Raw genomic sequence first — 134,509 nt, forward strand, 5'->3', positions numbered from 1 at the left:
ACAAGGCAACACCACCTTGACGGCTCTTCCCAAGGTGTCCTCCTTTCCTTTCATTTCACAAGAGTCCTACCTACACCCAGATTATTTTAGAGAACTGAGACCATGCACTACTGGAGACAACAGTAGCACGAACTGCACCCAGCCTGTTAAACAATGCTAGGTGCCACTATTAATTTGTGCTGCCATATACAACTTGAGAGACCACTGGCAGGCTTGCAATAAGGGACAGCAGTGACATGCAATGTAGAGATGGATATAAAAGCACTGGTGGCACACCAGTTTAGCATTTCTTACACCAACAGAAGGTTGGTTTGTGCGGTATATTTTTATGTTCTGGTATATTTATATTTTTCTTAATATATTCTTTATATTATGTCTTTAATGTCAAGATTTTCACTATTTTTCTTCTTTCTTGTAAGACAAGGTAAGAAAAAGGTATAAGAAAATAATTTTTGATTAAAAAACTTTTTTTTTTTTTTTAAACTTCTGACCACTTTCTCCAAGAAACTGCAACTGAAAGAAATCTGGTGATTGTTGGAGATTTTCCAAAACAAAATTCCAACTTGTCAAAGCATCTTCCACAAAATATTAAAGGAAGAAGCCTCCAGTTATGAGGTAGATTTAATTGTCCCACAATATCTACATTGTGGGGAACACAGAGCACCCCATCCCAGTTTTGTGCTTGAACCTTTGTATCTGATTCAGAAGAGACAAAGAGGTGGTCTCCCAGATTAGAGAGCCGAGCTAGCAAATCAGTTCTGTCCCCTCCTCTTGTAAAATCTGCCACAGACTGAACGGACTCAGTGGTTTAAGGGAAGACTTTCTTCTTCTTCTTCTTCTTTTTTTTCTTTTTTTGGCTGGTCGAGATCTTGGTTCACACCTGCATGGATGGATATTTGTATTTCTGTAAGTGATAGCAAAAGACATTGGTGTTCACTTCCAAATACAAAATAAATAAACAACAGGAGCACGCCCACAACTTTTCTCTTCACTCTCACTTTATAGACACTACCACTCAGCTTTCCTACATCAGCATTTCCTCACAGGCAGCATTCAAAATGCTTCTAACCTTCCTTTTGCATCATTACAGAAATTCTCATCAGGTTGGAAACCACCCCTTGCCCGTTTCTGTTTGTAATTTTAAAGTTATTGTATTCGGTATAATGAACAAGTGCCAGGCAGCACTGAGGGAGGCTGGCAAAGCTCAGCACAGTGAAAGACTTTAAATAAAAGGCTGTGACGGCGGATGTTCCAAGACCGGATGGATAGCGAGAACGTGCATACATCCCTCTTAACTTCCACTGGACATGGGGCGCCACACCTCTAGCCCAGGGAACAGCGAAGTGTCACGGTGAAGGCGCTGACGCACTCCCCGAGCCGGCAGCCGTGCGCGGCCGGGCGCGCCGCAGGGAGCGGGAGCGGGAGCGGGAGCGGGCGGTGCCTCCCGCGGCGCGGGGCGGGGGCCGGGCCGGGCCGGCGGAGCGGCCGCTGCTCCTTCTCCCGCGGCTCTCTGTGCCGCACACAGCGGGCGGCAGGGCGGGCACGGAGCCCCCCGGCCCCGCCGCCGCCATGGAGAAGCAGCCCGGCGGCGAGGAGGAGTGCGCGGACTCGGGAGCGGAGACGGGCGGGTGAGTGCGGGCGGCTCCGGCCGGGGCGCGGCTCCGCCCGGCCCCCGGCGCTGCACTTGTTGCCGGCGGCCGCCCGGCAGCGGCGGGGCTGGGGCTGGGCTGGGGCGGTGGCTTCGTGTCCCGGGCAGAGCTTCCCTCCGGCAGCATCCCGCTCAGCACCGAGTCTCCCTGCCTTGCCTTTTCTTTCCTGCCCTCCTGGGACTCGGTCCGGCGTGACGCCCGGGGAGGCATCACCCTGCTCCGACTGCCCCGGAGAGCTCGCGTTCCCTTTCGGTGAAGCAGTCCCCGCCGTCCTCCTGCTAACCACGGGGAGGAAGACACGGACAGGTCGTGGCTTGGGCTTTGAGCTCCAAAGCACGCGGTGATGGCTCGGCGGGGCGGCCCCGCTCGGCTCCGCGGGCTGCAGATGCGCTGGTCAGGGCTTGGTGCCGCACCAATCCTGTATCCCAGGGATAGTGCGGCTGAGGATAGCCTGGGAGCGTGTCCTGCACCTATCCTCTCCTGGCAGTGACACCCAGATATATCAGGCAGAGTTGACTCCTCAGAAGGACCATTGAGAGCCTTCTACAAAAGCAAGTTAGGTTTGCAGCGCCCTGAAAGTGGGTTGCTGTTGTCATGATTCTCGTTGTGATACTCACCATACTAGCCTGTGAACTGCTCTAAACTTTGCTGGGAGTGTCATCTCAGTCAAGGAGACTTTTCTTTCCCCCTGATTTCATGACCATGCTGCCAGATGTGTGCTGTGTTTGTTAGCTGGGTGACTTCTCCTAAGTTGATGGAGCTGCAAGGATGATCCATGGGATCTCCCATTCAGCTCGCACCTTCAGCCCGTCTCTGTGGGAGAGAATGGGAAGTGCTTTCAAGCCTGTCCTACATGCTGCTGCTGCGGGATTTTGTCAGGAATGGCAGTGAGCCTTTTCTCCTCCTGTGGCTCCAAAAGGGCAAAAGGAGGTTGCATACTCCTGCTAAGGCTGTTCTTTCCCAAGTCTTCCTTCTCCTCCCTCCTTGCTCCTCCAGCTGTTTCTCCCCAAGCTCCTTGCCCAATGCATCTCCTTTGGCCTCTAGTCTGACTCTGGGAAAACTGTAAAGCTAATTCTTTGCACAGTGGTGTCAGGTGCACCACACCAAAACTGAAGTAGCAATATTGCAAATAAAAATCTAAAAGGTGAAAATGGCATATGGTAATCTTTTTCATACATCCAGCTAGTAATTCAAATATTTTTTTAATCTCTTTTGTAGTCTGAGAAGTTAAGGACTTTTCCCATCACCTTGTGTTGTAGGCACACCTAACGGTAAAAGCTTTAAAACGTTTTATGTGACAGGAGTTCAAAGGAAAAAATCCAGGCTTCTTTTCCAGACATAGGTTAGTCACCATTAGGGATGTGGGTAAAAGGAAGACAAAGTAATCAGTGAACTCATGCCTGGTTCAAAGCTCAAAAACCCCTTGATTGGTCAAGTCACTCTTAATTTGCTGTGTTTACCTGGAATGGAAAAACCTGGGTTTCCTTGGGACAGGCACTTGGACGGATTTGACCCAGCTGGTGACATTAGCCTTTAGCCCTCAGGGACCAGCGTGACAGCTGCTTGTGTCTGGTGTTGATGAGGTGCTAAAGCTGATGATTTCATGAAGTGTCTCTGTCCCATGTGTGACACTGGAAAGTATAGGTTGGTGGAAGAGTCTGTCTGAGGAATTTGAACAATGACATATGGCAATTAATAACTGCAGTGCTTTGCACTGACGTTTATTTTGAAAAGCAATGGGTCTCTGCATTTCAATTATTATTTTTAGTTTTGTTTAGCAGTCCTTTAATTGTGATAAACATGTTGCGTATGTCTCTTTCACAATGTTTATATTTCAGCTTTCTCACCAAACCAACTGTTCACAGCACTTGCTTTTCCCTGTTACCAGAAGATCTGCTATTTGCTTTGTCTCAGTCCCATCACAGCTATTGCTAAATTGAACAGGATGCCTTTTTCTCCAATTACTCAATGGTAAAAAAAAAAAAAAAAAAAAAAAAAAAAAAAAAAAAAAAAAAAAAAAAAAAAAATTAACTATTCTGAGCTTCAGCAATCATCCTCTGAAAGAATAAGGAGGAACAACTGTCAGAGTGATTCAGTACCAGTTTTGCATGGAGTGGTCGCTTTCTGTCACTCAGGGAACAACAGTGGATAGTGACTGTAGTAACTCCAGGCACTGCACGCCCTTGTCATCCCAGTGATGGTACATAATGATGTGTGAGCTCTTACACGGAGCCTGGGCTGCTGAGGCTGCTTAGAGGAGCTAACAAATTGAACACATCAAGTGCTCCACAGGGCATATGTTGCTTAAGGTTTTGTTGTGGCTGCCAGCTACAAAAGCAGGCAAAACTCTCTGCTAAAGGCAGGATCAATTACAATTCAAACCCTTCATTTTCCTAATCCTTTAGAAAATATGTTCCTCTTACTGCATTTGCCTTGGTAAATAGGGTTGGCAAAGAGTCTGCTGAACAAAAATAGCATATTTGGAGTTCCTGAATCCAATAAGAATGGATTGAGCTGGTGTTGTCAAGTACCTAAATAAAGGGTATAGAACGTATAAGCCAATTAGTTTATATTGGCTGTTTATTAATGAGATTTGAAATAGTTCAACCATCCTTGATCTGAGAGCCTTTGCCTATATGAGTTTTATCTTCTCAGGAAACATATTTTGGGAGTTTTTAGTATAAGAACCTTATTTCATCTGCTACTGAAAACTTTTAGTCCAGAAGTATGGGACACAAAGCTTCCTCTGGTAATAGTTTCAGCAGTGGATTTTATTATAAAACCTGACACTTTAGGAATAATAATAATAAAATTAATATTAATAAAATAATAATAATAATAGTCTGTCTTTTATTGGGGAAAAAACACAGAGGAAAAACAAGTGGAAGAAAGATTGAAGGGAGGAGAAATGTACATGTTTACAGAACTGTTGTTGAATAGCAAAGAAAAACAAAAAAAAAAGCAGTTATTTAAAACAAATTGTAGAAATATTAATTTTAACATTTTCTTCATTTTACAAGCCATGCAAGTGCTGTTATTTCACTGTCTTTGAACAGCAAAGCAAAGATGACAAACTAAGACAATTTTGGAAGTTATTAGGCATTCCTGATTTTGAGGCAATGATACAGATTGGCTACCACTGGTATGCAGGACAAAGTATCATCTTAATTCACTGCATTCAGGACTGATATCCCACGTGAATGTGAAAAACAGGTAGTTTCTCAGTTCTAAGCATCAATGTTCTAAACATTTCAACATCCATGATAGTTCCCAGCAGAAGTTAACTTGTTCACTTAGCTGTAAGAGCCCATGTCTTAAAAGCTTCACATTTAATCATTAGCTTACTGATTGCCTCCAAGTTTGCCTAAACATGTAATTTTTCCTCACTTTACAGTCATTTAAAGTTTTGAGAAGTTATAACTTTTAATTTATTTGAATTTGCAATTTACCCACTTGTATTTCAAATAAATTATTAATCTTTTTAGAGAAAGTGGGGAGCCATTGCTGAAGTATCAGGTGGGGATGTTTTTTGTATAAGTTTAAAATGTAAATATCGATTGGATTAAACAGTAGTTAATTGTTGAGTATTTGATGAATTTTGGGAAGAATGGTATAGTATTTTTTGGTAGTAGGCAACTGCAGCAAATCAGTTCAACAAGATATACATAAATCCATTGCAAAACAGAGAAACAAGGGATGTTTGAAGTTTATGACACTGTACCATGCAGCAGCTATTTGTAACATATGTTTAGCAAAATCTGGTGCTGTTTGGTTACAATTAATTTTCATGGTGCTTGTTGCCTCATTTACATTTTCTCCTGTCTCTCATTCCTCAAATTAATTTTGCAGAGATTATGTTCATTTTTGGAGTGTTCTATACTTGTTTGTTTGTTTTCCTTATGGCTCTCCCTAGCTGCCTGTGCAATCCTTGCCAATTCACAAGTTATTTGATCCTCTGTTAACTTATCTCTTAAGCAGATCAAAACAGCCTTTCTTTAATTGTTGCAGTTCAGTAAAAGGTGTGAGGTTCAAAAGCAGAAAATACACTTGTTAATAGAAGGTAAGGCAGCCTATATAGATAAATACATATGTATATAATAAAATTGTACCCCACTTAGAAGTGAAATATCAAGAACACTGTAATGTGTGTGTGTCCTCAGTCAGAATGGTCACTTAAATTATCAAATTTTATTGGGGTGAGAGGTTTCTTTCATGTCTCATGTTTCTGGCTTTAAGGAATTCGTCTCTTAGGACTTTGTATGGCAGTCCTTCAAACTGACACGTTAGTCTCTTGTCACTTATTTCATCCATCTTTGAGAAACTCTCAGGAACACAAACCACTGATGCTGAAAGCTGTTTTAAGGCCTATTTTTACCTTGGGGCTTCTTTTGTTTTGGTTTGGGGTTTTGGGGGTTGTTTTGCTGTGAGTTTTTTGCTGACACTTTCACTTCATGTATAGACCCATCAGTCCAGGTATGTCATGATACTCAAGTTGTCTCTGATTTGACATTCAAATAATGTGAAGTTAAGCTGTTGGTCACAAACTGGGGTTGAGACACCATTTCCAACCAGATTTATTCAGTGAAGCAAAGCTGTTTGGTTGAGCATCAGGGCAGGCAGACTTGAGAGTGCCAGGCACAGACAGCAAGGTTGAAACAGACTTCAGATCACATTCTGGAGGCCATGAGCTCTGTGCTGATACTGTAATTTTTAGGTCCCAGCAAGCAGCGAGAAGGTTCACCTCAGCTAAATGTAGCTGTGTGAAGGTTTGATGTTTTGTATAAATCAGGCTTCTTCTGTTGTTAATTAAGAGAACCAGGACCTCAGGAGGATAAGTCAGCCCCTGGCCTGGGATATGTGGATACATGCCACCTGATGTGTCCCTGTGGGAGTGCTCTGTGAGGGAGTGGTGAGCAGGGTGTGCAGCCAAGTGTGCTCACTGAAGTGCAGTGGTCCTGCCTCATCAAGTGCATTTTGGAAGATGACAAACAACTTTTCAAACCTTATACAACAATGGTATCTCTCACGTGGGGTGTCAAACGTTGCTGTTGGTAATAAGCTCCGGAGTGTAGTGGTTAGAACTGCCCAGTGGGAATCCGTCATCTGTCTTTGTCACCTTCCTAGAAATCCAGAGCAAGGAGTTTAGGGACAAGTTGCTGTGAGTAATTCCATTTCAGTCATCTTGGCTGCACAAGTAGAAGTACCATGAGGGTAACAGATTTGTGCTGGACTGGTATAAGTGAAGCAGATTGCAATCTGACCTGCAGGAATTTGGTGATAAGAAACCCAAGACAGAGCTATAAAGCCAAATCTTCTAATTCATGCCTGGGACTTTAGCTGCTATAAAATACTCCCGTGTGCCCTGTGGAGCATTTTCTGAGGGAGGGAAGGAAGAGAAGTTGTTAAATACCGTACTTAATATGAAACAGTGAAATGTGCCACAAGACTAGGTAGAGGAGGCATAGGAAATGTGAATCCAGCAGGTTTCGTTCCATCAGTCCTAGGCAAGCAAAGGATGCAGAGAGCAGAAGAGATTGTAAACTTTCCACTATTTCATTTTGGGGAGTTGGATTTAAGGAGCCCTTGCAACAGAGACCACAGGCATATTGGGGTGTTGTATTATGTTAGAATTACTTGAGATGTGTTTGTTTTACACAGCAGGCTGCCTTTGGGGATGTTGCACAGCTCAGAGACCTTGGTCTCAGCCATGCCAGGGCATTAAACAGCACGTAGGGGTGTCCCTGAGCACAGGACGGAGTTGTCTGTATTGTGGAATCCTTAAAATGGTTTGATGGCATCAGTTTGAATGGGGCCATCTAGCTCTCTCCCGTATCTTTCCTGGGTATGTTTTCCCGCGGGCCAGGAACTTGTTTTGCCATGTTGCCATGGTTCAGGGATCATTCCCAGCAGACCACTTGCCAGGATGTTTTGGAGGGCGAGAGGTTTTACTGGTACAGGTGCAGACTGTTTCCCAGCACTTGGCCTGGCTCCCAGGCAGTTCCCTTGGGGCTGTTTGTCTGTGGCTGCAGCTGTCAGCGCTGTAGCTGTGTTAACGTGGTGCTGTGCCACAGCTGATCAGTGTGCCCAAGGAACCCAAGCGCCGTGTGATGCTGGAGGAGCTGCATTGCTTGTGTGAGCCACAGCTGTGAAACAGCCGTGTTCTTACCCAAAGAAACAGGCTTAACAGTGTTTTTAGGTATCACGTCCAGCAACTGCAAGTTGCACTAGCAGCTTCTTGCTGGTATTCAGTGGAATGCTTCCCTCTCTTGGATATTTTGAGGTTCTGTATCACTAATCAGCCGTGAGAAGTGCACAGAGATCTCAGAGGATTACTCAATATCTTTTGTGCTCCTGATGCTCTTACATGTCTAATAATGCACAAGTCTGATCCTTTAATGGTGGTAATGGGAACTGAGATCCCACCTTTATCACAAGCTTCTACATTCCTATTTTAATATCTCTTGACATCTTCACAGCTCCTCTTTGCTGGTGGGCTGAGCATTGAGAACACGTTCTTTGCAGACTGATGTGTCTTTTGACTGAGCTATAAGCCTTCCTTTTCAGTCCCTCACACTGTTTCAATATCCTGTTTGATAATTTTTTCTTCTCATTATGTGCCTATAAAGGGAACAGTCCTCTATTTGTTCACTTTCTGTCGTGGATGTTTTTTTCCTTTTATCTATAATCTAACATCTGTCAGAGGAAATAGCTTGCTGCAAGACCATGTAATAGACCTGGCACCCTGAGCCCCAGTGTGGTCCCAAGTGTCACCATTAAAGCACATGAGTGCTTTACTCTTGAGTTACCCCATTGGGAAAATCCTCTTGCAAGGGAAATTGTAGAAGCCAATACTGAGGATGTTTAAAACAGGAATGAAAAGAACAGAAAGGAACACAGTTACTTGATGTCCACAGAGCCTGTATGCCCCAGGAGATGTTTATTTCAGTACTTGATTTTTCTAATGCATGATTTTGTCAAAGGGAATGTTGTGTGTGCCGGTCTAAAAAGCTTAAAAGACTTACACTAACCTCAGAATGTAGTGTCCTAAATAAATGACTGTAAAGAAAAAAAAATTTAATTTATAAGCCACTTCGCAATGCATGCCATTAATCTGATAAGTTTCTTCTAATATTTTGAGAACAATAATGATTTTGCTAGCACTTTTTTTTTGTTCTCAAGGACTAGATTCAAGGCAAAGAAAGAAGCTGGAGGGGGAGCAAAAGGTGATTCAGGTTGTCCCTGAGAGCACACAGAGAGACTCATATTCATCCCATTTGGTTTTAGACACCCGGTCTAGAGTTCTACATTAGAAATGTGGTTTTTCTACGTTAGAAATGTGGTTTCTGTAGGCTTCTTGTCTAGGCAACAGCTAGGGAGAGATACTTCAGACCTCTCTTTTCATTGACAATAGAGGGAGCTTAGGGAGTGTTCAGCCCTCATTTCGGTATCTGACGTTGACATAAGCCTTTGAGCCTAATTACCCTTTTTTAAATTTGTGGATGTCAGTTATGCAATAAACATTAATTAAGTATTAGCTTGAACCATATTAGAACTACAAAAAAGCTCCTGCAATACAATTCTAAAACTTATTAAAATGTGTCTCTGCAATTTGTCTCCAAGCACACTGTTGTCTCCTTCTTTTTCACCCCCCATCTTTTTATTTTTCCTCTTGTTTCATTTTTCAAGTCCTGCATGTACATAGACTGCTACTCCCTAAGTTCAAGACTCGTTAGTTCTCCATGTCCTGTAATGTGCCTGGAGCACTTTCAGATAATAAAATAACAGTGTGAAGTAATAGAATGCTGTTCCAACTTGCAGTAAGCAAAAGGCAAAATGTTGTCTCGCTTCCATCCGAAATACAAGCAGTGCAGATTCATTTTGAATTAGCTGCCAACTGCTGAACACAGATACATTGAAGGACAGCCCCAGGCTGTGTTCAAACAGAAGTGCAAACTAAATGAATTCTTGCTTGGGCTGCTTGGAGGCAGCTGGATGTAGATTGCTTGCCTCTAGGCTTATGAAGAATGACATGTTACACAGTTTTCACACCCTTTCAAATATACATGGTGCCAAGTGACACTGATGTGACTTGCTGCTGAAAATACCATGTGGTTTTATGGCTTGCATAGCACCTTAGCCAGCCCTTGGCATCACTTCCCCTTGGTCCCTGCCCAGAGCCAGACCAGCAGTGTGTACATTGCCCAGCAGTAGGAACAAGGAGGTCTCCTTCTCTGCTCATGTTAATGTCCAGGCTTTAGATAGATAAATTAGAATTTATCACTCAGTAGAATTGCCCTGGTAAATTGGGCTTGATGTGCTTCAGTGGTCTCAGATCTAGGGGGAGGTTAGCAAAGCTCAGGGACAGGGATGTGCTGCTGATAGTGGGCACAAAGAACACAGAATTCACAGGCCACAAGGACATTTGGCAGAACTCACAAGATAAGGATGAAATTAATGAAGCCAACTAATTTCAGCAACTGTGCTGAAGTCAGCTCTAACTAGGTAGAAAACAATTTCACAGGGGGAGAAGGTGAGCATTGACTCCCAGCCCACTGACTCAGGAAACCCACTGGCTCGAGAGACAGGCTGATCATTGGCATGGGAAGTGAATCATGTAGCCAGCCAAAGGTAGAATACTGATCAGTAACAGAGCTAAGTGACTGGTGGCCAATGAACCCTGATTTCTTTGCTTGATAAAATACGAGTGGTGTGGAGCTTTGGTGACTGAGGACCCAGCCTGTTGTGGGCCACACCAGCTCCCTGCTTTGCACAAACTAGACAAAAGAGATGGGAATACCTCATCTTGGTGTGTAAATTGGTGCTGCACACGGGGCAGTGAGCCCACATTCGGGACAGCAATTACTGCCCCTGCCCTTCCCAGCTCCATAGGAGTCCTGGGGGTGTTTGGTTGAGGGGTTGTACGTGGTTCCTGGAGAAGGTGCTGTGGAGCAGCTCTGTGTGGGGTGCCTGAGGGTGGCTGCTAATGACCTAAAACTGTGGTCACTGCCAGTGGGACAAAGATGTTTCCTTGCTCCTTGGCCTTATCAAAGTGGCTGGGGCTACAGGATTAGCAAAGAGTGAGAGAGAGCTGCAAGCCCCCTCCAGCAGCTCTTTCCCCAGCATTGCCCGGATCTTTCCAAAAAATATGAAAACCTCATAGCACTTGGTGGTATTGGTGAATCTTTTTCATGAGTTTTGTGAAAAATTCAGGTTTTGTCATCTTTCACTAGTCCAGCAGGATTGGCAAGAGCTAGGGGTAGTTCCTCATCATCTCCTCACCTAACCAGTATGAGAAGATGGCATCTGATCTGCAGAGTACTGAGTGCAAAGCTGTGAAATGTGGGGATGACTAATTGCTTTTTTCTTCTGCAGAGATCTGTCTTTATAAAATCAAAAGCATATACTATAGATATGTGGGACTGATGTCCTTTATTCCCTTGGTTGCCTGAGAGCCTAGAGTATGAGAGTATCCTGAGAATAGGCTTAGGTGGTATCTACTTCCACATGCATCTCTTGGGAGTCAAGGCTCATTTCTTTCATTTAAAGCAATGTTGCAAACTTGCTGCAACTATTACATAAAACAAGCATTTAGGTTTGAATCCAAGAGCTGTGTCAGGGCTCCCTGAGCACTTTGCCTGTTCAGGACACTGCAGGGCACACGTGCTGTATGGTTATGGTGGCTCTGGTGCATGGGGTCTGTTTTGGGGACCCACTAAGTGTGAGGGTAGAGGTTGCGTACCTGTGAACTCCAAACCCAAACACTCAAAGGTCATAGGTAGGGCCTCAGCAGTGGAAATGATTTTTTTTTCCCTTAAATATTAAGTAATGGCATGTTTGTTTTACCTTATTGTTTCTGAATCTTCAGGACATAAATGGGCTATGTTTTAATCAGCTCAGAATGGGGTTTTCAGGAGTTTGGGGTTATATGCAGCTGAAAAATTAATTGCACTGCTGCTGAAAACACTCCACTTCTCTGACTTTCTCACAGATAATCCAGTATGCCCTGAACTGGAACCAATGGTTGTGTAGTTTTATTGAGATGTCTTCAAGAGGAAAATGGTCTACTAAGGCAAAAAGCTTTGTCACCTAAATGTTTATATTTTGGCATTCTTTTTTTTTTTCTTTTTCTGACAGTTGTGACTGTAGAACTATAAAAATTCTGCTCATCAAATAGAGTTCTCTTAAAAAGAACTCCAAAACCATAATCTGCAAAGCAGCATTTAGAGGACATAAAGTGAGGAAGGAAAGGAGCTGAGTCAAAGTCTAGTAGACTTCTACTCCTCACTTGTGTCTGCAGCAGACTATTTCTTCCTTATGGAGAGTCTTCTGGGCTTTTATTTTCACACCTAGAATTAGGTAGCATGAATAACCCCCAGATAAAAGCATAGTTACTCATTCTACTTACATATTTACTCATTCTACTTACATATTTTCAAAATTCACATGTGATGCCAGTTTTTCTGAAGCAGTGTTCAAAACCTGTTCCAGTTCAAAAACTGTTCCAGTTATTCTCTTTGCACAAAAATAGTGCTAAATGGGCATTAAACTTTTTCAATAAGCACTTTGTGTTAGATTTGGTAATTTTTTCCTTATCTCTTTTAGATTTAAAACATTCTAATTAAAATCTTTGTCTTGCAGGTCTGAGTACAGCCGTATGTCCTCTACCAGCAGTGAGTATAACTTTGAGATTCTTTTTTAAAGTGGATTATTATATTTTCTTTTGTTCTGCTTGCTAATATTTATTAACACCAACCTGGTGTTACTGACAGAGTGCACTTTGATACAGTAAAGCCTCCATTCCTTCTCTTCTTGGATCTATGTCTAGAAACAGTATAGAAAATTAAATTGTTTGAGTATTTATGACCAAATACAAACCATGTGTAAAGGCCTAAATAAAAAAAGGATGCAAGGCAAAATGAGAACAAATTCTATAGACACTCTGTGGGCCAGTGTGAATGGGCCCTCAGGCCGAAGGAGTTTGCAGTGTTGAATGTCATTGGAGCTGGGAATGCAGGAATAATTGAATGTTTATTGTAAGCTGATGCCAACAAAGCACTTCAGAGCAACTCCAGTGAAGTTGGTTTTTTATTTCAGAGATGGTAGATGCTCTAGTTAGTGCCACAGTCTTTCTAGAAATTTACAATGCCAGTTGATTTTCAGGTTATCCAGCTGATAAAAGACAAATTCCTGTGTCTGGATTATTTTTGCTTTATTTTTCATCAATGCAAAATAATGACTTTTTTAAGCAACAAGGCACACTTTTTCACTCCATCTACTTCCTCAGTTGTAGAACACACTGCATCCACAGCACTTTGAAATGCAATAATGCTTATTCATGCATGACTGCTGGTATCTCTCCTTGTCCAAGTGAGAAGTGATGTCTGTCTTACTGATTCACACGTTGACATGAGCTTTATTTATGCCAAGCAAGCACATCAAAAATTCCAAGATGACAAGTTGTGTTTTATAATCTGGATCTTTAAGCACCATGAAAATCAGAGGGGAAGAAAGCTGTCAGGTTTTTTCTCATTCACACATTCTGGCTGAAGTGTGGAGAGGGTTATTTTCCATCTCCCGTGGTCTTCACTGAAGGGCTTTAATTGAGTTCAACAAGAGCTGGATGAGACAGCATTCGTAATGTCTGACTCCCGAGCTGATGTGACTAGCAAGGAACTCGCTGTGCTTCCTCCATCTGCTCAGTGTGTCTCTGAGAAAGAGAGAATTTAGTGCAGCTTTTTCCTAAATTCTGTTGTTTGAATAGATTTCTGGATTCTCACCATCGGGCATAGTTTTTGAAATGATTGGGAGACAAAATCCAGGCAATCAGCTTCTCTGTGATAGTGAAAGCAAATTGGATTTTCCTCATTACACCAGATGTAATCACGCCACCCTCTCAGCTCACAGTTTCAGAAGATGGCTTGGGGAATATGCTGCCAACTTCCTCCACTTTTTGAGTGGTTATCCATACTTATTTGCTTAATGGAGGCAGATTATTTCAAAAGACAAGCTGCAAGTAGATTATTTCTCATTTTTAAACTTGGTTTGAATCCCTTAAAAACTCTGCATGGCTGCTGCACATTTTACAAGTAAAGGTAGCAAATTACATGTGTAAGCCTTGGTTTTTATTCAATGAGGTATTTCTGAGGGGAGTGAATCTGTTGTTACGTGGCAGCTACAGTGTGTCGTGTTGTCCATGGCCTGCTCAGTGTCTGGCTGGCCACTGCTGCGCTGTGGATGTGGCCATTGCAGTTGTGTTTCAACACCAGTAATTTGTCAGTACAAGGTGGTATTATCATTCCAGCAAAGACACTCGAGTTCAGGACACAGAAAAGTCTCCTTCTTTCTCTTTTCTGCTTCCAAGGCAAATTATAGTGATGCAGCTTCACAAGTAGCAGTATTTAGCTTTGCCCTTTGAGGGCTTTGTGTGGTTGCTTCAGTCAGACACTGCAACAGTAACAGAGGCAGTTACACAAAAGAAATATAGAAATATTTTGTAAAATAGAAATACTTTCAATACAGCCCTTTTCAGAGGCTGGTAGTGGGTATGTAATGCATTTTAAAGGAAGATTGTTGGAGAAGAGGGATTGGAAATAAAAGGTGATTTGGACCTTTTAATTTCTTTGGGGAAAAGATTCGGTAAGTGGTATCATTCACAGCACAGAAAGCAGTCTAGTCAATGATGCTGTTAGGCCCTAGTGTAGCACAAAGTAAGCTGTTGTAAATTATGAAGGAAAGAATCTCCATTACCTGCAGCTGCTTCACCTGAAGCTCCTGTTCTAATGGAGTTTATCTAAACCAGAAGGATTACAGGCTAATTTGGTTTTACAGGGGTCCTATTGGGTAGTACCAGCAAGGCTCCAATTTCAGTGTTTAACAAATGAATTATCTTTTCTCTTTCTGGATTAACTCCACTGGACAATGGTTTTCCACAGACATGCCAAGAAAAGGTTAAGAAAGATTCAGCAGGTGGATCAGCTACCGCTTCTATCACAGCAGCTGAGCAAACTGCAGGCAAACTTTGCTGCAAACAGCAAAGTTGTACAGGAATTCCAGACCCCCTGGTCAGAAGTAAAACCTCATTGGCTGCTAAATGGCAGTGGCGGGATCATTCTGTGTTTATTTCTAGTACTTTTTTTCCCTGAGCACAAGGCAGCAGCTATTGTGTCAGTGTACTGCTTCAGCAGTTCAAGCCTCGTGGATTGGTTGGACCTTGGGCTTTAGGCAGCCTCTCACTTCTTTTCTTCTTTGCCCTTGTGTCCCAGCTTCAAAGAACAAAAAATGCATTTTACTGGCAGGATTTATCTAATGTTTGTGGTTTTGTACAGCAGGTATTTTGGGCAAGAGTACCAAAGTTTGCAGAGCGTGTGTATTTCAGCAAGAGAAGGCAGCGGGTGCCTCCTGCGCGGGCTCTGGCTGTCGTCAGGATGGCTGTGTGCCACTTTGCCTTGTCTTATTGAGTTGAACAAAAAGGTCATGCACACCTGTCTGCAGAATGATGCATCTGGAGGTATTACAGCTTTCAAAGGTTCAGCAGTATGATTTCAGTAAAGAGGAATGCCTTTTTTTTACCTGAATCCTGGTGTATGTAGTTACTTTTTCCTTTGTTCTTTAGGAAGAGTGCTTTGTCTTGTTGGGATATTTTGCCTACTAATGTGCTCTTCATTAATCTAGGAAATGTATTAACCTTCATTTTCCTCGTATTTTCAATTACCTTTTCAATTATGGTGTTCAATTTCCATTAGGGATCCCTAATTCTATATGAGAGAGAATTGTGCTAGGCAATTTATACCCACAGAAGGGACCTTTACCTGAGGTGCATAATGCCAAAATATAAAGACCATGAGTGGCATATGGATACAGTCAGCCAGAATCACAAAGAAGTAATTAATTAGAGTTGGTCGGCACAATAAACAACAGTCTCCATACATCATAATTTTAATTATCTTCAGATTGCTTTGAGCTATGTGTTTCAGAGATGATTTTCAACTGGGGAGGCGGAGTTTTGATGGGGGATGCTTATTGCCTCTTCTGCTTAATTTTTGCATTGCTGAAAATGGCTCTTCAGAAAGACCCAAACCAGAAATGGATGATTTGAAACATGACTTTTGTCATTGGTAACATTCACAAAGGATGAGAGGAAATGGCCTCAAATTGCACCAGGGAGAGTTTATATTAGATATTAAGAAAAATTTCCTTGCTGAAAATGTGGTCAGGCATTGGAACAGGCTGCCTAGGGAAGTGGTGGGGTCACCATCCTGGAACTGTGTGGATGTGGCACTTCAGGATGTGGTTTAGTGGTGAACAGGGTAGTGCTGGGTTAATGATTGGATTAAATGATCTTAGAGGTATTTTCCAAACTTAATGATTCCATGATTTGAAGTATTCTACACCTAGTCAGCCTTGGAGCCAATATAACTAGGTTATCTTAGAAACAATTGTGGAAGTGAATGATTTTGTTTTTCCTTAACCATTTTTAGCCTGGCAGTCAGGTAACTGCCTGGATACACACTTGTACTGATCCAGCTAAGTTGGTAAATGAAATGTAAAAATGGCCCTATGGGATAAGATGGAAGTTTCTGGAAGAGTTTAGAGCATTTGAAATTGTAGAACCCAGTGGCATGCAGTAGTTCAGGTTGTGCTTCTCAGTGAGGTAAAGAGCTTGTCACTCACCTGCTTTGCAGTTGGAAAGCTGGTAATTCACCTTCCCCTGCTCCCCTACCTTTCCTTTAGCAGCTAGAAAACAATTGAGTCCTTGTAGGGTGTTCAGATTCTTTTGTGGTAAACCTGAGAGCTGGCGTATTAAAATTTTTATTTCCATGTTGCACATACCCATGTTCCTAGCCCATGGAATTTCACCCACTTTCTGGTTCTAGAAATTGAACACAAGAAGGTTTGTTTTGGCAGATATGAAATATGTGGGTTACTGCACATGGTTTCTTTTTAATAAATGCTCTGTTTGATATTCTGTTCCTACACTGGCATAAATTCAGATCATTGTTCGGGGATTTAGACAAGGTTTGGTCAAAACTTTGTCAATGTTATCTGCTCCCCGGGCTTGTGACCCTGTGGGAAGCCCTCACTAGAAGGCTCCTGCCAGAACCTGCAGAGCCTTGAAGAGAGGAGCCTGTGTTGGAGCAGGTTTGCTGGCAGGGCTTGTGACCCATGCGGGGGCCCGTGCTGGAGCCCGTTCCTGAAAGCCTGCACTCCACAGAAGGAACCCACAATGAAGCAGTTTGGGAAGAACTGCAGCCCGTGGGAATGACTCATGTTGGAGACGTTCATGGAGGACTCTCTACCATGGGAGGGACCCCACCCTGGAGCAGGAGAAGGACTCCTCTCCCTGAGAAGGAAGCAGCAGCAGAAACAATGTGATGAACTGACTGTAACTCCCATTTCCCAACCCTGTGTCCCACTGCAGGGAAGGAGGTGGAGAATTAAGAATAAATGTAATACCAAGAAGGAGGGAGGATTGGGGGAAAGTGTTTTTAATATTTGCTTTACTTCTCATTATCCTACTTGGATTCTGATTGGCAATAAATTCAACTAATTTCCCAAAATCAAGTCTGTTTTGCTCATGACAGTAAGGGATGACTGATCTCTCGCTGTGCGTAACTCAAGACCCTTTCATTAAATTTTCTCTCCCCTGCCCAGCAGAAGATGAGAGCGATGGTGTGGTTTTGGTGGGCACCTGGTGTCCAGCCAGGGTCAGCCCACCACAAGATGCCTTGTAACAAAAGCACAGGGAGAAATGGCTTCCTGTCAGTTGTGTATAATTTCAAAATCTGTCTTCAATGAACTGTTAAAGGTGATGAAAATTAACCAGCAGCAGGAAGGGGAGTGGGTCTGGTTTTGGCTTTGAAAAATCTGTCACAAAGCTTGAATGTCATAATTCAAACTTTAAGTTAGGTTAGTTCTGACTGATTCTGACCCAGGCACTGCTGGACTGGATATCTTCTAAGTCTGTTTCTGCAAACAAAATAATTTAATGAGTGTAAGGATATAATTATATTCTTTTATTGCTATACAAAGATACACTGTAGTATATTGTTTCTTATTTCCATAGAGAACAGAGATGCTTTTACAATGGCTGGCAATAAACTGTATTAAATACAATTATAAAAACAATTTACAACAGGCTTGCCAGCATCATACTGCATTTCCAGAAGGTGTTATTATAAAACGAAGACTAATTAAAGTATGAGGAAAAATGCAAGAGGAAATTGGACAAATCATGTAAAGCCTTAGCCTGCAGCATCTGTCAGTGTTGCAAATTCAGGTGTTTTATATAGTAATGAAATCTGAAGTGTCAGCTCCTGTGGAAAATAAAGCTGTGGAAAATATGATACATCTTCTGCATATCTTGCCTGGCTCGTGTTATGATGCCGGGGTAAAATGCAGTTCCCACTGTGGCAGGGTGAAGAGGGAAAATGTCACTGGTACGTGCAGCCTAGCAGTCTCTGGCTGTGCAAAACATTCATGTAACTGCTTGTCATCAGATTCCACTGTGATGAAGGACCAAGTGCTTGCATACAGGATAGAAAAGTACAGTGCTGATTCACTGAGAGTTGGGCTTGGAAGGCACCTCTAGAGATGAGGCACAGCCTTGTGTAAGGACATGCACAGAAGAATGCATAACTTGAAATCAAACCTAGGTTTGATTTTCGCATTCCAAGTGGTGTTGACCACAAACATAGCATTGCCCTTGTTAAGACTGAAGTTCCTGTTCAAGTTTGTCTATTCTGGAGTAACCTGTGTATCTCTGGTAAAATTCAGTTTCACTCTTTGGGATCATTTAGCATGCTGTATGTCCCATGGCTTAATTACTTTCTACTGGCTTGATGCTAGATTGGGATTTCTGTATCAAGGATGTGCAAGTGTACCCTAAACAGTTACTGCACCAGCGTTATCAAAACATTGTTTGAAGTTGTTTTGTATACTCTTCTGACCGCATCCAGTCAGGTGTTTTTTTTTTCTTGTCATACAGATACAGCAGATGAAAACTGGACTAGTTTAGTAGACTAGAATAATGTGTATGGATGACAATGTAAATTTTTTCTAACTCCTTTTTTTAAGGCCACATAGTCATAATCAAAACCGTGTAAACAAATACATCCTCATTTTAATAGTCCAATCATATTTCAGAAGCATAGGAAATCTTTGGGAGACACTGAGCTATTGAGTGCCATAGAGTTGTAGTAAAATCTTACAGGAAATATGTCAGAGAAAGTTAAATTGGATTATTTGGTGATGTGGGTTAAATTTCCCCCTGTGGAAGTGTTACTGCTGCTGTCCCAGAAAACCACAAGGAGCTAGGCAGCCATTTAGTGGGTGTTTTAGCCCTGAGAAATGGGTTTCAGGAAAGATCTTGGCACTCTTAAGTTCAGCTGGTACAGTGATGAGAATGATCTGGAAATTGTTGCTATGTCTGTCTGAATTGTTAAAGCCCAAAGAGGGAAGCTAAAAAAATAAATCTGTCCCGTGGCAACTCCTGACTCAGAGGCACTAGCTGGGGTAGAGCAGGAAAAGCCATCTGAGTCACCGAGTCAAATAACAAAACACTTGGGAAGGCTGGAGCTATTAAGGCAGTTTCTACTAAATGTTGCCAATGCCAACAGTTAGTTTCCTCATGGCCATAGTACATTAGCTGAACTTTTAAAAATAAATACCATTTGTTTATGCACACTCAGTGGAAACTGGAGCATTTGGTAATAGTGCATGCCACATTCTAGAGCAGTAGATGTCTTCTGTCTGCCTTGTTTTTGTTGGTACATTTGTTGATTTGTAGTTTGGGGGGCAGGGGGGAAGTATCTATAGTTTATAAAACGTTCATGAAATGTTTACCAGGTGACTCCTGGCTGCCATCACAGGGGACCAGGATGGAGCACGGACAACAAAGCATGCTTTCCATTCCTGCTTCCCTTTTCCATCAGCTGGTAGGGAGTAGATATTTTGAGCCACACGCTGCTGTCAGCTGAAAGGATTATGAGATTCAAACTAGTTTTCCACTCCTGCCAAGTCCAAATGAGTCCTTTGCTGTAATGCTGATATTGTTCATTGTCTGCAGAGACACGAACATGGCAATGCTCGGCCATGCCTCGGGGTTTGATCCCATATTGTCTTTGGTTGTGTCTTCAGTGTAGATGTTTTGGTGTGACTTCTTCCTCCTCTCTGGCTGGCTTTCCCTGCCACATCTTTGTGATACAGGAAGATTTGTGTCAAAGCACAGGCTGATTAAAAGAGGTCTGTCTGAAATTTAACATGTTTAGCCAAGCTAGTTTTCTGACTGCCACCAGAAGACACAATCCTTATTATTCCTGAAGTCTGAGAGTTTCTTTTCAGTATGTTCAGCAAGCTCTTTCAACTTGCATCTAGACCTGACACATGGGAAGCACTGGAAACACTTAGCTGAGAATAGTAGGGGGAAGAGTGCCAACAGTAAAGTCTTAAATTGTCTTAAGCCCGTCATAAAATCAAACTTTCAGTTAACTAAAGTACATTGTGTGTGGTATGGACCTCATTGTTGGACTGAATTTATTAGCTACTCAAGTGTGCAGTGTTTCTTGGGATTTTTTTAAGGCAGTGTTCTTTCTGCCCTTTTATAAAAAACACATTTTTGACAATTTCAGCTTTTCACAGGAGTGGAATTTTAAGAAAACACAATGCCTATAATCAGAGGACTTTGGAAATTATGGTGTTGGATGCAGTTTTTTACAGCTTTTGATTTACTAGTGGTTGCTGATGGGAGTTTTATTATGTAGTAATTTATTTACATAGTAATTGAATTACACTCACAACTCGTAATTGAATTACACATTGAAGCTCTCTACAGAATCTGGTATTTATACCAAATATCAGGGTCTGGGTTCTTGCCAAGAACTATGATCCTTATCTATGGTTGAGGAGAGTATTGAAGACTTCAGTGCTCTACAGAGGATAAGTAGATGATAAGGCTGTTTTCTTTTTAAACTGAAGTTCTGATTATTTCTAACAATATACCATCATGTTCAAGCAGCATATTTTGAGGGAGAATGCCAGGCAGCCAAAATAAAGAGCTCATGGAGAAGCCCAGAGCATTGGCAGAAAAATCATTATCTTACAGGGTGTTTGTAAGGAATTGCCAAGCAGTTTACTTGCTTGTAACCATGGTGTGAAAACAGCCTCTGTAGGTTCCTAAGTTGTTTGCATGAAGAGTCCATACACTGTCTTCTCAGAGCTGGGAGTCTTTTTTTCATTGGGGGCTTAATATGCAATAAGAACAACCTCTGCTTTGACATGCCTCCAGGCTCCATAAAGCCTGGGTGGAATACACACACCCATCAAAAAGTGTCAGGGACATGGGATTACACATCCAGAAACACAATATGGCATTTTCATCCTTTCTTTTTAGCCTGTTTCTGAAGGGAAATGTAATATGAACTTGTGCCATCTATCTTAACAGAGACACTAACTTCCCACAGGTTTCATTGGAACTGAATGAAATACACTGGGACAAGAGGGAGAAAAAGTACTAATAGGAGTTCAAGTTACCCTTTTTCCTAACCTGCAGCTGGACAGTCAGCCCACAGGCAACACACATCCCTTTATACCAAGCATGAGCTGTTCCTTAGCTGCCAGCCAGTGAGGGGATGGATGAGAAATCTGCAGTACTGTGAATGAAGAGATGAGGGAAATGGGGGCTGAGAACATATCTGTGACCTAAGGAGTGACTCTGACTCTTTACCTTAGTATGGACAGTCAGCAGCCTTACTAAAGGAGTCAAAGAAGTTTTGGAAGATGTCATGGAAAACATGATAATCATGTAGCTCAAGGGCCTTTCTTCCATAACACTTACCACAAAACCACTTCTCATTGTGGACAAGGAGTACACAAAGATCATGTACTAGAGTAAGATAATGTGTGTAGGCCCACACAGATGAGGCACCCAAGATGGAGGTGTGTGCAGTGGAGAGAGATGGGCCTTCTCTGAGGTTTGACTGCTTCTCACCTTGGGCTACAAAAGGAGCCCAGGACAGCCAGCCATGTGCTGGAGAGACATCCATCAGGTCCGTAACCTTCCATGGGAGGACTCTGTGCCACAAAAGTTGTGAATCCCATGATGGAGATGAGGGTCACATGGCTCTGAAGAGGGCTTAGATGGCACCAGAGACCATCTGACTGCAAATGGAAGAGGGAGTGCCAGGTATTGTTCCACTATCAGCTCAAGACATGCAGCTATGCAAGCACCCAGGCCAGCAGAAGGGAAGGCAGCAGGAGTACATGGAGAGGTGAAGGGTGTGAGATGGGCCCTTTCAACAGCAACGTACATTGATCACGAAAAGTTAACCCATGGCAGGTCAGGAGAAGATAACTGGTGAGGTAGGGATGAAAATTCACTGGAGCTTGAGAACAGAGGGGAGTTTCAGCAGGTGTTTTACCATCTAACAGCAGAGGTACCACATGTTTAGGTCTGCCATTGCCTTTGCTTGATCATGCAGGGGCACTGTGGGCATTAAGTGTTGGTTGTTGACAAGATTCATTCCCTCATTCATTCATTCAGATTGGCTGCAGTGCTGTACACCAAGGGTAATAATGACTCCTCGTAAGACTGGTCATATTAACGTGCCAGAGAAGGCTTTTTATCTCCATCAGAGAGATAGATAATGGGCCTAATTTTGAGATTTTTTTTTTTTTTTGCTCAGGTGTTTTTTCATATTGTTTTTCAGCTACTGGAGGAGCAGATTGACCATTTTGCTGTGCTTGTGTGTGTGCTGGTGTTCTGTGCATTGTCTGTGCTTTCTTAGCATGGATGGAGGAGTGAGCGTTGGAGAACATTCAACTGCAGTTCCTCAGAAAAATGGTGCTCTGAGGGGAGTGTGAAAGAGGGAAAGAGGTTTCTCCTCTTGGCATGGTGCTGTGCAGAATATCCCCTTTCTTCTTGCTTCTGAACATCCTTCCTGAGTTCGAGGGGGTGTGCAAAGCACGGCATGCTGAGAAGCACATCATCCTGCAGCCCTGCATTTGTCAGATGCTATTAAACTGCAGGGAAAGAGAATGGAGGAGCTGGTGAATCTGTCACATCCTGCTTGTTCAAAAGGTTATTGATGCTGCATAATTCATCAAAGCATGACCGACCTAGCAGTGGGTTCTGCTGCCAGAGGTGTCCAGCTTCTCTTGCAGCTGCCCATAAAGTAATGCTCCTTATTTATGAAAACAGCCTCTGACTTTGTGCCTGTCCATGAGCCTTTCAATTAGTATACCTAAAAGGATCACTCTTGCCTTGGACTCAGATAAAATGTGAAGGTCCTGTTCACTGAGAAATGCTACAGTTGTGACATTTCCTTGAGTTTTGCAATGTGATTGAAGTAGGGAAGTATGGATACTTTCTGTGCAACAGCAATCCTGGGAAATTTTAATTGGAAATATTATAGTGCCTTTTTATTCTGACATTATTTATACAGTGTTTGGGATTATTTTACATTCCCACAGTTGAAATATTTTGATTGATTAACAGTGAAAAAATATCCTGTTTTGTAATGTTTGGTTTTGAATTATTTCATTACTTCCTAATAGCAGTAATTTCTTGATAATGAAGTACTGCTTGATGGGAGTTGCAGTTCAGAAGCTTGGCAAATTCACCCTGAACCGCTCCTGTTGCCTGATTTACATCTCTGGTACTGCATCATGCAATTTGGTCAAGTGGAATTTGAAGTCTTACTGCCTGATGTAGCAATAGAGGAATCTGGTCTGTATGGCACAAGACACGTTCAGGTGTTGATTCTCATGAAGCAGCATGCTGCAGCAGGAAGAAATGGAAGTTTGTGTTCCAGTGTTTTGATTCTCAATGCAAATTTTCTGGTCCGGGAAAAAAAAAAAAAAAAAAAAAAAAAAAGAAAACAAAAAGAAAAAAAAAAAGGCATTTTTGGGGTTGGATATTGCTTCTGTGTTTCCTGGATAGAAGATTGAAAATGTACGTGGCTAGAAAATTGAAATTGTCTGCCACAGTTTGGAAATGCCCTTTCACATGCACAAACTAGGACCAGGAACCAGTCTGCCTAAAATCTCACTTCATTGTAAATTCAATCCTATCCTATGAAACTTACCAGGTTTCCTTGGCCCTGTAGGTAACTCTTCATTAAATAACTCCTGGTACATCTGAGAGGTCTTTAGGTTCACCCTTTGTTTCACCAGCGCAGGGTGAGGAGAGACATTTCAGGGAGACAGGTATTTACATCCTTCCTAAACTCTGCTATGGGATGAGTTAACTGGAGAAGCCTGGAAACTAAGATCTCATCAAGACTGCTGAAGGTGGTGACTTCTTCTGAAATAAAAAAGTACTTGGAATACTGCCATGAGAAGGAATGGGTCTTTGCTCAGGGCACCTCCAGAGGGAATGTGTAAACGGTGTAAAAGAGGGACCAGACTGCCAGGTCATGGCCAGAGTTTTGCTTGAGCAAGGTGTGCAAGAGACCTAGGGCCAAAAAGCAAATGAAAGAGGGAGACTTCTCTAACCTAGGATTATGCAGGTGGTGTAGAAGAAAACTCGAGGGACATTTTGCCCCTCATGTGGGTTAAAGTTAAATGCATACATACTGTAGGGAAGAGGAGTGTTAGATCCAGCTCTCCATATCTGCAGATGGGTCTGGCTGCTTCCCAGCTGCTGGGGTTGCTGTCCTGACCTTACACCCACTTGTGCCTGCCTTGGGTCAGGAGCCCAGCATTCCCAGACAGCAAGAGTGATACCTGAGTCCTTGTGGCACCTCTCAGGGGTGGAAGCTGCCCCACCAGCCACTGAACCCATTGCTTTCCACTTCACCCATGGGTATTTATGTCACTAGATCATAGAATCATAAAGTTATTTAAGTTGGGAAAGACCTCGAAGGTCATCAAGTCCAGCCATTAACCCAGCACTGTCAAATCCACCTGTCCTATTTGTCCCCAAGCCCAGGCAGCTTCAGTTTCAGAGAAGTCACCAAAATGAGCTAGTTGTCCCTGGCAGAATTGACAGGACCCACTGTTTTCTTTCAGATTGTCTTACTGATGAAAATGTCCTGGTTTCTGGGCAGGAAGAGCCACAGGGCTGGACTGCCATTCTGCTTTGCAGGACTTTCTTTTATCTCAGCTCAGCAATATCACATCAGGAACAAAATAAAATTTATATGTACAGAAGGACCCATACAATCATGAAATATCAGGGCCACCTTCCACTCCCAGCTTTAAGAGGTCAAGTGTAACAGCTCCACAGCATTTGGGCTGACTGACTGCTTTAACCTCTCATGGGTGGTTTATAGTACCTAGCAGAGGAGTATAAAGTTTAGAATTGTAAAATACTCTTTCAATCCTGGTAGTAATTACCTCTTAGCAAAGTTAGTGCTTTGCCAACTCAAAGAGACCTAATCCCCTTCTGTCATAGGAAGAGAAAAAAATGTAATAGCTGTGAGAACTGTGATGCTTATTTTCAAATAGATGCCTCAGCATTTTGATATTTTCTGTGGGATTAACTAGTAACACAGGAAGGCTAATACATATGCAGAGCTTTCGTTTGCTTCTGTAGCGATTTGCCCCGGGGCACATTGAACTGTGTCATGATAAATGGTGTTGTTGTCCCTCCTTTGTCGAATGAAGGAAGAAGACTTGTTAGCAACATAGAAACAATTTGCAACTTGTTGTCATTTCAGGGAAGGCTTCTCCTTGCATCATATTTCTGATTATGTTTCTCTTTTCCTTGCCCAAACAGAAAGGGCTGCCATTTTGGAAGCACAGAAGCCACATGACAAAACATGTTAAAGCATCTGTGCTAGCATAAAATAGGACTGAAGCTCTTTCTATACTGATCTGTTGCGCTCACACAGTTGCTTCTAGCTCAAAAAGAAGAGATGATTTGCTCTGCTCTGTCTCACTCTGGCTCTTGAGGATGGCTTTGTGCTGTGCCTCTGAGGCTGGTTCTGCGAGCATCTGCTGCTGGTGGGCACAGGCAGCGACGGCTGCAGAATACTAATGCTGCCACTGGCTCCCACAAGGCTCCACTTCTGAAAAACGCTTCAGCCATTCAGTGTCCATGCACCATGCTGAGCAACAGGAGGGTAGAAAAGCCGTGCTCAGGGATTTTTTTTTTAATGCAGAGCAAGAAGCTGACAGAAATGATGGCTCTGTGCTTCACATTGCTGTGCTGAGGCTTCTTTCAGAACTGCAGTCATTTATATGCATAAGTATCAAGCCTGTCACTTGTTGCAGGCTTTGATAGCATTTGTGTAACAAAGGAATCAGAGAGAGAAAAAAGCTGAACATCTTCTATTCCAGCCTTAGAAAATGAACGACTGCACAGTTATCAGGTTTCAGGTTTTATTAGATCACTGTCCTCTGCAATTTGTTTTCCTTCTTGTTCTGCTGTCCAATGTAGAGGACCACGAGAGGACCTCCCCCACACCCCTTTTGTCTTTCTCCCACGCTGTGACTACCCACAGGCGGTATCTCAAAGAATTACCTACCAGTAATGACTGCCACAGCAAAGCCTCTTGCCACATACTGACCCCGTTTTTCTTTTTGCTTCAATTTTTTTTCTTCCATTAGCCATCTGACAAAGTCACTCCACATCACCCATTTCATGCAGAGATACGAGAACTGTGCTGTAATTGTATTTTTGATTACTTACTTGGTTTTTCTTTATCTCCCCTAGGCAAGATGCATGCTTGCTATTTGCTGTGCGTACCATATCTTTCTGCAGCTACTAAATTGAGGCTGGCATCGTGTTTACCAGTCACCTCTGTCTGCAAAGCTATGCAGTTGCATCTAAATTTTCTCTGGGTCTTGCAGCTATTCTGTATTGAAAGACAACTAAAATACACTACTTGCACAAAGCTGCTTTTCCATTAAAGCTATTGGTGAAGTATCACAAGAATGTTGTTCTCTTGCCAGGAGAGAGGAGAGAGAGGTTTGTACTGATTGCTAATAGGAGGGGGAATAGCCTTTGAGACAATCCCCTTATTAAATGTAGTCTGCACAATGAAAAGCTTGGGAAGCCTTTCTAAGGCTTCTCACATTTAGGCTTTGTGCCCAAGCTCAGGGTCTCAGACATGGAGGTGCTTTCAGAATACCACACAAGGGGAACCATTTCAGCAAAAATATCAAGGCTACTTGATTAATTTATTAAAGTGCCTTGTATCACCATGCCTCTTTATTGGCATGTAACTCCAGCAGAAGAAAGTAACAATTTCTCCCTAAACCTCTACCCTTTGCTCTGCTGGGCTCTCAAAGAAGTTCCAGGGACAAACAAGAGATAGAGCCCCTCTGAACAGTGCCAAGGTTAACTAGAGGTTTCTTTTTTCCCCTCCGTAAGTGTAACTTTTTTGTGCCTCCTCCCTTTACAAGTCTTCCCTAATCTTAAGAAAACCTTGAAGAAGTAGTATTACAGTCTGAAGATATAAACAGTGCAGAATTTGTAGGGACATGTAATATATTATCCTAAAGAAGGACCTGTATGCCTGAAGGCTTGTCTGCTTTTTTTCTTACTAGCTGTATTGGTTGGTCTAATAAAAGATATTACCTTTCCCTACGAACGTTGTCTTACTCACTAGAATAGTTGCCTCCAGGACATAAAACATTTAACTGTGTGTAAAACTGCAGTGTCAGAGTGATAGAGTAGTGTTCAGTGGTGTGATTTCCATGCCCTGGGCCAATTGGCAAAAATGAAAATAAGGTGGGATGAACACTCTCCACCCTTATCATTCTGCACATCATTAATGTCCCTTACACCCCCACTCTACATCAGTATTTTTGTCTTTCCTGCCTCTCAACTGTATGGAACAGGTATTTTCCAATGAATAAGTGCCTGTTGACTAGCGTCTTTTGGATGCTGTCTTAGAGAAACAGCAGCTCTTACAGTATGCTTGATGAAACTTTTCTCTGCCTTCTGATTATTTTCTTGGTTGCTATATCACTGAACTTTGTTTGTTGTTGTTTACTACAAGTGAGATTCAGAGAGCTGGAGAAAAAGAAAAGCCCACTGTGACTGAGTAGACTGTTTCTCTTTTAAGGATCACCTAAGTATTGTAACTTGGTTGCAAATCTTAAAGGACTTTTTTTTTTATTAATATTTCAGGTGAACTTTCTGTGGAAGGCGTACAAGACCCATTCCTTGTTAGTGTACATATTATCACAGACCCAGGTGAATCCAAGACTCTTCAGCAGGCCATTGATAAGCTTCTAGCCTGGATCCATCCAGACCTCCAGCTGTTTCGGGTCTCAGAAAGACGAGTGCCCCGGAAGCGCAGGAAGCCGCTCAAGGCTGGTGTTGCTCAGCCAGCCCTTGCTGTCATTCTGTTCCTGCAGGAGGAGTATGGAGAAGAACCCATCTTGCAGCTCCATGAAACTTTTCAGCGGCCACCTTGGCATTACCACCACACAGAGCTAATGCATGGGAAGTTCCTCCCTTACCTGCCATGCAGCCAAGACTTTTACACTTTGGCTCCAGAGACTCCTCTGTGGGCCATTCGCCCAGTGCACTACGGGAAAGAAATGATCCGCTTCACCATATACTGCAGGAATGAGAATTTCGTGGACATTTTGAAATTGTATGAGTTAATACTGAAAAGACCAGTGTGTCAGAAAAAAGCAGACTTTTGTGTTTTTCCTGTCTATTCTAACATGGAAATAGACATTCAGTTTTCTTTAAAAAAACTCCCGAAGGGACAAGTTCCAGTGAGGACAGAGTCAGCCGTGCTGGAGTTCAGAGTGAAAGATGTGGGGCAGCTTGTGCCTCTCTTGCCCAACCCTTGCAGCCCCATCAGCGAAGGCAGGTGGCAGACAGAAGATCACGATGGAAATAGGATCCTTTTGCAGGTAAACTCAGTACACAGGGAAATAGAAGCACATTTCTTGGTTTTGTGCAGGAAAGCTTACCCTGCACTGACAGTTGCCCTTTTGTTGGTTGGTTACTTGGTTTTTTGCTCTATCCTTGGAGCAAGAGCCAGGACGGTACTGCTGAAAAAAGAATTTGAAACCCCTTGCAGTGTTGTGTAACTGATCACAAAAGCAGTGAATGATGTTAGCCAGATATCAGTCAACCTCAGTTTATGATAAGAGTGATATGAGATGAGATAGCTGTTTAAAAAATTGAGGAGAGAAGGAATTATGAGCCCAAGTGGAGAAATCATGGCTGGTGAGTGTACTTTTATAAGAAGTATGGGCACAGAACTGACAGGGAGTTTTAAAATAGCCCTCAGTTATGAGACTTTTATGGGAGACAAGCAGAAGTCCTAATGGTACTCATTATTTTCTAGCATTACTGGATGACAAACTGCATCTCTCACAGTGATTATCAGGATGAAGAGAGGTGATGAAGGAAAAGAAAGGCATCCTGAAGAGCAGCCTAAGAGAGACATTCCCACTGACTCTCTTTTTGAACTAATCTCAAGTGCTCATAACTGAATCCTGAGAGTTTGTTTGTTAGGACATCTGTAGGCACATATCTGGGCAATATATCAGCATGCTCTGCTTCACAACACCACATCCAAAGGAGATAAAAGGATAAGCAGCAAACTCTTAACAGCTGCCTGCCCTGCGGAGGGGTCTCTGTGGCAATCCAGATCCAGCTTAATGGGCACTCTTGCACTGCAGAGGTTTTTATTGCTGCTTACATTCAAATCAAGGAGCACAGTCCTTCACCTTTATAAGGCTGTTTTTCAGATTTCAAAGGGTATTCTTTTGGAGTGAATTCCACTCATGTAGCTTGTCTAGTTGTCTGACCCTGTTTCCATGAAAGACACATTGTGGGTGCCATCCTTGCACCGTACAGACCTCCCAGCATGCAGAGAGGTGTGCAGCCCTCTGTAGCACAGTGCCTCTGCGGTTGTAGTTCCTGGGACTGAAATTCCATGTACACAGGACATCTCTACTCTGGTGAGTCTCATCCAGGTGGAAGCGGAATCTTTCGATGCTGCTTTGCAGATGACCATGAGATAAATCCCATGCCAGAGCGGAATAACACTTGCAAAGGGCTGAGGAGGGCAGTTCCCTTGCCCATCTGGCAAGCCAGTCACCAATTTGTCAGGGTTACTGATTGCACTTCAGGCATATCTGTGTTAGCCTGAGATAAGCTGCAAACTTATCTGGCAAGTCATCACCAAACTTATACACAGTAACCACACTCACCTGTGTCTTCTTTTCCCTGTTCTTTGTCAGGAGGTTTCTGCTGCGTGACATAACTTCGGTTTATGGGACCTTACACTGGTTTCAAGCAAATTGAAGGGAAGAGTAAAAACAAACAAACAAAAAAAAAAAATAGGGCTTCTAAATAGGTTTTTTGGTTTAAACCCAGCAAATTTTCAGAAGTAACAATTTTCAGTACCTCTGTCCATCAGTACAGAGGTAAAGTGAGACTTGCTGAGCAAAGAAAATCAGAACAAGATTTTATCCATATGAGCCAGAAGAGAAGAACAGAAGCCTGCCTAAGTATGGCGTGCAAATACAATTGATTTTCATTTCTTGTTTTGGGTGAGGATGATGATTCTGAACAGGAGGACAAAATGACAAATGAGATTGAAGTTACAGAAATGGAATTTATCACTCTGGAAGTTTGTGAAGTAAAACAAGTTTAATATATGCAAAGTGGAAGGAAAACAGAGACTTTGGATCTAACTTATGCCATTTTAAAGTCATGAAAACTAGGTCCTGGTATATGGGTTTTAAGCAAGGCTGTACAATAAGAAGTGGAGCTCTAAGGCTAAATCAAAGGGGAAGTTTCCTGTTACTCAGATACTACAGCCACCAGTGCAACATGACCATGAAAAGAAAATTTCAGTCTCTGGTGTGTATCAGCTACTATGCCATAGGAAGCACAGGAGATTGCACAGGATCCCAAGGGCCTTTCTTCAGCTCTGGACTCCAGAAAGGTGACCTTGGAAAGGGGCAGGGACCAGGAAGGGCTCTCACCCCATGCAGAGGAATGGAGAGACAGTCCTGCAAAGGGAAACTGCGGGAGTAGGGTCACCTGTGCCCAACCAAAGCAAGTCTGAAGGGAGCTCTGACTTGAAGACAGACCACATGATAAACAGCAGGAGCAGGAAAAGGCTGGTTTACTCAATGATTGTTTTGATACAGGAACGAGAAGCTGCCAATAAATAGATTGTAGTACATATTCACAGCTAAATACATAACAGCCACCAGCAGATGCAAGCAGGTTAATACCTTAATTTAAGGCAGGATGGTCAGGGAGATGAAATGATGGAGCATGGGTTATAGGAAACATGGGATTTGGTGATCCATGAACTCCTTATATTCATTTAATTCATTCTAAGTTAAAGCAATTATAATATCTACCTTTGAAAGTAACAAGACTACAGTTTGACTTCTCAGAGAGAGTTGCTATTAGCAATATTATCCATGCCACAGCATTGATGATAACTTTGATTTCTTCCCAGTTATATAAACTTAAAAAATGACCTCTCCGTATTTTTCTGCCTCCATAACAGTTGATGGTTAGTAATCATCAGAATGGTTTTGTTTACTTTGTACAGATACTGCAGCTTTTTAAAAATAATTGTGCCAAAAATGGTAGATTAACATCCCTGTTAAATTGCAGGCAGTGTTTGAAGTTTGAGTATACTTCCATGTTTAAGCTAACAAGACGTGACCTCTTGCTTGTCCTGACAGGGACTTGGATACTTGCCAGCCAGATTGATCCATGTTCTTAATCCATTTTGCAAATGCAATTATCAAGGGGCTTAGATAAAGTCAGTTCAAGAGACAACAAAGTTATTCATGGGTAAGATAAATCTGTTTAATGCCAAGAAACTACTCCTTCATTTGCAGGGAAGCCCTTCAGAACTATTTTGTCACAGTGGCTTTTACACATTGGCAAATTGATCCAAGGATGCAGCTATATAACAGGGCTGAGTTGGCTGGAGCAGGAGCAAGGCTTAGGAACACGATTGCATCCTATGGGAAGACACCCCCACTGCTTCACCAGAGCTAAGCCAAGAAGCAGGAGCTCTGGGGAGCTTTGTCAGAGCAGTGGGAAGAATATGTAAATAATGTAGCTAAGAATATACCATGTACTGGTATACTGAGTATACTGCTGGATTTATAGGTCTTGTCCAGATTCTTGGCTGCCTCTGGGCATAATCCACACAGAGACAGATGACGTGCTAATCAACTTGCACTCCTGGCAATGCAATGTGGGAAGCAGGAAAGGTTGGTAACTGATTGGACTGGCTTGGCCATGCATGTTTAGGAAGCAAGGATAGTGAGCAGAGAGGAGAAAGTGCACAGATGGCTTCTTTAAATTATGATAACATCTCTGGATAGAGTAGGGAAAGTAAAAAAATATTTTGGCAGGATTTCCTAGCCACTCTGTGTGAGATGGGACATGCAGACATACCCAGGAGGAAGGTGGACACCAGAAAAATTAATATCTTACCTAGGCAGAGACTCAGCACTTAAGCGTAGGACCTGCTGCTGTTTTACGTGCCAGAGAGTCCCTGTGCAGTTTATGAGGTGGCTATTTTCTGCCTAGTCTTGCTTTTTAAGGCATCCTTGAAATAACACTGCAAATGTTAACAGATCACAGCTTATGAGGAGGTAGAGGGATTCTTTTTTTAGCTGATTTGCTGAATTAATCGGCCAATGTTCTTATCGGTATGGGGCAACTGTAATCTTGAGGTGAGAAGTGGTGTCGTGTGTTTCAGGAGCAGAGGTAGCAGCCATAACTGACACAAGGAGCTGGGACAAGAGGACTCAATTGAATACAAGAGGAAAAGAGAAAGAAAGGTAGCTAAACCAGGGTCAGAGAGGGCAAAAAGACAAAAACAGGCAAAGAAAGGGCACTTTTGCAGAGAACAGTTTAGTCTGCAGGAAGGAAAATGGAGGTGAGAAAAGACCTTCAAGCTTGCTGAATTATTATGCATAAGAGTGCAGATAGAGCAGAATTGAGCACAAAGAGGAAGAAAGGCAAGAAAAACATCCACTGGCATAGGTTGCCCAGAGAAGTTGTGAATTCCCCATCCCTGGCAGTGTTCCAGGCTAGGCTGGATGGGGCTTTGAGCAACCTGGTCTAGTGGAAGGTGTCCCTGCTTATGGCAAGGGACATTGTAACTATACAATCTTTAAAGTCTCTTCCAACCCAAACTGTTCTATATCTTATGACAGGAAAGGATGTGTACAGGGCACCTTTACAAAGATTATATTTCTTTTCTTTTCAAAGGGGTGAAAAAGACACACTTTCAGAGCAAAAACTGACTCAGTCAAGGGAGGTGCCATGAACTGATTTAATTAATCTGCAAATCTAATACTATTCTCCTGTTTTAAAAAATATTTTATTCTATTTTTTCCTTTCCTTTTTGTGACATAAGTGTTTGGTTTTCTTTAATTCTAATGTCTGGGTTTTGGGGGAGCATAGAGAATCAGTCCCTAACTCAAGATTTTTACTTGTTTTTCTTCAGCCTAAGGTACTTTATCCAGTTAAGTTCTATGGCATACTAGGATCTCTTACAAATCTTACACCCAGCAAAAATTCTTGAGAATGAATATATTTTGTGTTACAAAGCACTCAGTTTTCTATTTTTGCAAACACATTACAAGCCACTTTTCAAAGAGGTTCAATTTTTAATCACATCTGTGCATTTTGCCTTTTTGAAATGCTGTGCTTCTGACTGTTTGCCTTTCAAGTAAGACTTATTATGATGATACTGAGGACTAATCTCTGCCACTTCTTCTTGTGTCGATTTTTTTTCCTCTGAATCAGTTCCATTGGTTTTAATACAATTAAACAAACACCATCACACTCCTGTTGAGCAAGGCAGGCAAAATCTGGGCTTGAGATGGTGATGTCATTGCTGTGCTTGCTGGGTCCTGACCTCAGCAAAGCCTTGCTGGCAGTTCTTAATGCAGATAATGCTTAAGGAGATCTCTATCTGCTTTCTTAAAAAGCAGATAACTTAAAATAGACTGCAGCAGCACTCACGGATTTTTTCTGTTAGGTCCCGGCAGCCCAAGTTCAAGCGCGTTTCTGAAAGGTTCACCCCAAGTTGTTTATGGCATTCCCGGATATTCGTCATGAACTTCTTCTGCAGCCCATTGTAAAACACAAAGACTCTAAATCCCTCCAGGCTTCATGAAGATTTGTGCAGAGATTATAAATGAGCAGCAGATTAGCACCAGATGAAAAAATCTGTTCTGTTAGGGAGCTAATCTGTTCAGTCAGTGGCCGGGTTTGCTGCACATCTTTGTGGCAAGGTCTGACAAATGTACCTCCCTGCATTTGGAATTTCAGTCAAAATCAATGTGTCACTTTGCATTGCGCCTTTGTCCTCTCAGATGACTGATGCCCTCTCTGGCATCTCCCTGGTACTTGTGCCTGTTGCAGGCAGCATGGCTGTGCCAGGCAGGGCTCTGCCAGGCAGCAGGGAGGCAACAGGCAATGCTGAGAGTGTTAGCAAGCCGTGAGAAGGCTGACGATGAGGACCTTAAAAAGAAAAGAGCTCAGAAAAGATGCAGCTGTTTTCAAAGCCAGTGGCAGGATTAAGGGAGCAGAGAAGCTTCCTCCAGGAACTGAAGAGGAGCTGTCACATGAGCGCACAGGATGCGTGCAGCACTCAGTGTGCCATCCCAAGGTGGCACAGGGGAGCACGGTCACTGGCCTTGGCACAGGACAAGGAGCTGGTTTTGGCTGACTTGTAATCCTGGCTAAATCACTGAATCCCCTTTGTGATCTCTGACAAGTTAGAGAATGTAGATATAGAAAAGTCTTATTAGTCCACATAATCCAGTTCTCTACAATACAGGATTAGCCTGTAATCTTTATTCACTAGTATTTTGTGGGATGGAGCTTCTGACACCCTACCTGTGGTACAGTGTTCTACCTGTAGCACTCCACTGCTGCTTGTTCTGCCTGGTGTTCTCACAGCCACAAAAGTCTTCATTGCTTTACCACAAAAGGTTACATTGCTTTAAGATTAAAGTATTAAAATAATATCTCCCCATTATTTCCCATTTCTGCCCATATAATGAAAAGCAGCATTGGAAAATAGGTCTTTTAAATCTTAACTCATCTAAAAAAATAATCGAGATGAGCAGTTCCTCCTGTAAACAGCTGTTCAGAAATGAGTTGTATTAGTGATGTTGCTTGGTCTGCCCTGCAGGCAGCCATTCTGGGGGCAGGCTGTGCTTGCTCCCTTCTCCTCAGCATCCACCATCACCTCCTGCCAGGTCAGCTGGGCTTGACCAGGAGCTGTGACCCAGGAGCAAGATTAACAGCAAATACTTTGCATAAAATGAAGTGCCTCTATTCTGTCTGCAGAAACATTAAAAGAACTAGGGAAAAAAAGGTTTAAAATAGCAAAACCCTAAAAGTAACGTCTTACCTAAAGTAGGTTATCAGCTACAGGGTGTGTTCTCACTGTAGCACAGCCCAAGGACATAGAAAACAATTCAGCAAACCAACCACACACAAGAATTTTTTCAGGGAAAGCTGAATTGTTGTCCAGACCCCACTGCCTGTATTAACCAGACAGCTAAATCTTATCAGGTGGTGTGGCCTGCACAAGGTAAAGGTACTGGCCCCGGAACTCTCTGCAGTGCAATGATAGATCTATTCCCAAAATTATTTTGGGAATTGATTCATTGAGCATGGTGGTTGAGTTCATGTAGTGTGCCTCATAACAGGGCTACTGCAGAGAAAAAAAAATGGTGCCTTTTGTTAACACTTAACAAAATATAATGAGGAGTGTCTTCTTGGTCAAACACATCAAAAGAGTGCAGTGATCTGTTTGTGGACTTTCAACATGTCAGATTATTTCTGGGCTATGCAAAAATGTCTTTAGTTAAGAAGCAGCTAGTATATTCTTCGTGGACAAACTTTTTATTTTGCGGAGTAATTTTTAAACAAATTGGCTCACATATTGCACTAAAGGGTAGAGGTCTAACGTGATTTCTGGCTAATGTTTTGCTGACAACTGACTCATTACATTTGACTCTTTTGTCCTCAATTTCTTCATTCATGTAATTCTTTATGACATTAAGGGAAGCAGCTTACTATAATTCACAGAAATAGGTTATAAATTAACATACCTTAGATATATATAGATATATAGATCTATAGATATATACACACACATATATATATAGTATGCATATGCATATTTCCTCACCTACAGTATCTAAATGATTTCCATGGTTTGGCTGTCCTATAATCTCTAATAAGAGATCATGAAAGAACCAAGCATTTTTTGCAGATGTGAAAGCCCTTTTTTGCCCATAAAATCACTTCAATAAAAGCCAGAATATGGCTATGACAGATCTGGGTCACTAAGACAATGTGATGTGCACTAGCAAGATGTTAGAAGCAGCAATGTATGGTGCTCTTTTAGAGACTGGGTACAAAGAACCTCCTTGGTTGCCAGGTCTCAGCTCTTTCTGTCATGTCATATAATCTGTTTGGTAAAATGAGCAGGGTCTGTCTTTATCCATTACTCACCCCAGAAGATTCTTCTCTTTTTGTTGTTATTAGAAACCTTTTATTAGTTTGTGGTTCTGTTTTTTTAATGAATAGTTCATATTTTATTTTTTTTCCCTTATGGCTCCATTGTTTTCAGTTCAGATTTATTCTTTTTCATATAGGTGTGATTGGAATCATGTGCAGTATTCCAGATGAGGCCATAACAGCATTGTCCACAGTGCTTTTTCAGCTCACTTGAGACTGCCCAATACCATGTTGTCACAGCCTTGTTGCTTTAATAGCAGAAAGAGATGAGGATACCCAGTCCTTTCTCCTCTCCTTTCCAACTGACAAGTCCCATAGCTGAGATTATTGTTTATTCTCAAGAGTAGGATCTTGCACTTTGTCCCATTAGTTCATGTCCCTTTTGGAGCAGAGATCAAGCATTTTTTATTACGCAAGAAATTCCATTAAGAAGACTTTAAGTTTGTTTAAAGTCTAATTTCTAAAAGCCTCACTGAAATAAGGGCAAAGGTGAAAAACCTTACAATTCCTCAAACATAGTTCAGTTACCCAGACATGAGCTCCATAGGAAAGCCACCTCGCTCCAGCTCTTCCTTGGAGAAGGATGTTGGCTCATCATTTGTCACAGCTGCTTTCCCCATTCAAATGTTTGAGTATCTGATGGGTAGGCAACTGAATCCTGCCCTGGGACGGGGATTCAGCTCCAGATTTGGATCATAACCATGAGTTTGGGTCTTCACTAGGTGTCTACAAGCAAACTGAACATGTGTCTGTAATGTCACTGTGAGCTAGTTAATGGAGCTGACTAGGTAAGAAAGAAAATGTGAAAGAGTTGAAGGAATTAGTGAATTTCCATTGAGGAGACTGAATGAACTTGTGATGTTTTAAAGGAGGACAAAACAAAAAAAAAAAGGAAGGAAGAAATGAGAAATTATAATAATATAATATACTTCTTCCATTTCTTTATTTTTTTCTTAAGCTGTCCACTAAAGTAGTAATGTTGGAAGACAGAATATGAATGAATCTGAATAAGTCAATAGGAAGTGAGAAATTCAAGCTAGTGTAATTCAGCCCACACTACTTCAAGCAAGGCTTCTCTACCATTTATTCTTGTTGTCTTTGAGGCTCCTTATGTAAATATTTGGGATTTTGGCAGGGTGGTTTATCTTTGTTATTGCAGTGAAATATTTGCTGCAAGCATACTGACTGAAGTCTGCTTTATAATTATTTGCAGTAACAACTCAGCAACGGAAACTTAGGGTTGTAAAACTGCCAATTCTGTATTAATGTGATCTTCTTCTTTCCCTCTCCCAACTGCAGCAAGCACACAGTTGGTGTAGGAAGTCTGCAAAGCAGAACAAGCAACCATATCCATCTGTGTCAACAGATTCCCACTTCACCACTCTGCCAGCCTTCCTTCCTCAGAGCCACCAATCTGTCTCTGAACAGCCACAAGAAATGGGTCAAAAAAAGGAACATCACACTAATGGCCTTGGTCATTATCTTGGTTTCTCCCAGCAGGACTTGAGACACAGTGATCTAGGAGACTTCACATGCAGATCCAGGAGTGCCTCCAGCATTTCTTGGTCATTTCAACGAAGCAAATCTCTGTTCTGCTTGCCCACAGTGAACTCCTCTTCAGCATCAGAGACATTTCATTTCAGTGAACCATTTCAGTTTTTAAACACTGGGTCACCTGCAACCAGGTTAAAAACATGGAAATGCAGCCCCAAGCTTAACATTGATGACTTAGAGGATGCCCAAGAGACTAATGTGGACACAGGGATGAAGCTGTCCTTCTCAGACCTGTCTGTGGTTTCTGCATACTCTGCCCTCAATGGATTTTGCAGTGAGTTGGAAGACTCTCTTCCATCACAGAAACAAACTCTCAGTAGGGCTAAACAGGCAGCTACCAGTGGAAGGCCTTTATCAGCCATGTGCAATACTTTTGAGTCAGTTGATGGTTCACTGCCTTCTCTTTCAGAATGGTCTTCCAGCTCTTTCACATCAGCATCTCTCTCTGAGCAGCACAAACAGCCCTTGAGAGCAGCTCCCTGTTCCCTGGATGATCATGTTTTCCTGGCTTCACCAGTTAATGAGGAAGAATTTTACATCTGAGGTTTCTCTAACTTACATCTTCCAGAGGAAATGCGTTCTAGTTGTGAATGACAGCAGTGGGTCCACCCTGAGCTTACAGAAGGTTCCTTGCTGATGAGAAGGTGATGCCAGAAGTGTGTTAAATATTTGAAGAAATTACTCAGAACCCTCTGAGATTGGCGTTCTCAAACCGGGTACAGTAAAGCAGTCTAAGATTGCACCCTCTGTCTTTGCAGTGGAGGATGTGATCAGCACAGAAGCTTTTGCACAGCAGCACAAGGTGGATGTTGTCTGACCAGCCCTTGGACTGATGGTGAAGGAAATGCCAGAAGAGGCACATAGTATTCCATTTTAATTTGGCAGAAAATGAAGACTAATTTGTGAAAACAAACTGCTTCAACTTTTCTGAGAAATTCCCTTAACTCAGGAAAGGTGGGAAAATAAAGGGTTCTTATTTTCTGTTCACAGGTTCCAAAGACAGCTCTAAGCACAGCAGGTCCCAGCAGAACAGCCCCAGTAGGGTCAGGCAAGAAGTTTCTTGTGAGGAAACACTTTCCTTCCAACCTTTGAGAGCTGGCAGTCGTGAGGTGGGGCAGAATCACACAAACATCAAGGTTGGAAGAGGTCTTCAAGATCATTGAAGTCCAAGTGACAACTCAGCATTACCATAATCACCCCTAAACAATATCCCCAAGTGCCACATCCTGACACCTCTTAAACACTTCCAGACACTGATCCCACCAACTCCCTGGACAATTTATTCTAACGTCTGACCACCCTTTCAGTGAATATTTCTTTTCCTAATATCTAATCTGACCCTCCTCTGGTGCAATTTAAGGATGTTTCCTCTCATTGTTGCACTCAAGATAAGGCAGAAGAGACCAACCCCCACTTCACTGCAACCTCTTTTCTGGTAGTTGTAGAGATCAGTGAGGTAACCCCTGAGCCTCCTTTCCTCCAAACTAAACAATCCCAGTTCCCTCAACTGTTCCTTATCAGACTTTTGCTCCAAACTATTCACCAGCTCCATTGCCCTTCTCTGGACATGCTCCGGCCACTCAATGTCCTTCCTGAATTGAGAGGCCCAGAACTGAGCACAAGGATTCAAGGTGCAGCTTTCACCCGTGCCAAGTACAGGGGTCCTGTTGGCCACACTGTTCCTGATGTAGGCCAGGATGCCATTGGCCTTCTTGGCCACCTGGGCACAGCTGGATCATGTTCAGTTGGCTATTGACCAGCAACCCCAGGTCCTTTTCCAGCCACTCTTCCCCCAGCCTGTTGCAATGCCTGGGATTGTTTTGACTCAAGTGCAGGACCCAGCACTTGGATCACCTTACTGAACTCTACAAGACTGTCCTCAGCCCATCAGTCCAGTCTGTCACAAGCCCTCTGGAGAGCCTTCCTGCTCTGCAGCAGATCGACACTCCCACCCGCCTTGGTGTCGTCCATGAACTTACTGAGGATGCACTCAATCCATTCATCCAGATCATCAATGAAGATATGAAACAGAGCTGGCAGCACTGCTGAGCCCTGGAGAACACCACCAGTTACCAGTAACCAGCTGGATGTAGTTCCATTCACCACCACTCTCTGGGCCTGCCCATCCAGCCAGTTTTATTCAGTTAGGAGTTCACCCATCCAAGCCATGAGCAACCAGTTTCTCCAGGACAGTGCTGTGGGAGACAGTTTCAAATGCTTTCCTAAAATCTCGGTAGACGACATCCACAGACTTTCCCTCACCTACTGAGTGGATCACATAGAAGGAGATCAGGTTGGTCAAGTAGGACCTGCTTTTCATAAACCCGTACTGTCTGAGCCTGAGCCCTTGGTTGTCCTGTACATGCCATGTAATGGCACTCAGGATGATCTGCTCCACAACTTTCCCCAGTGCCAAGGTTAGGCTGATAGACCTGTAGTTCCCCAGATCATCCTTCCAGCCCTTCTTGTAGATGGGCATCACATTTGCTAATTTCCTGTCAACCAAGACTTCTCCGGTAAACCAAAACTGCTGGAAAAGGGTTGAGAGGGGTTTGGCAAGATCTTTTGCCAGCTCCCTCAATACTCTCAGGTGCATTTGTCCTGGTTTAGGACAAATTAGGGGAAATCTCCAAAAGGGAGCCCCCTAAAAAAAAACCTCCAACCACCCCTCCCCCAATACCGGGTTCGGGAAGGAATTCCTCGGAGGAGCACAGTGGAAAACAAAACCTATTTATTAACAAATAACAAAAGAACACTCCCCAACACAAGAAAAGTAAAGAAAACCAGGCAGTGCTGTGGAGGGCGCTGAGCTTCTCTCGCAGACTCCGGGGGTCCTGGACGTCCCAGGTCAGATCTGGAGCCGGTCCAGTATCTTCGGGGGAGGGTAAGAAAGAGGGAACGAAAGAAAAAGAAAAAAAACAGCGTAGAAAGCAGAAAGCGGCAAAAAAGCAGCTAGCAACCGAGGCAGGAGCAAGCAAGCAAGCAAGCCAGCCAAGCCAAGCAGCCAAAAGCAAAGGCCAAGGTGCCTGGTCACACTCACACCCCTCCCTCCCCACCCCGCCGCGGCAAGACGGCCGGGGAGGAAAAGGCGCAGCTGCCAGACACAACACACAATATTGGGATAAAGGCTGTCACCCCACGACAGCATCACATCAGGGCACATAGATGTGTGTCTAACTGGGACAGAAGGTCATTAACCCTTTCCTCACAGATTATGACTCAGCTCCTCATCCCTAACTTCCAGCTGTCTTTGCTGGGTATGCTGGGGGCAGCTGGCTTTGGTGTTAAATACTGAGGCAAAAAAGGCATTGAGTACCTCAGCATTGTCCTCATTCTTTACACTGTACTACCCTGTGTGTCCAGCAAAGAATGGAGACTCCTTAGCCCTCCTTTTGCTGCCAATGTATTTATAGAAACTTCAGAAGAAGTGTCACTCCTTCCCCAGGGAAGAGGAAATTCCACTGTATCTTTTGATTTCTCAGACCAGGATGCAGAAAGTGCCAAAAGAGACACCTTAGTGAACATGAGACCCCTCACCCAGAAAGCCCATCCTGTTCAGCTAGAAGGGAGCGCTCGGGGCTGTTCTCTGAACCACTTGTACAGACAGTGATAACCTGAGTAAACCATGTTTGCTGCTCCTAACTCAGGCAATGCAGCTTACCTTTTTGGAATACAAACCAAGAAAGATAACCCAGCATTTTTATATATTGCTACACCATTAGACCCAAATAAAAGACAGCTCCCTGTTGTTGTTTTTCTGTTAGAAATAATCAGTGCAGGAACTTTTTCTTCATATTTCCAGTGCAAGCATACTTCTTTCTGGATGAAACTTATTTCTTCTTGAATACCTCTCCCCAAAGGGAAAACAAGTCAAATTTTCTGGCTTTCAGAAGATGTTTTTAAAATATGCATTTTTGATAATCTGTTTTGCTCTAGTTAAATTGGTGTTAAAAAAAAAGTAAGTGAAAAGCTGCTAATATGAATATCCTTCACCAGGATTTAAGCATACTAACAATTTTTTTAATGCGTGTTCTGAAAAGTTATATTTTTGGCTGACAAGTGTCACTGATCACAGCTCTGGTCAAGCCACTGGGGAAATGACCATGTTAAAAGGTGTATGTATAATGCTGGATGTAGCCTATATACAGGTATAAATGCTGAAGACTTACCATGGTGGCATTGTGGTGTGTGGAATAAAAACTCATTTTCAGAGAAAGATATTTGCTGTATTGCCAGGTAATTTTAATCAAAAGAATTTCTGCTTTGGAGGGGAAAAAATGTGGAAAAGCACAGACATACTATAAATAATAGTTACAAAACATTACTGGAACAGCTCCCCTGGCCTGTTTAGGTAAGTGCATAGTTTTTACAAACTATTCTGGAAGAAAGTCTAGAGGAAAATGAGTACAGGTTTTTAGGGGAGGAACCTGCAGCCCAAGACCAGAAGAGGCCAGAGGGTTAGTCAAGGTTTTTTCCTTTTGCTCTTGTTTTCTTCACACAGGTAAAAAGGCAACAGACCAAGTCTCCTCTCTGTGAGATGCTGTCATAGCATTTACCCGGGGTAGACTTTGTCTTTTGTGCTAAACACAATGAATAAATAAGAAAATCTATTCAAAGCAAAGAGCACAGAAGATTATAAGCCTTCTTCTGCCCTCTAAAACTATTTAGGCTTACTGTCTAAAAGTTTTGGGTAAACTGTTCTCTTTCTGAGACCAAAAATAGCACTAGTGAAGAATTTGTCATGGTGTGTTTACCTGCTCTGTGCCCCTTCAGACCCCACGCAGTCTTTCCTCTGACTGTTGTGACCTTTACATCAAATCCCTCCCTGGAACACATGAGCCTGACTTATCTAAAGTTGTATTCCCATGTTATTGTTTGTACCCTGCCAAAATATATATAAAACACTATGAAGTCAAACTAGCCACTTTTTCCATCAGCTTGCAGTTCACCATACAAACAGTGATGCTTAGGACAGTCTGCGTCCACATGTTTAAATTTATGCTTCATCATTTTATGTCCATAATCATGGTATTTTCATAATATTTTAATAATACAGAAAACATTTGATCCGGACATGAAATGAAAAAAACTTTTTTGAGCTGATGTAGCTGTTTGATCCTGGCATCATGCCAACACTCCTGACAAAAAGCTGATTGGGGTTTTTAATGAAGAGGAGGCTCTGAACCATTTTTCTGCTAAGGCATGCCTGTAGAAGGAGTCCATCACATCTGGGGCCTGATGCCTGCTGCAGCAAGAAGCACTGGTGCTGGAGATCCACAGGGAAGCAAGGACAGCTCCAGTGTCAGTCATGAAGTTCATGTGTGTTATTAACCAGCAGCTCCTTGAGCATCTCAGCTCCAGATTTTGCCACATTAATCCTGATGGGAAGAGAGCCAAATGAGGTTATCTGTGTTTGTACTGTCCCCAGTGATTCTGTCTCTGTTCTGTTTACTGATACCTAACTAGAGATTAAAGTTTTAATTGTTTACATTGATGGTGCTCGTAACCAAATCTTGTAAAAAAAATGACTGTCCTACTGTCAGGAAAAACCAGAGGTGATAGTATACAGAAAACTTTGTAAAAAGAAAGCCAGATTATGAAGAGTGTTTCACTGAAGGTAGGCATCATTAACTCTCTTCCCATTATTTAAGAAGGGGCTTATCTCTTCCGAGACTTGAATATGTACAAGTTTCATGTCATATACTTATTGATTTGAACAGTGTATTTTGAGAACTGCAGGTTTTTCCTGAACTTTTTTTCCTTCTCACCCCAGAATGCACTGCTTCTGTGGAATAAAATAGATTAAAAGTCAGTTGTACATAACCTTCTGCGTGTTCATTTATAAAGTATTGAAGACTTATAGAGTATTTTAACTAGGCTTCCAAAATGACTGCAGTGCCACAAGCTCTACAGATTTTGGTGGTGTGTGTTGGTGGAATAATTGCAAAATAAACACAGCAAAAAATATTTTTTGTTGGACACAGTTTTGCCTCTGCAGACTGGGTCTTTTGATTCTCACTGTGGTGTTGTAAATAATTTTCTCTAGTAAAGCTGAATGATAAAATAGGAGCTGTGACACACATTGGTAATCTTGCATGCTCAAATCCCATCTGGGTTTGTTTGATGTACTTTGGTCTTCATATTCATCCTTTCCTCTTATTTTCATCAGTGTGTGGTGTTACCTATTATGCATTTCTTTATTTCCCCCGTGGGACGCGTCTGCATGTCAGTATTACGTGGTATATGCAAAGCTGTGTAGGTTTGGCTTTGTTTGTTTTTATGGTTTTATGGTTTAACATTGTGAGGTTTATATATATTTTTATGGCACTTACAGAGCTGTAGAAACATCAGGAGCTGGAAGAGGCCTCTGGAGGTCATCTAGTCCAAGGCATCTGCTGAAAGCAGGCACAAGGCTGCTCAAACCTTGAGCTTTGGAGTTAAATCAAGTTGTTCAGGACCTTGTCTGGTCAGATTTGAAAGTATTTAAAGGTGGCAATTTCACAGTGTCTCTAGGCAATGTGTGCCAGTGCTTACCAGCTGTAATGGTGAAGAATTGCTTCCTAATCTGCAGTGACAATTTCCCATGTCAAAAATTGTGATCATTCCCTCTTGTTTCACTGAGCACCTGTGAGAAATCCAGACTCAGTCTTCTCTATAATCCCACCTTTAGTTGCTCCTGCAGCCTTGGTCTTCTCACTCCCTGACCCTCTGAACTCTCTCAAGTTTGTCAATATCACTCTTGTACTGATGATCCCAAAACTACACAGATGTATGGATGTGGATGATGAGTGCTCAGCTGCCAAGCAGAAGAATTTCTGTCAACCTGCTGGCAGCTCCCTTGCTTAAACCACCCAGTATCCTGTTGGCCTTATCACTGCAAGCTTGCCCTGCTTAGCCATATTCAGCTTGCTGTTTACTGGGACCCCAAGGTCTCTTTCTACTCTCTAGCCAGGAGATGCTTCCTCCTGTGCTGGTTGTACCAGATTAGTCCATGCCAGGTGCTGGGCTTGCATTTGCTTTTTTTGAACTTGGTGAGGTTCTCACTGGCACCTTTCTCCAGTCAGTAAAGGTCTCTGTGAGTGGGAGCCCTGTTCTTTGGTGTATCAGTCATGGCCATCAGATTGGCCAGCTTCTCTTGCACTGCCAGTGGGTAGCCCACCCAGCCCCGTGGACTTGTGCATGTGCAGCTTTCTGCTTCCCTGACTCATTCTTCTAGTGGGATTAGTCATTTTATCCTCAGAACTTTGCTAGATACAGACACATGGCAGGCCTAATAGACCATCTTGTGAGTGAAGGCAGAGGTTTTTCCAGTTGGCAGATTGTTCTAGTTACAGAAGACAGGAAATTTTCTAGTCTGTCCTGAATAACTCCTGAGTTGTTTAAGGAGGGTTCTATCTGTCTTTGCTTATTGATTGATTGGGTTGTGGGAGATGCCCACAACAATATTCCTTTTGTTAGCTTCTCCTGACCCATGAGCTCTTGAGTTTCTCACCCTCTGCTTCCTCACAAACATGCACAAATTTGTGCCACTCAATTGCTTAGAGTACAAACCTCATCACCGGCTTCCATCCTTCCATAAAGAACCTGTATCCAGCCATGAAAGCTCTGGACCCAACTGCCTCATCATATCTCTAAATCATCTGGTTGTACATCCTGAGAGTGCTGAGGTCTTCCAGGAGTGATTTTCAGGTTTAGCAGCCTGAGCTTTGGCACTGGCCATCCCATCTGCCCAACTAGAATGGAGCTACCCAGGTGTTGGGAAGAGAGTCTCAACCCACAAAGGGCTTAGGAAGCAGTTTGAAACAGTGCATGTGTTAACTATTGCAGAAATCAGATTATTGTTTTTCCTATCAAGTTGAGAAATCGTAAGCCAGTAACTCATTCTTAATAGGAAAACCACTCCATGCTTTTGTTTGTTCTTGTTACCCCTCTGTTACCTTTCTGTGATGTGTGCTTTTTGAACTAGAGGGTCCATAAATACATACAGTTTTTGGAGATTTAGATGTACTGTACGATGTACAGTTCTGTACAGTTTAGATGTACAGAACAGCTTGAAGGCGCTTTCTGTTTTCTGTTTCTCTCCTCGTAATGGAACTTGCTACTTTGGCTGCAGCTGAGCACTGAGCTACCTTTTTCATAGATATTTACATAGCCCTAAAGTCCAATTCCCAAGCAGAAAAAGTCAGTTGAGACCCTACTATCATGTATGTAAAATCAGATATTTTTAAAATGTAATTAATTTTAGAATTAGCTACATTGAATTTCATCTGCCTTTTTATTGCCCAATTGCTGTCTGTTGTGAAATTTTTCTGTAGCTTCCCCAGTTGTTCATCATCTTTACTGTCTTGGATTTAATAATGCTTAATAAGCTCAACAAACTTCCAACTCACAAAGCCCCCCTTCTCCAGGTTTAAGTCATGCTGAGCAATGTAAGCTTGAGTACAAATCCCTGCATGACTCCACTGCCAACCTCCTTCCACTGTCAGAGCTGGCTATTTATTTCTACCTTCTGTTTCCTGCCTTTTAATCAGCCCTGTATTCACATAACCTTACCTCTAAAACCATCACAGCAGGATTTCTTGTAAAGGCTTTGATGAAGGGCTTTGGGAAACTGTTCTTAGCTCTACACCTCTTTGTTGATGCCTTCTGAAGCCCCAAATAGATTTAAGAGGTACAATTTCCTTTTATAAAACCATGTTGACTCTTCACAAAAAAAATCCTCAAACTTATCTGTGTTTGGATAGTGACTTGTCTCTCATCTGAGCCCAGGTGTCATTTGAGTACAGAGCAATCCTCCCTGTGGCACTCTTTCCTAGCTTCCAGGGTTCGGCGTAGTGCAAATTGCTAAATTTACACAGAGTCCAGACTTCCTGAGCCAAAAACTGCTCAGATCACTGTGTGACTAACAGCTACATTGTGCTACCAATGGATTTATCCTCCTTCAATTTGTCAGATTTCTTGTTGAATCTCTCCTAGTTCCTCGGGTTTCCACAGCAGCTCAGGGCAATGAGCAGCACCAAATTCATTCCCTGCATGAGAAGAGAGAAACATTTATTTGCAGCCTTCACCCAGACAGTTTCACTGATCACTTTCTGTTCCAGAAGTCAGTGCAGGCTTCTGGGCCATGTTGCCTCAGTAGCTGGGAAGGATTGTGTCTCCCTGAGCTCAGGAACAAACAGGTTGGGAGATAGCTGTGGGGGAATCTGACTGCTTGTTTTGGAAAGCCTTGCAGCCTTCCAAGGCCTAAATCCTGTGGAGGAATATGTCTTCAGTGGTAAATGGAAGTGGGACAGGGAGGAGGTTCAGACACTGGATTGTTTGATTGTTTATTGTCTCTATTTTGGACCACTTCAAGCAGCTTTCACCAAGACACTTCCTGGTGGTGCCCTTCACCCCTAGGACCGTTCCCACTATGGAAGAGGCCACATCAAACTTTGGCCTCTCTGTCTCCAACACTCTCCCACCATGCTTGTTGCATCTTCCTGTCATCCCATGTTCCCTTGGACACACCACAGCATGAAACTCAGCCTCTCAGGGTCACGCTGTAAAAAGCACCTCTCAGCTAGCAGCCCCGTGCCCAGTGGGCTGGCTGTGTCCCAGAGCTGCGGCAGGCCAGGAGGGAAGCCAGGCCAGCTGCACTGTGGCGTGTCTGGTGACCTGTGCAGCATCTCTGGGCCGGCCTTGGAGCTCAAGAACAGTATTCAAACTGCTGCTATTTTTTTTTTTTTTTTTTAGCAATTTACAGCTAGGCAGTACTGATCCAATTTGGCCGCAGAAAGGCAGTCTTAGAGGGTTTCACAGCTGTGCAGCTGCATCCTGCCCCTGCTGGGGCTCAGCCTCCCGCATTAAGGCATGGCTGCCGTTTTAATCAGATGTCCTTTTCAATCCCTTTCCTCCTGAATATATGGGGCATAAAATGGAAAAATAGCTTGGTGGATGGAGGCCATTAATCCAATCTGCCCGTCATAAATGAAAACTGCCGAGTTAACGGCGCGTAATGAAATGACGACGGAAACGGGTATGGCCGGAGCTGACCGCTCGCTCGGAGAACGTTCCCGGCTGCGGGAACGCGGAGTGCCCGTGCCGTGTGACGGGAAACCACCAGCCCGCACGAGTGCCTGCCTAGTGCCACCTCGCGGTGCTGGCACACACGGGGGCAGCGCACGGAGCTGCCAGCCCGGGCGGTGCCGCCCCGGGGCACCCTCAGGCCCCGGCTCGGTGCCCTGCTGCCCGCAGCCTCCGGGATTCAGCCTGACCCCGGCTCGGTGCCCTGCTGCCCGCAGCCTCCGGGATTCAGCCTGACCCCAGCTCGGTGCCCTGCTGCCCGCAGCCGCCGGGGCTCAGCCTGAGCTGCCCGCAGTGCCCGTGCTGCGCTCCCAGCCCTCTGCTCTGCCTCTCTGCCCTCCCTGCCGGGGAGCAGAGCAGCCCAGGGAGCGGCTCCGTGACCCGAAGGGCTCTGCCGTGGGTGCCAAGGGCGAGGAAGCAGTCACAGCCCACGGGGCTGCTCTTGGGAAGGAGCCCCTGAGCACGGCACGGTAAGCCGGCTGCCTGTCACGAATTCCTCTGTTTACTTTGATGAAAATTTCAGCCCTCCTGGTACGGAGATAATCTGCTAAGTATGACCCAAGTCCTGCCAAGACAATGCTTCTTGTGAGATTAGCAGTGCTACTGGAGAGCTCCTGCTCCTTAGGTGCAGTGAACCTGGGGACAGGGCTGCCCGGAACAGATACTGTTTAAGAATGCAACACATAATACCAACTGTATAATTCCTCTTGCTTCCATGAATTAACAGCCATTTTTTGCAGCTCACATGTGCTGTTGCATGGACATGTTTTTTTTAAACTGTTTTGTTGTTGTTGTTGTTGTTGTTGTTGTTTTTTCATTTGTTTTGGTTTTTTTTGTTTGGGTTTTTTTTTTTTTTTAACTGGGCTGTGATTAGGAGCAAGAGAGTTTTTTCACATGGTTTACCATTACATGGTTACAAGTCCCACTTTTTCCTATTTTTGGGGGGATTTTTGTCACAAGAAAGCAAAGCTTGAACTAATTACTCTGTTCCCCTGCTTATGGAATTTGACTAGATGCTAGTGTTCCCCTGTTGTGCCATGTAAAGCCACAGAAATGCAGCCTCTGCCCTTCAAGTCCCTCTCCCAGCCACTTTGCTGCCTTGCTCTCTTTCAAGAGCTGATTGCCCTGTGGTTTTCCCACAGGATGGGTGAGGATGCCAGTTGCCATGCTGCCACGTGCCACTCTGCAGAAGTTTTGAAGCAAGAACTTCTGGGGCTGCCTGAGGCAGCAGCAGATACAACCTCTGCCAGGTCTGGATAGTGCTGGGACAAGCCACAGGGCAGGAGAGGAGCAGAAAGATGGGAACCATCTGTGACCCTCCTCCCATTTTCTAGCCCCAGATGATGAGCCAGCTTCAGGCATGTGGGGCTGTGCAATATTCTGCTATTTGAGGATGAGATAGGGAGTGTTGAGGGAAGCCATCAGCCCTATTAGGGATAAGGATGCTGAAGCTGTCAAGTTGCCAGCAGGGCTCAAGTGCACAGTGTTTTTCAAGTTTCCAGGATAATCTTTGCTCCAGGTTGGTTTGCTTTTCCAACCACTTTCTTTGCAGATGAGTTCTTTTGGATTCATGCTGCCAGTCCCCACAGACGTCCTTCCTTCCTTCCTTCCTTCCTTCCTTCCTTCCTTCCTTCCTTCCTTCCTTCCTTCCTTCCTTCCTTCTCCAGAATGAAGCAGGACAGGACCCAGGGCTCCTTTCTTTTCCTGCCCACTCCTCTCTTTAGCACCTCCTCAGTAAATCCACTGGATTTGGTACTTACCTTGTCTCCAGCAGATTGCAAGGGGCAAAACTCTGCTTTCAGCATCCCTGGAGTCATTCATTGACACCCCAGGGATGCAGCTGCTGGTGTTCTCTGCATTGGAGGCTCATTGTCTCTTAGACATGCCCGGTCACAGAACATTTTCTGATGATGCCATTTTTGGTAGATGGCCCAAAGAAAAATTGGCTGCTCTCTGGAGTGACAGCTAGATTGCAGCTTGACATGAATGAAGAGCATAGCAAGATGGAACAGATTTTTGCTCCAAGCCTTCTCTGCTGATGTGTTAACTTTGGCAGCATCATTTGGAGAAAAAAGTGAATTAATCTCATTGGAGTTGTGTACAAAAGAGACTGGGAGAAGGAACGGGGGGGAAAAAAAGGATGTGTGAATCTATGTTGATTATTTTGAAGCCATAAACAAGTGGCATCAGAAAAGATTTTGACAACCATATGGACTTTCAGAAGTGTGAAATCTTCTGAAATGATGTGCAATCATGTAAGGACTGGCATAAAAAAAAAAGAAGACAAGATATGGATTGATGTGACGCACAGACAGCAGACTGCAATCTGTGATACAGGAGTTAAGATTCTTGGTACATGAAAAAAATGTTACCTAGAAGAAAAGATTTTATGTAAATTAAATCAAATTAGATTACATAAAAGAATGATCCCAAAGGTAATAGAAATAACAGTCAATCCTATTTCTTATTGCTGGTTTTCAGAACTAGACTCTGGGGAACAGCAGTCTCAGGGACTGAGCAACAGCTTTCCACTGAAATAATAATTGTTTTTCTGGGGAGCTTCACTGAAGATACCACATGCAATCTGGATTTTACACTAAGCAAAACCACAGGTAGAAGAGTGCAGGTCCTGCTGAAGGGCATCAGCTGCGCTGGACGAGGTCAGGCACTGCCGCGGCACTGCAAGGTATCTCCCCTGATGTTCTCCAAGGGGACACTTTTATCCCAGAGCTTGGGAAGTGCTGCCTGAGAGGCAAGTAGGATGACAAGAAAGCAGATTTGCAAATTTTGTAGCTTTGGTGTAGCACATTTCCACACAAGCTGTATGTGTGTGCGGCAGGGACATCCCCGTGGGCCACGTGAGGGTGTGTGATGTGACACACACCAGAGGAGATAAGTGCTGCTCTGCTGCCCTGGGGAAGCCCATCAGATCTGGGCAAGGGCCACCACACTGCCTGAGGTCTTACCTGTTAGGAGAAGAGAAACTTGAGAAGTCTGGGCTCTCTCTGAGTTTAAATGCCGGCACTGTGAGCCTTTTTACAACCTGACTGTTTGATGCCTTTCCCCTTTAAGTTATCACAGTGCACAATAATGTGAGACAAAAATTGCAGCAAAATACTTTTCAGGTTTGATTTATAAATGGCTCTGATTTGCTTCTGATTTCATCTTCCCCTGTGACAGCATTCCAGGTCCAGATTGTGGTTTGTATTTCTTGTTGCATCACAAGAGAATGGGAAAAGCAGATGAAAGGTGAAAAACTGAAAATGGAAAACAAATCAGCTATGGCATCTTAAGGAAGCAGGAACAAAAGTAGACTGAACTCTCAGATGAGAAATGATTTTTCATGGGAAAACACAGATCAGGGCAAAAGTTGGCTTTTATGTATCAATAGGGGCGTATGATGGGATGAAATAGATGATGCATAGGAAATGAATCTGTTTGCATAATTTCAACATTGAAAAAGTGCAGCATCTGTGCATATCTGTCCCATAGTCTGATGCTTTGAGTCCTCTTCCCATTCTGCAGTATTTCCATTAGACCTCAATCCTTAAGAAGTCAGTACACATCCAAAAATGTTCACACACATCTTAAAATTTTCAATATATATCTTCTAAGTATACCCTTCCTTTCCTTCCCTTTGCCTTTCACCCTACAATCCTTTGTTGTTTGGTGACATTGGCACAGTCCCCTGTAAATTTCATATCTCGGAGCCTCTTTCTACCACTGAAGGTAGAAAGAGGCTCCGAGACATGAAGGCTCCGAGACCACTGAAGGTAGAAAGAGGCAAGAAAGTGTCACTGAAGAGAATGTGATGAACTGTATAGTTTTTTTTTGCTATTTGAAAAGAAAACTGAGAATATTTTAAGATTCCATGATCTGTATTTTCAGACTCTGGAGTGACAGGCCAAAAGAAAAGCATATCAAGACCCCCCCTTATTTCTTTATTTAATGAGGTATGGGGTTTAACTGAGGAATTTAAATGATTGACTGGGAAGTATTTGAAATTCTTAAGGGTCATAAAGATCAAGGCAAATGGATCAATCAAAAATAATTACTTTTGACACTGTGACAACGGCTAGCGCTTTCTTTTTTCCCTCAAACAATCTATGAATTTTTTTTTCTCTTCTTGAAATGCTGAAGAGTCTTATTTTCCAAGGAACTGCAACCCCATATTTGACAAAAGCACTTAAAGAAGGCTGTAGCTGTTCTATTTCAAAAAGAAAGGAAACATATTGAAAAATAAAAATTTCTTAATTCAGGATCCATCCATTCATTCATTCATCAGCTGGTCCTTTGACACTTTTTCCTAATTAACAGAGTTGTTATGAGACCAAGCAGCAACAGACAGACATTAAGCATGGGGGCGGGGGGGGAAGCATTGAGAAATAAATGTTTTACATTTAATTACAACAGCCATGCAGAGATCATATGTGCTGTGCCACATCTCAAGCAGAATCAGTGCATTGTCGTGTGCTTGGAGAAGCAGCCTTCACCAGACCAATTAGCTTTTTAACACTTTTTCTTCTCTATTACTAGTAGTGTGTCAGATGAAACAAGATAATTTAACAGTTTAATTTTGTTCTGTTCCAGAAAACGGATTTACTGTTTCCAAACATACAACCTCAGGGACTGGGAATACAACAGTGCTGAGGGTCCCAGCGTGAAAGGCATCTCTGGACAAAAGTGCACAGGGAACAACTCTAGATGGAAGATCAGCCGCCATCCTTTAGTGAATAGCACATGCCTTCTGTGTGGCTTCACACAAGACCCTCAACCATGCAGTGTTCCAGTCTTCCCAAGGAAAAATTGAGAATAACCGTGTGTCACCAAGCATAGCTCTAATATAGTCCCACGTACTACAAACATAAACAAAATAATCTTATTTTATTAGATGCCTATTCCAGCAGACTTCTGTTTAAAGGAGGAGAAGGCAGTGCTTTTTTTCTGCAGGAAATGGCTCTGCATTACAACCCTGAAAGCTCAGCTTGGAGTCAGCTCTCTTTTCCTGCCCGTTTCCAGCTGTGTCAGAAAGGGCAAATGGCTGGATACCAGGCAGGCTGCACACTGATACAAGAGAGGTCAGCTTCTCAAAATTACTGCCTCTCTGGGTATTATTTTAACTCTCTTGATCTCCAAGAACTATCATGCCTCAGAGAGGAATGCTTCAGAGTTGAGCGGAAAAAGAGACGAATGAGCTTGGAAAGCAAACAAACTACCCTGGAAGCCAGCACTTGTTCACGTGAGTACATGCTTGCCTACTGCCATGGCCTGAGCTGGCCTTTGGCTCTACTCTTTGGAGCAGTCTGAAAAAAGGTAAACCCTAAGCAGTGAATCCCACTATGCTCAGAGGACTTGATCACCACTTTAAGTAAAGAAATTCCATGTAGCTCCTTTGTGAATTTGCCTTGTGTTAGCTAAGTCAGGATCAGCAAGTTAACTTGTCAGGATCCCATTTCTGGGATATTCTCCTCCTCTGACTTTTGGTCTGCTATTTCCTTGTTCTTGACATCTCTATGAGCATTTGCAACAACACAGAATTAAAAATTCAATTTTAAACTTGTTTCTCTGATCTGTAAGGATGATCCTATCAGCCTGCCTTGATCTAATGCATAAGGCCTGGGTGACCATCACAAATAAGACAACATTTCAAAAACCATGGTCCCGCAGAGCTGAGTGTCTGTCAAGAGCCTGCAGACAGCAAGTCCTATTCTGTCCTGCCCAAAAAAAATTATTTTAGTATCTTGGATCCCTATTCAAGTGCTGGGCTGGCCATGCCACTCTTAGGGAGATCAAGAGCCAGAGCTGTTAGCACCTAGCATTAACACTAGGTAGGAATCCTTTTGGCTCTGCACAAGGTTTCCCTGCCACCTCATGTTCCCAGTTTTCTCTGTTGCCTTAGCAGAGGATGGATTGACCCCAGCAGAGTGGAGCACCATCACCTCCCGACACCAGCTACTCAGAGGAGGCAACTGTTCCCATGGGATGGAAATCCCACCTTTTAATGGCAGGCACATGTAATATACCCCTTCTAGGAATGTGGGTGGAGACTCCTCCCTTGAATAGAGACTCCCCCAAGGCTGAGCAGAATAGATTTGCCCACAGTTGCTGGTGTGGGTGAGTAACATGAATCTCTACTTAATTGTTTTGCTAGCTTCAATATTGCTGTTTCAATATTGCTTCAATAATAATGCACTGCACTAGTAGCTGTAACTGTCTGTACTGTGTAGTAAATCATTCTGATTAAGGTCGTTTAGTCTAATCATCATAATTATCACCATCAATAAAACAAATCATTTATTTTATTCCTATAAATATATTTGGGTTTCCTTTCTTAATCTTGTGGTCCAAATTCACACAAAGATTCAATTACACCTATATAATCCTTTAAACATAAAGTCTGGGGCAAAGACTGGATCCATCTGCACCTAGATCCCTTTCTGAGGAGGAGTTTAGAAAGCAAGGGGGTTCTTTATGCACCTCCTGACTCAGTGAGAGAACTTCTCTATTAAACTTTGTCTGGAGCTTCTGTTCTGCTTGCAGCACCTGCATTGGGAGAGGGCGGAGAGCAAGGATCTGATCTGGGAGAGTGCCACACCAACAAATGCCCTCTCTGAGAATGAAGTTTTGATAGAAAGGCATTAAGAAGAGGCCTTCTCATGAGTGGTTTCCCCTTTCCTTGCAGCTGCAGCTCCTCACAGCATCCTCCCCGCTGTGTGTTTGAAGCTGTATCTGCCCATGGCTCGCCCATGACACGGAGCACAGACCTCCCTGCGTGAAGCACATACACCGGCAGATAATCCAGATCAGTTTACCTCTGTGTACCTGGCAGCACGCTACTGTGCACTGACCAAATATCAGAAGAGTTTGTGGTTAATTAGGATCAGATTAATCCCTGCTGACTGCCTGTCTCTGTGTAAAAAGGGCACTAGAGGTTAGAAAGTATTAAGTACCTTAAATGTCTACTTGCATAATGTAAAAACCTACTGAAGATCCAGACTTTGTGCTTTAGTGTTGATGTGAAATAATTTACCCCGGGAGGCATTTAAATGTGCTTCTTATCCTATCAAAGCAAAAGAATCCATTAAAAATTTTCCAGGATAAAATGTAATAAATATTTGACCATGGAAAATAATAAACCTGCAGAACAGTGGAGACAAGACATCTACAAAAAAGTGCCTTAGACATTCTGAACATAATTTCCAACTTCAAAGAATTTAGCTCAGCATATAAAGTATCATTTTTATAGCTGCAATAAAGCTTTTCTATGATACAATTGCACATAGTTTTCAATTTTATTAGTTCCTATTTATCATAAGAATACAGGAGGTAATAATTAGATAGTTTCAGATACACACCCATTCTGTGGTACTCCCCAAGGACCCCAGAGGGCTTCACAGGAAAGACACATTTCCATGTTCTTATATGCTCAAATTACTTAACACATTCATGACACTAAAATGGAGATTATATTTGGTTGAAATGCTTTGCCATGCCTAAGCCTGTGTGTGATTACTGGACATGTCAAAATATGGAGAACTTTCGTGCTTTTCTCTTTAAATAAGGAAAGATCCTGAGGTTGATTTAAAAAAAGGCTGATAGAAGGAAGATTTTTAGAGGCAAGACACACTAATAATGGTTCTGTGGGTTTGTGAGAAGCGTCAACTTTACACACATCCTCACATATCCTGATAGGTCATTGGGTGTTTTTTCTTTCTTATTTTTTGCTACTGGCACATTTATATAAGCATTGGGAACACTTATATAATAATAGGTTATTAGCTTAATTTGAGGTCATCTGTTCTTGTGACTTACTCCCCATTTACAGTCACAAGCTTCTCATTGTGACATCACCTTGGCGGCCTCAGCAGTACCTGTGATGTCACCAAAAGGGATTATAACCTGAAGCTGTGAGAGCAGATCAGCTTCTGAAGAATAAAGGTTTTTCCAAAGAATAAAGGTTTTTTGTTTCACCCTGCTAGCAGAGAGACATGGGAACACCCACCCACCCTTTCTTCCCCGCCTGTCATGGTGGAGCAGGACCATTTCACCTCACAGGGAACGCAAGAGTGGGGCTGCCTGGGTAGGAGGGTTTGCTTACTTTGGGTGAACTTGTGTGCAGTGAAGTGCTTGCAGGAGGGAATATGTGCAACATGTACAAACACACACAACTGTGCTTCTCTGCCCAGCTTGGGGGCACATCACAAGCTGGAGTGGCCTTTGCAAAACCATGCTCTTCCACGTTATTCACTCCATAAATTCCCATTTCATCTCAACTATCTTGCCTACTCAAACACACCACTCTTTCTGAAAACCAGACTTCTTATAAGAAGTCAGCACTGCAACTTCATAAACATATTTATGTTTTTATCTTCTGTTTGGTTCCCTGTCATTTCAGTCAGATCAGCAGCAGAAACTTCAGCTGGCAGTGTGCTCATATAAGGACCTCTTGCTATGTCATTTACTTGGCATCCTTCACTTGGCCCTGTAAGAGCCTGTGATAGACAGTTAGACAAGCATTTGGGGGTATCAGTTTTTTACTTACTTTGTATTCCATGTCAACAGCAAATGCATTTAATTTGTTGGTTCATGGAGTTGTCTGGGAGGAAAATATCCTGCCACAGTGCTGCTTCCCACTCCTGCTTTGGCTCACTGGCATATCTTGTCTGAGTGTGAATCTCCACCAGGCCCCTTGCAGGGTACTGACTCTATCTCAGGAGAATTTTAAGTCTGCTGATACCAAAAGGGTGACATCTGGGGGCAGAGGGGGCATCTCACAGACTGGCAACTCAACTCTGAACATGCTGATGCAGCACCTCTGAGCCACTGCAGTCAGCTGCGCAGCTGAGCTGTGACAGCAGCCCCCACAGGTCAGCTGTGCACAAAGGCAGGCTCTTATCATACATTCAGAGTCCACAGGGAAGAGACTTTACTGCTAAGATTTTCATATAACACTGCAGAAAATATATACACAGTGAGATTATCTCTTTGGACCTCATGCATCATTTACTTGGTGTTCCTTAAGCTGTCTTCCCTATGACATATGCATAGGACAACTATTGCATTACAACAAGGATGTGCAAAATCTTTAGTCTTCCCTCAATCACATTTTCTTCATTTTTTTCTTTTTATTTTCTTTTTTTTTAATTCATATCTATTTCATCAGCCTGAAAAAAGGAAGAAGTGGTCTTATTCACGTAGTTTCTCAGCCCTTTTGAATTTTGTCTATTAAAAAATACATAATGAGAACAGTCACTGTCAGTGAAAAAACTGCTTGATTTGGGCTCTTACTCAGCCTACATTTCTGTGTGTGGAAACAGCTGTCATTTCATCAGTGTTATGGCATTAACCTCATCCAGTGGAAGTGGAACTCCTGTTTGCTTTGCTTTTCTTCACATCAGAGAAAGGCACTGTTCTTCGCACGGCAGAAGACATCACACAACCTGTTAGAAACACCTACCCTGCAAACTTGAATTTAACCCCAGCACCAATTTCTCACACCACTTATTAACTTACTGCCTGGCTCAGTTTTTGGTTGCTGTCACTAGCTGTCTTTAAAACTGCTCCCAGGAAAAGTCCAGGTCTCATTTATTGCCAGACTCAATTCAAAAGCTCCCATGGCATAGCCTGGCCCAAGCCTGGATCCCACGCAGTCCTCTGTCACCAACCCACCCTCCAAGTGTGCTCCTGGGGCATCTCTCAGGCAGGAAACAGATTCCCAGGGTGATGCTGTGAAACCACTATTCTGTTATTCCACTTGGAGTACTAGAGATAGAGGAAAACCCATCAAAATGTTACATTCATGTTTTAGACCCACAGGGGCTGAAGAGGACTGGGAAGAAAGTACTGCACAGTTTGGTCGTAGCCAGCCTGTGCCACTGCTCCTCTGCTACACAGCCTGCAGCCATGGGCAAGGAGAATACCTCCTCCTCTGGAGCTGCCAAAAAGCCTTCATCGCTCCTTTCCACCTGGAGCAGGCCAGGAAGGAAGTGATCTGGGGGCTCCAGCAGAATGGAGTTCCATTGTGGGACTGTACGCTGTATGACCTCCCCAGAAGGGCCAGACTGGCACCAAGCTCATCTGCTCAAACAAAGACACCTCGCTGAACAGATGGATTTCTCCTTTGGAAGCAACCCTCTAAAGTGGTCACCCTTTGAAGAGCCAGATTTTGTCCTCACACCCCAGTGGGAGGCAGAGGCAGTGTTGGTTTTTGCATGGCATGAGGATAGCAGTAAACAAATTCACTTGCATTTGCTCATCTGGATGCTTTGTGACTCCACAGCCATCTGCCTCCCCGGAGAATAAGCTCTGTATGAAATGATGATGCCAGTTTTTCTTATCCTGAGATTCAGCAGAACCACCTTCCTGACTGAGCAAATGTGCTGGCATCTTGCAGTGCAGGCTTACTCCTGGAGGAGAGATGTAAGCAGGAAGGAAGCTGGTTTGGATCCAATTTAATTTCCCTAGGGTTATTCTATGTGTTAAGGAGAGCTAGCACACAGAAGGCAGATGCAGATAGGTTAAATTCTGTTCTCATTTGTGAAGGGGTAAATGCACAGTAGTCCGACTGACAGTGGGGTTGTGCTAGAGTGGAAGGAAGACTACAGGAGACTGACCTGACACAGAAAAGCTAACAGGAGAGTTCTGAAGAGGAAAACTTGCTTCTTACTGATTCTGTCATATTTGTCTCTTCCAACTTTTCCCTGGGCCGAATTCTGCTCCAGATCACTGTGTAAAGCGCATGCACCAGAAGCACAAACTGGCCAGAACCGCAAGAACAGCTCTCCCTTTCCTCTCAGCAGCCGCACCAAACTAGGGTTCAGTGTTTCTTAGAACACCAATAAATCAGAGAAAACTCCAGTTTCCTGTGAGAAAAAATTGGTTGTGGGGAACAGTTTCCAGAGAAATCTTTCATTGCCCATAGTGCCTGTGTAGGCTGTGCCTTTCCCTCTGGTTTCTCATTTCAGTCCTGTGACTTCTGGCTGCTTCCGGGGCTGATGTTCCTGACCTTCCACCCTGTGCCACCATCACCACAGAGGCTCGACTGTGAGTCTGTTTTCCAGAGTCATGGAGCACCCTGTCTCCCAGAGGAGTTTCCCAGCCCATAGCCCCCCAGCAGCTCTTCATTTGCTCGAGAACCCAAGATTGTGTTGATGGTTTGCATTTACACTCCTGTACCTGAGAGCAGAATCTGGCCCATGAAGACCTTGAAGATGTAATTCTGGAGGACAGCTCACTCTGATTCTTTCCCTCATCTTTCTTTTCCACTTCTGCACATTTTTCACACCAGACATTGCAGAGCTGCCTGTGATGGCATCTGTCAGCGCTGAGCAGCAGGGGATGCTTCAGCAGTCTGTCCCCTTGCCCACCACCATGGTCACACAGGGGGACACTGTGCAGTAACAGCAGTGGCACACTGCAGGCATAGACATGATCTAACCCATCGTGGAATGCAGCCACCACTTATGGCTTCTTTCCAGTGATTTCCACCAGATTGGCTCCCAGCGTGGGGAGGTGTTCACACATCAGGAAGCTCTTTGCTTTCACTCCTTCTCAAAGAGTGGTGGTTTTCTCTGCTTAGAGGGGGAGCAGAGAGGTTGGGCTCCCTGTGAAGCTCTCACAGCTGCTCCTGTAGAAGCTCAGAGGAGCTCCACAGAGACACAGTGCTCTGTGCTCCAGAATGCTACCCACACACTCCTGTGCTGTGTTTTCTCCAGACATCCTCGGTTTGTGTCTTTCCTCACTTCCCTCACAATCAAAGTTATCACAATGTGAAGAAGCACTTCTCAAAATACAGATGCTACCTCTGACCCTTCCTGACTTTGAGGCGTTATCTTGGGGACCAGTCAATTGCATACCTTTTAAAATGCATTTTCAGCATCTTAAAAACAAAAATATTGCCAGAAAGTTTATCAGTACTTTCTCAGTACCTTGTGATGCACAACCAGAAGGCTGTGATGCCTAAACTAGGACACAGGGAGGTATGAAAGCTCAAAATATATCCTTAAAGGAGACAGAAACTCCCTTTCTCCACAGCAGCCCAACTCTAACACTTCTGTAGGTCCAAGACCCCTCTATTTCTGACACAGAATTTCTGTAATTGGCCTATTTAATTTGTAGCCCCCCCTGAACTACCCTCACTTGGACAGCTCAGTTTCTGGCTGTCTGGGCTCACTTGGCAACCTCAGTTTTCAGACTCACCCTGATGTGGAACTGGCTTCTCCTTGGACATCCAGTTCTCAATTGTGGATCCCAGTCTGGCACAGAGAAACTTTGAACTTAGGCTGCTAAACTGAACAGGCATGAGAATTTTGGTTCTGACCTTGACTATGATAAATAATAATCTTCCCCCAGGCTTCTACACTTATTTTTTAGCCACAGCTGATTTCACTGACTCTTATTCTTTCTTACTCCACTGCCTCCTAACTTTCTCATCATTCACCAGTGGATTTGTTTCCTATTTATTACATGTAAAGCATATTTCTTATTCCCCATGGTTGCTTTGAACAATGTTGATCCAGTTTTAGTTTTAAGTCCTCTCTGCTTATCTGCAAACAGCGGTTTTGCTGCAAAGATTCCTCCACAGCTTTCCTTTCCTAAAAATGTTGCAGAGAGGGAAAATTTGAAACAACCACTCCCATTTCTAAGTCTCCTTTGTGATGAGAAAAGACCCAGAACACATTTTCCCCTTCTCACTGAAACGATGCTGTCTTACACAGCATTTTTACCAGGTTTAGTTTTCAATTATGTCTTCCATAAATACATACCCCAAATCTGATTAGCAACACTTTTGCAAAGTGGGAATTGATTGTTATTTTTAGGCAGTAACACTTAAAATCTTCAGGGGTTCCCCAGCTTTCATTTAAATCTTAATAAATCCACAGAAGAGCATCAAGAAGGGCAAAGAAATGTCTTTTCAGGCCCAGAGCCTCTGGGAACACCACATCAAATCCAGTGTAAAATTCTCACCAGTGACCAGAGCTAATTTATCTATTGACAGCTCTGAGCCCTTTGAGACGTCACTTGGTGGCCTCTGTTTCATTCCCTCTGAATACATCTCCACTCCAGTGGAAACTGTTAATGATAACTTCAGCAGAGAGATCCTTATTCAGCCAAACACCTAAACACAAATGTAATTTTCAGGCTGAAGACACTGTCATTGAAATCTGTGGCAAAATTACATTTCAGTCTGTTGTATTAGACTGTGAGTGACCAAGCTCTTGCACTTCACCAGTCTTTGCAGGAACGTGCTCTAAATCCTAGGATCCTGAAACAGACCCCAGTGACTGCGTCTATTCTGGCATTTTCTCCAAACAGCAGAGAGAGAGGAACAGCACAACAGAATAAGAGAGACCCACTGCTTCATTCTCACTTGGGCTCTAATTCCATTGTGTGGCCATTCCATCCCTGCTATGAGTGAAGCAGTAGCACCTGAATTATTGCTCGTTTGTAATGCCCTTTTTCCCAATGTCTTCTTTCCCACTTGCAACAAGAATGCATATTGTGAAATGGCCAAATGTACAACACCAAACTCTGGGAAGATCAATAAGCAGCAGTTGTACACTAATTTTTAAGCCAAATCTTGCTTGTCTGAGGTGGCATTGTGAAGCTGTGAGGCTGAACCTGTGAATATGATGAGCAGGATTTGATTCCATCACATGAAGCAAGACTGCTTTTAAAGCTGTCACAACCACAGCTCTTCTGCTTCTGGTCCATTCAAATTGGCCCCTTCCTCATTTGCTCTCCTTCAAGTGCAGCACTTTGTTGTTTCTTTCCTGCTGGATACTAAAGAGTGAAAGAAAATCTTACTATTTCCAATAGCATTAATTAAAAAAAAGAGAGAAATAAAGACATTTTAATTGCATGGGATTTCTGAATAAGGTTTCAAAGTGGGGGTAAAAAAATAGCTGTGTGCCTGGTACACAGAGAGCCCTTTCTCTTCCCCTTTGTGGCAGAGGAATCAATGGAATTCATATAAAAGAAGGAGGGGGGTGGGAAGAGAGATAGGAGATGCCTTGCTCGGTACCAGCAGGTCACAAGCCTCATGAGGCTCGAGCAGGGCTTGCAAGGAAGCTGCTGACTCTATGTCCATGTGTACCTTTTTGTTCCTTGCCTTGGATTTGCTGGTCAGTGGCATGCTGCTTTGCCTGGCTCTCCATAGAGCTTGTAGCCTACAGGAATTTGGACAGAGTGGTACAGACATCGCCGACAGAGACCCTGATCACTGACTATCCCTTTAAATGCAGTCTCATGACTTAGTCTTTGCTCCACTACCTATTAAAGAAGGAGACAAGACGTTCATAGGCAGCTTCCATTCAGGCACCCAGAAGGACACAGGAAGGCAAGACAATTTAACAGAGCTAACTGTGAGTAAATACAAAGCATTAGAGGTGCTCTCTAGAGCAAAGGGCATGGAGAAAGATTTGTAGGAAATACTGAGGTGAAAGAAGGTGCAGTAATTTTTAAAATATACTTGTATACAATCTGCAAATGTGGAATTCTGTAAGGAAAGTTATTCTCTCATTTTAACATTATTCCTTTAAATATGAATCTAGGTGTCTCTTAATATAACATTGACCAGTGCTTGATTTCCGATAAAAATCTGATGTGGTGATTTTGTGCTGCAAGCACTGGAGCTTTTTGCAAATACCACCTTTTCTTTTGCTGGCATAAATTTCGGAGAAGGAATATCTGGGAGGAGAATTTGAAGCCAGCCTTTTGCAAACTTAGATCCAAAGCCCAGCCTGGAGCCTCCAATTAGATTTCTTCACTTCATGAGGGGTGGCCTTCCTTCTGGGAGTGCTGGGTGTGACCCCCTTTCTGCTGGGGACAGAAAGGAGCTGTGGGTGCTCAGCAGCATGGAGATTGCACTGAGGTGGCCCATCATGTGTGCAGGTAGCTAATTTTTAACCAAGAGACTGTGTGTCTCCATGCTCTGTAATGGAATAAATACCATCTTACATGCTACAGCATTCTGGAAAATTCAGTTCTTGTTGGTCAACAGAGTCATCAGCATGTCCATACATATGTCTTTCCTTTTCTTTTTTTTTTTTTTTTTTTAATTTTTTTTAATGACAGTAGCTACTGAGTAGACCTGGACAAGTACTTTAACAGTTATCATTACTATTGCAAGTGACATCTCAACACTGATGGAAAGTTCCTCTGCCAGCTCAGCCTATTGCTTTTCTAAATATATCCATGTCATTAATTGCAGGTATTAGCTGGTGGAGACTGTGCCCAGCTCATCTTCATGTTGTCCATTTTATTCTCTGCATTTATCCTGTCTGCTTGCTGCATGTCCAAAGGGAACTGCCTCTCCTATGATGAGCTGAGAGAGCTGAAGACTGAATTTGCCATCAGTCTCTACCGGCAGGTGTCTGAAGCAGAGAACAGGACCAATCTGGTAGTCTCTCCAGCAAGTGTGGCTGTTTCTTTGGAGCTGCTGCAGTTTGGAGCTCAAGGAAATACCTTTACAGAGCTGCAAGATGCCCTAGGATACAACATTCATGGTAATGTACTTAAGAAATCCTTAGTGTCTCACTTTTTATAATCAATTCACAGCTTTACAAAGGTGATGGGAATTGCACACATCATACGAAACTTCTGCTTTCTCTCTCACTGCAAGATGTAGTTTTCTCTGTCTTTGACAGCCAGGTATCAGGTGGACAAAGGAAACTCAAGGGAGTAGTTGAGACACAGGTTATTATTCCTCTTTTTTCTGAATCAGTACTTACTCTCTTATGACACAAAATACAGCTACATCTAAAAAAGCTACTTCCCTGAACAGCAGAATTACTCCAGGTTTGCCAGAGGTCCATTGTGTCCACTGTGTCCTCATCTCCTTTGTGTGCTCTGCAAAGAACTGCCAGGCAGAAAACAGTGTTTTCTCTCCTATGTCACTAACAAATTTTATGAAACCTGTAGAAGCTGAATTATCTTTAAGACTTTTCTAATGCTATTACAACTGGCCCAAAAGATGAAAAGTTATCAGAAGGAGACTGGCAGACAGAGATACACACTGACAGATGGGTGGTGCAATTGCATCTTTCCCTGAAAGCAGGCTAAAATATAAAACTCACTGGGAATTTGGAAGGGATAGGGGAAAGACAGATGTCTTTAAATCCAGCATTAAGTCAGCTGAATTTAAGGATGCTGTTTTCATTTTAGCTCTGGATTATCCTACCATCTCAAATCACATGTCAAAAACTATTTTACATTATGGGCAGAATGTTTATGAAAAGCAGATGACTGCCTCATCTTCAAAATTTGCAGCTTACATACAATACTTATGTATAGAGATAACACTGTTATTTCTCAGCATAAAATTTACCTTCAAGGTATGAAGACTAAAACCCACAATAATGTCATTGTCCTGTAGTGTAACCAGCCTCAGTCACCACCACCATTCTGTACAGCACTGATGTTCAACCCCAGCACAGCAGTAAGAGCTAACTCTGGCTGATCCATGCCAATACAGCCACATGTACTGACACAGGGACAGGGCATCTAAATGATGAACAGCTGATATAATAAAGTCTTGCCTACAGGACAGATATTTCTGTAAATTCAGTTCCTAAACAACATTAATTCATACAAGGATTATACCTTGCTTGACACTTCTGGTCATTAGGAGCTCAGTTATTATGAAAGGACCTTACAGAATAACATTTCAAAGCAAAATTCAAGAACAGTTCTTCACAGAAAATTTAACAGAGAAGTGCAGAGGTTGTTGATGATCTGCTAGCTCTTTTATGCTTTCTTCTTCTCATGTGGCACATCATGTCAAGCAGACATTTTATCTCCATTTTAGCTGTCTGTGGCATAAACCACACGAGCTTTGGCTTTCAGCAATACTAATGCATGAATGTAAAAATAAAGTAGGATGGGATCTATTGTTATTGGTATACAGTGTATTTCCAGTAACAGGGAAGGAAACCACTTCCTCAAATGGTCCAAATCAAATAAATACATTAAATACTTAGATGAAATTTCCTATAAGATGAATAAACCCAAATTGTGTATGTATGCATATATGATAAAATTCCTTTCTTCCAGTAGATGTTTGCATTAACGTTTACGTTGGTCTGCCCTAGCCAATAATGAAGGATATGGTTACAACTTTAGCAGGCTGAAAACAATGGAAACATCAATGCTTCATTCACTGCTCACAGAGAATCTGCTCTTACATACACTTATAAACTTCTCTCAAAGTTTGGAAAATTTGTTCACCTTTATTCTAGTACTAACAAAAACAATGTATAAGGAGATGTATCCCTAGATAGCACAGACAAAATGACATGCTTTAAAATGATTTCTCCTTGCTGTTTAGTTAAAGCAATTTTGTGCTGTTGTCCAAGTAAGAATTTGGGACTTTGGTTAGCTAAGCACTTTGGTGAAGTCACAAGCTTGGGATACCACTCCTCACACTCATCTCTGCTTCTAATTTACCATCTTTGACTTCTCACTTCTTCCAGAGAGCTCGCTAAGTGTTCCCACACAAGAACAATATTTTACACCTCAGACCATGTCAGTTTTCTTAAAAAAAAAAAGAAAAAAGCCCACTGTTGTGTATTGTATAAATAAAGGAGTCACTTGTAACACATTAAGCAACTTATCAGCTCAGTTTAGCCAGGGCTCATCAGCAATACTGGGCCAGTTTGGGACGCCTTCCTTCGAGAAATCAAATACCTAAGGGCAAAGGGTGGCAGAGGGGCTGTCAGAGAAATACCCTTCCTGGGATAGGTGGATAACATGAGGAGAAGGAGGTAGTGGTGTTGTGGCATTGGCAGCTCAGCCAGTCATGGCCAGAGGCACTAGACCTCACTGGTGGGAACTCAGAGAGTGACCAAGAAAGAATAACAACCTTATGAACTGTTAAGAATTGCATCTGCATAGAACTGTGAGCCTGACACAAGATCAGCTGCTTGACACATCCCCACTAGAGTGATTTCTAGAGACGCATGAAGAGAGCTTTACAACGCCCAGTGCATCACTGCCCGTGGCAGCAGTGCTTGACAGGAATACTCCACAAAGTCAAGGGTGCTCCAGTTGTCAAGGGGCTTTAACAGTCAGAGGACATCGGTGTCAGCACTGGAGCTGAGAGCTGCGGAGCCCTGGGGCATTCCGTGCTGTCCTCAGCCTCAGCACAATTGCAGTTTCTCTCTTGCCTGGCAGATCAAAGCGTGCAGGATTTCATGCACGCGGTGGATGAAGCAGTGGATGACTCCAGCCAAGGCACAGTGATCCAGCTGGGATGTTCCCTCCTTGTGGATGTGGGCGTGCAGCTCTTGCCTGACTTTGCTGAGCGCGCCGCGGGCTGCGCCAACAGCAGCCTGCTCCAAACCAACATCACCAAACCCAACATCACCCACATACAGGAAGGGATCACCACCGACCTTGCAGGTACCGTAGGGACCCACAGGAATGGTTGCACATGAGTGAAATGTAAAATAAGAGGAATGGTAGAAATTGCATTTAACCAAGCATAAAGATTTTTGCCACGCTCCATGTTGCCCAAACGAAGGCTGAAGGCAGGAAATCTAATTCTTGTGTTAACATTCATCTGTAATGTGAAGAAAGAGCTGGAATAGGTCTGAATCTGTAAGCAGTGTCAAGCTGGTAACCACTTTGCCTTGTTCCCTTAATTTTTAAAAGAGCAATCCTTTGCAGCGTTCTCAGTTTTAATTAAGAACAGCCAAATTCCCCTTGGACCATATTCATGGCACTGAATGCTTTCACAGTGCTACAGGGGACACACAGGGGCATAAGCTCAGCAGTCAGACTATGAGTTTAAAAAGTCAAAATGGGGAATAAGAACACTGGCCAGCTCAATCTCAGCTCTGGGGAGAGCATGGACCAGCAGGCAGCCCCGGTGAGGTGCATGTGTAGGTGGGGAGGGGAAGGTAGAGGGTGAGCAGTGCTTTGTGAGTTGTGCCTCTTGGCCTTAGGGATGGAGAGTGGTCTCAGCTTGCTTCCTTTAGTCACATGGACCTGGGCATGTAGGACTGCATGTGTCCCCTTGCCTTGTCTCTTTTCCCTGCAGATGGGGATATGCGTGGGATGACACTGGAGAGCCCTGCACCATCACTCAGCCAGGTCACCCTGGTGAGCACCCTGTACTTCAGAAGCATGTGGCAAAAAAAGTTTTCCTTCATGGATTCCCAGATGTTGCCTTTTACAACGCCAGAGGGCTTGACCCTGAAAGTGCCTACCATGCACCACGCAGCTGAAGTTAACTACGGTAACTGTCCTTTATCCATATTTGATCTACTGTGCAGTATGGAACAGATTTATTCATTTCCACAGACACCACACTAAATGTGTTGTTTTCCCAGCTTGGAGAAGTCTCAGAAGAAGTCCCATCAAATGAAAAGACCACCCAGGTGACCAAATTGACTCCTCATAATTCCAGGCAATCATGAAAGAGATCCTGGGTTCAAATTGATTCCTAAAATATCCACTGTCCCTGTCCCATCCCTCACAGACCAACAGCTCCCAGTACTCCATAACAACTTGTCAGCTGTAGGAAACAGTCAAAAGGCACCAATACATCGCGCCAGGAGAAAGAAAGATGAGAAACTCAGGGATGGCTGACTGATGACTGGGATGACTGACTGATATACTGCAATATACAAAGTCCTTTACAATAGCATGGAGCTTGTTAAATAAAGCTGGCTAGCAAGGGGCTACAGCAGGAAGCACATCTGACCCCATGACAGAGGGGCAAATAACACTAAAATTATATCAAGCCCCTACCAATTTGATTTGTTGGGTAAGAAATTTCCTGGCCCCTCAGCCAAATCACTGTCCTTTGAATGTGTGAGCACCAGAGGGAGCAGAGCATAACCAGGAGCACCAACACTGCAAACCTTCTGGTCATAGCCTGTCTCCAAGGCCTTAGGGAAAAACTGCAGATCTTCAGGAACAAATTCTAGAAAAAGAACATAAATTCTTAGGTCATTTATACCAAATCAGTGGATGATCTCAGCATGGGCTGAAAACAGTATAAATATAGGTCAGACACTTATTTGTATAATATATGAATAGTGTAGGCTACTTTTAAAGGCTTGATGTACGTGGGTTGCTGACAGAAGGACTCATGCTGCAGGCTTAATTTTCTGCCACCAGGAATTCTGCCACCAGTTAGCTACACAATCTCTTTCAAAATATAAAAAGCTCTTTTCCCTCCTACTCTAAATTTCAGAACTGCACTTGGGTAAAAACTGTCCAAATTCCAAATCGAAATTTTTTTAAGACAGATTTATATCTCTTAACATCCTGCCTGATTTATCCTTTAAGTTAAATAGCTTCTCTTCAGCTTTGATAGTTACTCCCAAATGTAACTGCAAGCCACCAAGTTTTCCCTCAATTTCCTAATAGCTAAAATGAAGACGCCAGGGTCTTCTAAACTATTCAAAAACCAAATGCTTCAAATTCTCTACTAGCTCTATTTTTTAACTTTTCCAATTTAAATTAATCTTTCTTTTAAATAAATGACCAGAAATGTACACAAAACTTTCAATGAGGGCATACACATGCTTGATAAAATGCTTTCACAATTTCTGTGTCTTGATAAAAATACCTTGTGTAGTGTACTGCAGAACCAGCTCAGGGTGGTTACACAAGGTTGGCCCCACCTGGGCCTTTTTCCTTTTTTACTCTTTTTTCCTAGGTAAATCAGGGAGAGGAAAATCTCCAGAGGTATATAAATACTTTTTGTGGTTTTGACCCACCATTTTGTTTCCACCACTCCAGCATTCATGGCAATCTCACTGTTTGTCTTTGATAAAAGTCTTGAGTGTTGACAATACTTTGGAAAGCTGTCAGTGACTCTTTTCAACCTTTGCTCATAGTAGTTTCCCCTTCAAGTGGCTGCTTGCTGCCTTTCCTTTCTGGTTCTAAGTGCCAACACTTCTACTTGTAAACAGTGGCACAATGAAACAATGTTTTACCTAAAATTAGATGGCTGAATATGTGCCTTTTTTATCAAATTAGTTCACAAGTAAAAAAAGTTTATAGCTTTGTTTGCCAGTCTACATGATATTGCAATTTATCTCACTTTCTATTTTTCTCTGTGATCTGATTATTCTTTTCTCCAGAGTGTCCTAAAACTTCTCAAAGACAGACCTAAAGTTTCACAGATTGCCTTCTTTTTCTCACAAATGTACTCCTGTTCCCTACTCATGGGAAAAAACTGAATCATCAGGCTGTTAAAAATCTTTGCTGACTCATTTGAAATTCCACATCCAAGTTCTTCTCATATTCTGGGGTGATCATTAAGGCCCCAGATTATTAATGACAGAAGGCAGGGGGCTGCTGTTGCTTGTACAAGTAGAGATCTCAGGTAAAGCCAATTACCAGGGGTTCTACAGCTGAGCTGCATTGTCTGACCATATATTTGCTCCAGAGTCCTTGCAAAGTTGATGGGAAATCATTTGTTGTGTTTTTTTGACCACTTGCCAAAACACAAGGAACTCCATCCTATCATCCTTAAGCAGGTAGCTAGAGCACTACATTTTTGCACAGAAAAGGAAAGAAAAAATATTTGGATTCCCTTTCATCCAGCCTGAAATGTGTGAGCTCTCTGCAGCTGGAGAGACTTTTGAGGGAGGCCATAACAGAAGGGATCATTTAAAATTTGCTGGTTGTCACATTTGATTGGGCCAATTCATTCTTTGTCACTAAAAAAATAAGACTGGCTCGCTACAACTAAACATAGGACTGAGATGACTGTCCTTCATTATTAAATGATAGCCAAAAAATCCAGAAACATTTCTAAAAAATCAGTTTAAAATTAATGCAAAAAGACTGGCTTGCTACAACTAAACATAGGACTGAGATGACTGTCCTTCATTATTAAATGATAGCAGCTGTGTCCCACCAAGATCCAAAACACAGAGTGAGAAAGATAAGATGTGGCCTGTTATCAATTGCAGCATTTACAACATTGTTTATCCTTTTAACATTGCCACACAGAACAAACCAGCCTGGGGACAAGTAAGACTGCTCTAAGAAAATGTCAACATTACTGTTCACACACATTGCTTAAACACCACAACTATTTTACATATTCATTTTTCCTAGCAATTTGTTAACAACATTTGAATTCTAATTTAGCATGTGTATAGTCCTTACGGGATGCTCAAAATTAGTTCAAGCAACAAACACTTCTGTCTCAATCTAAAGTCTTTGATTTTCTTTCTAATTAATAAATAAGGACTGTATAACCTTTGTGCAGAATGTGCTGACTTCAAAATATCAGCATGCCCACAAATTATACCACTCATGTCCACTGCACTGCAAATATAAATCTTCCTTTCCTGCCCATTAGAAACCAGAACATCTTCTCCCAGCAAATGATCCACATGCTGGGAGTTGGTTTCAACAGAGCTATTCTCTCTCTGGATTGCAAGGCAGGAGGGCTAAGAGCCTAAAATTTAATCTAGCAGAACAATCAACACTTAATGAATCCCATCTAGTCCATATGTGCAAAACTAACAAACACTGTACACTAAACATTTCAGACATCCTAGAGTTATGTATTTATTGACAAATATTTAGGTGCTATGAACACGAGCTATCCATAACACAGTTATTTACAACCACTGACTCAAACAGTGTGAGCATCTACTCTTGAAGATACAACTGCTACTGCTGGGTGAAGGACGTGTACATTCAATATTTTGGATGGCCTGCAGTAAAGCCAGTAAGACTTTCACTTGTGCCTTGCACTTAAGCTGTATTAAACTCCTGGCCACTCACTATTGCTGAGTGTTCCTGAAATGCTACTTACTGGATTCTCAGATGAAAAAATAAGGAAGCAAAATTGTGACAGACAAATCTGTTCTATTGTATAACAGATTCTATTAGAAACGCCTGGATTAATTGTTTTTTTGGAATATGGGATGAAAACTGGTACTTTTAAATGGCTGTTACAAATTGCTGTAAAACTAATTGCAAGTTTGGAAGCTGTCCAGCTTTTCTCTTCTTTTACTTTTGAGACTATTTTTTAAGACCTTCATCTGACTATGCTAAGTCTTTGTGCCTAGATTTTAAAAAAATTACAAATTTGGTGCTTAAATAAAAATAGTTAATGTTTAAATAAGCATATACTAGCTCTTGTTTAATAGAACTATTTTTTTATTGAAATAAGATTACAATTGCTTTTTTAAGGTAGTAAAGATGAAAACATGAGCCAAAGTATGTTTCAATTAATCAACTAGGACACTCTGCATTTTGTTTTTGTAATTTGTACCTGTTGTAGTAAAATTCTAGTGAAAATTACTATAAAATTGTAAGTTTATTCAAAGAACATACCTTGTGGGAAGAGTCATCATAGCTGCTGCTATTGCCTTGGTAGTTTTGGGGTTTTTGTCCCCAAACTGAGCAAGGAGGACAGCTGTTATATGGCACAGTAATAAAATACCCATGCTCTATTGAGGTGGTTCTCCAGGTGCTCTCAGTGGCATTGGCACTGCTCTGCCAAGATATCTGTGTCTGACACACTCAGCACTGTTCAGGTCAGTTAACAGCAACCTGAGCTGGCTACAGGAGCCCAAGAGCTGGAGACCACTCCTCACATCCCACCACAGCTGCTCTGAACTGTCTGCTGGCCCCAGCAAGGGTTGTGGGTTCGGGGTTTCCTTCCCATTTGAATGATGAAATAAGATCTCTCTTTGCCCACCCACAGGCCAGTTCCAGACTGCAGCTCTGGAGGCTTTCAGCGTGGTCGAATTACCCTACCTGGGAGAGAAACTCAGCATGTTCCTAGTGCTTCCCAGCCACAAAAGAACACCTTTGTCCCAGATTGAGTCTCACCTTTCTGCCAAAACCATAACCCTCTGGGCCAACAGCTTGAAGAGAACAAAGATGGACGTTTTTCTTCCTAGGTAAGCAATGTTAGCACAATGGATTCACTACCTTAGCTGTCAGAATTCCATGTGACAGTGCTGACACAAGCAGTGTGTGAGCAAAATCACATGCTTTTGGTTTCATTATTCATCACATGACCAGAGATGCTGTAACCCTTTCTTAAACGACAAAGAGGTGAGCCAGGAATGACAAGACTTTCTGGTTACACTCTGTACTGTTTTTAAAAAACCTATGTATTTCAGTTGATCTTACAGCTTTTACTTACAATTTGTTTGAGGTATAAATCCTTTAAGGATCTAAACCAGAGAAATGTTGCTAGACCTTTGCCACACTCATTTTTCTCTTTGTTTAAGGAAGAATAAACATATAACCTCCTAAAGATGCACTACTGTGTCTTTCTTTAACTTGCCAGAGTACTAAAAAGGCACAGGACAAGGAGCTTGGCCCTCCTCCAGCAGCCATAACCATCTTTCCATGCACAAAGCAGGTTTCACTCATCCTTTCCACTTTAGTCAGTTGTTGTTTTAGCAAACACCTATGCTGGAGGTATTTTCTATCATCTACTCCAGTGAAATTGCATAGCAGGAGGAATTAGGCACAGAAGGCTTCATGTGGCTGTGTCTACTGTATGGATTAGCACAGAAGGGCTTCATTACACACGTCCTACAACACATTCATCACATTAACAGAGTGCTGAAAACCGGTGTGTACATTAATATTTGTTTTCTTCAAGGTAAATTTTGGAAAATATTTCCAAGGGCCATTTGCTATAGCCAAAAATAATACTAGAAAGAGAACACTCCGTGTAAATGCAGAATTCACATGTCAAGAAGACTTAGTAGCAATATGATTGCAACAGAGGGATTCTTTCTGTTAATGTCTTCAGGTGAAGGTCAGCTACTTTTCTGCAAATACACAATCAGACAATGCACTGGGCTCATACAGGAAGAGATGGATGAAATGCAAAAGCTTGAAATAAATTTTATCTGTTAATGCTTTAAATTCTACAAAAACTCCACAAATCCTGCATTTAAATAAAGCCTATCATACTAATTTCAGGTTCAGCATTCAAAGCCTTTTTGACCTAAAGACAGTTCTTTCTGCCTTGGGAATCAGAGATGCATTTGATCCCATCACTGCTAATTTTAAAGGCATTTCAGGTAAGAGGTTGGACTGAATACAAAATCATCCTTGACCCAATACTTACATTAGAATGATTTGTTAGACCTGGGTCTTCTGAATTGATTGTACTTCTTTATCTGTGAAACTCTAAAGCACAATTCACACTCAACTGCAATTGTATTTTGAGCTGTTTTGTAGGAAAGAGGAACCTGAAAAGGACAGGTTTGGTTTTGGTCTTGAACTTACTTTTTTCATGTCTATAAGATTAAAGACATGAAAAGACAGTGTAGGCCTGGGAAAATGGTTATTTATTCAGAAATTTAGGATGCTTTAGTAAAACTTACATTCCTGTTTGTGTTTTCAAATAGTTATTTAACAGTGACGGATGCTGGTCCAACAAGTGCATATTCCAACTCCTGACACTGCAAACAATACCCAGGCTATATTTTCTTGCTAATCCAGTAATCAGTATACAAAGTTATACTTTCCTTTTGCTAAAATACTGTTATGGCTAAAATCTTGGGTTTGGAACACTGAAATTCTTCTGCTCTTTGGAAAATTTGTCCCCATTTAATATTAAATTAAAAAATCCGCATTATTTATTCTTTTTCTTTTGACTCCTTTCAGCAACAAAATATTTCAACTTAAGTCATTTCTGCTCACAGTAAAGACTTGGGAGTGGTAGCTGCCCAGCAAGCAGCTCACATTCTTGTGCATGTGAGTGAATAAATGAAATTGCTCCAATTCAGACAAACCTACTTTTACAGAAAAGTTGCTTTCCTGGGATGAACCTCAGAAGGCACATTATTCACGGATTTTTTTTATGCTGCTCTTAAAATTGAACATAGCAATGTTCCGTTGCAATATAGATCTCAGACTGCACATAGATGCACATTAAAATAATTTGTTACTGCTCACTGCTGCTTTGCTAATTGCAAACAAATGTTAATATACTGATAAACAACACAAGAATATATTTTATAAAGTTAATATCTATTTAAATAAGATAAATACTTTGGGGAAATTAATTCCATAAACAATATGATTTAGCAGCTTCCCTTTGGCTTTTGGCATACAGGATAAGGCTTGTAGAAGGATTTGATCCTGCTCTGGCAGGGTTATGGAACAAAGGATATGTTGAGACCCTTTTTAGTTCTACTCTTACACCACTGTGTCATAGCAGTAGGTTCTGTACAGTGTAAGAGTTATGCAAGGCAGAGTTAACAAGGAAAATGTATCTTTTACTTAGGCAGTAGATAGTTGAGGGAAAAAAAATAGGGAAGCTTTCATTTCCTCTTCTGTATGAAGCACAAGGATAATTTCCTTCAGTTTACTCTCAGATCACATGTAGCAAACAAATGTGTTACATCATTTCAGACCTGAAACAGCTTTCTTAAATCTGAAAGCTTGTATTTTTTTCCCCTCAACAATGTGTAAGATTCATGTACTTTTTAAAATTCTTCCTCTGATTGATTCCTTCCCAGTTCTTCTGACTGGACAAAATTAAGACAGAAATAGATAAAATTCTCTTTTAGCTTTTCTTTGATTCGACCTACATGTTAGACTTGATCCTTGAATTCAGACAAGAAAGAAAAAAAAAATCAACCTTTCCTGCTTTCTGCCTTTTACAGGCAACTGGAGAAAAGCAGACTTGTAACACTCTCTTCAGTGTCTTTCTGAAATTTATTACTTTCCAAGATGCATTTTACGTCACAGTTCCATTGTTTCTTCCTGAAGAACATTTTTTCTACATTTTCCCTTCCAAGGGTTCTTCAGTTCTTTCATTGCCCTCACTCTGTTAAAGTTTCTGTTTTCACTATGTAACCTTGCCTTCCACCACAAACTGGAGACCTCTCAAGCTAGTAACTCCCATTCAGCATTCAATCGACTGTTATCCATATAGTGGGAGAAGAGTCAAAGGCTGAAATACATAACAGTTACGTGATCCTTAGATTCTGCAGGGGAAAAAAATGTAAAGGCATTCTGAGTACTTTTTTAAAATATGTTTGTAATGAAATGCAGAAAATAACTTATTAATTTTTGGGGTTTTGCAGAGCAAGATAGCCTTTATATTTCAGAAGCTATTCACAAAGCAGAAATTGAAGTAACAGAAGATGGTACAAAGGCATCAGGAGCTACAGGTAAATCAAATACTCGGACAAACTTCTCACTTCTGGAGCTTACCACTATAAAATCAACCACTAGTCTCTTATTTAAAAAAAAAAAAGTATTGTAGAATTTACAAGTATGCCTAACAAACTTTTTTATTTGACACACTTCCATTTTACCTTTGTAATTGTGCATAAGAAACTTTAATTTTTGATGTCCGACTAAGGTGTAATGGCTCAAATCAAAAAAACAACTTTGTCAGTCCAGGGAAAATCCAGTGTGAGAAAATATACCACTTATTTTTCTGCTGGTTATCTATTTGTTCAGCTCATAAGAAGAAAAAAATGAAAAAAGGTTAGTAATATTTTATCTACAGCCCCTGAACTCTTACGGGATTTGAGAACGATCTCTTTGATAGCATTAATGGTAACAATGGACAAGTTTTATGCAGACGAGCTTGATTCTCACATAATGAAGTGTGACCTTCACGTGCAGTAGCCCTGCTAACAGATCACTTGCACACGAGCAGATGGGACTGGGTGAGCAGGAGACTCAGAGCAAAGGCCCAGCGATGGACTACCTGACTCATTCACCACTAACCACATCTTGCCTTTCTGCTTCCCTGGGCTGTACCAAGGATAAATGTGCTCCACATCACAAATGCTGGTTGCCCTTGGCCAGGGACCAGGGCACTCTATCATTTCTCCTCCTTGCTCCCAGGAAGGAATTCAAGAGGCACGTAGAGAACATGGCAGTGCATCTCACAGGGGTGCCACACCTGTTGCACATGCCCTTACTCCAACATCTCACAGTCGCAATGCCAAAAAGAACCTGAGCACACCTGAATTGATGTATTCAGTATTCCTCTAGAAACAACCCTGAAAAAGGCACACATTTACATAGGGGGGGTGTACAGAGAACATCTGGCATAACTAAGTTAACCCTTCTGCAGAGCTGTGCAGTTTTAACTTTTGTAACAGTTTTAATTTTTTATAGGAGCAGTAATATTTTTAATAACTTTGTGGTAAGGGCCATACAAAAGAAAAGCTTTTAGGTGACTTCAATTACATACCAAAGGCTAAGAGAAAAATACCTTTATCCCCTTGAAACCAATGCCAAAACATCCCTTAACTCCAGTCAGACCAAGCTGACAAGCAGGTTTTAAAAATTGCAATTACATTTATTGTTTACTTTAAAAGCCTTGGATCTAGTCACATGATGACTAGAAGCTAGGCACTTTTTTTTTTCTACAAGCACCAAAACAGTGCCTTCTCAAACTAGTTTTGTGTCTAACTTGAATTTTCAAACTAATACCATTGTTTTAACTGTTCAAAAATAATCCCGATCTGGTGGGTTTAATGGTAGGGGTTTTGACAATGTACTCTTTATAAAATATAGCTAAAAGGAAGAATTTATTTAAACAAGATGTATTTTAATAATAACTGAGCCATCATAATTCTTAAAAACTACTTATTTAATCTAAAAATTAACCCACAAGCAGAGAGGAAACTGGGTTGAGGATACTTGGGATTTTTTTGAGAGTTCTGACAAGAGAAATTCCAGGATGATGTAGGTATTTCTCTGCTGCTTGTCTCCCAGTTGGATAAGGAACTACATTTGTGCCTTGCTTATCTTTTTCACCAGAACAGCATACCCAGGAACTGGCTAACAGGTGAGACAACAGGTATGACTTCAGCAGTTAGGGGTGTGATGACAACAAAAATTACTTTTGAGATCCGATGCTAGGCAGATGCCCTTCAGCACTGAAATATGCACAAATCACCTGCATGTAGTTTCACAACTCCTGACTTGTTAATTTTGCCACACTGATCTCACTGTTGGATAAAATTGCTGTTTTAGTCTTAAAGCAGAGGAGCAACTCAAAAGTCAAGGTACTAACCAGAGCCTGAGGGCACTGTGTGGGAGATGGAAAGAAAAAAAAGATGCATTTTACTGATGCTTTCTTTGTTGCATTACAGCAATGGTCTTACTGAAAAGATCTCGAACACCTATTTTCAAAGCAGATCGACCTTTCACATTTTTCCTGAGACAGGCTAATACAGGTATGCATGCTCTGCCTTTCAGGAGCAGAATCCCACACAGGTAGCACTGAAATCAATACAAATATCATGCCATTCTTCAGTATAGGAAACTTCAAACAATCACAGAACCAGTGGGGATTTGGGTTTTAAAGCATAGATTCCAATTTCCTTAAAAAGATTGTATAATAGTCACAGAAGTCTAGGAAGCCAGATTAGCCTCTTCTCTGGACATGCAGTATGTGCTCAAAAAATTTCTATCAAAATTATAGGCACTAGAGAGATCTCACAGATGCTGAACATTCCAGCATCAGAAACTGATCTCTACAGAGGAATTCAAGTTACAAATGGGCTGTACCAGCTGGATTAACATCTGAAGTAGTTAAAATAGAAACCTTTCCCTATAAAGGAAACTTAGCCATGGCTATACTGATAGCAAACAGACTTCTTCCAAAAAATGTTTCTTTGCAACTGTTAACTCTTTTCTTACAAATGACTTCCCCTAGCCCCCAAACAAAAATCACCCAAAAAACCCAAACAGAACTGCAGAGCACGTCTTAGAGTGAAGCATCACGGCGTTCCTTTAGCTTCAGTAGCGCATTATAAGTCTCATTTCAGATGTCCAATCACATTAAGTTACTCCAGAATGTCTGCCAAAATAAAACACCCTATAGCTTGTTGGCAGTAACAAAAAACTGCATCATTCACCATTTAGCAGATATTTGCTACTCCGAAGCATCAGGCCAATCCAACAACTCTTATCATTCTTAACAATGCAGTCATTTTGCACCTGAACTATTTTCCTACAAATTGTTCAAACCACCACATTTCTCTCATAACTGGGGTCACAGCCATTTAGATTTTCAAGGAACATACAGACATTCATAGGGTTCAGTAAAACATTGGGGCCTAGCACAAAGACAGAAATAATCTCCCTTATCTGCTTCCAAGCAACACACACTGTTCTCTTAGTCAGTGAATACATGTGTACGCAACATTTTGTTTTAAAAACCCGTATCGTGGATTTTGACCACAGTGCAAGCACCCAAAGAGAAAATTACTGCCTTGGTTGGAATTTTGCTTTAAATATGCTTTGGAAATCATTACCAGTCAATGAATAAAAGTATTTTACTTGGCAAATGCAGAATTTTAAAACAAAAAGGCATTAATAAGCTCACCTATGAAATATGAGCCACAGACTCTTCAGGATTAAGAACGAATTTACTTCAGTGAATAAAATGGCCAGTTTACAATATATATATAAATTATATAAAGAGGAAGGAAATCAGATTGTAAAACAGGATTTTTATGTGAAGCATAAACTACATACCTTCCAATCAATTCAAAATCAAAAAATATATTTCTGTAATTCAAGCTTTTTAATGTAAAAAGTGAAAACATTCAGTCATTTCATTTGCTCAGGCTCAGTGATTCAAGTTTTTGAGGTATGGAAAATTTGAACAGGTAAACAAGATCTATTTTTCATCCACCTGTCTAAAAGTGCTTAAAACTTCTATGCCCATAAAGTTCTTAATGAATCTTTATGTAGACCAAAGTATTAATTGCATCAATTTTCTAGTAATAGCAGAAATATGTTTTCCAACACTTAAAACAGCATAGTTCTGTTCAAAATAATTGAAAAACTGAGATTTTTTTTAATCTGAATTTCAGGTTTAAGCACATTCCCCTTGAAGTACAGGCAAGGTAACACTACAAATAATCAAACAAATCCAGTCAGCCTGAGGCAGTAATTTCATTCTCTTCTGTGACTAAAATATGAACACAAAGCAATGAACTTAGGTTCTGTTTTGCTCAGTGTAAGTTTCAGATTTTGGCAGGTTCCTGGTTTGGACTACCAATTATTTGGAAAGGTGTTTTTAATAGAGAAATGTTTAGATTATTTTAAGACAAGCATGCAATTGCAGTCACAGTTTTTCCATGCAAGCAATGAATGATTCTATGATCTGCTAGCTCCATGCCTAACTTATGTATTTAAACTGTGCTGCACCCAGAAAATGTGGCCCCAAACTGAAATAATATTAACATTGTTTTCATTTACAGGTTCAGTACTTTTTATAGGAAGAGTTACAAATCCTTCATAATAGGCACTAAATGCATATACTGACTTCTGCTCCTCCTGTGATGAGCTTTCCTCCAAAGAAATTAAAGGCTACATTGTATGTATTTATTAAAACACAGTTTCAAGCATACTGCTTTCCCAAGAATCTCCACTAACTTATTACATAGTCGAGTCTGTTGAAACTTAGAGCTGTCTAGGAATCATCAGCACCACAACTACAACAAAGACAGTATCCAAAAAAACATTTGCAAAAAAAGGAACAGGTTTAGCCTCCTAAATGTTTACCAATATGAGCCAACAGCTTCTCTTCAACTTCATCATGGCTAAAGCCAGCTTGACTGTTGCTGAGTATGTAGGCCATTTGAATGAAAACAACCCACAAGAAAGCTTTGTGATATTATTTTTCAAGCATAATTTCATCTCCCTGACCTGAAGTCCAAAGCTTAAGAATAAAACTGAAATTCAGTCTGACCTCAGACAGTTATAACCCAGCTGATATAGAAGGTAACAAGCAAGCAGTGAAATGCTGTGAAAAGACAATCAAGTTGATAGGCTGCTCCAAAACTAACACAGAATCATAGAATCATTATGGTTGGAAAATACCTCTTAGATCATAGTGTCCAACCATTAACCCAGCACTGCCAAGTCCACCACTAAACCAAGTTCCTAAACACCACACCTACACACTTTTTGAACACTTTCAGGGATGGCAATTCTACCACTTGCCAGGGCAGCCTCCTCCACACAGAGCAGGTAAGAAGCAGAAATATCCACTCAGTGGCCAAACAAATACTGCTAAGAGGCAGCAGTACTACCTCAACTGCCTTTGGAGCGTACACAACATAGAACAGACATTCCAGAAGAACAACGAATGTGACTACTGACATAATATAAAATGAGGGGTGGTTTTTAGCATCCTGACAAAAGCTGGGATATGGCAAGTGTTCAGCAACTCATGGCACAAGCATCAGAAATCCAGGCCCATAAAGGTTTTGGGTGAAGACGGCAAACCACTGACTCCCAAGGAAAGATCAGAGAGGACTGTTTTACTCCTTTCCCACTGAATCCAACAAAGACTTGCAGATAACCCAGAGCATCCAGCACAGCTGAAAGATGTGGCTAGCAAAGCAGTCAGTGATATTTTGTGTCCAGGGAGCAGCACCCTGTAGCTGCTCCCACAGTTGTAAACCTGTAAAATCTTCTGACACAGAAAACCTCTGTGCAGCCTTCCTCAAAGGAAGCCTTCCTCAAACGACCCCTGCTTTACTGCGGTGTATCCCTCAATAAAACTGCAGGGTTTGTCATGGCTACAGATGTGCTTAATAAACATCACTTTGTTTTGCTGGCCACCAAAAGTGCAAACTACACAAGATATCCTACTGTAGCTGCAATTCAGCATTAGCTCTCTCTCACTCACTCTGATTAAGAGCAGAATATAGCAGTGATACAAAACCACTCTTCATTCTTTAACACTGATACCAGAACACAGAAGCTCTGGAAAGGGAAAACAAATAATTTTGATAAAACCAGTACTCAAACTGACACAAAGATTAAAATAGAGATTTTATTGATGGAATAACAAAAGTGCTTTTCTTAAATATTTTTCAAAATACATTTATACAACTTACAATAATATATCCAAAATAACTGTATATACAAAACATTACCTTGTTTAATGCATGTGCTTTTTTTTTTTTGAAAATTACAAAGCAACTTTTTGGCAAAGTTCAACCTTAAGAGGTGATAGTTTTGAAGGTTAGATTAAGAAAAATAGAACCTGAGGGCAAGTGACACTTATGTCCATGACAAGCAAGAAGTTCTCAATTTAGTTAAATAAAAACGTTTTTGTAGTATTTTTCACATTACAAAAATAACAGAAGTGAAGAAAAAAAAAGGATGATTGATACTTCTTATCATTTTATTGAGCAGCTTCTCATTATTTCAGGTACAGGAACTTGAGATAAGAGTGCATGTCAAAAATGAATGCAAGTAAGAACAGCAGTGCCCTGCTGTGGCTCTGTCAGGTGCAGTTTCTTAGCTGCTCTTGATATGGTTGACCTGATTGGATCTGCGATGGATTTCTTCCAGAAAACTCTCAAGCTGTTCTATCAGCATTCGTTTTTTAAACCTGAATTTAAAAGAAAGCATTACAATGGATGCACAGAGTAATACATGAAACATCACTGACAAAACTTTTACTCAGCTCTGGAAACTTCAGTTACTACTTCAGGAGCAGTGTATGATGAGGTATACGTATACCTCATTTGTATACATACACTGTCTCCTAACATTCTGGTAAACCACTAACTTGCTTTTCCATTTGCTGAATACAAAACTACATTTACGAGAGTTTATTATAGCTGAACATCACTCAGCTCTCAGAAATCCAGGAAAAAGACACTTAAGAGTTTGTTGCTTCCAGAAGAGAAGTTCTGAAGCACAGAAATAAAATGTACTTCAAAAGAACTATAATCCTAAAGCTGGCAAACAATTTTAGGGATTATTTGCATGCCTTCATGATGCATTCACCCATGTTAAAGTTGGTACTGGTGGAGGAACAGCCATTACACAGTGCAAAGCAGATTTCCTGACACACAACACAAATTAAAACTTTGAGAAAGAAATTAAAGGAAAATACAGGCATCCAAACTCTGTATCTCTGGAGTCTCTGCAGCTATTCCATATCAGTTGTATAAATTTGATCAGCAGACCATTCTGTCACCTTTGCTTACACCCCTACCTCAGGAAGTACAACTCCTAGCTGTTTCCACCTAACCCCTCCCTCGTGCAACTATTCCATATCAGTCGTATAAATTTGATCAGCAGACCATTCTTACACCCCTACCTCAGGAAGTACAACTCCTAGCTGTTTCCACCTAACCCCTCCCTCGTGCAACATATCTGCACCACAGAGAAGCCACTTCTGACCAATGCTTTGGTAGCCATATGTGTGTTCAAAGACAGGCAGCAATGAAAATATTTTGCACTATATCCCAAATTCAGTCCTGTGACTTCACTAAACCCCAGCAGAAGCTTCTAGTTCTAGTCAGGAATCCTGGTCCATGCCCTTGGCTCACAGAGACATGGTACCTGCCCTAATTTCCAGATCACAAGCCTCCCCAGAATCCCTTCTGCATCCAAGAGCAACACTCAACCACTGCCAAATTTTGTAGAATTGTCAGCTAAAGATGGCTGGAATAAAGAGACTGTGCAAGAGAAATGAGAGTTACAGGTGATCTCAAAAGCCTAATTTTACAGCATAAAAATTCCAACCCCACTAGGGGCTGCCACAAACTCCAAGAGCAACAGTATTGTTACGGTGTGCTGTGACAGTGAGGAAGAATTATAATTTGCAACATGGGGAACAACTCTGACAGGCAATATAACAATCAAGAAAAGCACAATACAGCAATGGTTGCTATAGGAAGAGAGCACAATCTACATGAATTTACATGCCCCACCAAGCTGGCAGTAGAAGGCCAGAGGATCTGTGTGAATGTCCAACATCCAGCATACCTTGAGAGGTACGGTTTTCTCCTAAAATTATTTCATTTTTAATAATGAAATTTGCTTAATGCCACAGGAAAAGAGCTGACTACTACAAAACAGATTAGAGAATAAGAAGCAGCTATTCTTTGAGGTTTCCAAAGTAAGCCTCAAAGGTCTGGTTATTTACGATCCTTGCAAGATCCTGGAATTACTCATTCCCTGCAACTCAAACACTATTGGTTCTAATACATTTCTCCTTTTTTCCTCTCAGTAAGCACGTAGAAGGCTAAGTATGGACACTCTAAAGATACTGTAAGGAACAGTTTCTACCTGGATGAAAAACACAGGGTTTAAATCCTTATCAAGTCACTCTTCTTCAGAGAAAAGCCACCTCCATTTCCAAAGTCCCAGACAGGACTACGCTATCTCTGAATGAAGTATGCTGAAGACTAGAGACATCTTTATGAGCATACCTGAAGTTAAAAACTATTTTTACGACAAGATTTTGAGCTGATGCTGTTTCTGAAAGCCTAATTCCCAGTAACTGGCAGCTCCATTACATTTTCAAATTAGCCATACACTCACCTGAACTTTCTTAATTGGAATTATTTTTTTAGTTGCCTTCTCTTTCTATACCATTGTCCATCTACATTCACAAGGATTTGGCAGTTACAGTTGCTAACATCCTTAAGCCAAAATCCAAGAGAAAAAGGTAAGCTTTTACAAAAAACACCTCAAGAAGCTTATGCATTTCTGCTCTTTCATGGGGAATTATTTACTTGCAGTGAAAAGCATTGTTTTCAAACAATTGTGTGATTGTCCAGCAATTATACGTGGCACAACATTGTGCAGTTTTGTAAGAATAATACAATCCTGTTACCTACCTCGAAGCTTCTTTTATAACATTCTGTAAAAATATCAGCCGGGTTTGTAAGCTTCCTTGCACATGCTTCAGCAAAAAGAAGATTCTTTCATATTCTTAAATGTCAAGAGAACAGAAACATCGGTTATTTAAAAGACGCCTGCACAGATATCTGTTGTAATAGCTTTGAGTGAAATGCAACATTCAATTTTTGTAAACTTTTAAGTTGTATCTCCTATCAGCTGGAGCAAAGACATCTTATTTAATGGGAACCAATAATAACAAATACATGGTATTGCACCTTAGGGTATTACTAGCACCTATCAAGTTAATTCTAGTATTGATATAAAAAACATGACTTGCATGAACACTAATAGGTATAGCAATGTTTTAATCACTTCTACAAGGAAGTTTTAAGCAGAGGTTTTAAAACAAATCTTTTCAGCTTTAAATTCAATTTTGCTTCAGTCTCAGTGTCCAGCACACTTCCAAAATAGTGATCTAACAAATTCTTTGTTTAACTCTCATGCCAATTATCTGAAAGAAATTCAGTATACTTACTCCTTCCTGGTTTTCGGATCTCTTTCATAATTTGTGCTCTTAGCTCTATATTAATCTCTCTGGAACTCCTGCAGTGCACTGGTTTTTTCCCTTTGCTAGGTGAAGACATTGTCAAGTTCTCTTCCGGACTTTGCTCTTTACTACTTGATTCCTCGTGATTCTCCAAATACCCATCAACATTCAAATTATTCCCTAAATGTTCATGACCTATGTTATCCTCTGTATGAGCTGCTGGTCGATCCAATGAATTAAATGGTGAAGAGGACAGTGAAAACTCTGAATCCACAGCATTTGGGAAAACATCCGATGAAAGGGTGCCTGTACTGTGATTCTCAATGACATCATCAACTCCAACTTCATTATTTGTTTCTGATGCTGAAAAAAACAAAAATTACACTTGCCAGTTCAAATTCCTTATCATTCCATACAAGTCAATGAGTCAGATCAGCATTAGACTCTTAAAACTATGCTCCAGCTCATAGAGTCTACTGTACATGCCAGACATAAGAAAACTTGTTTGTGGATTATAACACGAAGCCTGTCACTATCTCCTGGCAATTAATGGCTTTCAAAAAAAAAAAGTCACAGGTACATTCTTTGTATGAAAAAGGAAACTACTGTATGGACTATCAACAAAAGGAAAACTACCTGCAAGGAGTGATTTTTTGTCATGCTGTTTTTCCCCCTTTAAATCAAACAAACCAAATTTACTTTAGCACTAACCAGTGAAGAGAGTTATACAGCCCCTCAGCTTCAAACACAGGGAAGTGATTTCACTGCACAAGAGCAAAATTCAAACTAACTTGATGCTGTGATACTTCCAGAGTACCTAAACTTCCAGGCAAAGGAAGAACACTCTTCTCATTGTCTACACTGTCTCCTCAGGAGACAGGAAACACATTGTTTATACTTAGAATGCATTTGGAAGACTTCCATCCAAAGGACTACATGAACTCTGTAATTAACCCCAGATACACACTTAAGCACTTTATTTTCAAGGGGGAGGGATAAAATTGCCATATTTCACAGATTATCCAGCAGCATTTTTACACAAAGAATTTTTTTTCAAGTAAATTACAAAACAAACTTGAAATATTTTGAAGATTCACTTACTTTTGTGAATGGCAATGGGTTTAATAAGGTCAGGCTGTGCTTGTGCAATTGGTGTTGGGGGCCCTTTCCCTCCAATGTGGTTATTGACAACTGGAAGAGTTTGTGGTCGCCCTCTGAGCAGGGGGGACATACAACGTCGCCTTTTTGGAATCCCTTGCATATTTGGTTCTCCAGGTCTTTTATGTTTATTTTGAGGTCCTGATACGAATTCATCTGCTTCATCTATCATCATTCCCTGAAATTAATTTAACAGGAAGAATTCTTAAGCTTCACACGAAAACCACGTAACATAAGGTACAATTAATGCTGTGATATTACGAGAATGCTTAGCATGTGTAAGAGTTATGTACAACATGCCATTATGTTTGGAATTCCAAATTGTCAACCGAGACCAGATAAATGTGCTTAAGGCCCTTATCCAATGTCTGCCAAGTAAGGTAATGGAGTGGGCCATCAAACCGCCTTTTCAGTAATTGCAAAGAGACTCACATAATTAATACAAGAGCTCTGAATGTTACTGGCAGTTTGGTCAATTCTAAGAGATCTGGATAAGAGGGACAGCCAAGACTCTCAATTTTGAGACAAGTATTTCAGTTGTAATACAATTTAGAGACATAATATTGGCTTTCCAATAAAGGCAGCCAATAAAGGCTGCCCTCCATAAGATACTGCTGATTGAAGAACAGTTTTTGAAGAACAGTTTTGAGGCAGTTTGTAGCCATTTCTTTTACAAGTATTTGAAAGGGTTTCTCCAATAGACTACTCAAAGAACAACGTAGGCACTAGCGCACACACAACATCATGTTTTCAAAAAAGCTTTACAGAAAAGTCACCTTTTTGTCCAATTTGAATGGATTGCCAAATGTATGAAGCCTTCGTGGTTGATCAGGATCAAGTTCTCGGAGTGGAGAAGGTATCTGTTTTAGATATTCCTGGTAGTTCCCCATTTGTGCTATAGGTACGCTGTGAACTTGATCTGTCATAACAGAGGAGTTAATTAATACACAGTACTGCTCACATTATGCGAACTTAATCTATATCCATTTCATATCTCCAGTGTTCAGACTTATCATATGCATTAACAAAACAGCTTGCCATTTTTCTTGCCTAACTGGTATTTAGAACACTTCAGGAAATTTGCTCAAAGGAATCAGTACATGGCTTGGAGATTTATCATTTTGACAACAAATAAGCCATAGGTGTCATGCACAAATGTTAGTTTTTCAATGTGTCCCAACTTTGCAACAGAGTAATGGATGGAAAAACAGACTAGGAACAAATTAGAACTAAAACATTACTACAAACAAAAGATACATTAAAGCAAAGTAGGAATGCCATGCTGCACACAGCTTTGACATAACTTTGTCCAATTTTAGCAACCCAAAACTTAATTGTCAAGACTAGCATTTTCCCAGAGCAAGGGTGACTTTTGATCACCATACATCAACAAATTCTTAAAAAAAAACATAGGAGCTGATTTTAAACTTGTTCTAGTTTTAGAGTTGCCAAGCCTTTGATCCGGAAAAAAATACACTAGAATAAACTGCAGAAAAAAACTCCTAATGTGAGTTAATCCTCCTCCCTGAAGAACAACTACTCTGACAAAGTGATAATGTAATGTGAAATGTACAGATGTTAATCTGACCTAAGCAGTGGCAGCACTAATGCAGCACAAGCTTTCACTTGCATTGCCCTTCTCATTCTAGTTATTTCAACATCTTCGGTTAAATGCCACAAAGCAGTGCCAGAAGACACAGGAAAAATGGTAAAGGAATAAATTAGCAACTACTAAACCATTTGCTGTTGGCTCAACAGGCAAAACAATCACAGGGGCAGCACCCAGTGAGCTAGCTTACTTTTCCACTGCTCACAATCCACTTCTACTGAGAGATATAATGTTCAGAACTGCCCTGTTGACTTTATCAGATACATCCATGAAAGTTAGGAAAAACAGTGAACAAAGAACCTTCTGTAAAAGCCCAAGTCCCCTCATATGATCTTAAGGATAAAGCAATGAATCAGCAATCTTCTGTCCTCACCATTTTTTCTTCCAATAAGGTAAGGAAAAAGCATATAAAAAATCCATGCAGTTTAATGCCAAGAGCAGACATCCACCAAGTTTTAAAGAACTAACATTATTTGTTACATTGTTTTTAGCAATGATCACATCACAGGCATACAAAATATAAACTGTTATCTAACCTTCATCTTGTCCTTTGAGGAACTTGCAAGTACTCTTCAATAAATTAGATCTCATTCGTGTTAACTGATCCAAAAGATTTCTTCTGGGTATGTCATAAGCATTTCTAAATGTCTGAGGTTTCAAATCCTATGGTTCCAGTAAATGAAATTCCAATTAATGCCACGTAAGAAACAATATCTAGCATTTCAATGGAAGTATATTGAAAATAACAACATTACACACAGTGGTGCTTACCTTATTCAGCAAAGCTATTTGGAACCCAGCATACTCCTTCATATTGAGGTCTAGAGGTCTATGAGGAATTTCCCCAGTAATCCCCTGTAGCAGATGTTGAAAATCGTTCCTATGTGCCATAGACAGGTTGTGTGATCTGCTTCTGACCTTAATTCCAGTCTCTTGCGCTACCTTTTTGCCTACAGAGCCAATGACTCTATCGGACTCTATTTTGGCCTTAATTTGAAATAAATAAATAAATAAAATTGACAATATGCTCTTAAAAAGGATTAGTCAGACTTATTCATTTTAAATTCCTACCTACAAGATTCAACAATGTGCTAACACACTATGACGACCATAACAGGCTGAGCGCTTAAGGAGTGCTTAATACATAACCACTTAATGCCTACTACAGTTTTAAATATAGTGAACAGTTTTCTGCATATTTCTCCTCTGCTGCCCATTACAGTATCTAAGCACCAATATGCATGCAATGCTTTTATTTTCATAAAATGCCATCATTTGACTAGTAATTCTCTGCAGATCTATCTGTCCTTGTATAATGTTCAGCTGTTCCTGTAGAGAACAGTCAAAACTCTCACAAGACTGATTTTTCCACAACTGTAGTTGCAATCAGTCACCCAATTGCATCAACGTTTTTAAAGCTCAATACAAATAGCCATAGCATTAAAAAATGTGAAATATATGAAAATAACCAACTGGTTGACCAGACAGACCTAGCCCCCAATATATTATGTTAGATTTGTACCAAAATTTGTACCAAAATTAAACATGCTCATAAATGCCAGCTTTTTGACAGAACACGGTGAAAAGAGCCAAAAGGAATTTAGTAACACAACTGCCAATTTTGGTTTTACAATTTCACATAAATTTATAGACTACTCAAAAATTTGAGTAGGTATTGAGAATACTGAGTCTTTACTGGCAGGGCCCATCAGAAGTTACAAAAGTTTTAAGTACAATTTGCAGTGCTTGTCATTACATCTTAGAGGAGTCCAAGATGTCTAGGTTGAGACATCAGTTTAGATTAGTGAGCAATATGACTATGATTTAACAGGATATGCTCTAGACTTTAAGACACTTGCTTCCTCAAATAATCATTTTAATTTATGTTTTAAGAAAAAGCTGGTCCATAAAAACTCATCACCTAAGTTACAAGTACTTGGCACTACTGTTTCTTGAACTTTCAAGTTTACTCTTTTTTATCTTGAACACAAAGCTTAACATGCACAGTTCTAAAGTGAAGGTAGCAGGGCAGAAATGCTTTATCTGGTGCAGGAGCCTAGTCAAAGATTCAGGCACTATTCTGAACACAGTAATTTCAAACAGTCACTTGACATTTCTACATCTGTATCATTATTTGATATTCTGTTATGTCAGTTATCTTATTTACTGAACACTTTCTACTTCATGCCACAAGCCAAAGAAAGAACACTTTGTTTCTGATGCATCAAGCATAAATCCCGATTTCCTGAAAAAATACTAAAACATCTTTAAAGACAGCATTAGGTTTTTTTGGATAAAAGTATGTTACTCTCTGCTAAGTGAAAATACTCCTTAAATAGGAAAAAATCTCAGCTTGTACTTCCATATCTGTCTCTGCATAGTTCAGTTTATAAAGTCTGTATTTAAATGTTGTATTTTCCTTCAATTCAAAAAACCAAAATTATTTTTTGGTAATTGCTTATAGGAAAGTACTAACTTGATCTTTCTGCTCTTTTGTTCCTACAAAGCCACTGAACTTGAGTATTTTAAGATTATCCTGCTATTAGAATAAGTTTTTACTGCTCTTTTGCTTCAACATTACCTGCTGACTCAACTTTTTGAGATATGAAATGACACTGTAACTAAGTCCATATTCCACATTGTCAGCTATAAGGTTTGGTGCTCCCATCATTCTCACAGCTTTCTTCAAAGGCTGAAACATGGAATATATTGCAAGGTCATATTTAACTTTATACATACTTCAACTAACTGTACCCATTTCAAATAGAACCTGAGGTTCTGAAAGTTCAAAAAGAACAACAACAACAAAAAAAGACACTCAGGGCATCATTTTTTGTTATTTTAAAATAGTTCAATTTATACAGAAACAGTAAACAAAAATGTAATTTATATGCAAGTCCCAGTGTATTATGAAATTAAAAAAATTCCATAGCATTCAGGTCTCAGGCCTCCCACAGGACTCCAGTGAAAACAGTCATTATGAATGAAATTTAACTGTTCTCTCTTTAATTAATTCTTATTCTACTTAAAATAGAGACTACATCCATAGTGGAAAGACAACTATAAACCAGAAATTTTAACACAGTCATCTTACCCCAAGATAATAAGGAGGCATTGTCTTCAAATAGCTTTCAAATGACTGACGCCATTTCAACGTAGGCTTTGCCTTGTGTACTTTAAACAAGTCATCTAATGGTTATAAAAAAAGCACAGCAACAAAATGAAAGGCATGGCTAGATAGCATTGCATCTTTTTTTTCTAAAAAATAAAATTCTAGTTAAAGAAACTCTTGAAGAAATGCAAATTCCTCAATGATTAAATTACTACCTAAAAATCAACATATATACAACTAAGCCAAACACACACAAGATTAATGCTGCAGCCAAAAATGGAACCTGATAAATTATCAAACTGAATTGGTATTGAGACAACAGATTAAGAAAAATGGCTCTTAAAACACTGAAAGTGAGATCAAAACATATCTGCAAATGATGACTGAGTAAATCATCTTACACAGAGTCTGAGTCATGAAGACGGACAATCAGAAACAAGTGAAACAAGTTACTGATTCTACCTTTCTCCAGGTGTTAATACTGGCATTAATTACAGTAATCTGCTTAGATGATATCAATGTTTCAGACAATCAGAAACAAGTGTAACTTCTACCTTTCTCCAGGTGTTAATACTGGCATTAATTACAGTAATCTGCTTAGATGATATCAATGTTTCAGTTACCTATCACATAAGCAAATTTGTATGAAGTGGTATTTACCTAGCAATGGAAGCAGGACTGGGTAATTGTAAGGCATCACAAATAAATTCACACAATTCAGCGCTGTACTAGCTTTCAAGTAACCAAAAGGATGACCAAGTTCACTGTATTTTGCACTATTGCTCACATACACCTGCAATAAAATACATTACATTGGATTTACACTCCAAGTATTGTGTTCTGAAACTTTGCATTCTATTTTGATTATAGAGTAAGATATATGAAATACAGCATTTCACAAACTTCAATTCAGCATGCATTCTACTTGCCTGCCAGCAGGTCTGAGGGGATTTTCTTTCCAGGATAAACTGGGTCAGTGGTGAAGGTTCTAATTCATATTTATCAAAAGGCAGTTTGTCAATGACCATCGGTTCACAGTCAGTACAGGAAAATTTCACCACAGGATGAGATGTGCGAGGTGGCTAAACAAAGTATTCCACTGTTAGTAAGGCTGCACAACCATTAAAAAGCATTTGTGCTGTGACAACAGAAGCAATACAGCTTCTTTGAAAACACATGTATTTAAGGAACCTACTCAATACATGATTAATTTACTGTTAATGAGTCCTACACAATTTATGACGTTTACACTGTTGTATTCTGTAGGAATCTTGTTTTCTGAATAAATGACAATTACTTCACATCATTAGTCTAGAGCAATATGCAACTAAGACTTCTTGCATTTACCCAAAAGCTGAACAGATGGGAATAAGTCCTACTGGGGACAAAAAATATCCTCAATGCTACTCTGGGACATGTCCATTTTCATTCCCTACAGACGCAGGTGCTGTACTTCTGCATTTGCTGACTTTGCCAGGAGCTTTTCCTTCTTGGCAAATTTACCAGTTACAAAATTCAAACAATTATAAAGATCAAGAGTAGCGTGAATTCAGAAAAAAAACAACTTTAAAAACTCATATTTTGATCAGGCCTGAAGAAAAAAGGCTATTTAAATTCCAGGAATTTCAGTGTTTGGATTTTTTCAATTTTTTTACCAATCACAGAAAAAAGGCCTTTGTGTCTCAAGTTTCAACTCCAAGTTAACAACTTGGAATTTCTTTTGCCAAAAGGGAGAGCTGATTTTCAGTGGGATGAAAACAGAAGCTCTACACCTTCCATTGAAGGGAGGAATACAAGCTCTTGTACTTACTCTGAGCCTTTCCCCAAGGCCACTAGAATCTGAATAAGAGCTCAACTGGGAAGCCTCCTTCCATATACTTTTTTTACAAAAAGGTAACTCACAAATACACAAGATGCAGCAGAGAAACCAAAGGTCTCTTGGACCATCTTACCACTTTACATTGAAAGCAATTCTTTTATGTCTAAGGTCTAGGCTCTTCATTTTAGGATAACCCACCCAAACAAGTTATCTCCCAAGAGAGCTGGTCTTGCTTTGTGTCTCCACCCTGAGGAAGGTGGGCTCTCCAACCGGACACCAAACAGGAGGCCCAACCAAACGGACGAAGAACAACTCTTTTCAATGAATATGACTAATAAATAGTTGTGGTGCAATTTTTGACCAAGCCTTCAAAGTTAGACTAGAAATAAAAAGGCTACAAAAGAAATTGACTACTCAGACTTCAGAAGTCCAATAATCCTTTGCTGCACAGCAGAACTATTTTTACCTCTGAGCAGTTGAAGCAGCCATTTACATGTTGATCTGCCAGCATAATTATTAGCAGATTTTCATATACATTTAAGAAAGCCTTGGTGGTGTCATTAGCCACAGCAGACTTAAGTTCTTGTTACAATTACTGTTTGAGACCACTCCACTGTGGACCAGGTAACAGGCAGGCAAAGTTAAGTATTTACCTATGAACTCTTAAGCAGACAAAATATGCTACATACATACACACTGATTACAACATATGCTGTGTTTGAACACTACTGCTGCAACAGTACTGAAATACAGGTCTTGAACACTATCAGCAACTTAGCTCCCCAACACTGCATGAGGAAGGTACAACTCAATTTCAATTGGTGTCAACAAGAATTCAGCTGTACATGACAGTGCTTTATAGTTATGAGAGCTATACACACTACAACAGAAAAAAAAATCTCATCTTTTTGCAATTTGAGTAAGTAAACTTCAGGCTTTTCAAAGATTCATTCAATAACTCTTCACTTGGCAAGATTTATTTTATCAATCTTGATTAAGATCTTGAGTAGCGAACTGTAGACTCCACACAGCAAATGGAGGCAGATATGCTACTGACAGTGATTACAAGGAATACACAGGACCAGCTTTCCTACAGAACAGCCTTCAAATATCCACTACATAATGACCTCTTGGTTTTTTTAATGATTACAGAAAATCTACTTTTATTCATATATGGAACATCACATCTTTTAATCAATAAGGCCACCGATGCCAAATGTCAAAATCTGCAAATATGACTAAAATTTCATACTCAATCACTCCTCAACAAAACAACCTCTATTTCAAACAACTTTGTTTTCTAATCAAGAGATAAAATTTACGAGAAGTTCAGTGAGTATTAGTCACATCCGTTTCACAGCAAAAAACCCAGAAGGATTCAACAAAAATCATGAAATGTAGGTAACCATTACACAACTGCAGGATTTCTAATTTAATGATTTCAAATATAAACAGAAACATGAAAATGCATTACACTACACTAATGACTAGTTCTCAGATGAAAAGACAGTGGCATACATTCTTTTATGAAAAAGAATAAACAAATTAATTCTTAATAAATTTAAAAGCTAAGGTTTTCTCAGTTTGGATAAACTGAAGGTGTGGCTACATGGCAGATGAAATAATATTCACTTACTAGAATGAAAGCAGAACTACCACAGGGATTCAAGTTGTCAAGATCACCTTATCTTTTATTAATAACCTCTATGAGGCAATAGAATTTGATAGGCTTTTACCAAGTGCCACCATTTGATATTTAACAGGATTCAAACAAACACTTACATGCATGTTCTGGGTCAAAAATGTTACAGGCAGTTTCCTAATGCTTCAAAGTTACTAAAAAGAAAACCCCATGTTATTTGCTCATCTGTAGTTTATAGGCTTGCATGCATCACTGCTTCCACATTTGCTACAATGCAACACATACATCAAGATTTGAAAAAAATCCTCTGAATAGGAAATACTGGAATATTCCTGCATGCACAAACCCTTTGCTTTATCTTCAGTACATACCAGTGTTGGAGAATTTTGATCTGGCCAAAAGGACTCAGGAACAGGCCAATGTCCTATAGGAACCCCAGTTTTAGGGTTTGGTCTGACATAGATAAGTTTGTGACAGCTGTGCCAAGGTTGGGGTCCAAAGGGTCTGGATATCTCCACCTGCCCATCTACAGAAGAAAAAGGCTTGGAGTCAAAATAGTGTTAAAACTCTGGAACAGTATTAAATAACTTCTGTGACGAGTCAAAGACTTATAATCCCAGAGAAGCCCTTCCTGTAGTTAATATTACTTTTAAGAATAGCAGACAGTTGTCAGTAAGCACGTCTGCAAAGACACAAACTGACAAACCAAATAAGCATTGAATGTTTACAGGATGAGAGCCCAGAAAGGCAATTACCTAGAGCCCTTCATTATAATGTTTCTTTTTCCTCCATTTTCATTAACAGATAACCTTCAAATTCAAGCATTTAAGAAGTGATATACATGACTGATACTGCCATAATTTTTATTGCAGCAAAGTAAAATTTTAAAAAGATCTCTCAAACTTCTCAGTAACATCTAAAGACAGACCTAGCTAAGCCATTTAGAATGAGAAATTAATGCCACACAGGTGCATTTGCTATTTTAACTCTTAACACAGCCACTTTAATACACTGAAGAAAAAAGTATAAGCCCAGGTCTTTCCATATCATGTTATTTACATTTCCAGCTGGTTAAAAACTGCTAAAAACCCATAAATCCCTTTAACTATGCCTGACATTAACAAATGCCCTTAAGACTACCTGAGTGGTTTGACCAAATGCAGAATGTCTGGCAGCTACAGCCAGTATTTTGAGACATTGTAAAATTTCAGACTTAACAGGTGGGTCCTTTTTGTAGTTAAGTCTTTCAAATTGCAATAGTTTCCCTTTTGACTTGATAACTACTATATTAAATTCACTAAGTTACACTGATGACAGTCATCCCTGTTATTTGATACCACAGTGTAAAAAATTTCAAGTACCATCAATGGGTGAGGGATCTGGTCCAGCTTTTTCAAAATTTATTACCACTCCACTTTGCACTTTTTGCACCAATGACTCAAGACATTGATTCAGCATTCTTGGAGAGCACACACAATATGACCGACCTAGAACAAAACAGAATTAAAGCTCTTCAGTGTTTCTGCCCTTATTTTAACTCGCATCATTGAAAACTGTTCAACCACCACACACGTAGATTTATGTATGGATCAGGATCACTGATTTAAAACTTCTCCAGAACACTCCATCTTTTTTTAAGCAGCAAGGCAGCCTAGTGAAGCACTGACAAGTGCCTCATTGGAAATATTTGTATTTTAGACCCTTAATGACTAATTCAAATTCTTGGTGGCATTCATGGAAAATGGGCTCCCCCTTGTGACAGACATCAACACTTAAACTGTCCACAAATTTCAGTCAAAGCACTTGCCTGTACAACCTACATACAGTCAAAGCAGTGGAATCAAATCCTTTTGGAATACTTTTCAAAGCCCTTTGTTTCCTCTTTATCACATCCCCTCTAATGCATTAGAAGAATCATCATACTTTTAAAACTTAATAAACTCAATGCCTGAGTTTGATCTGGAATATAATTGCTTAGATAGTAATAATATGATCTGTAACTGAGAAAAGCATCAATTTTGTAGAATTATTATGCATTCTGAAAGGCATTCTGTGTGCTCTGGAGGGAAAAAACCTGAAACAACCCACTTCCTTCACTTTGGCTTTTTTACAGCATAGTGTGACAGGAATTAACCAAAACTGTACTGCAGAACAGACTCAATTATTACAATTTCTAATTGCAATACCAAGGTGTAGTAGGGAAAAAATTAAGTTTTCTTACAAAACATTTCTGAAGAAAGTAGATTCACTCTTCCAAGATAGGTTACATTTAATTGTCTGTAGCTTTAATGCTTAAGTGTCTTTAGTTTCATTGTAACAGTCTTGAGAGTTTTTACAAGAGTGTAAGAACTTAGAAATCCTTATTCCATGACATGGAATCACACAATTAATTTAACTAAACTGAATTAATTTACACTTTGGAAAGCAATGACTTGTCAAAGGGAACAAGGGCACTCACCTCCTGTGACTTCACACATAGGTGTGATAGCAGAGTCATCCACAGGCACCCCTGTCATCTGTTCTGATTCTGGTGCTGTAATACCAGGCAAACGAAGAACCAAAGCAAATAACCTCTGATCCCATCGAAAGGGCTCCTTAGTCAACTCACTTCCAGGTAAAGGGGAATTGAGAGGTAAATGGAGCTGGAAAGGGATTTAAATCTGTGAATACACAGCTCTTAAAAAAACCCAAAAATTCAGGTTTCATAGCAATGGCAATTCACTCTATAAAAGCACACTTCTCTCTCCACACACATTTAATACCTTATTAACAAAACTGAGACAAGCTTCTAAAGGACAGCACAAGGCATTCAGAAGGTCCTAGATGCTCTTTTCGCATCTGGATGCTTCTCACATTAGTGAGAAAAAGAAAGCTTATCCAAACATTTAACTACAGAAGCCCCGAAAAGACAGATTTGCAGCAAGTAATTCCAAGTTCCAGAAATTTTGATACATCCCTGGCTGATACCACTGTCAGCACAAGCAAAATTTTCATTTCACCTGGAGCACTGCAGCAACAAAATGGGAAAAAACACCCCAAAGCAATGACTCAAGTGGTGCAAACAGTTCCATTAGCACACCAAATACAAGGGAGCTAAGTCCACATGCTGAAGCAAACTCAACATGTCCTCATTTTCTCTCATGCAGCGTTCAAAAAAATCCCAGTTCTCAACCCTCACTCAATGCTAGCAAGAAAGTACTGGTCTGTTCCAAACCTTGATGCAAATCCACGCAAGCACTCGTTATATATTGCCTTCATTTCCAGTTCATAGTGGTTAGAGAATTTACAAAAAGCTGTTAAAAAAGGCTTTTTTGTTTGCTTATTTTAACGAGATAGCTTGAAAGCATTAAAGCCTGATTTCCAAAACCAGATCCTGCAGCTATTTCTAGTTACATAATTGCAGCATCTCATACTGGGAAAAACACATACCTTGTTGTTTGAAAAGCAATCAATTTATTGATATAATCTTGAAACTAAGAACAAACATGACAAAACTACTCAAAATGTGGCCAAGAATTAGAGTATTTTGGACTTTTCAGCATACCTGATGATTCCCCCAGAATTTCTCTTTTTGCTTATGCAAGCACAGAGTACATGTAAGAACAGAACTATTTTCTCCAAATGCTTCATGTTTTACACGAAACTGGTCAAAGGGAAGGAACTCAGTGGTTTATAACTAACTGCTTGACATGCATGTCTTTCCCCTCTATACAAAGAGCCATAACGACTGCCTGACAATGGAAACTCAGTTAAAAGAAGTTAAAAGAAAAGCCACATTCTTAGTTAACAGCCTGGAATCCTGACTGTAAGAAGACTGATTTGCAAGGACTCCACCATCCTCACTTGGGGGTATTAAGGAATTCCATTCAAGCTTTCCTACTTAGATCTGACCGAAGATATACTATTTCCAAAGAGTACATTTGATCTGCAAACAAACCTGTTACACCTATGTAACAGCATTGTTTTCCTTCGGGCAGCATATATACATATTTTTTACTATGAATATTTACATTATATATAAAGTATCCCATTAAATCCTGTACCAACAGTATCCTGAGCTCAGTTCACCTCAAGCTACACAATATTTCATTGGCTCAGCTAGTTATATGTAGAGAACTCCAAAATGAAAGAGTAATCAGAAGCTGGCCATTGCATGATGCACATATTACTATCAGGAAAGTTTACAAACTCTAGGACAAAATGCAAAGCAATCATCGTCAAGTCAAATGTCCTCACCTTCCTTCCAACAATCCAATTCCAGTTAAGTTTACCATCCTTTAACATTTATACTGGCAAAGTTATAGATTCAAATTACCATCTCCAGTTACCTTTTTTTTTAACTGGTATTGTATTACCATAGCAACTGCATACCTAGCAGAAACTAAGATGAGCCTAGAATTCTATATCCTGCATTTCATTTCTTTCCCCACGCACATTTTAATATGAAGGCATGCACACATTTTCCTCTTTCTCAACAACCAGTATGAAACATAAAGGTAGACTGAACTAAGGGAAGGTTATTTACCAGCTGTGGTCTTCAACCTGTATACACACAACAAGTGTCCTCCCAGCTTAGTATTGGAAATCAGCTGTCTTGTCTCATCATTAATTTGTAGGTGCACACAGACGCCCTACCATTCCCAAATACCACAATGATAACGTAACTACACAATCAGTGCGTGCCTTATGCCACTCTTCCTGCCTTCAAAACAACTAAAATATTCCAGAACTACAAGGGGGTGGAAGATAAGAGTGTTCTAGAAGACCTCTTCAGTACAAGGTTATTGGTGAACAGGTTCATTTATTCTCAGTCCTTGTTTCTACCTACATTTATGCAATCATGAGAAGCAGCACAGTCTAAAATCCTGGGTGGGGGAAAAAAAATAAAGAGGATCCTAGAGACCCTAGGATGAAAAAAGCTAGACAAGCTTTAGAACACTACACTGGCAGGGCAGTCTGAGAAAGACCATCATCTTCTGGCAATGGCTGCAAGAGAGGCTCATCCACTACAAGGGGCACCAATAGCACTGCTGAAGTTTTAGTACCCACATAGTAACAGGCAGCTCCATCTCGATATCTCATAAAAGGGCGTTAGAAGACTAGGCACTAAAAAAAATATGCCCACAGTCAACTTCTCTTCTTGTACAAAAATAAAATTAAAAAAAAAAATCTATCGTCAAGTACCCTTCCTTGCATGCTCTTCTGGCACCCAAAAAATGGACAAGACATCTCACATTCCAAGCAAATGCAGCCTTTCATCCTTGAAGGACTAAGACAGGTAACCATTCAAGCCCAGCTGAGAACATCAGCTCTTGACAGACTGAGAAACTCTACTTACAGTCACCAACAACATTATGTTTTCCCATCTTTTTCCATCCAATCCTATGCAGTTATAATACACAGAAAGACAAATTGTTCTTCCATGGGAGATAATTCAAGGAGATCCCAAAGACATCAAGGTCAACTGACACACCATGTCAACACATGATGTACTTGGCCATTCCACAACCAGCATTAGCCACCACGAAGCATTCACTGAGCTGATAGTTACACATTAAGAATTTACACATCAAGAGCTTTGAAGCCCAGTGTCAAGTGCTGTGAACCCAAAAACTGCTGCTAACAGGAATAGTAAAGAAAAGAAAGAATGGGGACATACATTTAATGATATTTGCCATATATTTCTTGCAGAATTCGTTTAGAAATCAGAAATTTTAACTGGAGAAACTATGATAAAAAAACATAATAGAACATTTAAAGTTCCTGATTATTCTTGACAGTAAGCAGAACCTTGCTGTGACACTTGTCACAGCTGTTACAAGTGCAATGCAAGGTGATTAGCTCTGGGAAGGATCAATGTGACAATGCCGAACAGCTGCGGGATGAAGTAGCAAGAAAACCACGGATTCTTCCTGTAATAGCCTCTCCTAACTGGAAGATCAGAGGAACGGCAACATACAGAAACCAAGCAGCATTGTTCATGCTTTTTACTTTTATAATAATTTATCAGAATGCATCAATATGCTAATAACTCCATTTCAGTCTTAGAGACAAGTTTAATGCCACTTAGAGAGTATGTTGAGGGAGGACAAGGGAACATAGCTCAGCTGTTGTAAAACTCCTAAAGTATGTTATTTCATAATGTGAAGAGGAGTAAGAAATCCCTTCAAGTATTTAAATATTTGCATAATGGAATATGAAGAAAGGGCTAAGGCTGAATTTAAGGGATCAGGCCAGAAGCAAAGGCCATTCCATAAGGAATCCATAACATGGGACTAACTAATTAATGATGGTTTGCCAACAGTATAAGCCCATCCCCTCCTCAAGTTCTGACTCGAACTAGTGAGTCCAGGGAAGAGTATGGTCAACAAGCCATACAGAACATAGAATTGATGCTGGCACTTTTCAGTGCATTGGCACTGATGCATTAAAAAGCAGTGCCAGGAGGGACAGAACTGGAAGTGTTACTGACTTGTGCAGGTGGAGAAAACTGCATAGACAACATAATTTCTGTTTTCAGTCGGAATAACCACAACCATGAGAGACAAAGCGGCACTCACTAAAGGGCAAGGCTCTATCTGCAACATCCATTTTAAAATCCACAAAGGAACAGGACATCTGAAGAATTCAGCAAGAGCTCTGAAACAGGGTTTAAGCTTGACTGCTTCATGCTAAGGCAAATGACAGTGTTCCCATAGTGATAAACTGATTTCATTGGTAAGAATGCAAATATTCACCTGAATGACAAAGCTTTGAGAAAACTTGCCTCCAGGTTCCATGCTGGCTTCACAGGCTTTCAAAAAAAAAACCGCAACAAAACACAAAAGCCCAACATTGTTGGTTCTCTTGTACATATGCCTTAAAAGAACTAAAAATACACTGCCTCAGTCAATGCTAGGAAGTAAAAACACTGTTGTCATAGCCAGTGGGATATGATCACTTCCAACATCAACTCTCAAAAGCCTCTCCGAAGTCAAACCCAAAGAACAGAACAGACATTTGAAAGTGGTTGAAAAAGCTTTGTTAGTGAACCAAAGAGGAGCAATGAACTTCCATATCTCCAGGGTGGTGCTCCTGCACTAATTCTAGTTCACTTCTGCCTGTCCAACTTGAGAGGTAACTGTCAAGGAGACTCAAGGTAGACTAAGAAAAATTCTGATCAGTAGCATACACACTGACAACTGCAAAAGATCACCCCTCAAAGACAGTAGTAGCACCCTTCGATGCTTTGTTCCTCTTCTCTTTGATAGTGTTAAGAATGTTTCTACCAGTACACCTATGGCCAAAAAAAGGAGAAAAAAAAAATCACATCCTTTGCTGGGTATGAAACATATATCCAGTATACACATATGGAAAAGCATTCAAACTTGTTTGCATTCAATTTTTGTCTTGCAGGAAGAACAGTGGTCACTTTGCCTTCTGGAGGAATGGAACAGCTTTACATTGGCTCATTTATAACAAAAAACCCCACATGAATTCACTGTTATTAGAGCAAATTCTGCATTTCTAGAATGCAATTTAACAATCACAAAATTGTAACACTGTGCCTGATTTGACATGATCACAACACAAACTCTGGTTGCAGCACACACTTATGACACACACTTATCAATCAGCGCTGCTCATGAGCCAAATCTCAATTTAGTAGATTTACACAGCCACCTTTGTCTCAACCTAAGTTACAGCAGTTTAAAGACGTGAATGTATGACCAAATGATTGCCTGCCTCCAGGAAAACGTCTTCTTGTGAAGCCTAAGATGAAGAAGTTGTACTCACAACTTATTGTATTTAAAAGGAAAAGGAACAAAAAAAAACACTAGCTGGCAATAGAAGTCCTGGTTCTTGTTGTAAAAGAAAGACCTTAACTACTAAGGCAGCTTTCTTACCTAAATCATTCTGAGTAACAAAGATGAAAGGAAATGTAACAGAACCATAGCACTGCGTACACCAGAAGGAGCACATGACAGTTACAGCGTCCAGAGGCTTTTCACTGCTCAGGGCCTTGCCCAATGCAGCTTTTACCATCTCCACAACCACCGGACAACATGTCCAGTGTTTGATCACCCACACAGCTAAAGATTTTCTTGATACCTCATCAGAATTTCCCATGGGACAACTTACAGCTGGTGCCTCTTATCTCAGTCCTGGGTACCTCCAGGAAAATACAAGCTCCCTGTCCTATTCAGCTGCTGCAGAGGGTGGTAAAGCACTCCCCAGTCTTCTCTTCTGAAGATTGAACAAACCCAGTTTTCAGCCTCCACCCAGAGGTTATGAGTTTCACCCTCTGAGCACCTTGGTGTTCCTCACACCAGTATGTCAGTGTCAGATTTTACAAGTCATCTGACAACAGAGATTCTTCTCCTCAATGAAGGACTCACACAGCTGAAAGATTACCCAAAACAGTATTCTGCTGCTAACAGCACTGTATGTTGCAGAAGACTCTAAAAGTGTCAGATTACTCTAATCAGTATTTTGGACTGCACACATTCTATCACAGAATTCATCTGAAAATAGCTTAATGGGTAGAAAAAAGTATGATGGAAGGGAGATTTCACACAGATAACCTACTTGTTACCATGGATCCAGGTATTCCCTTTCAGTTACTAGCTATGCTTGTTAGGAGTCCACATAGAATTACACAATCATTCAACTGTCTTCAAGTCAGACCTATTACAAAAACCACTCAAATACCACTTGTCATACAGACAAATTCTGTAAGTGCTGTAAGAATGCAATATAATACATTATTAGGAGAAATGTGAGTAACTAATGAACAGCAAAGTACAAGTTAATCTGTACAGTCAAATGTGGTACAGCACAGGCAAAAGTCTAAATTCCCCGCTTAAGTTTTAAAATGGACCTTTGGATATTAACCTTTTTCCTGAAAAGGAAATGAGCTTAGGGATTTCTTACAGTCTGTTTTGGTTTTTGGTTTTTTTTTTTTTACTACTGCATGGAATGGGCATTGAGCTGGCCAGACCAATCCTACCACTTCCATCTTTTTAAGGAAAGAACTCAAAACAGCCAGTAAGTTAAAATAGCTCAATGCCTCAGCATTTGCTGTACCTCTGAGTTTGCCAGATGTCTGAGTGGGTACTCCATATATCAAGATCTTGATTTTAAACTGCTCTACAGATTTAACTTGGAATATATTTCTTTAGTTCTTACCTTGAATTATAAACACTACTGATTTGATTATAATCTTTTTAAGAACTCAGTGTGAAAGTAGTATATGTTTCACATACTCTCTAGTGGCGACATCCTTTGAGAAATCATTACTTTATCTTGGGTCTGTACAAAAAGAACTTATATCAAGACCAATTAAGGACAGACATGCTTTATAGAAATCAATTTTTTCTGCTAACATAGTTTAAAAGCCATGAACTCCTTAGACAGAAAGAGCAAACTCATTCTATTAAACAGACCAACAATTGCACCACAGGTTTCTGTTACATGAAGGAAAAAGTTATTTTGTTTTTCATAGTACTAGTGCATAAAATTACTTGAAATTAAAATAAATCACTTGAAGTTAATCTAGACACAAGGACATTTAAGCTATTAATGAGCATTCTTCTGAGGAGCCACTAATGCTCCTACTGTAAGTAAACAGTATCAATGTTTAAACAATATTTAGTACACATTACTGTAACCAGAGGTTAGATCTTACCTCTTCCTGTATCCCACTGGTAGTAGTTAATTTACTTCCATCAGTAACTGTTATAATTATTGCTGGCTCCAGAAAAAAAGGGTTTCGTCCCTAAGAGGAAAAAAAGCAGTTACTTAAAATGACGCAACAAACTCTGTTCAGCCATTAAATAGCCACTGATATTGACTAACAAAACAACAAAGCTTGAGGTATTTATTCTCAGGTACCACATATTGCAGCACAATGGGTTTCTGAGCCTTTTTACACTCAGATCACGGAATGCTAGACACTTAGCATGTCTGTATTCAATGAGTTCATACAGAAACAGCAAAAATAGTTAACACAGGACTTCAAGAATAAGGCTTGCCAGCATATTCTGACAAACTAGCAGCTGTTTAGATAAGCAACCATCTCCTCAAAAGGTACTTGCAATTCCCCCTATTCTGGGATGGATTTTGTGTGATTTAATTACTTTGTGTCCAACCAAAGTATTTGCATAGTATCTTGTGATCATGACCCCCAGGTTAAGAATTACTACTCTATGTATTAAGACTGCTATAAATAGCACCCATTCCATTCTGATCAATGTGGTTCAACATGCATACACAAAATCTACTTCAGAAACAAATACTTGAAAAATAGATAAACTCTCTATATGTATCATTTAGGACAGAAACATATACAAGGCAAGATATTCCAGGATCCCAGCAAGACCAGCAGCTAGCCTAGCTGTAGCAAAAACTTGAGGTCAGTTATTGGTATTCCTTTATCTGCTGCCAGTAATCTAGGAGCTTTCTGTGCCTTCTGAAGAAGAATTCCAAAGTATTGCACAGATACATCAACTCCAAACTTAAGTAACACATTTCACTCCACCTAGGATTAATAATGGACTGAATAAAAGTCACCACAAGATTTTGTTTAGTAGGTCCTGTTCTTCTCTTGTTGATCTCAAGGCCTTGTTTTTCTTCCTCAGGAAACAAAGAAAAATGTAACTAAACCCACAGCCTAGTTCTGCTTATAAAGACAAACTATCTCATGAATGGCTGCGATTTACTCTAAAAACATGGAGGGAGAACTAACAGGTTTTAAAAGACCTTTCAAATCCATTTTTAGAACCCATTAAATATAAAATACCATCTACTGATTTTGTGCTTTGAACAGAACAATTATTTAACAATCTCAAATATATTTGGTGAAGGGTATCTAGTTTGACTACTGTGACAGCACCACTTTCATAGTGGTCAATATTTTCCCAAACCTTAGTGAAAAAAAAAGATTAAAGGCTTCTTTTCTAATAGCATACCATTACTACAAAAAATAAGCAAAAATCAAATTAAAGCAAAGATCAATCTCTCCCACGAAAGCCAAGCTACTTTGTAATTTAATTTAAGCAATTACTCAAAAGGATTTAAGGACCCTGAAAACACTCAATTTTAATTAAAATAATTTCCTAGGAGTATTTAGCCTTATTTAATTCTTAACAGTGACAGTATGCTTTTCTACCAACTAACAGTTTACCATAACTGCTAAACATCAGCTGGAAGCTAATTACATTGCATTGAAATAACACAGAAAGCAGGGTTTGTAACTAGATATTTCTCATGAATACTGACCATAAAAATACTTGAACTCTACTGCTAATAAGTTATTGTAAAAATGAATTAGCAACTGATAAAAATACAGATTTATGTCAAAAGCAATGCAAAGTTAATATGCTGGTGCAATTTCAAATACAAGTATTAAAATTTCCATTTCTGACAACACCTTTTATCTGGATATCCTCATCATTTGAAAAAGTTTTTTATTCCTTAACTATACTTTGTCTCAATTTTTCCCATCCAAAGTTTAAGCCTTATACAACTGGTGTTAGAATGATCATGAAATTATAAGGAAGGAAACAAGAGTTGCTACACTTGAGCTCCCTATGGAACATGTCTGAGGGAGAAATGCCTTTATCCTCTGGCTACTCTGTAATTTCACAAGCATTTTACATATACAAAGGACAGTCACTCACATACTAATAATCAATTGTTTTCAGAAAGATAATTTAAATGCATCATGGAAGAATTTTGGCAAAAAAGCCTGAGATTTACTAATTTTGACTAAAGATTTCCATGTCATTACTTCTTAAAGACCACCACTGATTCTTCTGACCCTGCTCCTCATCTTAGTTATACAAAGGCATTCAAAACCAATATTAAGTCAAGTATTCCTCCAACAAAATCCCCTCTTATTTATGTAAGCTCTCAACAGTCAGACACCATAAAATTGAATTCCAGAAGACTTACCAATTCTTTTAACTTAACTGCAGCACTTCTGTCAACAACTGGTTGAGAACTTTATTTCTATCTAATTAATCTAATTCTACAGTAATCAAATTCTATTTCTCTTCCCCTAGAAATACTTTTTTTTTTTTAAAAAAAAACAGCATTTACAAATCTTGGAAATATCAGTCTTCAAAACACATAGCAACATCACTGACTGTAAATGTATAGGTAATTAATTCAGTCCAACCCAATTATTTTGGATATGCAGAGGAACAGTGAGTGACAGGGTACACTACCATCTCTTCGGCAGCTTACAGGTATGCTGCAATGCACTGGGGAAAGCATCTCAGGATAGTAAGGTATAAATAGTAAGCCTGCTTACAACTTACTCTGATAACTAGCTAACCAGCATGAGGTTTTATTTATTTCAGAAGCAAATTCTTTTCAACACACTGCTTTTCCTTCTGAAAGTTTGTAGCAGTGGTGAAAAAAGGAAGAAGCACGTACAGTTTTAATGGCTGACCACCCTGTAACAGGGTACAAGGAGGATTTTTTCATTCACAATCTACATTTTCAAGAACAGACACGCACCAAGACAACAAAAAGCCTACAGACCTCTTCTGGAAACAAAGTTACTTAAAACTCAGCAACAATACCAGGGAAAGTTTGCTTGACTAAAAAGGAACAAGCAAGAGATCAAAACCTTATAACTAACTTAATATTACACAACACTTCCATTTGAACCATTTGACAGCTTCATGACTGCTCCAAAACACAAAGCAGCTCAGCTGCATTGGTTGCCTTTCCCTTGGTCTCCAGATGAAGCAGTTCAGTGCTCAGATAACACATAAATACAGAGCACCACTGAGCTCCACACCACTCACAAGGGGTCACAGTAAGAGGCATCCCATGCCACCCCAGCTTGTGTGATGCTCTCAGAGGGAGCCCCACATCAAGCCAGAAGTGTATCAAATTATCAAGACACATTATTGCCTGGTTAAGGCTCTCACAACTAAGAATTCACTCCCACTGGCAAGTTTGAAGCTTAGCATCACATTTCAGCGTGACTAATTAATACACATATGACTTTTTTCTTTCTTCCAAGTGTAGACGTAAAGCAGTTCGAGATCAATTCTGACCTTTACATATGCAAGTATACAATATTTTATACGCAGGAAGAGAAGATAAAGACTACTGTTATCTCAAAGCATATATTTAAGTATTAATTTCAGAGTTAGAAATGTTGTAGAACTGAAGAAATGGATGAGGTAGACATGTGACCAAAACACACCAAATCAGAGACTAAAAATGACACAATAGGCAACTACTACAAAAATAAGTTTTTAGTAGTACAGAAACTTCAAGCCCAAGAAAGACTGGAAGCTGAAAATAGACATGAACTGGAGTGAATATTTTTTAAGAGAAGATATCACTAAGAACTGGAAAAAATGCATTTTGAGATCACAACAAATGTCTAAAATGTACACTTCCATTTCAGTAAATCACAAAACTCTGAAAGCTGTATTGTACATCTATCTCCCATTACATTATCTCAGCAGAGCCTTTCATTTTCAGAAGTATCAGCCCTAACTCAGTAAAATTTAGACATCTGACCAGGAAATACAAAATTGCACTACCAATTTTTTAATTCAGTCTTGGTTTTTTATAATTTATAAGGTCAAGCATCTCAAATTCTCCTGAGAATCTGTGAGCAACCACTGTTCAAAAGCAATAGCTTAAAATGAAATCTAGAAGTCAGAATGACAAAAATTATTAGCTTTAAAGCTATTTTTTAACTGATAAACAGCTTCAAAAAACATAAAAACACTGAGCTTGAATTTCAAACTAAAACAGATGGTCCAAATCCATCACAGTTTTCACTTTTTTTTGTTTCTTGGAAACTTCAGTTACGCTTTAGCGAAATCATGAAATGTCTAAGACATTAACATTTATTGGAGACTTTCCCCTTCATTGCTCAAGGCAGAACACTATCAGTCAAGAACACAGAGGTATTAACAACTGTTTTGATCATCAGTTACATAAGAACCGCAGAATCTTGTGCAACTCCTTACTTGTCGCACTCACACTTTCAGCAGCTTTGGTTATCTTCTATTATCCCCACAGACTTCATCACTGTAGTTGACAAGTCCTACAGAACTAAGTGTATTTCATGCTTTTGCACAACTGATTCCCAAGTCACAAGCACAGGTGAATACACTGGCATCACAGCAGTATTTCAGTCAATTTATAGCTGGCAATTAAACTCTACAAAAATTACTTTGCCTTTATGGATTTTCAAATGCATGTGGACACACACAACAACCATGCAAATACATGTAATGCACCACAGTACTAAGGAAAGAATATGCATTTGACCTTGTTAGATTAGTAAATTCTTTTCTATTACTTCAGAAGAAGCAAAATGCCTTTAAATTGAAGAGTAGCTTCATCTGGGAAAACCATCACCTAATATTTAACACAAATGCATTGTGAAACTTTAATCTATCAGAACACAAGGAAGAATATGCTATGGGTGGGGGAGTGCAAAAAGGGCAGTCCAATTCTACTACAACATTTGCATTGATAAATCTGACCTCTCAACATGATATGCCACCATAAAGAGCACCACAATTCTGTGGCCAGACTGAAAAATACAGCACCACTAAATTCTGTCACAGTGTTATCTAATTGACTGAACCTGCATGATAAAAATAATTTTGCAATTGTATTTATTTACTATGTCTGTTTTAGAACTGAAATTGATTCTTTGAAGTGGAAGCACCTCAGTGTCAGAGAAACTTCCCTGCTTTCAGCCTGAAGGAGTAAGAGCTGAAGAACATACAAATTCTGCACAGGCTTAAGATCTGACAAAGATGGACTTCACGCACAAAGAAAGTTGCTAACTCATCTATCTTGCTGTCCATAAAGATTTCAATATGCTCCCTTGATACTGTTGTTTATTGAATATATAATACAGTTTTGCAGTAGTAGTAGTTCTGTCTTAGTAGAATATCAGATATTTGTATAGCAGATTTATTTCAGGATCACTTTCAGAAGACACAGAAGAAAGTTCAACGAGAGCTATACCAACCAGTTTGAATTTCACACAGGATGGGTGTTTTGAAATATGTTGAGATTTCAAGCCACAATAGAAGTTTTAATACAAACCAGAAATCTTGATGCCTGATTAATGACAAAGGCAACAACACCAGTCACAAAGAGGAATCTTATTAAATAACCTAATGAAAGCACCATTCCAGAAATTACACTATCTCCAAGAAAAAATGCCCAGTGTTTTTCTGAAAGGGCTGCAGGACACCAGGATGATTCCTACTATTAGAGCTAGTCCACACACACACACCTGCAGCATGGACAAAGCATCCTGTCATAATACTGACATCTTTTAGCTTTCTCTACAGTACCCAAGATGGGAGGACTTGTGCTCTGCCTTTTGTTCACACTAGGCAGTTGGGAATCCTACCTCACCAACAGACAGGTTTCAGGAAGAACACAGGAAAATTCATCACCAGTTAAACATAATCTGAGAGATCACCTCACTCCAAAAGAAGAGAACTCCATCTTAAGGGGAAAAGAACTGCTATCAGAAAAGCAGGTGATAATAGCAGGTTTTAAAATACCAAAGTGTGGTCCCAAAAACGATAAAGATCTAGCTCCTCTGTACATATAACACACCCAGGGTGAATAGAAAGATCACACTTCTTCAGCTCAGGGATGAGGGAAAGAAACAGGTCTGACAAATGCTTAAGGAGTCTTGAATGCGGCCAGAACAGCAACTGTACTATGAAAACACCAACTCTCAACACTACCAAGGATTCTCCCAAATTCTCCTACAGGTCTTGCCGTAGTTTCAGCTGCATAAAAGCAACATTTATAAACTGCTATTTGGCCAAAATAGCCTAATCAGAAAGCACCTCTCACCTATATAAACTTTTGTATTTTACTTTGTAATTGGAACACCAGCCAGCAGAGGGGGCACAAGTTAATAAAATCCTCATGTGAGGTGAACTGAATAACAAGAAAACCTGAGGCATGCTCTGTTTGCATACTACCTCAAAACACACAGGAACAGGTTAATACCTCCTGTCTAAGGCTGTATATCTAAAAACCCTAAATGTTCTTGTGTAAGTACAAACAAGAAGTAATCCCTCACTCAACTCTAATTTCCTAACATATATTTAATCCAGCAGTTGGTTCATGGTTTCTAGACACCATGGAAGCACATACTATCATTCCTTTTTTTTTTTTTTTTTGCTACAGACTGTCCATCTTTGGAAGGCTCAGCCAAAAACACCGAGCTGTATTATGGACACATTCCCTTTGCTATTGAAGCTAACCTTCCCCTCCACCCCATATTCTATCTCAAATTATTTTGCCTTTTGGAGAAGACCTTAAAAACAGAGTTTGAAGAAGGTCCAGTAGAATTTATCAAGGTCTGAACCCATGTTTCTATTAACACACCATCTCCCTCCCTCCCCCCAAAAAAATGCAAAATGCTTTTCAAGCAATAATGATTTCTCTGGCACTCATGCTCTAAAAGTCAACAAAATTGCAACAATTTTACAGTAAGGATGGCTACCAAAAAATATCTTTCCTCCATGAGGTAAGACTACAAAACCTAAATTCAGCTGTCCTCCTCCACAGACTACAGCAAGATTATTATAGGCAAATTAATTTCCCACATTCTAGACAATTCTTTAGTTAACTACATAACAAATACCTAAGAGTTACTATAATGCCCAAGACATGGGCTAGTCACAGTTTCTTAACTGGAATACCTAGGATTACAAGGCAGTTACATGGTTTCAGTTTCATTTCTTACTAGCACTACAGATTAGCAGTAAATGAAATATTTTTTGCTCATACAGTGTTTGTACATACCATTGTTTGGTGGCATGAAGCTTTCTGCATTTCAGGCAACCAGGAACAAATTAAGTTAAAGACTTAAAGAAATTTAAAGAAAAATCAGTTAGCAAAAGGCTTTCAAAGCCAAACCCAGTTGCAACAGCAGACTTTTCCTAGGGCCGAGCCAGAGACCAAACTCCTCAGCACATTAAGTTACAGGACTAAGGGAAAATTCTTGAAACAACCATTATGCCCATAACACAGGCTACCTAGGTTCCATTTAAGAAAAGGAAATTTAAGGTATTGAGGAAAATAAATGGAACAAAAGCAAGTCATTTGCTCCTTGGTATTCTGGACCTAGGCATTATCTCCAAAAAACTTTTTTAAAATAGCCATTTATGACTTCAATTGACTACTGAACCTCCAAACACATCACCTTAAACTAGCCATGTCCAGTCAAAGCTGTACAGCAAAAACCAAAGATCCAGTCAGATATCACTACTATAATTAGAAACGTCAGAGACAAAACAGCTATCTGAATTGCACAAGAGACAGCAAACCCATTTTCAAAAACAACGTCACAGAAACATATCTAGGCATATCAGCTGCTTGCTTTGCTAAAGACTGCAAGGTCGTGTTCCATAGGCAATGATTTCATTGCATATCCATCCTGAAACATGCCACAAGAAAATTCCCTGTGCTTAGTACCATTTTTATAGATGCTCATAACGTTACACATTGAGTTTCCAAGTCTGGCACCGAATGAACTGCTTAAAGACTATTTAATTGCGCAACTTCAGTCATTTTGGATCTCTCTCAAAAAGTTTGTGCCAAGAACAAAACCAAAACTAACAGCAAGAAAACAAAAGAGGCAACTCAAAGCAGCCTGAAAATGAGTTTCAATTCAAGAACAGATCATTTTGGAATACACAATTTCCATATTGAACAACACACGTGTGACAACAGAAGGCATGTGTTAAGGAAGCAGTTTAAGACTCTGTTCATGTTGAACAATAAAGGAATGATGAATACATAGTAGATTTACTAAGACCTCAAACTTAAAACCTCAAGATACTTTCATGTGTCTAAATGAGAGAGGTCCCAACATTAAGTCACAGAGTTTCAAAAATCACAGGTCAATATATAGGTTTGTCCTCTTTCATTTAAGAACAGATCTAATTGAGTTTTAAATATCACATTATATAAGTGATAACTTCTTGATTAACTAGTAAGTGCTCCAATTTAGATTAAGTCCTTGGTAAGTTTCAAAAAGAATTCAGTCCTTCAATCTTTCACAATTATGCCACAGTTAAAAAAAAATAAAACATGCATAGAACAGGGATTTCATACATAATGAATTCCAGCAAGTAACTAAACAGTGACAAACCACACTGAAATGAAGAACAAAACGCCACTAACATTTGAAACATTTAAGTACTGATGTGACAGATATATAATGCCAGAAGGGGAAGATCTTTTTCTTAAATTAAATTATTTACCTAAGCAGCAATCACTACTTGCATCTTATTTTTAAGGTAACTTACAGAAGAAGATGCACCTTATCAGTTAGTCACAGATTAATAAATGCATCACTACTGGAGTCACCTGAAACTGGATAATCAGCCAGTAAGTTACAGGAGTTTTTGAAGTTATTTGAGTGAGCATAGCAAACGCAAGCTGCTAAAAATAGGTTCTATTTGAGCCTTTATAAACTTTTTCTAAGAAAAACAAAGTAACACAATCCATACCAAATGTAACTTTAAAATCAGCTCCAACGACTCTGAGTTTAAGATGATTTTGGTTTTATTTCCTAAAAATATTTCTGAATGTTTTGTTCCAAAAATAACTGACCTTGCCAAGCCCTGGATCAAGTCCCTAATTACAGAAGCCCTTCTGCTTCACAGCAATGACTTTACACAGCTGGTTCTGGCTCACTCAGTGCAATTCACAGACTCAGCCAGGCCTCTGCTCTCCATATGCTGGAGATGGACGATGAGTCCTACAGTTGCCAGCACACTAATTAGAGGGAAAAAAACCTAACCAAAATACAAACCACCAAGGAGAAAAGACAGACTTGTTTACAAAAATCTCCCCACAATTTAGGGGGTTAATAATCTAGAGTACTGATAAACTGACTAAAAGTAGCTTATTGACCTATGAACACAGAGCAATTCTTCAGAATAACTTCCTGAAGACTCCCCCACAATTCCTTCCTGGAGTTTATCACCACAACAGCAGGAGCAACTTAGGTGTTCTAAACCAATTTTGAACCACTACAGTTCAGTCCAGTTTATTAATGTCACTGATCAATCACTGATTTGTTTTACTACATGAAGTCACACAACCTGAAGCAAGGTTAGTGCAACTATGAACCCATAAGAGGCCACAAGGTCCAGAGCAGAGATCTAGGCTGAGTTTGCCTTACAGACAGATGCATACAATCAAGCTGGCATTCTGGGATTCAAAGCTGGGAGGGCAAAACTGTTGCAATAGAGATGCCCACTTTTCACTCATTCTGTATACTGAGCATCAGAAAACACCATCAGTGCCCTACATGAGTCCAGTGACATATTCTGTATTTGTTCAATGTAGCTGGACAAAACACACAGTGTACACAAATAAATTATGAATGATTACGTTATGGGACTGCCCCTTCCAAATCAAATTTGTCTGAAGTATCCTCTTTCTGCTACTGGAACAGATTGATTACATTGTTTTCATTGGAAAAAATGAAGTACTTCATGAAAGGTTCAAATTCTTTAAAAACATACTGGATTGGAACTAGACAAGTAATTTTAGAAACACTTCAGACTTTTGCTGAACTTGGTTGTGCTGGGAAGACTAAAGGGCAAGCAGCTCCACATCAAAATGTGAAAAAAACACCTTAAGAGTGCCAGTAGCTCTCACCAGAGGATATTCTAAAACAAGGACAGCATGTTTAAAGGTTATGGTCTAAAAGTTCAAACCAATATGCTTAATTTCATCACACAGCAGATGAGAATGATTGATTTTTATCAGCACTTCACATCCAGATCTTTGACATCAGTAGGCATACATGTTCATGTTAAATCCATTGTCATTCCACAGAAAAAAATGAGACTGTGAGAAAGCTTCTCATATTTCTGCCATTATTACACTTACACTTGTGATGTTGTTTACTACTGTCTGAAATGGTCCTGTTTGGTTTTCTTGGGGGAGGGGGACAAAAAAAAGATCAGGGGAGCTACTCTGGAAGTGTAAATCTCTGTCTCTACCAACATGAGAAGCAAACTGCATGCGCAACTGTGCCAGCATGACAAAGCAGGAAATGCTAACCTAAACTTTGGTTCCAAATTTGGAGGCACATGCAGCACAGGCCATTTCAGTGCAGTGCATAATGATCCCAAAATACCAAGACAGAAGCCATACTTCAAAGGATTTTGACTTTTGAGAGTAACAAAATTCAGTAAGAATCCTCAAAAGTCTCTTGGGAAAATAAAACTGCTCAACAATTTAAAGAAAACAGAACGTATCACTACAGAAGCCTAATGTAGTCCATGTTAAGGAACAGGATCTCTTTCACGTGTGATTTTTGTGGTTTTATAAGCTCAGGAGAACCTAGACAAGCATACAGGCAAGCAGTCAACCTAGAATGTGTGACTTAAAGCTGTCTTGTGTCTCCAAGTATGATTAGACATTATCTCCTAGGTACACTGTGTACCTGTATTTGGAATACTGCAGTATTTAAGCCATTGTGGCAAAGCACCCTGAACTTACAGACCAATGCCAAGTTTCACTGTGGAAGCACATCAGCAATTCTGCTACTGTAGCTATAAATGGGTCTCAACCTATACTAAGAAAGAACTATAAAGTAGCAGCTAACCTCAGATTGTGTTGTTTGATGGTCATACATGGCATGACCAAAACACTTGGAAAAAACTTATTCAAAAACAATGCCATCATATGCAGGATACCTTCCAACTTCAGCTCTGAGTGTATTCTTAAAAAATATTCTTTATTAGTTGAATTCCACTTGGTTTGTAGTTTTTTCCTCAAAAAACTTTAGTTATGCTTCTGTTCATATGTGATATACACTACAGAATAAAAGGCTTTCACCAAGACTCTACATAGCCTGGTAAGTGACCCAAACAGTGTTTCTTGTGCTAACCTAAATCCAGGCAGCATCTTATTCATCACTGTGAATGAAAAATACCTAGTCTAAATCCAGTTGTATTACACACATTAGTTGACTTTTCTGTTTCAGCGCAACAAAGTTAGCATGTGCTTTTGTTACATTAGATTTGTTTAAAAGTCAAACTCATCTCATAGCAGTAGTAATGCTGCTCAAAAATATGCAAGATACACTAATGAGATTAAAAAAACTCATAAAAAGCTTATATTATTGAAAAGCATTTGCTGTATTTAGTATTAAAGGAATTTCACCCTGAAAAAATAGTAAAAATACTTTGAAATCCATTCAGTTAAGTGTATTTTATGCTCTCAAACCTTATGCTATGCAATACTGCTGAAAAAACAGTAAGAGACTTTCATCATTCCACAAGAGGCAATGTGAAACAGACAGGGTATCAGTAAATCAGAATTTTAGCAATCTCAAACATCCATCAGATTCCAGCTTTGGTAGAGCTACGTTGGTCCTTGGCACATATCAAAACACCATTGATATGTATTTTACCTACCTCAGATTCAGTGCCTAGTCTCAGAAACCTCACTACAAACTGCAAGTAACTGAAGTTGATGGCTCATTTCAACCATTTGTTTACATTTTCACTCTATTGTAACAGCAGTTACATTTTGAATGCTTTCTGTTTCCACAGAAACGTCTATCAGTGTCTAACCTTTCTATCAACTAAAACAAGCTGCACATGTGCTATACTCAAAACTATTTGGTTAAATCGTGACTACTCATGTCCTGCTAAACAAGCCATAGCTACAAGACCTAAGAGCATATTTCAAGAGGACAAAAAACCTGTTGGTAAAAGGCTTGGTATTTGAGACTACCTGAAATAATGGAAAAGCTGAACTGGAGAAAATAAGCCAATTATCTAATTGTAGACTGGGCTAATGAAGTACAATATTTTGTGTGATGGGACAGTAAACCCTTACTGAATTTGATGTGTTTAAACTGATTTCTTCCTGGAGACATCGAAATGTTATATTTTTTTCCTAAGCTCTCCATAAAAATGCAGATGAAAAGGATCACTATTTTCAGTGAATGCTAAAAGCTGACACTCTATTTGAAGGTTTATTCTTCTGCTATCATAATCATAAAGCATACTAAAGGGAAAAAAAACTTATTGGATCCAAGCAGTATAATACTGCAATTATCAATCTGAATGTGCTGGAAAAGTTTAAGGAATAGCCACCTTAAAATGTGTACTTTTCAAAACCATTTTTTCTCAACAAAAGCCTCCAAAACAATTGGATCTAGCAATCCCTCAGTAAGAAAAAACATTTATAAAGCCCTACCATAGCATTTATATAAGAAATAGCTAATGAAAAAATCTTCCAGGCTCTTGACAATCTAAGTGTGTGGACAGTGTCCTTTAAGATCTAAATGTGAGATCTTGTGATCAGCTGATCACGTAGTAACTGAATCGCTGCATATGCAGTACGATAAATACTCGTAATAAAAATCCAAACATTAATGTAGCAAGAAAATATGAAGCAGATTTTCCCCAACTCCAGAATGACCGTTCAGCCATCATTCTTGTTCAGAAGGTCAGCTGACAGAGAACTCTGGTCAACTCTGAAAGAAATTGAGTCACTCTGCCATTTAAACCAACAGTTCACACACAGCAGGGGTACAAGACAACACTGGTGGAGACATAACCAGACAATCCCATCAGGCTTGTATCGTGTCTTGTCAATAGCACATGTAACAAAAGTCTGGTTTACAATTTGTTTTTGTGTAACAAGTGGATCTTGGCAAATATCTTAGAAGTTTCTCAATACACCAAAATACAAGCCTGACAGTCAAAAGATTTTTAGCCAGAGAAATTTCCCACAGAATATTAATAAATTTGGATTTTATTACGCCACATAGTTTCACACTTAAGATGGTCTGTATGTTGCTATTTTTCATAAAATTATCTTCTCTTATTCTGACATACTCAGTCTTCAAATATCTGCCTGCTGTATTTCAGTTAACTACTGTTTTATAGTGTTAATATTTGTAGCTGCTTTACAAAAAAGTTAATCAGCGATTTATGTTCTGAGTGAAAACTATTTAAAATGCAAATGAGCATTCTGACCACTTTTATTTTCCTGGATTTTTAAGTTTCTCAAACGGTCAAACAGTGAATTTGTCTGGACTAAATTTTAGATGGTAGACAAAAGTAACAGGACGATGACAGGCTATCAAGCCATAGTTTTAAAGACCAATGTGAAGATGAAGACAATTAGCTGCCCTAGAGCTCATCCTGCAAATACTGACAGTTAAACGTTGTGGAATTTGATTTTGTTTTTTAAAAATTGCTATTTTGGTTAGAATAGTCAAAATGGGAACCTTTGACTTTAGCAGCAGGTGACCTGCCACTTGCAATAGAGTCATCTACTTTTGCATACGCTAAAGAGTTAAAATTTCTATTTAGGCACCTGACTGCAGATTGTGAATACCTCTTCAACAGCCAGCTCCACATGTGGAATGGAGCAAAAATGTGCTTAAGTGACAGTGGGTTCAAGCCCAGAGAGGCTTACAACCAGAACAGATCAGACAAAGAAAAAGTCATTGTTTCACAGGCAAAAGAGCAGCTGTCGCAGGAACGAACACTACTAGCGAGTCCAAACAATCATGACAACTCAACTGCCTACTTGAGTAGCTGATCACAGCTGGCTCACTTAGAGAAAATTATTTGACATGGGTTTAATTAGAATAATTATCAGTAGCAATTGGAAAGAGCAATATTTTGTGTATGGGCCCACAGAGGTTAAGTGTTCAAGAATATAGCTCCTGTAACTAAACAAAAACACCAGAAAAATGGGAAAATTACACACAGATGTATGAGGACATCAGATGGCCACAGGAAGAGTTTTTAAAGTTTCATCACTGAACAGGCATTTCTAAAATGTTTAGCTCACTTGATCATCTCATGGCAAAGCCATACAATGCACCATGACAAATTTCCTTCATAAACCCATGTGGCGTGTTATCACAAACTCTGCTTAGACTGGGAAATAGTGGGGGAAGAAGGGGGACTTATGTTCACAACCACATTCCCGCATGAAATACCAAGAGCAGTACTAAGTACTGATCCTCAGATAGTGGACAATTACATGAGAATAACAAACAAAAAGGGGAGATTCAAGTTGGTGTGCCCCACATGAAAAGTACTAGTAGTATCCTTCATGTGAAACAAATCCAGGCTTTTATCCAGCAGCAGAAAGAACTCTTGAGTCCTAAGGCATGCTGTTTAACCTACAATGTCTGTATTTTAGCAGCTCATACTAATGAGCATGAGAATTCTGGCCCACACCAAAAAACTCCTGTTTTAAAGGGATAGTTGAAAAAAATGACATGAAAAAAAGCACAGCTTCTAAAGGCTCTGATACAATAGGCAAGTTCACAAAAATACAAGTATGCAGAGAAATGTTGTGGTAAACTCACTGGAAAGGAAGTGTTTTGAAAAAGTGCTCCTTCCAGTACTTTTGGACATGCAGTGTTGTTAGAAAAATGGCTCATCTCCCAAACTGTTCAGCACTGTATAGAGAAAACAAAGTTTTCATAACCCTATGAGGCTCACCAGCTAAGGTACTGAACACAGACTTAACAAAAAAAAAAGGAAAAATTTGAACTGAAAAGGTCAACTTGGAGGCTGTATCACAGCTTAAAAACTGAGAAATTACTGAAATTGAAGAATAAAAGTAAGTTGGGTACCAAATTCACTGGCTGTATTTCTTCAAGGTAGTCGAGTTCTGCTTAATTTTTGAAGAAGCCCCCATATTGAACATTCCATGAAGATGCCACTTTGGACAACTAGCTAATCGCTGTCTCTGGGAAGTTTGTGTTTTAAGATTTTTCCACCTAGTAACAGTCAACCTACCTGCCCATAGTTGTCTATGCCAGTTACTAATCTATTTAAGTTTAATAAATCAAAAGCTGTCCTTAGGGACTGGCCAAGAGTCGTAAGTCCTTCAGCTTGAAGGTTTTTCAGTTCATTCATAAACGTTGCATGGTTTTCCTTCCAGCCAGCCTGCAAAGGGAAATGCGAAAAGATTTATTCTGCAGATACGAGTTTTGCTTTCCTGTTAGGCTACAAAGAGCCTCCCCTGCTGCATGCAGCTCACTACAAATGATAATAAAACACCTCAGAAGTTAGTATTTGATGTTGCTCCAAAAAGCCTGAAACGATACACTTCTCTTAATCCTTAGAGCTCCCCATATACCAAACGAGCATTTTTGCTTTGTTCCACGGGACAAGTTTCTTTGATGACCCCGGTGCCCAAACCTTAGAGTTATTTACATCACCCTCCCAGAGCCCTGCAGATGGAAGCCAACTGCGCCGCGAAGCGACCTCCAACAGGTTCACCGTCCTGTGTCATGTGGACCCACCGCCCCCTTCCCCCGCGCGGTGCGTCCCCCCCCGCCGCGGCGGGGCCAGGGAAGTGCCGTCCCCTTCCGAGTCCGGGGCTCTCCGGGCTGAAGTCGGTCCTTCCCCCTGCTCGCCCCTTCCCAGCCGAACTCTCCTTGGAGTTGCTGTCACTTCTCCCAAGTTGAATAAATATCCCCCACAGTTCATTGCTGCTCGCACACACCGCACAGGGGAAAAGCGTCGGCCATGTTGATGTCAGCGCCGCCGCCGGAGCCCGTGTGTGCCGCGCTCCCCGGGACCGCCGGCAGCCGGGGCGAGGCAGGCGGGGGGCGGATGGGCCGGAAGGAGGCCGGGGAGGAGGGGAGGAGTGAGCGGGGGTTACCTTGATAGCGTAGGGAGGCTCCTCGAAAGTGACCAGCATGTACCTGTCTCCCCTGCTGGCCGGGTCCCGGGCTCGGAGCTGCGGCGCGGGGGACAAAGCAGAGGGTGAGCCGAGAGGCGGCGCCGCCGCCGGAGCCCCCCGGCTCGGCCCGGCCCTCCCCTCCCTCCCCGCACACACACACGCACGCACTCTCTCGCTCACTCTCGCCCGCCCTCGCCCCGCGCCCCCGGCCCAGGCAGCCCCCCGCTCCCTGCCGCCCCCTCCCCTCCCCGCGCAGTCACTCTCGCTCGCTTTCTCTCGCCTCCTCTCGCAAGGCAGAGTCCGGTACCTTCATGAAAGTCTCTACAGCGCCTTTGGCTATGTCCAGATAGGTGGTGCCCAGATGGGTGCGCTGGTTCATGGAGGCGGACGTGTCTATCAGGAAGAGTAAGATGGGCATAGTGCGGAGGGGCCGGCGGCCGGACGGCTACATGGACAGCGGGCGGGGGGCTGAGGGGAGAACCGTGGGGGGAGGTGAGGGGAAGGGGGGGAGAGAGAAGACGGGGGACGGGAGAGGAGTAAGTGGCTGTGAGTGCTGTGCACGGGGAAGGGCGCCTCCCCGCTGCCCCTCTGCCGAGGCGGGGGGGAAGGGGGGGCAGCCCTGCCTGCCCTGCCCTCCTTTGTGTGAGGGGCCTGCTCAGCCCAACACAGGCTGGTTTATGAGGGAGAGGCGGATAGGGCTGCGCTGCTGGCTAACCTTCCCCCCACCGCCACCTTCCTCCTCCACCGCCGCCCGCCCTCCCCTCCCCCTGTTGATGTTACTCAGAAGTTTCAGGCGGAGCAGCCGCAGCCCCGCTACCCCGGCACTTTCTCGCTCTGACTGAGGCGCTTCCTCGCTCGCCTCCCGTTTTTAAGGCAGCCTGGGTAGGTCGGCCCCGCCCCTCAAGGACACGTCCCAGTCCCACGTGACTGCCTCCTGGCTCCACTATAGGGCCCCGGTAACCGCTCCTTAGCATATTCAAATCGGCGGGGCGGGGCGGCCGCAGCCGGCGGGGCGCGGGCGGCGAGGGCGCGCAGGCGCAGCGGCGGGCGGGGGGGCGGCGGCAGGCCGGGGGAAAGGGGCAGGGCGGGGAGCGCCGCTGCTCGCAGGGACGCGGCCCGGGGGTGCGCTCCAGGCGCCGCGGATGCGGAGGGGCAGTGCGGGATGGACGGACGGACGGACGGACGGGGAGAGGGCCGGGGCGGCGCCGCCCCTCTCGCTGAGCTATTTCGAGGGCTGCGGGGTGACGCGTCCCGCGGGGACAGCGCCCTGACCGACCCGCCCGCTCGGGGAGGGCGGGGGGTGGCCCCTGGGGAGCGCCGGGCCGGGCCGGGCCGGGGCGGTAATCTCGGCGCTGGCGGCTCGTCGCCGCCGGGAGCGGCGGGTGAGTCACGGGGGTGGGAAGGAAGAAGGAGAGAGGGAGGGAAGAGGGCGGGCGCTGCCCCCGCCCCGTCTGCGGGCGCCGCCGCTCTCCTTGAGGCTGCGGGCAGATCCCCAGCTGCCCCCGCTGCGGGTCCTGTCCCCTGCGGGACGAGGGCAGTGCTTCAGGGCTCCGGGTGACCCGTGCAGCAACCAGATGCCTGCGGAGACCCTCCGCTCCGGGGAGCCCCGCCGGCCCCGGTGCCGAGGGAGCGGGGGGATCGCTCCTCAAGGGAACTTCGCTCCTGGCAGGCAGCGCGGGGGTCGCATGTCTTGCCCGCTGGGTTTAGGATGGAGATGACGGTCCGGTACCGTTTTGATGACGAATTCCCAGAGACATGGTCTGGCCTTTCACTCGATCCTTAGGGGAAAAAAAAATTGGCTAGCCTTAGCTGTGACCTTTTTCCTTCCATACGAGCAGTGATTAATACTAAGGTTTCAGTCATCCATGCAAAGGCACTCCAAATTTACTTCTTATAAATCTTATAATTATGGACTGTTCCTAACCAATTAATGACAAAGATCTCTGTTCTCAGTTTTTTTGGCAATTTGTTACGATTTGTTTTTGGTTTTTTTTCTCCTCCAGCAATTGAGTCTGCTGTTTCTGCTCACAGCATTGGAGCAGTAACTCCAGAGCTATTTCTTAGCATAATTTGTTCAGGAGAATGCTCTGTTTCCTATCTGACTGAAATTTTTTTTTCTCCCTGATCCGGCTGATGTGCTGCCACAGCTGCTGATCTAGAAGGTTTAAAACCACTGTGCTCCTTCCTTCTCCCAAGATAAAATTGGCTGTGTTCTGGCTTCATCTTGGTCTTCCTGGCAAGATTTGTGTCTTGTTAGGCAAGAGCTTGATTTGGCGCTTTTTTTTTTTTTTTTTTTTTTAAGACTAACGGAAGATTAGCATTTCTAGGAAGAGAGAGGGATAGAATCACATTTCCATTGCAAATTGGTATGCATTCTTATGCCTTCAAGCAGCTTATTTTGGCTTTCCTGTTGGTGCTGCACCTGTGACCTGTGCCATCCTTTCTTAGTCTTTGGGGTGAAATCAAGGACACTTCCTTTCAGCCCAGTTTACCATTCAAGGCTATTAAAATATCTTAAATCTTAAGGAATTCTGGGAGAGCTGGGAAGGAATCTTTGGAATTGGTGCAGGCCAAAATACAGCAACTTTGGCAGTAACTTCTTTTACTATGATTATTTCTCACTGTGGATCGTGCTGCTGTTGGTGAGAGTGGCCCAGCTCGTGTGTACCCAGTGGCTCTTGAGCTGCTTGTGTCTCTCCAGCAGTTCAGTACTGGAGCTCTAGCAGTGGTGTTGGGTCTCGTGACCTGCAGCAAGGCTGTTCCGGTACACGTTCTACTGTTTAATCTGAATCCCTTCCTGTCAGAGGGAGATAACAGCAGGTCCCGCAGAGGCCACATTGCTGGGTTACCCTGGAATCCATCTGCATGCCAGTCCCTGTTACACAATAAAACATTTGGACTATCAGATAGACTTGGTTTATAGTAATTTTCTCTCCACAGAGGTATTTTGGGACACTTTCTGTCCCCTCAGGTCCCCACAGAAAGCTAAAGGTATCTTCTGCAGCTCCGAATGTAATCAAGAGTGGCTGCTGGAAGAGTAGTAATTGTCTCTGTAAGGTGGCGGGATTCAAGTTGTAGGCTGCAGTGCTGCTAAAGCAAATCACACCTTATAATTAGTAATTTCATTTGGGAGTAATGTTGACTGAGTGTATAATGATGGCCTTTAATTGGCTAGATTTCTGAGATAGGCACATTGTTCAGACATGCCATATTCTCTCTGTATGTCGCTGATATTTCATTGACCATCCTAATAAAATCATCATCACTTTTATGTGTAAAACGTCATCCATCTTCTTGAGGAACATCTGAAAAATGGGAAACTTCTGGAGTGGTTCCTTCTCCAAAGTGCTGGAAAAGAGGCATTTTAGAGTCCTTGTCATACGAAGAAAATGTCATGATGAAAGGCAGCCTGAACCGTGAAGACGTTGCATAAATCCTGGAAGGTCATTTGGAATTTTTATGTTTTATTGCCAGTAAATGAAGAGAGATCAGCTAAAAAGCCATGTTCATTTGTGCTGGTAGAATCAGTTATAAACCAGCATGGATTCTGAATCAACTTTGAAAACTGCAAGCTGTAGGCATGATGTAACTGTGTTGCCAATGCAAGAGGAAGGTGAGACCGAAGCAGCTGGCCCTGCTCTACCTCTTGTTCCCTCAGCCCTGGTAATTATCACTGATGGAAGAGTCCCACAGAAAAAAAAAATTTATACACAATTCCAATGGGATTTATACAAGGAACTAATTTACTTTTCTGTATGCTTTTTGCTGTTATCTTTGAGGCCATTTGGAGCATTCAGTCCTTCCCGCTCCTGTGCATCTTACATTAGACCCTGCTATAGGGCAGAGTCACGGCTGGGTGTGTGTTGTCTGTGGCAGGCATTGGTACTTTGCTGCTGGGAGCAGGCCAATTTGATTAATACTGAGAAAGATTCTTTCAAAGACAGTAATCAACCCAAGCCTTAAGTGTGCATCAGTCTCTTGATGTGAGAGTCATAATGGCTGGTACTGCCATCAGAGTCATATTTATAAATCTGTGTGGGAGAATGGCTGCAAAGGAACAAACCCCAGTGATATTAGTGCTTATGCTCATTACTGCCAGAGCTGACACAGCTGAGCAAAGAGAGAGAGAGAGTGAAGCTGCCACTGTAAATAGATGCATCTTTCTTTTACTTTTTTTTTTTAATATATTGGGCAAAGTGACACCCCATGCACAGTCCAAATGAGCCAGTTATACCTTTACTTCTGCATCAATATGAATGATTTCAGCAAGCTTCTGGCTGGAAGAATACTCTTGCTGTCCTCATAGTGCAAAAGATTCCACCTACTTCCATACAGGTTTGTATTTCTTGTACATCCATGAGGAAGCATGAATGTATATGTATGTCTAAGAATATTTGTTTTCTCATCTTCAGAGAACAGGTGTTGTCTATTTGGGGACAAATAAGGTAGTATTGAACGTGCAGATTTACTTTACATTTGAATGCTAAGTCAATAAACAAAAATCAAATATAAGTGTAAAAATATACCTTAAAACTCCCATCATATGAATAAAAGCTGAAGAGCATTTTTCTGTCATTTGCTGTTACTGTGTTTTTTCCTTAAATAACTTGTTCTCCAAGTTGATGTTTTTTAAGATTTTTGTTGTATTATCTCATAGCATTGGCCTTATTTTGTCCTAAACTTCAGGCTTGAATGGAAGATGTTGTGTTAATCACCTTCAAGCAGTTCTGAGAACTAAAACTGATGACCTGTTTTTTAATTGTCTTTCTCCTCAATATGGAATTATTTTCATAAAGAAAATTTGCAGATTTTAGTCAGTCCAGGTCCTAATGATACAGGGAAATTTTTCCAAGTTTCCTTTACAATACAGTTCTGTAGCTTTTTAGATTGTCATTATTAAATGCTTCCCCCCCATATTTAACAGTTATGTTTTCCGTTTCCTAATTTAATTCTACTGCATGTCATTAAAACATATCTCTTTATACAGCATTCTGAGTTTCAATTTATCTTTTAATACTTGTGTCCTCTTTTTTTTTTGGTCTTCCTTTGGCCATGTTCTGTGCATTCAACTCACTTGCTTTTGCTACAAATAAAATTTTATTGCTTACTTGTCTCACATACATAGCAACATATATTGTTAGGGGGTTTTGTTTTGTCCTGTTGGGTTTTTTTACTGATTTCAATGCAGGGGGGTTTGATCCTAATTTTTTTTTCCTCTTCCTGAAATTCTTACCAAAGATAAACTGATTTAATCTTATCATTCAGGTAGCCTAGGTAAACAGAAAACTTTTTTAGTGTATATTATAAGGGCTTGAATGAGGATGCCTATTTTTCCAAGATTTGCAGAGGCAGCTGCCTTCCTTTGAAACTAGCACCTTTTAGAAGCCTGTACTTTGGGTTCCTTAGCACCAGAATACAGTGAAAGTACATCTCTCTGCAGAACAATGACCTCTAAAAGAAGTGGCATTCTGGCTTCTCTTGGCCCATCTTCAAAGACAGCCTCTTTTTCGTTGTCCATCTATTGGGAAACCCAGAGGACAGCCTTTGAAGCTTCCTAGGGATTTTTGTATTCCCCACCACCCCTCCAGTCATCCAAATCCCTTGCTGTTTCCTGGCCTGGGAGCTGGAACCGCAGTGAAGAACAGAGTACCATCCAGGGGAAGAACAGTTAATATGGAAATGCAATGAAATGGGCATAACAGGAGTTTGATAGAGCTTGTTTTCTAACTGTGCACACTGAATGTAGGTACTGGGAGACTTAACTTCATGAATATTTGTGAAGTACTTAGGTACTTCCAAATAAAGTTATAATGGAAGTGCACAGTACGATTCTTTTCAGAGAAAAAACCTGATCTTTTTGAGGTCACTTTACTGTGACAGCAGAATTCAGTCAGTTAACGATGGAGGTTGCAAGGCACCTGAATAGAAGATAAGGAGACTTTTGTCATTAAATAAACTGTGTTTGCTACATGCTTTTTCTTTACTATTACTGGTCATAGATTGAAAGGTCTTCTCGACTATGCACTGTCTTGATATGTATTTAACAGCGTTTAACAGAGAAAGATTTCTTCTCTTTGGTACCATGGAAGAATATTAAATATAATATGGAAAAACCTACTTAAACTTTTCAAAATTACAGTTGCAATAAGGTAGCACACATGAGAATTCAAATAGATTCACAGTTCTTATCTATCCTTCCTGATGTGTTACATTGTTTTTTTCACATAAGTTAGGGTTCTGGTCGAGAACAAAACCCTGTCTCAGCTCTGGGCCTTTAAATTTATTCTGCGTCCTGAGTATCTAAGGTGGTACATCAAGATCCAAAGGGAGCACAAAACACCCTCTAGCATAAACACCCTGTAGCATACAATAAGGTCTTCCTTCCTTCTCAGCTTCCCACCAGTATCGCAGGTCATGAACACAGGAGGAGTCTTCTGCACTCACTAAACCAACACATTTGAGGAGACTTTTGCCTGTTATTCCAGGGGAAGCCAGAATGGCCAGAGATAAGAGTTAGGTCTATTGAAAGTTTGAGAAAGATCATTTGTAGCAATCTGCTCTGGTTTGGAGGTTAATGAATCCTCCACACAAATACCTGTAAAAATGTTGCCATGCAGGCTTTCCTCAGGATGACAGGAACAGGACTATGATACTTTTCCTCCACAGCACCACTTTTAAATGATTTTTGGGGTGGTTGTTACAGCCCTCTCAGGGAAACCTTCCTGGGGCATGGATGCCTTGCCTGTACCCGCTGACCTGAGCAATCCCCTGTCACCGTTCCAGTGATTGCTTTTGTTCATTCCTCCAAGCATTCCTTCTTGCCTTCACTACCAAGTTTCATTAGCCCTGGAAATCATATCCTTCCTGAAGAGCTGGACCTTCCTGCACATTTCATAGCATAGCAACGTAACTCCATTACCATGGTCCCAGACACAAGCGTGTAGAATTTATCTAACTAATCAAGCAGCTAAGGGACACCAATTTCAGCTACAGTCAGCTTGGATTGTAAAGCACTTACAGCTAAAATGTAGCTACAAGCACTTCCCAGGGAGGCAAAGCAATGAGCTGGGGTTTTTGTTTTTTGTGGTTTGTTTGGTTTGGGGTTTTTTAATGGCAAATGTAATGTGTATAGTCTTGGTAAACAGACAGAAATATTTATTCATCCATAAGCTGTTTCCCACTGAGGTATCACACCTGCATGTGATATTTGAGAGCTGGGAGTTCTTTCTTTAAAATATTGCCTCTTGTAGAGGTTTTTTGTCCAACTTTTACACTGAATGTGATTATTATGCATTGCCATCTTTTGCCCAAAATCAAAATACACTCTAAAATAAAGATGTACTCAGTTGCTCCCTGCAAAGCAGCTGGCTGATGACTGATGCTGAATGGAATATGGACCAGTTGATCTTTTTCCACTTAGCAGTTAATGAAAACTTAATCAAATCTCAACTGGTAGCTAATCGGAAATCTCTACAAAAGCCATCTATAAAGCAAAGACATAGGACTCCTGGAATACAATTAACCAGATAAAGCCTCTCATCCAGAGAGGAAATCTGTCATCGGTATTTCATGCCTTCAAGGACCTATGTCAAGGTGTTTGGGACTGTTGCTGAGCATGTAATTTAAAAGATGCAATTAAAATGAAGTGAGGGGATTTTTTTCCATTTCTACTTTTATGTGCCCATTGAAGCCCTGATTTAAGGCCTATTTGTCACAGAAAACTTTAGTGGGTACCTCAGTGGGCAAGTCTTCCTGCACCAGTTTGCAGAAAAATAATGTCTTGTTTTATAAATATTTCAAATGAGAAGGAAGGACACTTAAAACACAGCTTTGAAAATTGCAAAAGGAAAATTCTTACTGAGTTAGAGACTACATTTCTTATTAGGAAAATTTTAGAATTGACTTACGACCAGCTGATAGCAAACCCTGAATTACAAGTACAACCTTTTTTCATAACAACAGTCTTCACCAAGCAGGGCTATTTTTGTCAGTGATGATTTTTTTTGTTTTGTTTTTGGAGATGGCTTTCAATTTCATGATGTTGCAATCGGAAAGCCTTGACCGTTTCAGGATCAGTTCTAATATTTTCCTGTTGGTAAGCTCTTTTTAAGGCAACATACCATTTATGGTTATTTTCCAAACATGGGGCCAAAATAAAAAGTCCAAGAAAGCCCATCCCATAATTCATATTGACAGTAAGTGTATGCTGCTCCAGGTTTGGCAGAGTGTGTGTGTGTGTACACCAGTCGTGTGATAACTGTAACATTTGCTCTGAGCTTCTCCTGGTCTTTTCCTCTTTTAAGGTATTTCTGTTTTCTGTTAGCCTGTTTTCTTAGAAACTTGACACTGATATATGCGTTTCTGTTTTCTGGTTTGTGTGACTTGTGAATAAAGCTAGCAGTGATTTATATAACTGAGGTCTCCAAGAATGAAACTTAACAATGCAAAGGCAACAAAAACCAGGCTTTTAACTATTATTTCTATTCCATTACCTTTCAGGGTTTGCATGTTGGTTTTTTAAAATTTTATTTTACTTGATCAATTCTTATTTTTCTTCATGTTTTCCATTTTAGGTCCTTTTTATCTTGCAGAAGAAGTTACAGTATGTTCTTCTAGACATTTCTGCTTAGTTATGGCTTATCTACTTAGATATGGCTCTCCTCAGCTGGCCAAGGGAAAAAAAGCCAAAACTACTAATTTGCCCTGATGAGTGTTTTCACTCTATGCTTTTTCAATGACTGGTTGTGCTGCGTCCTGGACTTCTGCAGCAGCTAATAAGTAACTCCTGATGCCAGAATAACTCCTGATTCCAAAGGTTGACAGATATCATTTGAGCTCTCATTTCAGAGGTAAATGACAGCCCTTTAACCCAATTATAGTCCAGTGTGGCATAATTGGACTCATTTGTGATCCTTTACCAACTGGCTACTGCAGTTAGTTTATGAAAAATGGGACAGTATTCATTTTTCAAGGGGAATTAGAGTCTATTATGCTTTAATTTATACATTGTTTAGAATGCTCCAGACTGTTTCTACCTTAGTACCAATTTCTCCTTTTCTGCATCTGCTCATTGTTTCCTAATTCCCTTTTCTTATACTGAAATCTATTACTTTTGTGTTAATATGCTTTACAGTAGTTTTCACTGAGATATTTTGAGTTTTTACTTTTGTCACAGCATCCTTCTAATTAATACAGCCAATTTTACCATAATGTCAATTACTTTGCGGAGTATATAACTGTAATTGTGACCGTCATCTAAATCTGTTCCTTTTTTCACTGCTAGCAATGCAGCAGACCACTGCCACTAGCATCAAACTTTCCTGTAATTCTGACACTGTAGTGAATTCCTTCCCAACTGGCAATAAGAAAGTCTTACACAGCTCTTTCTCTGCTTGAGTTCTCTGTTTTCTGGATTATGAAATTATCTTCTGCATAATTCAAGAACTGCTTCATGATCTACGTTTGGCAGAATTTGTTACCCAGCAGATGTCTGGACAGTTAATGACCTCTGTAAGTAGAGCCATGTGATTTCTTGCTACTGATGGGCCAAGAATTTTTAATCTATTCTGCTACAAGTCAGCACTTGAGCAGCATGTCACCTCTTATTATAAAACAAAAGCATAAAATGTGTATAAATTTTCTTTTCAGAATTGTTATGCCTATCAGAAGTGGTATTTTTTCCCTCATTTTCTTCTGAATCGGTTCATGTATGTGTACATGCAATGCACAGATGCACAGTTCCATATTTTTCCTTGGCTAAAATCAAAGGACATGAATGAAAATCCCTGAAATTAATCAAAACATAGTTTCAGAGAGAAAATATTCTCATAGACACAAGTCATAACTCACACTGCACATCTTTAAGTTGGGGAAAGGACAGATACCTAAAAAGATCTGTGGTAGCAAAGCCTTTTTCACTGTCACTTTTACACATAGGGCAAATGTAGTCTTACAAGAGGATTTGAAGGCACTGTAGTGATGTGTTCACAGTATGAAATCATGCTGCAGCTGCACAACCATTCCTTCTTTCCTCTTCCCCATTCAGATCAGGTTCTTGCCCATCCCTGGGTTGTCCTAGTTTCTTTTCCAGATTGTTTTTGGTTTTTTTTTTCTTTTCGGTTATCGGAGCACGAGAGAGGAAAATTGTCAGGCAGGATTGTATCAAAGAGGAGGTAAGAGGGTCCCTAACATCTGGCACTCATCTCCCAGAGAAGGGAATCAAGGAATTGAATGCTGATTGATACAGGTCCAGTCAGACATCCCTGTGGAGATATTCTGCAAGGCAGGTGCTGAAGTCCCTAGAACACAAATCTGCACAGTGAAGTAATTGCTTGTACTTCAGTGTGTGCCTCTGTGAGGGATAGAAATTAGGCTGACTGCATACAAGTGCTCCTCTAGCACTCAAGGTCCTGGCAACTGCCTGGGATTCTCACCACATAGCTCCTGAAATGCCAGGAAGTTTCCTGGACGCCTCACTGGTACCTGCTTCTGCAGTGGAAGATTTGATGTGTCCACACTGCTGGATTGGAAGATACCAAAACCCTGGAGAAAGGTTCATCAGCTGGATCTGCAGTGGTAAGGTTCAGAAGCCAATGCTCTTGCATTCTATGCAGAGCTCTTGCAACTGATATATAGGCAGATTACTTGGCAAGTTTGGCATGGAGCTCCTGGCAACCTCTCAGATGGTACATGGATCTGGCTTGGAGGACAGCAATGCACACGGAACAGGAGTCATTTCCTCAAAAGCAACTTCACATCATCACTTTTGGGTGAAGAAGAAAATGTAGTTCTGCAGTGCAAGCTGAGACACACAGTTTGGCCTCAGAACCCAAAGAACACTATCTGGTCTGTTTTATGAGCTAGAGAGCTGGAGCAGGTACCTGAATTTCTTGCTACAGTTTTGCTCTTGGTCTCTCTAACTTTGGTAAAAGGTTTCTTTTTCAGTTTGATGAAGAGTTTTTTGGGGGGTTTTTTGTTTGTTTAGTTGGTTGGTTGTTTTTTTTGTTTGTTTTGTTGGAGTTTTTTGGGTTGGTTGGTTTTTTTGGTGGGGGGAAGTTTGAGGATTTTTATTGGTTTGTTTAATGTAAGTATGTGCCTACATTCATATCTACTTTTGGTTTTCTGCAGATGGAGAAACCTGTTTCCTACACTCATTCAGTACAGTTGAAAGGATCTTTTCTTAAGATGTTCTTAATTACTACCTGTCCCCTTCTCCAGTGTCTTCTCATTTTGAACACTTCGGGAGACATGGCCAATTCTTATTGTTTCTTGCCATGGTCACTGGCAAATAACTATTGCCCTAGTTCCCTCCTGTTACTGGGAACTGATCTAACATGCCAAACAAGTTATTTTGATTTCAAGAGCATTGCTTGCCCTCTTATAGAGTCTTTGGAGCACCTTTATCTTTTGATACTGATACCTGGTTTAGACCCTCTGTATGAAAATTGTCCAGTGCTCATATTAAGCATACAATACTGTGGGAACTCAACACATCACTCTGGACATCCAGAGTCGCTGAGAGAACCCTTGGGGGGCTCGGAGGCCTTGGAATGTTGCCAAAAGTTTCTGGTGGCTTGACTTTGATCCATCTAGAGATGAGTTATCTATGTATGAGGAAATGAGAAACCTTAGGGTTTGAATGGTGTATTTACAGGGTGAAATTTATATTTTAGAATTTAGGTACAGGGGGGTCATGAAGATAAGATGGAGGATTCAGGGCATGGTCCTAGGTTCTTCTTTCTTCTTCATGTCTTCCATTTTGTGTGATGATGTTGGCACTTTTGGATTGGTTCATGGTGAAGGTACACTTGTCAATAAGGGTGAAAAGTATTGGGAATTAAATGTAAATATGATAGATGTAATTTTTACTATAAAAGACACAGCCGCCCCATGGGCGGGGGAGAGTGCACTTGGCTGTCTTGCTAAACAGACCTCGGCTGGGCAGACAAAAAATATTGTAGATAAGAATTAATAAACAAGACCGAAGACGAAAAACTCAAGAGTCCAGACTCGTCCTTCGAAGCACGGCCTACCCAGAGGCACTTTTCCTGTATCGGGGCAGAGACAAATAACAGCTAACCTCGATACAATACAGAGGCTATTCTGGGGCTAGTTAGTCTGTGAATCTTGGGGGCTAATGAAAACCACTGAGTGTAACTATTTTTTTCTCCTCTCTCCCAGCTGGACTGACTAACAGGTTTTCTTTGCTTTCTCATTTGGAGTTTTCTTGTGCACTTTCAGAGGTACAAGCTGTACACTCGTCAGTTCCTCAGTCTTCATAGAAGCATTTCTACTATATTGTCAGATGATATTTTTATACAAGGAGGTCACTGAGTTACAGATGAGGACATGACTGAATAATTGGTTTTGCCCTCCAAACACATGTGGCCTCTTGTCTCTAGAGCATTTCCTCTTTTACAAGAAAGAGTATTTCTCCCACTTTCATGAATTTTAACATTTGGTGGATGTCCTACAGTGGGCCAGTGCTTTTACACCCACTCTTGTCCCCGAGGAAGTCTCCCTAAAGCAGCTAAACTTGACTCAGATATGGTTCTCTCTTCTAAATCAAAGGGCACTCTGTAGATTGTGACAATAAACATATGGGCCTACTACAGTGCAAGATGTTCAAAGCAATCAGACATTCTGGCTGCAGTCTATCTAGAGTAAAAATTATCAGAAGTGGCCAGGAAGTAATCAGAACCAAATGCTCTACAACACCATCCGTGATAATGCTCATCTAAATGTGGCATTACTGAGATGCCTATAAGGCTGAGGAACCTCTTACCACAGTGATGGCCAGAAATGGTGACTTGCCTGCTAAAGAGAAGGTGGCACAGTGTGTTGGCACAGAGTAAGACATGCAAAAGTTTGATTAGACAATCTGGGATTCTTTTTTAACTCCAAATGGCCCTGCAGCAGTGAGTCATAAGTCCTTGTATACACTGAAATTTCTGCAATTTTGCTCTCAAGCTGCTTCTTGGGACTTCTTTGCAGAAATAATTTTCTACAGGAGGGATGAGTTCAGCTGCCCTGCTTTAGGAACCACAAGCTTTTAAAGCAATCTTTTGTCACAGGTTTGAGTTGACAAAACTGGCAGCTTAATGAGGGTTCCACCTATTTTTTATGGACTCGGATGCTTCATTTGCTTCCACAATATGGAGCTTTCTGTGTAATTGCAGTAAGGGGTAAAAATGGCTTGGCTGCAAGAAAACTGCCCAGCTCCAAAAACTTTCTATTGAAAAGTATGTATTAAAATGATGACAGAGCTTTGTTAGCAGTAGAATTGCTAAGATCTTTTGGCCGTAACTTGTATCAATTTTTCAATTATTCCTTCATTCCTTCTTCAAAGGTACTTTCAATATTAACAAGCAATAAACATTTTTATATTTTAATAGTAGTTTATATTTTAATAGTAGCTTTCTTGTTTTTCTATTTGAACACTCAGATAATAGAATCTGAGTGAGAATATTAATAGAATGGTTTGGGTTTGAAGGGACCTTAAAGATCACTGAGTTCCAATCCTCCTGCCATGGGCAGGGACACATTCCACTACACCAGGTTGCTCAGAGCCCCATCCAACCTGACCTTGAGCACTGCCAGGGATGGAGAAACATGTTAGTGCCTGAACAACATGTTAGTGCCTCACCACCTTCCTTGCAAAAAGTTTCTTATAATGCCTAATCTAAACCTGCTTTCCTTCATTTCAAAACCCTTGCCACTTATCCTGCCACCACAAGCCTTGGTAAAAAGTCTCTCTGTCTTTCTTACAGGCTCCCTATATATATTGAAAGACTGCAATAGTGTTTCCCTGGCACCTTCTCTTCTCCAGGCTGAACAGCTCCCAGCTCTCTCTGCCTTTCCTCATAGGAGTGGTGACAAGCCCTCTGACCATTTTTGTGGTTCTCCTCTGGACCAGCTTTAAGAGGTCCATGTCCTTCCTTGCTGGAGATGGCAAAGCTGGATGCAGCACTCCAGGTGGGGTCTCACAGGGGCAGAGCAGAAGGGCAGAATCACCTCCCTGGACCTGTTGGCCACACTGCTCTTGTTGCAGCCCAGGGTGTGACTGGTTTTCTGGGCTGTGAGTCCACATTGCTGGGTCATATCCAATTTTTCACTCACCAGTATTCCCAAGATCTTATCTGCAGGGCTGCTCTCCATCCATTCATCCCCTTGCTTGTAGTGGTAATACACTGTTCTGGGTGCAGGACCTTGCACTTGGCTTTGTTGAACTTTGTGAGGCTTCAGATGGTTGAAAGCATTTTGTCAATCTAACAACATCTACTGTAGACCCCTCTGTAATAAAAGTGAAAAAAAAAGCCAAATGTACAAAAGTTATTGTAAGAAGTTTTATCTTGATATTCCCTGGATATGCTCTTAATTGTGTACTTTAGATGAAAGAAAAGGAAATACTTGAAAGCTTTTATATAGTTCATGCATTATGTAAGACAAATTTATTTACCTTTCATGCAGGTTACACAGGTGTTTTTAATGTATTTTCCAGACACAAAATTGTGTTTGCTGATGATACTTTATCATTCTTCAATATCACAGAGGGAAAGTCTAGGGAAGAAAAAAAGAAAGGTCTTTTAGTCCTTAGGACTAGAAAAACATGAGAATAATGAGCTTAGAAGAATTAGTGGTCAGAATGTTCTACCAAAAAGACAGTGAATTAAATTACAGAGGGTTTTTTACAGAAAGTTGGGATCCCAAAATGTGAGTAACACTATAGCAGGATCAATGAGGACAAAGGAAACAGCAATAAGACTGCATACAATGCCAGAACTGCTTATGGGGCAAAATGTATGAGCCAGGAGTTCTCATTTGCAGCCCACACACTGACACAGCATCACTTTTTTTGTTCTCACATGTTCACAGTCAGTTACAAAGCCAACAGCACTTGCATGACAGCTAAAAATGAGTATATACTTTCTCGAGAAAGTGCTACACAGTGGTACTGCCATGTTTATTTTTTAATGCTAATCTTCCCAAAACTTTGACCCATAGCATATTCAAGCTATGTTTCTCATAGGTCTTCATTTTCTCAGTGGCCACATAAATTGAAACTAATAAACTATAGAATAAAACTGTCCCAATGAGACTGTAGGGCTTATTAATAGAAATGTGATAAGTGGTGCACTATTAATTGTGTAACTGATAAATACCTGGAGCAAAATAATGAGCAGTGATTAAATTTGAGTGTGCATTTTTGTAACAAGTTTCATATTTTTAGGCAAGATGGACAACCAGATTTTCCACAGAACATTTTGGTACTTGATGAAGTTTGCCTTCCTATATAAAGAGTTCATTTATATTTGTTTCCCACAGTCTTCCAAGAATGATGTAGCATCTGAAATTAAAAATACTTTTCAGTAACTATCTTATGAAGGCTGTCACTGATGACACAATAGGAGAAGGAGAGAATTTTAAGCATGCATTTTTGCAGTTACATAGAAGTGCAGGTATAGAAGAAATGTAAATCCCACATATTGTAAAGCTGGAAAACAGTTTATAAATGAGCAGAGAAGAAAAGCATGAGAGAGTAAAACACTGTATTCAATGAATATTGAGAAGCAACTCTACTTGTTGCCAAATGGTTTTTACCT

At 40.9% G+C, this 134,509-nt stretch overlaps 3 protein-coding genes across 7 annotated transcripts; 2 read left to right on the plus strand and 1 right to left on the minus strand.

Annotated features, from left to right (window-relative positions):
- Positions 1-1,569: 1,569 nt before the first annotated feature.
- FAM124A (family with sequence similarity 124 member A) lies at positions 1,570-38,196 on the plus strand. Its single transcript, XM_041407375.1, has 4 exons — positions 1,570-1,628; positions 12,288-12,319; positions 27,724-28,463; positions 37,399-38,196. Exons 1-4 carry the CDS (start codon positions 1,570-1,572, stop codon positions 38,194-38,196), a joined length of 1,629 nt encoding a protein of 542 aa, XP_041263309.1.
- A 24,769-nt stretch (positions 38,197-62,965) lies between these two features.
- Positions 62,966-78,958, plus strand: SERPINE3 (serpin family E member 3). The gene is made up of 8 exons (XM_041407369.1): positions 62,966-63,224; positions 65,890-66,117; positions 66,758-66,955; positions 71,405-71,603; positions 72,646-72,746; positions 74,763-74,849; positions 76,797-76,880; positions 78,918-78,958. The coding sequence occupies exons 1-8, from the start codon at positions 62,966-62,968 to the stop codon at positions 78,956-78,958; spliced, it is 1,197 nt and encodes a 398-aa protein (XP_041263303.1).
- A 1,528-nt stretch (positions 78,959-80,486) lies between these two features.
- Positions 80,487-119,750, minus strand: INTS6 (integrator complex subunit 6). 5 transcript variants are annotated; one of them, XM_041407288.1, is made up of 19 exons: positions 119,688-119,736; positions 119,215-119,375; positions 118,887-118,964; positions 118,016-118,165; positions 102,868-102,957; positions 95,659-95,842; positions 94,562-94,687; positions 93,572-93,726; positions 90,669-90,821; positions 90,400-90,532; positions 89,722-89,816; positions 89,209-89,319; positions 87,399-87,614; positions 87,164-87,290; positions 85,795-85,937; positions 84,962-85,196; positions 83,849-84,223; positions 83,310-83,403; positions 80,487-81,064 (listed from the first exon to the last, which is right to left on the minus strand). In XM_041407288.1, the coding sequence occupies exons 2-19, from the start codon at positions 119,323-119,325 to the stop codon at positions 80,971-80,973; spliced, it is 2,670 nt and encodes an 889-aa protein (XP_041263222.1). In that variant the 5' UTR covers positions 119,326-119,375; positions 119,688-119,736; the 3' UTR covers positions 80,487-80,970. The 5 variants fall into 5 exon arrangements, 4 of the variants coding, with proteins under 4 accessions (XP_041263222.1, XP_041263221.1, XP_041263224.1 ...); XM_041407287.1 differs by having other exon boundaries at positions 119,623-119,733; XR_005952871.1 differs by lacking the exon at positions 80,487-81,064 and adding exons at positions 81,079-81,707; positions 81,813-82,867 and having other exon boundaries at positions 119,215-119,750.
- Positions 119,751-134,509: the final 14,759 nt, after the last annotated feature.

The sequence above is a fragment of the Onychostruthus taczanowskii genome, unplaced genomic scaffold, assembly GCF_017590055.1.
Source record: "Onychostruthus taczanowskii isolate IOZ18803 unplaced genomic scaffold, ASM1759005v1 scaffold26, whole genome shotgun sequence".
Taxonomy (NCBI): domain Eukaryota; kingdom Metazoa; phylum Chordata; class Aves; order Passeriformes; family Passeridae; genus Onychostruthus; species Onychostruthus taczanowskii.

Excerpts from the sequence above, each read along its gene's own strand:
- FAM124A (XM_041407375.1), top strand. The coding sequence starts at position 1,570 with ATGGAGAAGCAGCCCGGCGGCGAGGAGGAGTGCGCGGACTCGGGAGCG. Across the intron at positions 1,629-12,287 it reads TCGGGAGCGGAGACGGGCGG|GTCTGAGTACAGCCGTATGT; the intron begins GTGAGTGCGGGC and ends TTTGTCTTGCAG. Across the intron at positions 28,464-37,398 it reads GAAATAGGATCCTTTTGCAG|CAAGCACACAGTTGGTGTAG; the intron begins GTAAACTCAGTA and ends TCCCAACTGCAG.
- SERPINE3 (XM_041407369.1), top strand. The coding sequence starts at position 62,966 with ATGTTGTCCATTTTATTCTCTGCATTTATCCTGTCTGCTTGCTGCATG. Across the intron at positions 72,747-74,762 it reads TAATTTTAAAGGCATTTCAG|AGCAAGATAGCCTTTATATT; the intron begins GTAAGAGGTTGG and ends GGGGTTTTGCAG. Across the intron at positions 76,881-78,917 it reads CCTGAGACAGGCTAATACAG|GTTCAGTACTTTTTATAGGA; the intron begins GTATGCATGCTC and ends TTTCATTTACAG.
- INTS6 (XM_041407288.1), bottom strand. The coding sequence starts at position 119,325 with ATGCCCATCTTACTCTTCCTGATAGACACGTCCGCCTCCATGAACCAG. Across the intron at positions 90,533-90,668 it reads CCCCTCAGACCTGCTGGCAG|GTGTATGTGAGCAATAGTGC; the intron begins GCAAGTAGAATG and ends ATTTTATTGCAG. Across the intron at positions 85,938-87,163 it reads CCTCAAAGGACAAGATGAAG|ATCAAGTTCACAGCGTACCT; the intron begins GTTAGATAACAG and ends CTGTTATGACAG.